The following is a 143,265-nucleotide window of genomic DNA, read 5'->3' on the forward strand; positions in this document are numbered from 1 at the left end:
CATTGTATGACATGGAAACAATGTAGAGACTATCAGACAGCTTTCTGTGTGTGTGTGTGGGGGGGGGGATTGTAGAATTCAAAGCCTTGCAAAAAATGATGAGTACATATTACTATTGTATATAATCGGAAAACAAATAAAATGTTAAAATGTTAAAAAAAAAATAGGCAGTTTCATACAAGTTAGCTAAAGATGTAGGACAGTTGAACTTGAGAAGATTGGGTGGGGCAGCTAGGTGGCACATTGGCTAATGTACTGGCCCTGGGTTTAGGAGAAACTGAGTTCAAATCCAGCATCAGACACACGCTTAATATTTACTTAGTTGGGGGCATCTAGGTGGCAGTTGATAGAGCACCCGCTCTGGAGTCAGGAGTACTTCAGTTCAAATCTCACCTCAGACACTTAATAAATTATGCAGCTATGTGGCCTTGGGCAAGCCACTTAACCCCATTTGCCTTGCAAAAACTAAAAAAAAAATATTTACTTAGTTGTATGACCTTGGGCTAGTCACTTAACCCCTTGCCTTACAAAAATAATAATTAAAAAAAGAAGGTAGTGTTTAAAATGCATGTTGAAAAAAGAAGAATTCTGTGAAGTGGAAGGGAAGAGAGAGTACATTCCAAACAAAGGGGAAGTTAATGCAAAGTCAGAGATGAGAGTTGGAGTGCTATTTATGAAGAACAGAGAGAAAACTAACAGTGTATATATTAAGAATTTTCTATTTATTGAGTCCAAGTGGCATCTCAATGTCATTAAAGAAATATTCCACTATAGAAAGGAATTATTTATTTTTCCCTGTAGAAACAGATAGCTTTATGTCATCCACATACACCAAATAGTTTAAAAAAAATACTTTGGTTCAACATCTTTATTCTGTGTTTAAGGCATATTTTAAATAGAAAACAATATTCTATGTGGATACTGAATACTCTGGCATCTTCAGAATGTGATTGGTAGAATCTTTCTAGTTTTACTTTGACCTCTTCTTCTCATAGGTTTCATTTATGGTTCCTCGAAATAGAATATACAAGATTTTTTTTTTGGATGATGAATTTCAGGGAGTCTGAGTGATTCTTAAATTGTCGCTGATCTGCTCTCCAAGTTAGTGACTTTTGGATAAATCAGGTAGCTTTTATTTTCTTCCTTTTTCAATATTTTGTTCTAAATATTTCCTGGGGTCTCATGGAATTAATGATTTCTGTTTGGTCTATCTTAGTTTTCAGTTACTACATTTCTTGGGTAAGGTTTACTATTTTCTTATGGAAGCTATTCTCCTAATTCTTTTCTCTTGTACTTTTACTTTATTTTTTTATCTCTTGCTTTATTTCTTCTATGTATTCATGTAGTCCTCATAGAAAAATACTTTTGCCCTTTGTGTCAGTGCTTGTAATTGTTATTTAGTTACTCTTGAGGGGATCTCTAAATTTGCAATGTCTTGATATTGATGTGGTTTAAAAAAATTGACTTATTTTTATGTTACTCCTTATTTTTTCATTTAGGTTCTGAATTGGTGCTTTGTTCCTATAGTCAGTTACTTTCCCACTATCATATTTTTAAATGGGGTTGTTCAGCTCTTCTAGTTCTTGCCTCAGGTTACATGGATTCCTGACTTGACCTCTTCCTGAGTTAAGCTTCACCTAGAACTTTGAGGTTCAGAAGGCTAAACCTTAGGAATCTCTCTGGTATCTTAGGATAGATTGTTAAGGACCTCAGAAAACCTGATCTTAGATTGTTCAATTTAAGTTCTCAATAATAATTGCTGATCACTGCCTAAGCCCTTCAATATTTTCCAAGGTCCCCACCCTAGAAATTTCTTAGAGGAGCCCCCTCCTTTCTTGTTGCTGCAAGACACATTGACTTGGGGGCGGCTAGGTGGTGCAGTGGATAGAACACCGGTCCTGGAGTCAGGAGTACCTGAGTTCAAATCTGACCTTAGACATTTAATAATTACCTAGCTGTGTGGCCTTAACTCCATTGCCTTGCAAAAAACAAAAATCTAAAAAGAAAAGACACATTGATTTACAAGCTACGTGTTCCTTTGCATGGTGGTTTATGCTTGGAAGCTTTAATGGGTTGATTCTGGCTTTGCTGGGAGGGTAGAGTAGAGGCTTTCTACTTTCCAGGTAGCTCTAATTAGCCTCTTATGCTGTTCTGGGGGTATTTAGTTTCTGGAATACGCAGTTTTTCATTAGATTTCTTTTTTTTAATTTTATTTATCCAAGGCAATGGAGTTAAGTGACTTCCCCAAGGTCATACAGCTAGGCAGTTATTAAGTGTGTGAAGCCAGATTTGAACTCAGGTTCTCCTGACTCCAGGAGCTGGAGCTCTATCCACTGCACCACCTAGCTGCCCCCTCATTAGATTTCTTAATCATTAATTAATTTTGTTGTAAATGTCAGAGTCTTGCTGGAGTCATGGAAGTTATCTAGTCTGTCTTATTCAGGCAGTCATCCTTGCAGGAAGTCCAATAGACTATTTTTTATAAATATTTTTAGATTATTTTGTTGATATCAACTGTGAAAGTTTGGCAGAAATTATACAGACACAAAATTGATCTATATTTGGAGAGATCACTTGTATCCTCATCCTTTGATAATATTGTAGCTATACAAAGCTTTCTGGTAAGGAAAAGGAGATCAGGCTTAAATTTACAGGGAAGCTTGTAAAAGCATTTGAAACAATAGGTCTAGATTTTCTCTGGCCCCACCTCTTTTTAGTTTTGCCGAGAAGCTAGTATTTTAATAATCTTTCTTGATGTAACTGTTCCATGGTTCATTAGTTTAGTTCCATACAAGTTCTGTTTCTCATTTGATTCAGTTTATATTTTGTTGTGTTAAACTTCTTGTGACCAGCTTTTTCTTTACATCTTCATTTAAATGAATGAAGAAATGAAAACAGAATTTATTAAATTCATTGCTTGTGCTAAATGCTAGAGATTCACATATAAAATCACAAACATTCCCTGATGTATTTTAATGGGGGGGAATACAGATAGAGGAGGGTTATCAAGGGTATCAAGGTTTTTTAGTTTGAAAAGTGACAAGGGGGCGGCTAGGTGGCTCAGTGGATAAAGCACCAGTCCTGGAGTCAGGAGTACCTGGGTTCAAATCCGGTCTCAGACACTTAATAATAACCTAGCTGTGTGGCCTTGGGCAAGCCACTTAACCCCATTCACCTTGCAAAAACCTAAAAAAAAAAGTGACAAGGATAATGAGGGAAATTATAACAAAGTAAATTAAAACTCAATAGTTAAGTCAATATTGATTTGATTATGGTTCTAGAATTGGAAATGGGTTGGGGGGCGGGGAGTAGGAGGTATTCACCAGAAGGCAAATAAGTTAAAAAGAAGATGACTGGAAAGTAAAGTGAGTCATGATTGGAGCCAACATAGATGGAGTGAACTTCATAAGTTACTCCCTACTCTGGATTCTGGGGCAAAGGCCAAAGTTTAGGAGCTGAAAGGGTTATGCTCTCTATGGTTTGAATTCTGGTCTCGAAGGCAAGGTAGTTGATGAGAAGGTGACAGTAAAGACATCTTTCTTCAAGTGCTCTGTCCTAAAGTATACTTTTTTTTTAAGGTTTTGTTTTTGTTTTGTTTTTTTGTTTTGCAAGGCAATGGGGTTAAGTGGCTTGCCCAAGGCCACACAGCTAGGTAATTACTAAGTGTCTGAGGCCGAATTTGAACCCAGGTACTCCTGACTCCAGGGCTGGTATTCTATCCACTGTGTAAAGTATACTATTCAAGATTATGGTAAAATTTTTGTTTCTTAACTATTTTATTCTTCATGCTACTTTGAATTCTTGTATTTCTCTAAGTTTTGAAAATCTAGAATATCTAATATGTTTTGTTTTCTGTATTCTTTTCCATGGATGCAGCTAGATGATGCAGTGGGTAGAAGACAAATCTGGAATTGGAAATTCTTGAGTTCAAATTCAGTCTCAGACATTTATTCACAATATGACCCTGGGCAAATCATGTACTCTGTTTCAGTTTATTCATCTGCAAAATGGGAATAATAGCACCTTCTTATTTAAAGTTGTAAGGATCAAATGAGATAGTATTTGCAAAGTTCCTTGAAAAAAACCTTTAAGTGGTAGCCATTAGCATCATTATTATGTGATTATTTTTTGTTGCCATTAATTGGGCATTATGGTTTTCAAGTTTCTATTGCAAATAGTAGCTAGATGTTGATGTCACTTCCATTGCCTTTCCACAGATCTTCAATAGTTGTCTCAACTCACTTTTCCTATGCCTTACCTATCTTCAATACTGAATTTTTTCCCCTACAGTTCTTACCATAGAAGTAACTTCTGAGTAGAATCTTGTTGAGTTTATGGGGATGTCATCCACAGAGGGTCTTTTGATTCCACAATTGAATCTTAGTTGTTTCATAAGTTTCATTTAACTATTTTATTTTGTTATGTGTATATGTATATGTATACATAGACACACATACATATATGATTTATATATGTGCATTTACACATATAGATACATATATGCATATGTAATAATGACTGCCCAAAGGTTGGGCATGTTTATTGACTGGAGTCACTTATTTAAATGAATGAAGAAATGAAAAAAATATTAAGCTCATAGTATGTGCTAAGAACTATCCTAAATGCTAGAGATTCAAATATAAAATCAGAGACATTCTCTGATACATTTCTAAGTTTTTATTTATTTATTTATTTTGCAAGGCAATGTGGTTAAGTGGTTTGCCCAAGGCCACACATCTAGGTAATTATTGTGTCTGAGGTCAGATTTGAACTCTCCTGACTCCAGGGCTGGTGCTCTATCCACTGTGCCGCCTAGCTGCCTCTCTGATACCTTTTTAATAGGGGAAAACAATTCAGACAGAGGAGTGACTTTCCAGGAGGGATATTTTAGTTTGAAAAGTGACAAGGATGGGGCAGTGAGATGGCACAGTAGATAGAGCAGTGGCCCTGGAGTCAGGAGGACTTGAGCTCAAATTTGACCTCAGACATTTAATAATTACCTAGTTGTGTGACTTTGGGCAAGTCACTTAATCCTATTGCCTTACAAAAAAAAAGGAAAAAGAAAAGTGACAAGGATAATGAGGGAAATAATAACAAAGTAATTGAAATTCCTCCCCCAAAATTATCTGGTGTGATTTAATCACTCAACAGATTTTTTGCTTTTGTTTTACAAGTTTAGCTTCACTTCAAAGATTTAGCAAGAACAAACAAACAAACATCTTGTTCAATCTAGGGAATAAGTTTTATATCTTAACTCAGTTCCTAAATACATTAATCATAAAAAATTCCAAGTCTAATTCCACTCCCACCCCCACCCCCACCCCCCACTCCTGTTTCAAGTCATGGCAACCTGGCTTTTCAAGGCTGACCTGCTGGGCTGCCAGCAACATCTGGTCTTCCTCCAAAGTTGCTATAGCTTGAGATCCTGAGTATGGGGACTCTACTGTTGCACTTAGAACTTAAAAGGCAAATGATCCTTTTTTGGGTAATTTTATTTTATTTTCATAAAATCTTTCCAGGTTTTTATGAATTCTGCCTGCTCATGATTTCTTTTATTTTTTATTTTAAAAATTTATTTATTTTGAATTTTACAATTTTTCCCCTAATCTTGCTCCCCCCCAAGGTAGTCTGTTAGTCTTTACATTGCTTCCATGGTATACATTGATCTAAGTTGAATGTGATGAGAGAGAAATCATATCCTTAAGGGGAAAAAAAAAATAAAAGTACAAGAGATCTGCTCATGATTTCTTACAGAACAATAGCACTCCATAAAACTTGTATATATCTAAGTGCAGCACTCACTCCATGTCCTCCATGACAAATGCATCATCACAGTTTCCACCAGGGTCACTTGAAGCAGTTTAATTACACTGACCAGGATGCTAAGCTGGTCAATCATACTACCAAGGTCCAGATGGTCAGTTTTAAAGTGATCTTATCAACTCTTCACAATCTGAGACCTGCAGGGCTAAGAACACATAGGTCTCCACTGAATATCTCCCTAGCTGATATTCCTTTTTATTTAGTTCTCTCCCCTGGATATGGATAATGGCTTTGAGGGAGCTATTATTATTATTAATCATAATACTCACCTCCACAATATCTGTTATGTATTTCCTGCTCTCTCCACACACAATAATCTCTCTAGCTCAATCTCTCATCTCCTTCACTTGAACTATTGAAATTGTCTCCTAAGTCTGCCTTCAGTCTCTTCCCCCTCTCTAATCTATACTCCATATAGCTTTCAAATTGATATTGAAAATAATTCCAAATTGATAGAAATAATTCTTACCAGTTCACCCTTTTGCATTCAAGAAGTTTCCATGGCTTCCTATTACCTCTAGAATAAAATTAAAATTTTAAAGGTCTTCACAATCAGACTCCAACTAATCTTTCCAGACTGATTTCATATAACTCTCGTTCATTCACTCTGTCTTCTAGACAAATGAGTCTTCTCACTGCTCCAGATACATCTCTATACTCTCGCATAAGATGTTTCATATACTCAGAATGCTTTCATGTTCTACCTTCTTATTTCCATTTCAAGGAAATACTAGTTTCTCTTAAAATTCAGATAAAGTGCCACCATACTAACTTCAGGGGAAGTTAGTGTCCCTTCAATGACTTTGCATTTATTTTATATTTACTTATTTGTGTACATGTTATTCCTTATTCCCCTTGGAAGAATATAGGCTCCTTGAGCATTGAGACTGCCATTTTAGTTTTTGTATCCCCAGTGTTGATTAGTTGGTAGGTACTTAATAAATCCTTTTTTGAATTGCATGTGTGGATATATTTATAATTTTCAAATACATATATATTACCTCCTTTTCTCTCAAATGAGGAAACCAAGATTTGATTTTCTCCATTGATTAGCTCAAGGTCACATAATGTGTTTGTAAGGGAACCCATATCTTCCCATCCTCCAGGGTCAAATATTCTTTTCATTACACCTCTTTCCATATGAAACAAGATGATTAGAGATGATTTAGGTATGGGAGTACACTAGAATGCATAGGAGATCCCTCTGAGATCCCTCTCATCTCTTTTCTATTATTCTAACTTTGATTTAGCTATCTTATTAGGTTATGTTTGATTATATTATTGAACCTTGAGTTTTATATTAGGGGTTAGAAGCCCATCTGATATGGGTAGTGAGGAAAGAATACTGCACTGGAAATGAGGATGCATGAGTCCTGACCTAGTTTCTGCCTCTGTAGGAACATCTGACTTATCTGTAAACTCTCTAATACTGTAAATTTTCCAGGCATGACCTCAGTGTCCTCAACTACAAAATGAAAATGTTAGAAGTAGTAATCCTTAAATTCTTCCCCCATTCTCTGGGCCATTTCATTTCTGTGATCCATTTCTGAAGTCTATATGACAAGGACAAAATTCAGTGGCTTATTAAACAAGTTTGTACTAAAAGGTTCCCTATGGAAGGGGAAGAGCTCCCTCTAGTGGAACCTCTGGTTGATGCCTGGACTTTAAAATCCAAATTCTTGCACCTGGGAAGACAAAAGTTCAAGAAGAGAATATAACTCCTATGAGCATTTCATCCTAAGAATTTAAACTAAAACATAAGGATTAGAAGTTATATAATTATGGTTTTGTTTTTTATTTTTTCAAATTACATGCGAAGTTAGTTTTCAACGGTCATTCTTTTGCAAGCTTTTGAGTTTCTCATTTTTCTACCTCACTCCCTTCCCTTCCCCCCTCCACATGACAGCAAGTAATCTTATAAAGGTTATACATGTACAATCATGTTTAACATATTTCCATATGAAAGTGGACTTAGAACTAAGAGAAAGTTATGAGAAAGAAAAAACATAAAAGAAAATTTAAGAAGTGAACGTAATATGCTTTGCTCTGCATTCAGACTCCAAAGTTGGGTTTTTTTTTTTTGATATGGATGGCATTTTCCATAACAGATCTCTCAGAATTGTCTTTGATCCCTGAACTTCTGAGAGAGAACTGTGTTCATCATAGTTGATCATTTCACAATCTTGCTGTTAATATATAACTCTGTTTTTTCTGCTTCTCACTTCACTCAGCATCAGTTCATGCAAATCTTTCCAGATTTTTATGAATTCTGCCTGCTCATGATTTCTTACAGAACAATAGTACTCTATAACATTGATAGGACAGCTAGGTGGTGCAGTAGATAGAGCATTGGCCTTGGATTCAGGAGGACAAGAGCTCCAATCCAGTTTCAGACACTTGAGCAAGTCACTTAACCCTGATTGCCTTGCATCCAGGGTTGTCTCCAATCACCCTGATTCTTATCTGGCCACTGGACCCAGATGGTTCTGGAGAAGAAAGTGAGGCTGGTGACTTAGCACAACCATTACTCAAATTCAATTCATGTACTTATCATGGCATCACCTTCTTGATGTCATGATCTTCTTCAAGAATGAAGGACAAGGGGCAGCTAGGTGGTGCAGTGAATAGAGCACCGGCCTTGGAGTCAGGAGTACCTGGGTTCAAATCCAACCTCAGACACTTAATAATTACCTAGCCATGTGGCCTTGGGCAAGCCACTTAACCCCATTGCCTTGAAAAAAATCTAAAAAAAAAGAATGAAGGACAAACATCTATAACATCCATATGCCATAAGATGTTCAGTCATTTCCCAATTGATGGGCATCCCCTCAATTTCCAATTCTCATATAACTTATCTTATATTGATCTCCATGTTCTGCCTGTGTAAATCAGTCCCATTATATGAGATAATGAGGTAGTAATTGCAAAATGCCTAGTTCTGGCATATAGTATGCACTACACTGCTGTAATTATTATTGTAAAAATTGTTATTATTATTATGTGGTCCTGTTCAGACTCTCTCATTCAACAAAACCTCTAGCTATCTGTAATTAAGTTGGTCTGAGTATCTTATCTGACTATGATGAAACATGTGATTGGGTGAGGATAAGGGTTGTGGGAATAGCTGGAAAGATTTTTTTGATACTGAAGGAGGAGAGAGTGCTTCTGGGGCGGGGGGGAATATTTCAGGCTGTCTCAACAAGAGTGTAGATTTAGAGATTCCTGGAAGGAACCTTGAAGACAACTGAGCCCAGCACTTTTCTTTACAGGGACTGAAGAGGCTCAAAGTCTCACTCAGTAAATAGCAGAGTTGGGACTTGTTACCAGGCTCCAAGTTTGTTGCTCTTTCCTTTACACCATGCTGAACCAAAAGTAGAAGAGTTCTTTTGCTCTCTGCCATTGACAAGGATGAAGAGGTCTTTCCTAATGGACAAGGAAAGATGTTCTTGTAGAAGAGATATTTTACTAACTCACCTGTGGAATGATCCTTTTGATTTTAATTTTAAATTTTACTTTATTTTCATAAGGCAATAAGGGGTTAAGTAACTTGCCCCCAGCTAGTAGGTGTCAAGTGTCTGAGGTCAAATTTGAACTCAGGATCTTCTAACTCCAGAGACAATGCTCTATCCACTATACCACCTAACTGCCCAGTGAAATGATTCTTGGTTATAAGTACCCTTCACTTAGAGGAAATATATGAAACAAAGAAAAAAAACTAGACCACACAGAGGCAAATTAAGTCTAAAAGAAATTATTAAGTACCTACTATCTGCCAGGAAATGTGCAAGAACTGAAAATATAAAGAAGGCAAAAGACATCTGCTCTTTGGAGTTCACAATCTAATAAGGAAGACATTATAAAAACAACTATGAAGAAACAAGATTCACATAATATATTTTATACTATATTATTTTATATGATATATATCAGATAAATTGGAGATAATTTCAGAAAGAGGCACTAAGATTGAGGAGGATTAGGAAAAGCTTCTTGTAGAAGGTGGAACTTTAATTATTTGATAGGAGCCAGGAAGTGGGAATGAATAGGGGACATCCAGTGAAAGGACAGGAGAAGGAGAAGGAGCACCTGTGCAGGGAATATCAAGGAGACCAGTGTGGCTGGATCATATTTTATGTAGAGAGGAGTAAGGCCTAAGAAGTCTGTAAAGTAGAAAGTGAGAAGCCAAACAGGAAGCTACTGTTCCATCCTTTCAGAGGTGCCAAACTTGGCACAGGCAAATACTCCCAGTTTGTTGTCCAAACCAGATTAAACTGTAAAGTGGGAAAATGTTTAACAAAATAAATAAAATAAATAATAATAAAATAATAAATAAATAAAATAAAATAAACAAAATAAATAAATAAAAATAAAAATAATTGTAATTTGTGATTATCTGGGTCAATACTCAACCCAAAGATCCATTTCCATTTGAGTTTGACACCATTTTAATGTAGGTAATAGAGAGTCATTATAGTTAATTAGATAGGGATGAGGGGCTGATGTGTTCAAACCCATGCTTTAGAAAGATATTTGACAGTTGAGTAGAGGATGGCTGGGGATGGGAAGAAAATGGAGGCAAAAAGACCAACCAGTCTATTACAATCGTCTAGTGGGGAGGTGATTAGGACCTAGGTGGCAAGATCAGAGGAGGGAAGACATGCTATATGAGAGATGATGGGAAGGGAGAAGTTAGAAACAATAAATTTGACATGGGGAGTGAGGTTGTGAGGAGTGGAGAATGACATCCAGGTTGTGAACCTGGGTTCATAGACTAATAGAGAAGCTTTGAAGGGGGAAGGACTTAGGGAGGGGAAGATGATTCAATTCTTCTTTTGGACATGTTAAGTTTAAGATGTCCTCAAGACATCCAGTTTGAAATGTCCACTGGGCAATTGAATATAAGATGGAAGTCAGGTCTCCCCTGATGTTATGTTTTTCTTCGAGAGCAAAGGTCAAACATCATCATCATCATCATCAAAAACTCTCAATATATCCTTTGTCCCATCTGTGAGTCCTTAATTCCGACCTCCAATTCTATGGAGTTCAGTGACCTTCGAAAACCCAGCATCACCCCTCCTAACTTGTTGGCATCATTTAGCCGGACACTGAATGAGGGAGAGGGAACTGGGACTGTGCGGCATCGGAGAAGGCAAGTTCTTTTTGGCTCCTTCGGTCTCAGGAGAGAGGGTAATGTTTATCTTTCATTTTCCAAGAGGACCACAACATCAGGGAGATGATGCCATGATAAGCAAATGAATTGGGTGTGAGTGAGGGGAATGCTGTGTCAAGTTACCAGCCTCACTTTTTCCTCCAGAGTCATCTGAGCCCGGTGGCGAGATGACCCTGGATGAGAGGTAATCAGGGTGACCCAAGGTCACAGTTAGTAAGTGTCAGAGGCTGGATTAGAACTCCCATACTTCTAATTCCAAAGCCAGTGCTCCTCTCTCCGCCAAGACAGAGTCAAAGCAGGTGGGTCCAAGGCTCAGGGACTGCAGGAAGCCGGATTGGCAGCAGAGCAGACTCGCCTGAAAGTGAGGTGGGTTTATGGTCCCCTCCCCTCAGGCTGGGACCCACTCTGCAAACTTCTTGCAGGCTCCTGGAGTGGGATTAAGTGAAAGAGAAGGAAAATTCATCTCTTTGTTCTCCTAAGTAATTCCCCAGTGGAGAATTCCAGAGCCTGCAGAGTAGTACTGAACCTTACTCCCTGTCCCCGCCCCTCCGGGGTCTTCAGGGAAGACCAGTGTGGACTTGCTTTCTCCCAAACCCAGGCCGCTCACCTCCCATACAACCTGGCAAGAAAGTCCGAGAGAGTGGGAGAGAGAGCCAGAACTCATCCAGCCCTTGGCTTTACTCCATCATCGGCCTCTGCAGAGCAGATCCAATCTGACCCGGCTCAGTTCACCGGTTGATCCTTTTCTTTACCCCACTCCCTCCAAGATGCATCTTAGCCCTTCACTTCAGACTGCCTCTGCTACCCTCATGGCCTCTTCAGCCCATTTAGAAAGGCAGGAACTCTAGGGATGCGCCGGAGTCTGTGGTACTCACTTTGACCATTCCTGCCCTTGGAAACCCCAATAGTTAGGTCTGAACAATTTCTGCTCCCTCAACCTCCGTCTCTTCTTACCTTCCTTCCAAAAACAGAGCAAAGGGAGGAAGTCTTGAGAATCTGGAGGTCTTCATGGAATAAAAATTTACCACGTAAAATAAAGTTAGTTTGCAAAGAGTTTTACATGAGTTGTCTATTTGATATGCATAACAACCTTGTAATGTAGATGAGGAAGTTGAGGATGAAAACTTCAATTATTTGCACAGTTCAAAATTGTCTAAGGCAGAATTTGAACTCAGGACTTCCTGTCTCCAAGGTCAGTACCTAACTACTGTGCACCATCTAGGGAGTAAACTATCTTGGCTCTCCCTCTGTGTGAGGAATGGAAGGAGGGAAGGTTAAACACAAATGACATGGCAGTACCATATATTCACAGACACTTGGTAACTAAGTGGGAGAAATGCACAAAGGGGCTGAGGTAGGAGCATATCATCCTTTTTTTTTTTTAACTCAATTCTGGCTCAATGCCTCCAGAAACATCAGTTCTTCCAGATTCTTTAGCAGCCTGAAGACTTTTCATTACCACACAGCACCAACACTCCAGTCTCATGGTTGGAAGACAGCTTTCAAACCGCCATTACTTGATTGGAACCAGTAGACAAATGTTGTACATACTCTTTATGAGCCACCAGGATGGGCAAATGTAGCCTTTCCCAAGAACTGGGCCCAAATTGGCTATTTCCCCCAGTACATATGTATTTGAAGAGTTGCCCTGTGGAAGAAGGATTAGATATAATCCAATTAACCTTGCAGGGCAGAACTCCCAGCAAAGAATGCAAGTTGAACAGAGAAAATTTGGCTTTATATTGGCGGGGGGAGGCTTTCTAAAAATCAGAACTGTACAGAGGTGGAATGGTTTGATTCAGGAAGTTATAAAGATCATCAAGAATAGGCTAGAAAATGCCTTTCGGGTATATTATAGTTAGGATTCCTTTCAAGTATAAATTGAACTACATGACCACTAAGGTATCTTTTAACTCTCAAATTCTGCTACTCTAGGACTAGCTGAGATTTTTTTCTACTCTTAACAGTATTGGTACTATTAGTCTCTGGGGATGCCTGGCTTGAAGGCAATGAACTGCAAGGGAAACCATAAAAGGGACATACTACTGCTAATAAATAATAGCTGTTCCCTGGGAATATTAGAATGAGAATATTAGGTTCTCCTGGTAACAACATAGGTAGAAAAGGTACAAGAAATATAGTCTTTAGGGGTGTGATGTATGTAATATGTTGTTGGTGTTTGTTCTTTGTTCTCAAAGAGAACCATGACATCAAGAAGATGATGCCATAATTTGCAAGTAAATTGGATTTAAGTGAGGGGAAGCTGTGCAAAAACACCAACCTCACTTTCTCCTCCAGAGCTATTTGAGTCCAGTGGCCAGATAAAGATCAGGACAACTGGAGGTGACCCTATATATAGTGAGAGACCTTGGCTTTTTAAAACTAAGTTCTTTCCTGGGTCTCAGTTTGTCTGAGCTTCTCACTTTCTAATGGGAGAGACACCCATATCAAAGGACTCAGTTGCAAGTCAGTTGGAAAAGTCCCATGATCTTTAGGGTGTAGAGAATAGGACATAAAAAGGAAGGTAGTCTAATGGAATCAAGCAATGAGAGAGAAAGAAAAACCAAGAGATGCTAAGAGAGTCTGAGACAGAGATACCATGAGGAATACCAAGAAATACCAAATCACAGAGAAATAGAAACACAAATAGAGAAGTGCCTCTCTCCTAAAAATGATTTACTCCTAAATTAGTGAAGCACCTCCTATTTGATGACAGAAACCCTAGCCTGATTGGGGGGTAGGGGTATCACCATTATCTCCATCATTCATCTGAAGAAATGATAAGTCAAAAAGACCATAACATTTGAAGTGAATGGTGGAAGCAGTTATATGATTTTTTTTAACCCATGAAATAGATTTTGAATTCTAAACAACACTATCTTCTACATAAGACTTCTAATTCTCTCACTTCCCCACCAACTGCTAGTGTCACACTCTCTGAGTTATTTTGTATTTACTTTATGTTTCATATTCATTTATAGGTGCAAATGTTTTTCCCTTGATAGAATGTAAATACTCTGAGAACTAAGATGACTTTATTTTTGCTTATCCCCAGCACCAAGCAATAATGGGTGATTAATATGTCCTTGTTAGTTGGTTGAATAATAATAATCATTAATATTTATACAGTGCCTACTATTTACTAGGCACTGTTCCAAGAAATTTACATATATTATTTCATTTGATACAACAACCCCAGGAAGTAGGCACTATCATTATCCCATTTTATAGATGAAGAAACAGGGGCAAGCAGTGATTAAGTGATTTGTCCAGGGTCATACAAGAAGTAAGTGTCTAAAAGTGAGATTTTTTAGCTCCAGTCTTTCTACCTCCAGGACCAGAGGCTCTCTGCACTGTATCACCTGTACTTCTGGCTCATTGCAACATGAAATGGTTAAACAGCCATTGGTTGGTATGGACCAGTGATTTTAACAGTACAAGGTACTGACTGGCCCATGGTGCTCTTCCTTAAGCATGCAGAAAGACAGCACAAGCACTCTTATTGTTTTTTCCAGTAAGGAATTTCAACATCAAATTTGTCTACAAAGAAGGTTTTACTGATACCACCAGACAGCACTGTCAGTTTCTTTCTCTGGTGCATCAAGAGATAGTTCTCTCCCAAAGAGGCTGCAGTAACTTTACTGACCACCACAGGGAGCTCAGCCTGCAAATGTCTAGCCTGTTGTTAATGCAAGTCCACAGGGCTGATAGGGCTATAGTTGTTTTGTTTACCTTCTAGCATTGGCAGATTTAATCTAAATGGAATATTATTCACCATATTAAAATATGAAATCTTCTGTCTATCTAGCTTAGAACTTCCACCTCATCTATAGACTTCCTCTCTTAATTTATTTCTCATTGAATTCATAGTTACAGAGATGTAGCCATGATCATGTTGTTTTATTGAACATAGAATAATGTGAAAAGAGAAACTGGATTAAACATTCCTTTATAGAGATATTCCAACTATCTCCTAACCCTCCTCCTGTTGCCCTCCCAAATTTTTATGTAAAGCTGAGGTGGTATTGGGATTACTGATCCATATCTTTGGTTCAGAGAAAAGGAATTCGGGGAGCATTTGTTTGATGTCTCAAGATAATGAGATTTCTTTTTTGGGGGGGAGGGGGGTTTGCAAGGCAATGGGGTTAAGTGACTTGCCCAAGGAGACACAGCTAAGTAACTATTAAATGTCTGAGATTGGATTTGAAATCAGTCCTCCTGACTCCCAGGACAGTGCTCTATCCACTGCACTATCTAGCTGCCCTAGAATCATGAGATTTCAAAAGGAAAAATGGGAGAAATGGTAAAGTGCACATGCATGGACTTAAAAGGGAAATTGCCTTCCTCAGCTCACCAGTCTAGCAGCATTCATAATAGTTGACACTCTCAGAAAGTCTGGATCACTCCTTTCCACTTGCAACTGAACTGGCCTTCCCTCTACTGCTGCAGGTTTAGTAATTACCTTTTTTTTAATAAGGTTTTTGCAAGGCAAATGAGGTTAAGTGGTTTGCCCAAGACCACACAGCTAGGTAATTATTATTAAGTGCCTGAGGCCGAATTTGAACCCAGGTACTCCTGACTCCAGGGCCCGTGCTCTATTCACCGAACCACCTAGCAAGCCACCCCTAGTAATTATCTTTCAAATATATCTGCTACTGAGGTGATACAAAGTTAGAGCACCAGCCCTGAAATCAGGAGGATCTGAGTTCAAATCCAATTTCTGACATTTACTAGCTGTGTGACCCTAGGTAAGCCACTTAACCCCATTGTCTCCAGAAGAAAGAAAAGAAAAGAAACAAATACTCAGAAGCTTTGACCTAACATGTACAGATAATGTCCCTTTATCTTATTATTCGACTTCTGCTCTTTTACTAAGGAGAGCTCATTATATATTACTCCAAATGAGAAGGGGAGAGTAAAAAGTCCTCTCATGTTGTGATCTTCAGATATGTATCTGATATTCTTCTTTGAATCATCTCTGAATTGAGTTGAGGGGAAGTTTGATAATTAATAATTCAAATCCAAAAGAATAAAATTCAAAGAGATTAAAAATTCAAGGCAAATTCTTAAATTGGAACTCTTGGTGTGCAAACTCCTGCTAATGTAGATCAGCAATTAGTTTAACTAAACTTGACATTTATAACTTTAGAAAGTTATTTGAGGACACTGGGAATTTAAATTACGTGCCTGGGGTTACATAGCTAGTAAGTATGATAGACAGGATTTAAACCCAATCTTCCTGATTACTGGATTAGTTGCTTGTCCACTATGGTTTGTTGCTTTTCAATCTGAGATGAGTTAGGAAAATGTATATTTCATCTTCTTCCTTCCAGTTTTAAGACCCTTCTTCCTTCCTGAAGAGAAAAGTGGTCTAAGTCCCAAAGGAAAATTCAAACCTCCCTCCCACTCTGGCATAATTCTTTGAAGAGGAAAATGTAAGGATTGTTATGGGGAGACACTGGCAGGTCTAGGACTATTCTCAAGTAATACTGTACAGCTCTTCCTGGCTCCTGGAATTGTCTCAAAAACTACAGTTTCAAGACTCTACTCTTGTTTTTTCTCCCTCTGCCACAAACTTTCAGGTCTCTAAGAAGGGACCTTTTTGGAAAATAATTGACATGAAAATTAGAAATTTGCAAAATTATAGCCAGGACATCACAAGTAATCAAAGTTCCCATTAAAAGTTCTGACCAAAGTAGGTTTTGGTCTGCTTTCCAGTTTACTGATCTAAAGTTTGCTAATCTAGGTTGAATCTCCTGAGAGGAAGAACCAGTTCAGGCTAGCCTTGGCCCAAGGCTGGAGGCCATTTCCTCAAGTTGAAGCACCATCTAGCCTCCCACCCAACATTTGTTCCCAGGATTCTACCCTACTTTGGGCTGCCTAGTTTGAGCCTAGTGGCATATTTTACAAACAGTGTCAAGGCCTCAGCCTGTCAAGAGTTGCCACCCTAATGTGGTTGAGTCTTGGTGCCCTCCTGACATCATCTCACATGAGCCCTAGCTAACTACCTCTATCTGCACTGCTGTCACCCTAGTACAGATCCTCATCTGCTCAAACTAACACAATAACCTTCTAATCTGTCCCTCTGCTTTATAATTCTCTCAACCTCCAATCTATCTTATGCATGTTGCTCAAGAGTTATTCTTTATACACAGTTATTCTTTATACACAGACTTGGCTCAAAAACCATTGCCTACCAGTGTTCAGACTCCTCTGCCCAGTATTCAAGACTCTCCACAGTCTTGTACCTCCCTACTTTTCCAGTTTTGTATTATATTACTCTTCCACACTTACCCTACAATTGAGTCAAATAGAGCTGGTTGCCATCATTTGGATACTTTGGGATTCTCTCAGATCTCACATTGTTCTCTCTGTCTGGAAAACTCTTACAAGGAATTCTGCCCAAAAGAGACTAAAGAGTTCCTCAGTTTATTTATCTATCCCAATTGACTAACATTTCTTTAAATCAATTGACTTTAGAGCCCCAGAGAATCCAGGTTCTCTTTGACATGATTTTCCTTAGAACATACCCTGCTAAAGTGGGCAGTGGATAAAGCACAGGCCCTGGAGTCAGGAGTACCTGGGTCCAAATCCCGTCTCAGACACTTAATAATTACCTAGCTGTGTGGCCTTGGGCAAGCCACTTAACCCCATTTGCCTTGCAAAAACCTTTTAAAAAAAACATACCCTGCTAATCTAGGACTGGATCATCTCAATTCATTTGTCTGGCTCACAATCCTGGCTTTATTCAGAACCAATCAGGAAACTTCAAAGTTAATTGTGCTCCAACCTCTACTTTAGTGCTCAGTGCTGGTACTACTTAACTAGTAATGTCTTGGTCCCCCCCCTCCCCCCTCCCCCATCGTTGGGGATATCATTATATAACCTATAATACAACATTACTGAGACAAACTACATATTATCTCTAAATTAAAGAAATTCTTCCACACAGGTTACAAAGAACTCCCTTTTTCATCATAGTTCCCCCATCTCACCTGTAAAAAATAATCATTCCAATTAATAGCTATTCTTGTACCTTTTATACCTTTAGATCAGTAGGGAGGAGGATTGGGAACCTTGTGCATCAGACAGTTCAAGGACAGAATTTCTGTCCTATTATTGCCCCAGTCTCTATTTTCACCCCTTTTTCAGAAGTTGATAATAATGATCTATCTTTGCAGTAATGAAGGGAGGGAACCATCATTCCCTTCTCCCTCTTATCTATTCATGTTAACCCCATCCCTTTGTTATCTTTACTTTCTTCTTCCTTGTTGTTGTTGTTGTTGTTGTTGTTCTTCTTCTTCTTCTTCTTCTTCTTCTTTTTGCAAGGCAATGGGATTAAGTGACCTGCCCAAGGTCACACAGCTAGGCAATTAGTAAGGGTCTGAGGCATGATTTGAACTCAGGTCCTCCTGACTTCAGGGTTGGTGCTCTATCCACTGCACCACCTAGCTGCCCTCCCTTCCTTCTTATATTATACCCTCTAAAAGTCTTTTTCTATCATCAATCATAAACAATTCATAAACAAATCTTACCCCTTTCTATTATTAAAATGACCTCCACCCAAATATTACTTTGAATATTTCTTTAATTTCCTTTTAAAATTTCTTCCCCTCCCTCCCAAAATTTTAGCTCCTTGAAGGCAGAAATTCTTTCATTTTTTACCTTCATTGCCAAGTACAATGAAGGGTGCATCATGAGTGCTTAGTGAATCCTGGCTGAATTGGTTTTTTAAAAAGATGTAAAGATCATCTGGTCCAGCACCTCCATTTTACTAATCAGGAAACTGAGTCCTAGAGACTGACATAGCTAATAAGTGGAATCAATTTGAAGGTATTTGGCAACAAGTAATTAACTCTCCACTAGGTCCCAGTGTGCCTTCTCCCTCTAAGTTTCAACTCTGCATAAAATGTGAATTCTCACTGAGTACTGAGTACAAGCTATGAGTGGAAGAGTTGGATGTGAATGAATTCATTTAAGAAATTCCAGAGTGGGGGGTGTGTGGCTAGGTGGTGCAGTAGATAGAGCACTGGCTCTGGAGTTAGGAATTCAAATCCCACCTCAGACACTTAATAATTACTTAGCTGTGTGGCTTTAGGCAATCCACTTAAGCCCATTGCCTTGCAAAAAAAAAAAGAAATTCCAGGGGCAACTAGGATGTGTAGTGGATAGGGCACCCTATCCGGTCTCAGACACTTAATAATTGCCTGTGTGACCTTGGGAATGTCATTTAACCCCATTGCCTTAAATAAAATTTTTTAAAAATTAAAAAAAAAAATCACTGAACCTGAAATCAGATGACCTGGATTCAAATCCTAACAAAAAAGATACTTGTGCTCTAGGGTTGCTGTAAAGATATGGAAATTAAATGTTTTCTTACTGTTTTCTCACACATTCAGCTACAGCAGGTACACAAAGGCACCCATTTATAGATCTATTTCTTGGTTTTTCCATGAGAACGTTTGTGCCCCAAGGGGCAGATTGAGGAGAGGGAGAGAAGAGAAGGCATAAACACAGCAAGCATAGATTGCTACCATAACCCTTTACTGGGAGCTTTCCCCACCCAATTGGATCCCTAATTAGAGTATTTCCTCAAGGAGGGTTTTGGGAGTACCTAAGAGCACAGAACTTTATTATCTTGGAGATTGTATAAATTGCTACAGAATGAAATAAACAAAAGAAGGATGCACTTTGCATCATAGTTACAGTAATAATAACTTTAAAAGACTTCAGGACTCAGAAAAATGCAGTTTTCATGCATGACTTCAGAAATTGATTTTTTAAAGATCATGCCATTTTAATGATAAGCATACCTCATGATGATAAAACATCATTTTCTTGACAGAAAAGTGATGTACAAGAGGTATAGAATGCAATAATCATTTTCAGATGTAATCAAAAGTTTTACCTCATTTTGCTTAATTGTGCTTATTTGTTAATAACAGCTTCTTGGTGGTGGTGGTGGTGGGAGGGAATTAGTATCTAATGATAGGGAAAGAAAGAAAGAAAGAAGAAAGAAAGAAAGAAAGAAAGAAAGAAAGAAAGAAAGAAAGAAAGAAAGAAAGGAAGGAAGGAAGGAAGGAAGGAAGGAAGGAAGGAAGGAAGGAAGGAAGGAAGGAAAGGAAGGAAGAAAGAAAGAAAGGAAGGAAGGAAGGAAGGAAGGAAGGAAGGAAGGAAGGAAGGAAGAAAGAAAGGAAGGAAGGAAGGAAGGAAGGAAGGAAGGAAGGAAGGAAGGAAGGAAGAAGGAAGGAAGGAAGGAAAGAAGGAAGGAAAAAATTAAGAAAGTACATGAACAAAACATTTAAAAAATAACAGGAGAAAACAAAATGAAATTTGGAAGGGGACACAAAAAGGACAATTCCTTCACAAGCAAAGAGAAGGGAATCTTTCCTGTCTGGTTTAAAGGAACCCCCATTCTCCATTCAGTGGCCTCCTCATGGGTCAAAGACATGATGCATGTGCATGTTTCTCCCCCAATTTCTCTATTCTATGTGTTCCATTGCTTCTGAACCTGTCATCCCCTGAGGTTTTGATGATGAGATGATAAGAGGGGCCCTTCTTCTAAGCCCCAACCCCTTGCAATCATCTATTTATTTAGTTAGTTAGTTAGTTAGTTGTTTGTTTGTTTGTTCATTCATTCATTCATTTATTTTTGTACTTAAAGATTTTATTTATTTTGAGTTTTACAATTTTTCCCCTAATCTTATTTCCCTCCCCCCACACCCCACAGAAGTCAATTTGCCAGCCTTTACATTGTTTCCATGGTATACATTGATCCAAATTGAATGTGATGAGAAAGAAATCATATCCTTAAGGAAGAAACATAAAGTATAAGAGATAGCAAGATCAGACAATAAGATAGTTTTTTTTTTCTAACTTAAAGGTAATAGTCCTTGGTCTTTGTTCAAACTCCACAGTTCTTTCTCTGGATACAGATGTTAATTCTCCATTGCAGACAGCCCCAAATCATCCCTGATTGTTGCACTGGTGGAATGAGTGAATCCATCAAGGTTGATCATTGCCCCCATGTTACTGTTAGGGTATACAGTGTTGTTCTGGTTCTGCTCATCTCACTTAGCATCAGTTCATGCAAATCCCTCCAGGCTTCCCTTCGAATTATTTATGATAGAATGAGAGTAAATAGATGTCTATGAAAATGTATGTAAAGATGACTATCCAAGAATCAGGGAGACAAATTATACAATAATAGATTTTAAAGAAAACCAGCTTTGAAAGACTTTAGACAAGTGCATTGACAAACCATGATTCTAGATCATAAGTGTCAAACAGGCAGTGTTTTCAAATACAGTGGAACAAGATTAATATGGAATTGGAAGATATTTTAACAAAATAAACAAAAATACAAGAAAACATACTATTACATTTCAAACTAAGTCAATATGTGGCCTTCAGCCATCCTTCTGTATGGATTAGTGTCCACTGATTCTCTTTGAACTTGACACAACTGGTCTAAAGAATGAGATGAAGTATGCTGCCTATTTTCTAATAGAAGAATGATGGACTTGAGAAGACATATTTCTAGTCATAGCCAGTATACAAATTAATTTTGCATGATGATGCATATTTGTTTTGAGGATTTTCTTTTTTCTTTTCAATGGCAGTAGGAAAATGGAAGGAAGAGAAAACAAATCTCTGTTTATTGAAAAGATAAGATTTTTTTTTAGGTTTTTGCAGGGCAAACAAGGTCAAGTGGCTTGCCCAAGGCCACACAGCTAGGTAATTGTTAAGTGTACTCCTGACTCCAGGGACAGTGCTTTATCCACTACAGCACCTAGCAGCCTCTTGAAAAGATAAAATTTTTTAAAAAGATATTTTTCAGAAGACTGTGTCACATATACAAACAGGACAGCTTTAAAATAATAGGTATATTTGGAAAGAGAAGTTGGATATGGTAGAGATTGGTGGCTCTATAGACAACCTTATTTCTTCTGTTTGCCTTTCTAGGTGGAAATGATATATTTTGGTGTTCTTTAAGAATAAAAAAATTAAATTATGTAAAGACAGAATATGCCACTCCAGAGTGAAAAACCTTTTATATAAGATATTTGTGTGAGTGTGGATGTAATAAGGAAAGTGAGGAAATGTTTATGAGAGAACAAGGGGTGAGAAGGCAAATTTGGAAGATGTGCCAAGTGAAGCCATGACTGGGTGAAAGAACAGTAGTAGACCAATGGGTCTGACCAGTCTTTCTGATTAGGTCTTTACCATGGATCCCTCCTTCACATCTATATCTAATTGTCCCCCTTCATACACACCTCTAACTTCATACTACATACACCTGCTCTTCCCTCAGGTTTGGGCAGGTAACTCTTTGCCCTAGGCCAAGGATTGGGTTAATCTATTTTTCTGCTCTCTGGGACTGGGATGAAGTAGGGTGGGGTGGGGTGGAATGGGATAGGGTGGAGTAGAGGAAGGGAGAGGGATGCTCAGATAAAAAGGCCTAAGTATACAATGACTATTACTGTCTTTGAAGCTCTGGGTCTACCAACCTCCCAAGAAGAAGAAGTGAGATTAGAATACATTTAGTTTTGGGGAGAAGTTGGTTGGAAGGGGAAGCCAACAGAACGAAATCTAATCTCTCCATATTCTAACCTCCCTATTTCCTAATTCCACCCTGAATCAGCATCAGCATGATCAGTCATTAGAGGGTAAGAGTAGGACCGGTAACACTGTGATCTCATTTCCCTAACATTTTGTTTCACATTTAATTAACACTACCAGAGCATTACTAGAAGGTGGAAAATCAGGTAGGAATCAGTAAAATATATAAGAGAAGGCAAGAAATTTTGCTTTGGTGAAAGAGTAGCAATTGATTATATATATATATATATATATATATATATATATATATATATATATATGATTGTAAGTGTAGGTCAATATTTTATAAATTCAAATTCTGTTACAGTGGAAAGAACCTTTAGAGACTATGCAACCTTTTTTTTTGAGAAGGAAATGACCAACCACTCCTGTATCTTAGTCAAATAAACCCCAAAATGGAGTGAAAGTCAGACACAATTGTGATTACTAAAGGGCAACAAAAACCTTTTATTAGTCCCAACTAACTGTAGTCTCCTGCAACTGCTTTGCTGATTCAAGGTCATCACCAATCATCTTGAGTCTTAACACTGGATACCGATAACTTTGGAGGAGAGAATGAGGTTGATAATTTTGCATAGTTCTGTCTCACCTAAATTCAATTTACTTGCTAGTGAAGATATTATCCTCTGGATGTCATTCTCTTTGAGAATGAAGAATGAACCACAAAATTCATTCTCCGATCTTCCACCCAAAGAAAGGGTCAGTAGTGTTTTGGAATCATCATCATCCTTTGCATCCAAGGACCCAAGGATGAGCTGGGTTATGTTGGTGGAGGTGACCTTCAGAGTATGGTGAAGTCCAGTGGGAAGGAAAGCAACCACCATCACTGATTACATCAAATACATGCCCCAGGAACTTTTTTTCCACTTTCATTGTCCTATTCTCTCATTTCCTCTTACCACCACTGGCCTCCTTGGTGTTGGAAAAGATAAGTTTTCCTCCAAGTGTCACTCCCTTTTTGTTGATTCTGTGTCTTTGTCCATATCTTTGATCTCTTCATTAATATGTTTAATCCCTTTGTTTATCCTTTTTTTAGAAATATCTTGCTCCATGTGCTTTTGTGTGTGTGTGTGTGTGTGTGTGTGTGTGTGTGTGTTGTGGGTCCCTTTGAAGGGATGATATCATCACCTAAAGGGCAGACATTCCCTAAGAAGGTCAGGTTTTCAAGGATGTGTAACAGACTGGGAATTGGGAGTATTGTTTGGTTGTTTTAGGTTTATTTGTTCTTGTGGTGTGGTTGTGAATGAGTCTCCATGATTCTATTTAGGTTTTGATTTTTTTTTGCAAAGATACTAGAGTGTTTTACCATTTCTTTCTCCAGTTCATTTTATAGATAAAGAAACTGAAGCAAAGAGGGTTAAGTGATTTACACAGCTAGTAAATATTTAAAACCAGATTTGAATTCAGGAAGATGAGTCTTCCTATCTCCAGGTCCAGTACTCTATATCCTTGTGTAACCTAGTTGCCCTGCCTGGCATATGGTAAGCACTTAATAAATGCACTATCTATTTATCTACCCATCTAACAAGAATTCTGTAATTGGAATGCCCTTTGGGAAATGTCCCTATCCTCCCTGGGGATAAATTGGGTAGGTGGATGACTAACTTCAGGCTTTAGGTAAAGCTAATCATTTCCAGGGGTTGTGCTGGTAAATATTTAGCAACATGTGGGAGGAATATGGACACAATACAATTTTAAATTTAATATGCATTATTTACATTATTATCCATCACTTCCATAATTCTAGGCAAGCAACAAAATAATAAATCAAGTCCTAATCTGTAGCATTTGCAGATTTCTCAAGTGTAAATGCACTCACTGAAAATCTGCCTAGTACAAGCTCTAGCACACCGAGGTTTCTACCCCAACTTGTCATGGCTTCATTTGATAGATTAGAGGAAATTTTGTCTTTCTGAACCTTTTTTCTTACCCTTATACATCAAAATCTGAAATCCTCAATGAGGTCCTGAGTTGATGGGATGGGATAGTTGAAAGTTTCCCCTAGAACTGAGGGTTTTAACCTAGGTTCTGTTAACTTTAAAAGTGATACCAAAAAAAATTTATATAATTGGATACTTTTGTGAATCTATATATTTTATTTTAAGTATTTAAAAACATTATTCTAAGAGTAGTTCCATAGGCTTAACGGGGCTGCCAAAGAGATCCACAAAAGAAAAAAAAAGGATTGGGGTTAAGGACCCAACCCTAAAACTATAACTCTGGAGTGCAGCATACAATGTCAGCTACAATTCTGTTTAGGTTGATTTTACATAAATGTTTTCCTTTGTAACAATAGAGGTATTGAAAAACTGAATGAAGATTCAAATTGGGATGGAGGGCAGTTAAGGGGAAATGACAATGTTGTCCAAAACAAAAAAAAAAATAAATAAACCCCAAATGGAGTGAAAAAGTCAAACACAACTGTGATTACTAAAGGGCATCAAAAACCTTTTTATTAGTCCCAACTAGCTGTAGTTTCCTTGCTCCCACCCACGATACAAGGTACACTTCAATCAGTTCTCATGTGGAGAGGAGGGAATCAAGTAGTCAGGTATTATGCTCCTGAAACCACATCCAATAAATCGTCTCTGTTTCTGTCTCTGACTCTGTTTTTGTCTCTTTCTGTTTCTCTGTCTCTCTCTGTCTCTCTCTATCTCTCTCTGTCTCTCTGTCTGTCTCTGTCTGTCTGTCTGTCTGTCTCTGTCTCTCTCTCTTACACACACACACACACACACACACACACACACACACTCTTGCTGAGGTTCAGTTCCACAGGTGCTGCAGGCCTTCCTTCCCAAACAATTAGAAAGTGGAAAAACTCCAGATAAAATCCTCCGACTCTTTTGATCAGTTATTGGCTTCCAAACATTTCAGCTTCTCTTCACGCAGTTTCTGTTCATTTTCATCATCTGAACGAATTTCTTAGTTTGAAACTCGGAGTTGAGCTGTCCAGGGCTCTAGTACTCTAAAAGAGAACTGGTAAACAGGCTTAGGTTAGAGGACTCAGAACCTGTCAGGAACAATCTTTCTAATGGTACTTGATCAGGAGAGGGAAATTCATCCCTTCCTATGTTCGAGTCCGAGGTATTTGGACTCCTTCCCCTTTACTCAAAGTTTCCTGAACTATAGGGAGGTGGTGAAGGGGGGATGTCAAGGCTGGCAAGCAGCAGCATTTCCTATCATGTTTTACCCAGCTTCCTTCCAAGGGAGAATCTAAGCCTTGTAAATTGCCAGAGACCTTGCACTGAAGAGTCAGAAGACTGGGATTTGAGTCCCGTCGCCTACGCTATCCTGAAGTCGTTTCCACTTCCCTCTGGTCACTATTATCCCATCTAAATAGGAATATTTACACCACCTGCCTCTCAGGATTTTGATAAGGACAGAGCTTTGTAAAATAGCAAGTGCTTCCTAAATTCGAGTTATTCAGGAAGATGAGTTATTATTAAGCCCTATCGCAATACAGTTCGTGATCTGCTCCAGGCCGTTTTCTAATCACCCAGCTGCGAGCTGGAGCCCATGTACTAAGTGACTTTCTCTTGCCTCCATACCTCTTTCCTCATATGCATGTTCCTATTAACATAGTTGAGACATTAACCCAAAGGAAGAATTGGGTTTGGGTGCCCAGTCTCCCTCACTCAAATCCCAATTCATGTGTTTGTCATGGCATCACCTCCTTGATAACCTGGTCTTCTTCAAAAATTAAGGACAAAAATTATTTTCTGAGCCAGTTTCAAGGTTGGAAGAAGTCCCCATCTCTACTCTGGGAATGACACTTTCTGGAGACCTAGTAAGGATGTACTGATCTCCAATTTTTTTGCCACTACAAAATAAAAAGCTGCTTCTCTTTTGCAGTGGCAAAGAGACTGAAGGGATGCCCATCAATTAGGGAATGGATGAACAAGTTTTGTTATATGAATGTAATAGAATACTATGATATATGAATGTATTTCTCACAGTTGTGCCGTGAGAAATGATGAAAGGGATGATTTCAGAAAAACTTGGGAAGACACACGAACTGAAGCAAAACGAAGTTAGTAGAACTAGGGGAATGATCTGCACTGTAACAGCAACATTGCTGTGAAAGCCTTAGTAAACCTGAACAACATAACCCATCAGAGTTCCAAAGGACACTATGAAAAATGCTATCCCTCTCTAGAAAGAGGACTAGATGAACTGAAACATATTTTTTCCTCTTTCTTTTTCTTGACCCTCTCCCTTCCCCCAGAACATGACTAATGCAGAAATTTGTTTTGCATAACTTAATATGTGTAATGAATGCTGTAATTTCTTGCTTGTTCAATGGTTGGAGAAGGAAGAGAGTCCAGAACGGGAAAAAAAATAAAATGGAATGAAAAAATAAACTTGCATTGACTTCTTTTGAGAAGTTCTTAGCTTCTTTCCCAGAGTTAGACTTCTCTAAAAATAGAAAAATCTGATGGCTCATGAGATTTACAGTCTCCAAGGTCTGTAACCCAGAAAGATCCTGGGATTTAGGGGATGACCATTCAAGCAGAGTGAATTCCAATAGATCCTGCTTAGTTACTGTCCCACCTTTGATGACTGGTTTTGCACCACCCCAATCTCCTGAGAGTCAAATTATTTGCACATCTTTCCCTGCAGGTCAGGCTTTCTCCCCAAGTGCTACTTTCTGGAGTCCTGTAGCAACCAGACTCCCCGAGACTCTCAGGGAAGGTTTATGCAAGGGATTTGGAACTGAAAGAGCTCATCCAATCCAACTTTCACAATTTACAGGTGAGAAAACTGAGTCTCGAGAGTATAGATGACTTTTTCCAAGTCACATTACTATTAAGAAGTAGAATCTGGTTTAACCCCGGATTTCTGACTCCAGAACTATCCAGGACTCCTCCCTGTAGGCTAGTCAGGCATAGGGATAAGGAGGAGAATCCCAAGTTAATGCTCCCCCCAAATAACCGGTTATATATAGCCTCATTTGACTTCTGTCCCCATTGAATTCCTGTAACTTCCCATGTTAACTGAAAGTCGAGGATGCCCTTCTTGTGGGTGAGGAGATAAGAGTCCTGTTCAGATCAAGTCGCTCTGTTTTTGCTATCGCTATTAGTTATTCCGAAACGAATATGTCGACTTTTACTCTGGCCGCTCTCTGTAATTTACCTAGTCCAGTCCCCCTCGAAGTCCCAAGGCAGCTCACGACTAATATGGGAGGCTAGTCCCTTCCCTCCAGGTCAGAAATTCTCGTCAATTCTAACAAATCTTATCAGTCAACATGAGAGCACGAGGTTCACTAGTGACTGTTTCCTGGTGCTGAAAGTCTAGCTATTTTTCTGTTTCCCCGACTGGATAGTCCTTGAATCAAAAAACCTGTCATGACAGGTGAGGTCTTGCTTTCCATAGTCTCGTGCAAGGTTTGCCGATCTACCGCAAGCCGTAAACCTCGTTTTCCAACTGCGGTGGCCCTACCACCTTGAATGAGGTGCTTGTCTTAGCTTCGCTCAGAACCCTCACCGGAAAACATTGTGGAGAGTGGAAAGTGGGAACTGGTGTTAGAAAGTTGGGTTCAAGACCCTCCAAGACCACTTATTGCCCAACTGAACCTATTTTGTTAATTGAAGCTGGCCATATATCCCAAAGGGTTTTGTGTGACGATCAAATGACGTCAGAGATTCGAACATTGCTAACCTTCAAATACTCCTTGGATAAGAAGCTATCTGCTCCCGGCTCTCGGCTGGATTCTTCCCCGCCCCGCCCCCCAACTTCCCTCAGTTCTACTGGATCCAGAACCATCTTTCCTGGCGTTATTCCTTGTTTCTAGGGACTCAAGATCAGACCTTGGACGCTTTTGATAACAAACCAAAGAGCTCGATTCCCCTTGCGTTGCAATTGATTGGTATGAAGAGCAGTCGAGAGGGCAGGTGGGAATTGGAAAAAGCCTTCCCTGCTGGACCTGAAGTCCCCATCTGGCTCCAGGCACCATTTCCCCTAGTTGCCTATTGCTGACTCCTATTTCCACTCCCCTCCTAGCCCTAGAGACTCCCAGACTCCCCTGGCCAGAGGTGAGGATTTGACCTCCCTGGCTTTCAACCAGACCTGAGCAGGGCGAGGCTAAAACTTTTTACCTGGAAATTGAAGACAGAGATAAGAAGGGGAGAACTTCGGAAAAGAAAGAAATCACTGGATTGTAATTCTCCGTCATTGTGGATCTGTTTCTGTGATTGTTATTCCTTTCCTCTCCGCCTTTCTGCCCCTTGTTCTCTTGATCACTTCCCCATCTCTCTCTCTCTCTCTCTCTCTCTCTCTCTCTCTCTCTCTCTCTCTCTCTCTCTCTCTGTCTCTCTATCTCCACACCCGCCCCCCCCCCCCCACACGCTCTGCTTCTCTTCTCTTTTCCACACGAGTTCGAATCTGGCTTCCATATGAGTTGTATGAACCTAAGTAAGTCACTTAACCTTATTTATCTCAGTTTCCTCATCTGTAAAATCAATTCCAGTATTTTTTGTCCATACACACACAAAAAATCAGGGACTCGAAGAGTAGGATAAGATTGAATAAGAACAACAAAATTAGGAATTTACTGGCTATGTGGTTTAGAGCAAGATTTTTTCATCTGTAAAATGGGGGTAATAATGATATACTTACCTCACAAAACTGTCGAGATTTCCCATGATTCATATACACTTAAAGTACTATTTAAGAATGAATTTTAAAAAGAAATTTTTAAGCCTTCTCCCTGACCTCTCATTTCTCCCCCAAAACAGAAAGAGGAGGGTCAGCTGGGGCAAAGGCAGGTTCTGTGTGTCCTTAGCTGTAGGACAAAACATCCTAGAACAAAAGATTTTTAGATTAGAATCTGTGGATTAAAAAAAATAACCATTTCAATGTGATTGGTTTTCTTTGTGACCCCATAAATTTTATTTTATGCATAAAAGGGTCCATAAATTTCACCAGCCTATTCTCCAAAGGGGTCCAACAACACACAAACTACTTTTTTAGAGGCAGTTAGGTCACAGTAGATAGATGCTGGGTCTGGAGACCAAATGACCTAAATTCAAAAACAGGTTCAGAATGTGTGACCCTATATAAATCACTTAATCTCGCCTGCCTGAGTTTCCTCGAATGTAAAATGGAAATAATTATAATACCTACTTCCCAGGATTGGTGTGAGAATCAAATGAGATAATATATACAAAGAACCTGCACAATCCTTGTTTCTTTTCTTCTTTCCTTTAAAAGAAATCTCTCTTCTGTCGAAAAAGAAAGGGTTAATATCTACTGAGGCAGATTTGTTTGTCATTTTTGGCCCGTACTCCTCTTTTAGGAGCTTTTATATAGTTAGGAGAGAGAGACAAGAACTACCCGAATGAAATTTCGAGTTCCCTAGGTAAATTCTGCTGCGGTATATAATAGGAAAAGACTTAGATTTAGAGTCAGGAGACTTGGGTTGATATTTTAGCTCCTCCATTAACCAAAGTGTGACTATGCAGATTATTTAATCTTCCTGAGCCTCAATTTCTTCTGTAAAGCGAAAGTGATAACATTTGGCTCACATGGTTATTGTAGGGTAAAGCAATTTACACCTTTAGGCGATTTGGAGATGGCAATTATAATTATTATCCGGAAGTCCCGGGCTCTGTGGGGCTACCCCATCTTTTTCTACACTTTAGGGATGATTCCGAAGACTATTGGGAAATGAGATAGGTAAAGAATAGCTTCACTTTCTCCCAAGGATCTCCTCTGCTCCTAGGCTCTTTATGCCCAACCCAGTCTCCAGCCTGCCCTGGTCCGGAGCTGGGTCAAGGCCAGGCTTTGCCTCCACTCCGAGAGACCCAAGTCCCAGCCTCCCCCTTCCCCCCCCCCCCCCCCCGAACTGCCCTAACCGGGTCTCCTTACACCAGGCCTGCCCCGCCCAGTCCCTTCTTCCCTCTTTGGGTTGCTTCCAGGTTCCCTCCCTTCCCGGAGCCTCTTGGAGAGACCACTCCCTCAGTGGGCCCTAGAGGGCGCCCGAGACTTACTTTGTTCTCTCCACTTGACAGTGAAGTTGAGGAAGCGCTGCACTGCGGCTGAGCTGCGAGCTCCGGCCTCGGGTTCCTGCGCTCTGGCTCGGGCTGAGGTTTAGCGGCCGCCGGCCTCGTTGCCACTCCTCTTCGGTCTCAGGCTCCCTGCTCTCAGCTTAGGCCAAGACTGAAAGTGAGGGGAGGAGGCACAGGGCGCAAGGGAAAGGGTCCGGGGTACAGAGTGCTGCAACTTCTCCCTCTTTTCCGCACTTCTGCCTTCCCTTTGGGTCTCTGTGAATGTGTTTCTCTTTGTCTCTGACTCTCTCTGTGTGTGTGTGTGTGTGTGTGTGTGTGTGTGTGTGTGAGAGAGAGAGAGAGAGAGAGAGAGAGAGAGAGAGAGAGAGAGAGTGTATGTGGCTTTGAATGCCCATCAAGAGAAAGAATGGAGACAACATGTAGCAAATCCGGGACGGGAGAAAGCGGAGGCTCGCCTGAGCTAACCCAACCACCAGAGTACCCTCCCTGCGTCTCTGTCAGACAGTTCAAGGGAACAGATAGTGGACTGAGTTTGAATTCATTGCCTTTGAATTCTTTCTTAATGTACCCCGCTCCGAGATCCCCCAGCTTCTTTCTCCTTCTGCTCCCCATCTCATATCTCCATCCTCTTCCTTGACCCCCCCCCCCCCCAGACTATTGTTCTCCAGCCCTGACCAGGAGGCTTTGGATGGGAAGCTAAAGCCAACCTTCTTCTCCAATAAGGACTCACGGACTCCATTTTTGTATCTCTTCCCGGGAAAGAAGGAGTCTATCTCCTTCATACACACACACACACACAATGGAAGAGCTTTGGGTAGTGAAGAAATTATTATATTGTTCGGCTGAGATTTGTCACAGCAGAAGTGACTTATTCCCAAGAACCAAGAGTGATTTCTTAGGTTTCTGTTGGACTCAAGAGACGTATTATCCCTACGGTACCCGGGTGCCAGTGTACTATTTACAGACATGAATCAGCCAAGAAGGTTGTACCTTCTGTCTTCTTAAAGGAAAAAAAAAATTTGACTTCTTGATTCGATTTGCTTCAAAGACTGGAATACATAAACGCCTGAGTGCTCCTGATCTGGGTGTGTGGATGGAAAGTGTAGCTGTGGAAGATTAGAGTAAGTAATTGCGGGAAGCTTAGATAAATGCGTGGGAGGAAAGATAATAGACTCATTAGGCTTAGGGTCGGGTGTGTGAATGTGGGAGACATAGGCAGAGGGAAGCAGAAGTGAACCGTGTAGACGAGGGTGTTGTAGGTGGAGAGAGTTAGTTGTAGATAGGGTGTGTAGGTGTTGGAAGGGTGGGTGCAGGACGCATAGACGAGGATGTGTAGAGATGCCTTCCTAGATGCAAGAAGTTTGTAAGAGTAATATAATTCACATGAACAATAAAGCATAAAATAATGAGACCAGTTGTTTGAGGAAAGACCGCAACAGACACACCCACATGAGTGGTGTCCCCTTCAAAGGACTCTCCGTGGAGGGCTGCACCGAACTTCGTCTGGCTCCCAACGTGTTCAGACTCCTCTCAGGAAGCCGCTCCCAAGCGGATTTACTAATTCTCCCCAAATTTTTCATTTAACTTGCTAGTCACTCCTCGAACCTACAGGCACAAGACCTAAAGAATAAGGAGGCTCAGGAAAAATTTGCGGCCTGGCCGATTAAAGAATGCGTGTTAAGTCCGGGCAAAAGAAACTAAACACCAGGCAAAGTATCAGCACGGACATGTTTGGTATGGGCCTAATAAATGTACCACTGTATAAATGCCCCCTGTTGTGTTGTTATGTTCACTCTCACAGAAGCATCCATAGAGAACATGCTGGTCACACTCACACCTAAATAACCCCGAAACTTAGACTTCGTACATACACACAGTACAACCAGGACACAGACGCATTAAATAGGCTTAGAGAGAACCGCACTCAGGTGCATAACAGACACAAATCGCATAGATTCACACTCAAAAGCAGTTATGGTACTATACAATGCGGATATTATATTTAGCAGGTTGAACCGGATTCCCTGGCTGTGCCAAAGAGCACAATACGTTGTGGTGGGGTCTGATGTAAACTGAAGATGCACGAAAAAGGAAGAAAGAAAGAATGAAAGAAAGAGAAAGAAAGAGAGAGAGAGAAAGAAAAGAGAAAGAGAGGGGGAGAGAGAAAAGAAGAGAAAGGAAGAAAAGTAAGAGAGAAAGAAACGAAAAAGAAAGACTAAAGAAAAGAAGAAAGAGGAATAAGGAAGGGAGGAAAGAAGAGAAAAAAGAGCACGAGATAGAAAAAGGGAACGGAGAAAGAGAAAAGGAAAGGCAGCTCTTTCTGAAAAGACCTCTTTTTTTTTCTCTCCACCTCTACTCTCTGTCCTGGCTCTGAATCTCATCTGAACCTCAGGCAGAATCTACCATCAATTTTTGTGTTTTTAATCCTCAAAAACACAAAAAATGATGCCTATCTTGGGGTCCACAGTTGCCTGGGTCAAAATCCCCAGGGTTGCATTGTGGTTCGTGATCCAGGTTTGTTTAGCGAGATTAAAAAAAAACCCTCCAGTGAGCTTCAGCCAGAGCTCACGAGCAACTCATCAATACTCGATGAATTTGATTTGCATAGGAAAACTTCATTCAGAGCAAACGCGAAAATCCTTGTCCGGACAGGGGCTCAGTTTTTGTTTCCACAGTCAATCCAGTTATCCAGATAATTAATGAAGTCATTTAGTCGGTTCAGACCGCCGATAGATCAGACTGCTGTAGATTTAGAACAAGAGAGGTGGCTCAGGGATCTGAGCTCTGGGATGAAATAGTTTCGGGTCTGTCAGTTGCTTTTCATGATCCTGATCATGATCCTGTCCTTGTCCTCTGCCATATCCATCGCTCTTTCTCTCTCCCCCTCATTTGCTGTCTCTCCATATTTCTCCCCCACCCCACCCCGGTTTCTCTCCCTTGACCTTGATTCTGTTTTCTTTTAACTCTCTCTTTATGTCTGAACTTCCCTTGCCTTTACTGATCCCTGGACTCGTCCACGTCCCTTTTGTTGGACTTGAACCTCTATTTTCAACTATTACACTTTCCTCACACACTTTGTACTCAAGGCCCTGGGTCCTCCCACACACTCCCGGATGCTGCGACTGGACTCGCCCAAACCAGGATTTGAACATATCAGGTTTCGGATATTGAATCAGTAACGAAATCTCGGAGAGGGGGTATTAATGCTAGTGGGTTCCCTTGTCCCTGGGGGCTGAGCACTCGCTTGGGTATGCATTAATCGAAATAAGCCCGCTTCAACCTCCGTACTCTAGACTTCTTGGACTGTGAGAGATGGCCGATGGTATCAGACCTAACAAAGCTTTCTCCGGAATACATGAGTTTGCCCCATGGATTCAGAGAGATCAAAACTGAAGGACTGATTCCTATAGGGAAGAAAGATTGGGAAAAGGAGACTAGTCGAGTATGATGTGCCCCATCTCAGGAGAATCACTGGGAGGATTGCATTTCCTATAATAGCTCAAATATGCCCATTACTACAGCCTGAGGACCGACCTATCACCCTCCTGGAAATTAGTGTAAGGTAATTATGTCCAGAACTGAATTCCGCAAATTTAGTGTGTGTATGGAGGGGAAAGGGAAGGGAGGTTCTATAGATCTAGACATGTATCTATTTGTGCATGTGGTCTTAGGTCTTATGTCCTTTTGAAAATGGGGGCGAGCTGTTTTTTAGTGAGCATTCGCTGTGTAAAGAGTGATTTGGAAGTAAAAATGTTTCAAGGAAAGTTTTATGTATTAACAGTTGGGTTCATGTTTAGAACCATATGTGTGTGTTCGAGGAGCATTATTTATATAGATCTGGATGAAGGTACTGTATATGTGTGGGGGGGGATGTGTGTGAATTTTTGTATATGTCTAGTTAATGGTGCTGAGAGAACAGAAACTGGTCCCGACTTCTTGAAACTTGTCCAGACAGGATAAAATTTAGTCTAGAAAAAAAGATACAAACTTTGTGGTCCTCCAGCCTCTCCAGCAGTAAAGCCTTCTTCTAGAACAATGTGGGAGCGCTTGCCCTGGAGTATACACTCTTGGAGGTGGGGAAATGAAATGCATTAATCTCCTACCTCTAGGTTAATGGAGGAAAAGTTTGAGAGTTGACAAAAGAGGTGTTAGGATCCAGGAGGCAGAAGCTAGGATAACCTGGGAGGGAGTAACAGGTACAAGGGGAGGAAGGAGTGAGACAGAAAACGCCCATGGCGAACCACAGAGAAGACTAGAAGGAGAAAAGCACATAATTCCCCCTACCAGCCCAAGGGAAACAGCAGAGAGAAGCCCCAGAAATTATGGGCCTTCAAAGAGTAAACTGTCAGGTTTGTTACCCGCAGTCTAAAATCACCGGAGACAATAGGCGGAAACTCAGGACTGCTCCCGAGAACCCTCAAAAGATGTCTAAAAAACTCAACAGCAGAAAGCTAAGAGGTAGAAAATAGAGAGCAGAGGCCAATCCCTTTCCTCTTTCCTAACCTTAGAAGACCTCGGGATTAGAAGAATAGTTGGGGGTGGGGGGGATAGGCATAGGGAGGGGATAGAACTAGAGCACCAGGAGGACAGAGAAACTTCTGAGGCCGATTGTATTGGAGACTCTTTAGAGGGTGATAAAACACTTGCTGACCACATGGGTCAGGTGCCAAAGTGGAATTCAGCTACCCCGAGATCCCCAGCCCAGAGTAATCTCTTGGGAGCCTGAACATTGCCCAACCATAGCCCGTAGGCACTCCCAGTTTCGGTTTTGGGAGAGGGAAGGGGAATTGGATTCAGGTCGATTAAATTTACCCAGTTCCTAAGTTTGTGTGTGGAAGGAGGGAGAGGGGATTTGGGGGGAAGTGACAGGGGATTGTTTGTAATAACTACTAACAGCCCATTGAAAGCTGCAATCCAATAGAGAAAAACAAAACAGCAGGAGCCTGATTTCACCAAGAGTGAGTGCCCAAGGATTTCATTTTCTGCTCTCTATGCTCCCTCAAACATAGTGGGAATTGGAGATGCTCCAGGGTCTACCCATGGATCATGTTGGACATTCCGATGACAAAACTGAGGAAGTCAGGCAGAGACCTTTCTCCTTCCCCTTGTCCTAGACCGTCTAAAAGGGGAAGAATAATCTTGCCTTCAGTCGCAGACCTAAATTTCCAGGAACACACACACACACACACACACACACACACACACACACACACACTCCTTGGATTTTGAGGGAATGAAATGGAAATTCAAAGAGGCACTGTCAGAGGATGGGGTGTTCAATAAGATACAGGCCTCTTTTCTCACTTTCATTTGAGCTCTCATTACTCCCTCACTTTCTCTACATTTTCACTTAGTTATGAGGGTAAATGATTAAAGAGTCTTTAGAGTCCTCCTTTCCAGCCCTCTCCTGAATAAATAAAAAAACGTATAAAAAAAACGGAAGCGCATAGAGAGAAGGTGGCGCAGATTGTCCAAGACCACATGGATAGTAAGTAACAGAGCAATGATTCAAACCCAAGTCCCCTGACTCTAAATTCAGATATTTTTGGTGTATCTTTCTACCACTACGTTTCCATGACATGGTTAATGACATACAAACCGTTTGGTTTGGGTGGTTTTAAAATATCTCCTTGGTTTCTGTAGTTATGGACTAATTAAAGTACCGTGTGTGAGTATGAGTATGAGCACAACACAAAATAAGCATGTAATCAATAATCACTGACTTGACTGGTTGAGGGTGAGGGTGTTTGCACACAACCATGGAAGCTAATTTATGAATAAATATATTTATGAGTGTTGGGTATTTAAGTTTAAGCTTGAATATGTGTAAAAGCGTGAGTGGGGTGTGTGTGGATATTCCTGTTCGTAGGTCGAATGTGTGAGTTATCCCAAGAGTTTGTCGGGGCTGAGTTCCTGCTTGAGTCTCTAATTCCTTCTATACACTTACCCTTATCTCCCTATCCTAGAAGCTCAAATTCTCTTTCCCCCCATTCCCAAATCTCACTTCATCACCCTCTCTTTAGATCCTCGGATGTAAAAATAAATTAAACTTAGATTAAGCAGAATACCCCTTTATTTTGGGACCTCTTTCTGAGTTTAGCCTCGAGACCAGGAGTGGTAAACACAATGGACTCATGAAAATGCTAGACTTTGGGGAGAGAGATAAAGGGTCAAGTGGTAGGAAACCAATTCCCCAATTAATTTGTTTGTAACCATAGATTTCTCAACCCGAACGATATTTCCTGTCGGCTTACACAATTACAAGCACATACTTTTAACATAGGAGAGCCGCTGAAAGGCTAGTCCTGGCTCATTCAACCTGAGTTCGGCGGTCCCATCCTTTCTTGATGGGAGAAATTCTCACTCAGCTCTCTGGAGGCTGGTCTTCCAGACCAGGTCACCCCCGTAGGGAAAAGGAATTGGGTCACCTACCTCAGGGTTCCGAATCCGGACAATTTTATTCATATTTTCCACATAAATTACACAAGCACTTTATAAAATGGTTACAAGGAAAACACCTTATAAGTGCATAACTTAAACCCCCCCTCCCCGAGACAGATGCAAAGCTAGCCTCCCCAAACAGCCTCCATGTATGACTGTCCTTTGCAATTTGTATGCAAGGCTGATTGTTCGAGATTGTGCAAAGGACACCATGTTCCAGGGAACTGTTAGAGGGACCACTCTATGTCGGACTCTGTCTGTGTGTGTGTGTGTGTGTGTGTGTGTGTGTGTTTGTGTGTGTGTTGTGGGGGGAGTGTAGAATTGTGCTTGCCTGCTACTGTATGTAGGGAATTGTATGAGTGACTGTGAGTGATGGGGGAAACAGGAATTGTGGGCACAGTGTCACTTTGATCTGTGTAAAGTTGCGTGACCGCTGCCATTGCAGCCATTGATACTATGGGCACCCGACTGTATTATCAAACTTCGTGACTGTGTGTGATTATCGGCTGCTGTGTGTAGTGTGGTTGTCCACGAATGACTGTAAGAGTGTCTCTGGGTTTCTTAGGGCTGTATCGCAGGGGACCAACCGGTTCTTTGGGGGACCTTCCGAATGCTCTCGATCCTAGAAATTCTAAATTTCCTTTCTTCTCCTCCACTTCTTCAGCCTCCTCTAAAACCCCAAATTTTAAAATAAAATAAACGGAAATGGAGCAGAACTGAAAAGTATCAGCTGGACCGAGAGAGGGAGGGTAAACTGTTCGGGACGAAATGCTCCAGTTGGGTCCCCAGGTCCCTTTTGACCCCAGTCCCTACTCTAGTTCCAACTTATTTTTTCCACTGAAAGTAAATCCGGGGGTGGGGGTGGGGGTGGGGTTGCTCACCCGTACTGGACAACACTGGTACCAGACCTCGGAGAGCAGAAGCAGGTAGTGGGGCTGATTTTCTACGAGTTTCACTTTATGTCCAGTTACTGAGAGGGTAGGGTCAGGGAGAACTGGCTCGTGGTCCGTGAAAGGGATTGGGGCAGGGGGCAGAGTCCTCACTCTTTCCTCTGTGCACAGCCCTCGGGAACCTCCCCCACCCCTTTCCAGGCACAACCTCCCGATCTCGAGTCGTCTCCCGAGGCTGGGTATGGGGGTGCAGGGCGAGGACTCAGGGTGGGGAGGTCGCTCCTCTTGCTCGCAACTCCAAAGTCTGGGCTCCCACTTCTCTGGTGGGGGTCCTGGAAGGGCTGAGAATCTGAGAGGCGGGGGAGGGGACAGCGAAACCGAGCGGGGTGGACCCGACAGTAGAGGGGTCACTCGCAGGCCGAAGCCACTGAGGTGACGCTGGTGATCTTAGCAGTGTCGTCGGACCAGGGCTGCAGGTTCTGCAGAGCGAAGAGTGAAGAATTGTGCACGCAGAGCGGGTCAGCCTGCAGCGGCTGAGCCAAGCTCTTCTGGAAGGCCTCCTGCTGCAGCTGCATGAGGATGCGGTTAGCCTGCTGCCTCTCCGCCTCCCGCTCCTCCGCGGTCTGCCTCCTGTACGGGGACAAGCCGCTTCAGAGCCAGCCACTGCCCACGACCCATGCTGGCCTCGTCCCCCTCGGCCCTCGGCTCCCCAGGACCTGGAGTCAGGGAAACTGCTGCTTCCGAGAACACCAGTTTTCTGGCTCTAGAAAAGGGATACCTGGGGAACCCCCCAACTCCCCCCACAGTCCCAAGGGGTTCTCAGCTGCCCACCCCACCCCGTCACTGAAGTCTACTAAGAAGAAAGGCTAGGGAACATGGCGGTGGAGGGAGAACAGCCCTCTTGCTTTTCTTAGCTCCTATCTAGCCCCCAGCACTAGGCCAAACGCCAACCTAAAGTACAGGCTCTCTACTTTTCTGGAAAATTCTTCCGAAATGGATTGTGGATTTTGTTTGTTTGTGTGTTTGTGTGTGTGTATGTGTGCGTGCGCGCGCGGGGGGGGGGGGGGAAGGTACGGAGAGTTGATGCACAGAAAACAAGTTCAGTCCCTCAGTAAAAGCCCCCTGGCCACCATCCTCCCAGACTAGGCAGTCCAGGAAGGAAACTAGCAATCACCTTTGTGGCCCCTCCACTCTAATTCCCTGGTGCCCTAGCTACATAGAAAAAGGTCTGGAGAGAGCCTGGCCCTCTTAGCAAGCCGGGACTCGGACTTGCAAAGATCCTCTGAGTCCTTCTCCTCATTGCTCTGAAGCTCCTGGGGACAATGACAGAGCGGACAGGTGGCCCAGCAAAGACACTGAAACAGACGTTGGGGGTTGGGGGGGCGCGAGGGTCGATCGGGAGGAATAGGTTTCTCAGACTCAGAAACAACAGGCTTCCAATGAGCCAACCTGGGGTTGCAAACTAGCTTTCTTCCTTTTATCCCATCCCCCAACTTCCCGCTTCCTGAGCAAGTCTCGCGTCCTGAAGAAAAGGGATTGGGTTCTAACCATGGACCCAGAGTTCCCTGACTCTTTGAGCCGAGCCGGTTCCTCCCTCTCCTTAGCCCTGTGCGGAGCTCCAGTAAGGCCCGTCCGGTTTCCACGAAGCCAGTAAGAGCAGGGGATGACTCACATATTCCATCTAATGCAACCTCCCTCCACCCCCACTGTAAACTGAGATCAAACGTCTGTCTCTAAGGTGAAAGGATCTAATGTGAGTCCCCGGAGCCTCCAGGAGCAATTTGTAGCAGATCGATTTAAAAGCAGAAAGCAAACGAGGATCCCTCTTGGCTTGCTTTCCTCTTCCTTTTCTTTTGTAATTTCTCTCTCCTCTCTTCCCTTCTCTTTCTTTTTTCTTCCTATCTTCCTTACTCTCCCCCCCCCCATGCATTTCAGTCTGCAGATTTCTCTCATTCTCTTTTGGTTTTTATATCTCTGGGGTTTTTTTCTCCCTAAGAATTACGAGTTTTCGTTCCACACGGAAAAAAAAAAGTTTGGGATCTTTGTTTTTCTTTATTAGGGAAATAAGATTAGCTTAATTCTGTTTTTTACCCCTTCCCTAGGTCTCTTGGATCTCCCTGTCTCTCTCCTTTCTGTGTCCCTTCCCTTACCTCCTTTCTCCACATCTCCGTTTGGGTTTTTGTGAATCCCAGCCTTTCTCTTCCCAGAAAATGTCTTCCTTGTTTCCTCCCTAATGACTCCTGGAAGCCTCTCCCCCCACCCCCATGTCCTATTGCCTGGAACGCACTACTGTGGAAAACTCGACCCCACGGGGGGGGGGGAAGCTGCGTGTCTTCTTTGTGGATATAACAGCAGAATCCCAGGCAGATTTAGATTCTTCATTCAGAAAAAAAAAAAAGAGGAAACTGCAATTCCTTCCTCTGCCCAGCCGGCCTGACCCGGCTCGGCGCCTCCCTCTGACTCCATTCACATTAGCTGCTGATCCCCAGAGGCTCTGAAAAAACGGGCGTGAGAATGTGTGTGTTAGTGAGTGTAGTGTGGTGTGGTGTAATGCAGTATAGTCCAATGTCTGCAGGTTTTTGCGAGTAGAGGTGGGGGTGGCGGTGGGATGGGGGTGGGGGTAGAGAGGACAGACAGTGAGACAGAGACAAAGACAGAGAGACAGATAAGAGGACAGACAGATTTTGTCATTCTATGAGGGATCTAGTTCATGAGAGAAACTGCAAGTCTGTACCTGTGTGTGAGAAAGAGTGAGTGAGGGTTTAAAGATGGACAGACTTTGTGAGTACTAGAGAGTTGAAAGTGTTTTTGAGTGTGTGTGACAGAAGGAGACAGAGCAAATGTCTCCCCAGCTCCCTGGATAGCTCTCTCCTGTTCTCTCTTAGACACATCCATCTGTTCTTAATTGATCATTCCCAACTCCGATTCTGAGTGATTGATTTTCCATCTCTAGAGTAGGGCAGCAGAGTTGGTCACAGCCTGCCGCCGGCTGGGGCTTGTTGAGGAAAATGGTCTCGGGTAGCCAAGTCATATAGTGAAGCTTTCTCCTATTTACTCCCCACCAAAGGCAGATATTGTTATTGAAACTGGGCTGTTTGGCGGGAGTTTTAGATGATGAGCCTTGGTTACTCTGGTAGCTCAGGAAAAGGGAGTTCTTTTAGCCACCATTAACTCAAAAGGGCCTCGAATACCTTCACCAAAGCTTAACTCCACTGTGGAATTAATACAGATTTCCCTCTCCCCCAAACTCTTTTCTTCTTTCTGACCTATATCCCCAGATCAAACTAACATACCACCTAGTCTATTCTGTTCAGTCTCTCGGTAGTTACCAAAATCTCCACCCAAAGCCTGGCTAACCTTGCAGCTCCCGGAAGACTCCAGGGTGACCGAGGTTGCCTGGGCTCCCTCCAGAGGGACCTGACTATCGAGGCAGTAGAACAAAGTCGCAGTCTTACTTTCCCATCCCAATCCCGGAATCCCCAGGTCATCTATTTCACTCACACTTCCACCCAAGGCAGAGCCCTGGGGAGAGGTGGTTAACTGAGCAGTCAAGATTGCCACGTGTTAGGGGGATTGATTCTAAGATATTTGCTTTCTACTGCCAGATTGAACTTTCCAAAGAATCGTTCACAAACACTTTCAAACTCCACGTCACCACCCTTCCAAAAGACACGCACGCACGCGCGCGCGCGCGCACACACACACACACACACAAACTTCAATATACTGAACAGGCCCATACACTGTCTTGTTTGCTTCAAAAATGGACATCATAGTGGGCGTATGCTTCACCCAAATGACTTAACACGGTTCTCCGAACTCAGGGATATGAAAGAGATTTGGGGTGGGGGCAATAAATGATAGGGAAGAGACCAATCATTTGTCTACCCAGCATCTTGTCCAGATCAACACAGTCCTGGCTGTTGGAGATGAGTCAAAATAGCTAGGCCTTTGAGCCCCCAGTTTGATCTGAAATGAATACCCTGAGCCCTACCACGGCGCACCTACGGCCTTCGCATCTCAGAGTTGGGAGTTGGAGGGAGAAAGGGTACACTGAAACAGTTTCTCAGAGACAGCTTAAGAAAACCAGCTTTAGTCAAGCAGGCCGCTCACCCGCCCTTATGGAGTTCCCGATTTCCTGCAGACTCACCTCCATTTCGTTCTCCGATTCTGGAACCAGGTTTTGACCTGTGCGTCGGTCATTTTGAGCGCCTTGGCCAGGGCCGCGCGCTCGGCCGACGCCAGATACTTTTGGCGATGAAAGCGCTTCTCCAGCTCGCAGATCTGAAGGCGTGTGAAGGATGTACGCGGTTTCTTCTTCTTCGGGGGCGTCCGGTTCTGGTAGGGGTGACCTATACGGCGTGTTACAGTGAAGGGTGAGAGGGCCACTGGAGCGGGAGACAGACAGACGGCAGAAGCAAGCAGCACAGCGTCAGGAGGCGTCCACGGCAAAGGCACACACCGCAGCCGAGCCCTAGTGACCCGGAGCTGGGGAGCGAGCAGGCCCGGAGAGCAAGGAGCAGCGGGAAGCTAAACTCAGGCCTGGCAACAAAGCATTCTATCTGGAATTGTCTCATCTTTTAGGAAATGCTCTCACCTTAGCCCCCTCCTCCCGTCCTTTTCTGCAGGTATCCAAGTCCCTCATCTGTGTCATTTTTCTCTCTCAATGGAAATAAACCAAGATTGGGGTGGCATGGGGGATTTAAGCAGTCCCATCGCCAGTGTCCTTCTTAAGTTGAACACTCAAATATAGGATGACCCCCCCCCCCCAGTATTTGGTGCTGAGAAGGGCAAAGATTCTAGAGGTACAGTGGGCACACTTCAGCATATTCTCACACAGCCTACTTAAATACAAAATCACACCCTCACACATAGATCCATATGTACTACACACAAGCCTGTCACCCATAATTGTCATACAAATACAAATTCATTCTCACCACATACTCATACATGAGCCCATACTTATTCTTACTCTGCATGCACATCCATTTAAACATTCTTATGCTTTGAGATCAAAATCCTTTAAAAGTGTATTCCTAGGGAGATTGGCACATAGTGGGTAATGCCTACCTGGGCCTAGCCGGGCATGCTCAGGCCTTAGGGTTTTACTAAAGAGGGAAGTCTTGTAGAGTAAGGATCAACATCACAAAGTTGTGGAGAAGGGAAAGGACTGCTCTTCTCCTGGAAGTCCTCAAATCACCTGGGCCCTTATCTTGGAGACTAGAGTCTTCCTCTGAAGGCCTTGTTCATATAAATTACAGGTTGCCTGAGCTCTTAGCCTCTAGGCCCTCTCCAGAATCAGGGGCAAAGTGTCACTTTGCCTTCTCAGAACTCTGGAATCTCAGGCAAAGAGGTTGCTTTCAGGTTCCCACAGAAAGAAAATTGGGCCAAACTCTAAAGTCCTCTGTCTCCCAATTTGGGCCAATGCTATCCTCTCTCTGTCCATCTAAGACCTAAGATGTCAATTTCTGGAGACCTTGTCCTTTGGACTATTGGTGGATCTGCAGGAAGAGTAATTCGGGACTCAGAGCCAGCCCCAAGATGAACGTCCACCTCTCAAAGAAGAGAAATTGAATTTGCCTGATGGAGGTGGGGGTAAGGGGCTTTAGGGATGAGGGGTATCAGTCATTCACCCTTCCTGTATGTCATTTTTGAATGAATCCATTTCCTAGAATTATAGGGGGCACTTCTGCCTGAGAGGTAATCTTTGAATCCCTAGCTCTAGTCCCCTCCTGGCCTCAACCCTGTTTTGGAAGCTTCATTGCAAGCGGGGACTGGTTTCCTCCCCCTCCAGGGCCCCGCAGCATCCGGGCTCTGGCTCAGAATTCAGGTTGGAAAATGAACAGGGGTGTGTGTGTGTGTGTGTGTGTGTGTGTGTGTGTGTGTGTGGAGAGAGAGAGAGAGAGAGAGAGATGGGGGGAGGTTAGCCCAAGGGCCCTGGGGAGGGGAGCAGTCCTGAAAAATGGGGGTGGGGGAAGATATAAGAGGAGAGAAGAGAGGAAAGGAGGAGAAAGAAATGAGCCTGTGTTGTCCCCGGAGTCGCACTCAGGGCTGCTGGATCGATGGCCCGGTCAGGGTCGGTGCATTATTCATTGAGCAGGGGTCTGGGAGGAGTGGAGGCAAGCCCAGGCTGAGACCAAAAATAAAACAAGGCCGAGGGCTGGGGGTGGGGGGTAGCTTATACCCAAGTAAGCAGAATTCGAGTCTCCTCTGCTCCTCCCCCCATTTTTTTCGGCCAGGGGACTTCCCAGCGATGGTTACCCCCCACCCCACATGTCTCAAGTCCTTCAAATCGGGTGGGCTCTTGCTCTGAGGCAGCCTGAGAGTAAGCTCGGAGCTCCGCTCACTTGGGGTTCGTTTTGATTCGTTGTTTTGTTCTAAGGTTAGTGCAAAGGTCTACATTTGCCCACCTTCTGCCCTGAGAGAGAGGGAAGGGACTGGAGAACAAATCCACGGAGTACAAAGTGCCCCCTTTCCAGCATCCCCCCTGCCCCTGCCCCAGGTCCCTAGATCCTACTCTTTCCTTCTCCTCCCGATTCTGCAGACCCTCATGCTCTCTCAGCTTCTCGATCCGTTCTAGGGCCAAGCAAGCCCAGAACCAGAGGAGAGATGGAGCAGGACCAGGGTAGGGGATATAGAGATCGAAGAGAGGAAGTGGGGCAGCGACTGGCTGGGCCGAGGCTGGGAGCAAAGAAAGCAGAAAGGGAATCACGGGCCGGAATGGGGAGAGAGAGGCTGACCCGGGATGGATTAGGAGGCTCAGAGAGGAGCGGGAACCCGAACGGGGGGGAGGGGCTGAGGCGGACACGAGTCAGGGCTCACCTGTGAACCTGTCCTTTGTGTATCGCCGGTTACTCTCCATCCAAGGGAAAGTGAGTCCGGTGAGGTTGTTGACGCTGGGTACGGCGGGTACGGTGGGCATGCCGGTGGCTAGGGGCTGGTGGTGAGGAACGGCTCCGGCCAGAGGCCTATGGGCAGGCACTCGAATCACCCCTGCGGAACTGAGAGCGCCCCCGGTCCCGCCGCCCCCGGTGCCCATGGCCATGTTCATGTTGTAGGAGCCGGCCAGCGAGGCCATACTACAGGCGCTGCCGCCGCCTCCGTAGCCCCCCGCGCCGCTGCCTCCGCCTGCTCCGGCTCCCGCCCCAGGTCCGGGTCCCGGGCCAGCTCCGCCGCCACCATTGCCGCCTCCGGTTCCCCCGTAACTCCCGGTCATGGTGTTGTAGGCGCTGCTAACTATGCAGCCGAGCCCGTAGTCTGCGTCCTGCAGGCGCGAGGCGGACACCATGCAGCTGCCCTGGTCCGGGCTGTTGAGGATCTGATCGATGCCGAAACTGATGGGCTCGGCGTGGCCCGGGTGGAGGTGGTGCGGGGCCAGGTGCTCCATGTCCCCCGGCGAGCCCGGCCCCGGCCCCGCTGGGGGCCCGGCGACACAGGCACCGAAGAGCCGCCGGGGGGGCCGAGCGAGAGCCTCTGGGTTGGCGGCGCAGGGCTGGGCTGGGCGGGCCCGGGGGCAGGAGCGGCGCAGCGGGGCGCGGGGCGCAGCGTGCCTGCGGAGGCGGGAGCAGCCGGCACCAGCTTCGGGTTCGCTCCGGGTGCTGGGGGAGACTTGGAGGCGAAGTGCGGAAGGGTTCGTTGAAGTAGCCGGGGGGAGGGGGGACGCCGCCTGTTCCTCTCCTCCTCCGGATTCTCGCTCGCTGTTGACTCTGGGACATCAATCACTGGGCGAAAAGGCCTGGGTGAGATGTAGCTTCGCAGTTTTAGGCCCTGTCTCTCCATTGGCTGAGAGAGGAGAGGAGCGGGATGAATGACAGCGAGGAGGAGAGGGGGAGAGAATGAGGGAGAGGAGGGAGACAGAAAGAGAGAGACTGGGGGAGGGCGGAGGGAGAAGATTGAGAGAGCTAGAAATAGAAGAAAAACGAGGAAGGGGAGAGGAGGCGGGGGAAAGAACCAAAAGACAGGATAGTAAAAAAGAAAGAGGAAAGTCGTAGGCAGCGATCTAGAAAGATAAACTAATGGGACAAAGACACTGAGGAGGAAGAGGTGGTAAAGAGAACAGCCAGCCCCAGCCTCCACCTTTGCAAACAGGGCCTCTCCAGCTTCACCTCTCCACAGGGTCTCCCAGATGTCAGGAGTCCCAAGGAAAGACCGGAGCAGTTTTCATCCAGGATTGACAACACCTTTCAATTAACCTGGAGATGTGCTTCCAAGCTTCAATTGTTGATGGTTAAAAGGAAATCTTTGATTTTAGGCTCCTAGTATATGGAGATCTGGCTACTCTAGGTAATTCCAGGAAAATACAAGCAGTGCCCACTTCAAAATTTGTTTCTTTTAAATAACTTTTGTCACATCTCTAGCTCCAGGAAAGTCGACAGGGTAACGGCTGACAATAATATTAAGAATTTTGATAGAATCTCTAGATTCAGAAATGAGATTACGTAGAAATTAGGAAAGGAAGGATACTTAATGAGAGGAACAACGGACTCTCAAATTGAATGTGATGGCCCCCATCTCAAAATGTTTTTCCTTCATCTTATAACCTTGCTAAAGTTGCACTAGTCATCATTTCCTTTGGGTTTACAAGCTCCTCTCAAAATGCAGATGCCTTTGGGTAATAACAGTCACCCACATCTTATTGTGGATTAATTTAATTTTGGATTCATATAACTGAAGGGGGCCTTAGAGATCATCTAGTCGCACCCCTTCGTTTTATTTAATTTTATTTCAAAATGCATCTTATTTGTGTCTCACCTTTATATGACATTCACTTCTCATCCACCTCCAGCTTTAACCCTCTCTTGTGTCGAAGAAATACAACTAAGCAAATGTGAGTGTGTGTGGTATTAACCATATCTGAAAATGTAGTCAATACCCCTATTGACTCATTTTACATATAAACGAGGTTCATCAAGATCAAGTGGTTCGACCACAATTACATGGTTTTCTGCTAAATTAGAACTCAAACCCAGGTCTATCTTACCCTCTTGGTACAGGGTACTTTCTACTAGCCCATTCTTCCAGAATCTTTCCAGCAGTGGCTTAGATTGACTTTCCCTGAGAAAGGATTGGTTGATTATTTGACAATTTTTTGTGTGTCTATAGATGTTTGATGGGGAGAGAGAAAGGTCTAGGTTACACTGGTGGGAAAATAGGCAGTAGGGATATAGGCATGGGGAGGGGGTCAGTCATGGGAGATGGAAGGAGACCAAAGACAATCTTTATATATTTAGAAATATTGTCTCTAATGCTAGAAACCAAAGAAGAGGAAACTACCCCTCTCATCTTCTGGTTATCTTTTTCTTCTCCCTCCTCCCATCTCCATCTTTCCTCTTACACTGCCCACTACTCTCCAGACAAATTTCTGATCAGTACTGTTCATTAATACTTAGTACTTTATCTTTATGAAAAACTTTTTCACAAATAAATACTTTCCTGATTTTCAGGCAATAGAAGATATATATATATATATATATATATATATATATATATATATATATATATATATATATATATTAGAAATCATTATAGTTTAGAAGTTGCCTGTGACAGAAAAGGTGTAAATGTATGTCATGGAAACTAGTCAGTGGAAGAATGGTCTAAGGTCTCCCTTGCCCCACAATTATGCTATTCCTGCCTCTTCTGGGAATTGCAGGAGTCTTTTCTAACATGAATTTAATGCCTTTTGATCCCCTTTCAGTTCTTTTCCAACTTATTCATGTTTCTGACAATAGTTAATCACTTCATATTTTGGGGTGCCAGTAGGGAAGGGACCAGAGAGATAGAAATTATCCATAATCCCTCATCATCATACTGACCATGTAATTCCCCTTTCTATAGATAAGCTTTCCTATTCTGAGCACAGGCTCCATTAGTCCTTCTTTTGCAAATCTCCAATTCCCAATCCAAAGAGTAGTGGAATCATCACCCTCAACTATCTCATGCCTTCTGATGCCATATAATAGAGAAGTGACCTTAAATTCCTAATCGAGGTTTTATATACACCTGTCTTTCTTGGAGATGAAGATTATATTTCACATTATTTCATCCTTTTAGCTCTTCACACCACTTCTTTGTCCTACACTTCACTTCCCACACATCTTCTCTCAGGAAAATCTCATACTACTTTGGGTGTTGTCTTCTCCCACTCCACCTCAAGCCCTGTACCTACCCAGTACTGACATTGCAAGCTCTTTTGAGGGCAGGAACTGTCTTTCTACCAATTGAATCTCTCCAGCACTTAGGGAAGTCCCTGGCATATAATAGGCACTTAATAAATGTTTATTAGTCCACTGGATATCTCCAATGATCCTAGGTATGATTCCCCCTCCCCATTATTTACCCAGAAAAGAGGCATGATCACTCCCTAGTCCCTTTGCCAGTTAAAGGCTTCAATACACCCAAAGATAAGCTTATAAAAGTTGTTAAAGTCTGAGAAGATGATATTTGGAAACAGAGGGTCTCCTTTCCTTATCTAACAACCTTCCAGTTGTGTTTTTGTGAGCCTTTCTGTAAATATCAACTGCAGTCATTTAGCTTATAGTACACTAGGACCTTGAGATCTGTATTATTCTCAGCCATTTTAATTCTTCTTCCAAGATACAGGGTTTCAGTACAAAGTTTAGAAAACCTTCTCCTGTATACCCTCAAAGATTTCTCCATCTTGGAGAAGTTAATCCTAATTCTGTCAAAGAAAAGAAACCGAGTCATTTAATATTCTAATATTAGCAAAAATAATTTATTAAAGATATAAAGTTTTGTGGATAGTTGACCAATAGAGATTCCTCTCTATCAGTCAAGTGCCATAGTTTGATACAAGATATCTGGGGCTAATTCTAATCCCCAGGACTTCATTCTCCAGTTATGTCTCCTTCTTTCTAAACAAGGTACATACAAACCTTCACTCCTTTAAACTTTTAGATTGAGAAATAGCCTCTGATAGGAAAAGTCATCTATGGACACTTTTTCATCTCCCTCCTCTCCCCAACTACTGGATATAAATTTTCTTAGAATAAAGAAGGCTTAGATTAACCTAATGAGACTTGATCTCCACAAAGTCCTGTTGTTTCTCAGAAACCATTATTAAACTAGTACTGGTGGATTTCAGGATGAAGCAGAGACAAAACTCAGAGGCTTTCAATTCAATAGACCTAGGTTCAGATACTGACACGACTATTTATTGAGTAGTAATTTAGGAAAATTATTTGATTTCTCTGGGACTGTTTTCCTTATCATTAACAATGAAGGAGTTGGACTAGATAACTTCAAGATCCATTCTAGATGTGACGATCTTACAAAAGATTTCTGAAAGGTTCAGTTTTGCACTCCAGTTCCCATGGCATCCTTTTCATTCCAATCTTTTCCTCTCCCAATACTGTATAGTATAACTGCCCTTGTCTTCAGACATAAAGCAGAAAGTCCTCATTCTTTCACCCTAAGGCGGGTCCCTCTTGCCCCATCTGCGCTCTATCCCAAGCTGCCCCCCATCCGCCTCATCAGCTACATACATAAACACACTTACAAACACACTCCACCCCCACTGTTCTCTTCGGACACCAAATAAAGAAGTCTCTAATAAAAGCAGAGCAGCTGGGACCAGAGGGAGAGGGAAGGGGGGGGAGTCTTGTAGCAAAGATAGATACCCTCTCCCCAACTTCTCCACATCGAGACATTGGGTTAGTTGAGTTTGACCACTGACATGAATGTTTTGACTGTGTCTGTAACTTTATAAAGTGTTTATAAGGGTATGTATTTTCAAGTGTATAGTGAGTGTGTTATTTTACAAAATGAAGTGGTGTGTAGTGGACTCATGTGATAAGTATATTTGGAAACTCTGAGGGTAAGGGGAGAAATATATCTATAAGGACATCTGTGCAATATATGATCTTGTATAAAGGGGGAGGGCATTATATCAGATGTATAACAAGGTGTTGCTACGTGAGTGTGCAGTGATTTTTGTATGAGGGAGTTGAGTCTGAATTTTTGTGTTCATCTTTGACTAGAGAAGCCCCCATGGCCTCCACTTCCACTAGACACAAGGCTATTGAGCAGACTTGTTGGGGGCATTGGTAGGTGAAGTTTGGAAGCCCCTCTGTCGCTGCTGCTGGTTTCTCAGCATTATAATGTGAGTGAGCAGAGCAGCTTCTCTGGCTGGATCACCAGCAGGTGAGCAATTTGGCATATTGCCTCATTCTGACCTAGGCCATCCTCTTTGACCCTAAAAGGGAGCACAGAACACTCAGCTGAGACTGGCCACTTCTGATTCATGTTGGATGATTAACCAGTCCCCTAAAATTTACAAGGTCAAACTAGGGGTTGACTCCTTGGATTTTAGCCTGGGTAAGATCAGAATGGCTTTTTCTCTTGGGGTTGCATTGAAGAGTATATCCATCCAAGACCATTCTGAGAGATCCTAGTGACCCAAACACAGCAGACATATATTCAAACGTATCTTCACTATTACCCCTAGTATGCTGGGTGAAGTAGTCCCAAAGGAGACAGATTGATGGGTAGACAAATTTTCCTTATAGCTACTGGGGCCTCAGCTGTTGCCTACTTTAACCCTCTTCTTCCCATCACCCTTCTCTTTGGACTTGTTTTGTTTCCCACCTCCCCATCCTCTTCCTCCTGGAGACACTTAATCAGGAGAAGGCATCAAAGAGAAAACAAGAGAACTAACATAAAAGTTTTAATGGCTCAATCCAAGTGGAAGACCATCTTTAGCTAACTGTCCACTTCTTGCCTTCTGAACTTGGATGAGAAAATACTGGTACCAGCTACCAGGAACTGAGACCCAGGGCCTGGCCAAAGGTGGACCAAGGACCAATTTCCTGTCAACTGTTGAGGGAGAACCTATTGGAGCAGCCGACAATCCCCCTGAGATGTCCTATTTAGTTCTCGTCCTAGCCCGCCAAAATGCATAAACCTGGAGGGCAGTTGCTATGATCAGCAGAGATCCCAGCCAAGGGAAGGCAGGAGACCTCGGTGACCTGAGGAGGAGTCTTGCGGAGGTAAGAGAACATAATTGATTGACCCATAGTTTGTCGTGCTTCGAAACAAGAACTCACAAATTCTGACTTTCTTCACTTGTCCTTGGGAATGATTGGGGGTGAAGAATGAAAGGAAGGACTCTTTGAAAACAGATTTAGAGACTCTGACCTGGTGGCGTTTTGAGGGTTGATGAAGCAGGAAGCTGCCTGCGCTGGCCGGCAGGGAACTATAGATTCTCTGCCCCTCTGCATCCCTTCCCTCCACGCCTTCTGATTGCGGTTCAAGAGAGCGAGGCCAGGAATCTTGCAGGGGACTGAGAGCCAGACTGAAATGACAGACTTTACTGGCAGAAGGGTCTAAGCAGAGGGAGTAAATCGAAAGTCCAGGCTGAGCTCCGCCAGAGCCGCTTTCCTCCTTCCTTAATTCCAGTGCCAGTTTCCAAAGCCGAACGTAGTGGCGCTAGCTCAGGCTACATTAATAACATTGCAGAAGGGAGACCTGTCAGCAAGATGGAGACTATCCGGAAGGGCCCCTAACTGTTGTCCCACTTACAGGGGAGGCTTTGGCAACCCGAATTCGTTTTCCAAAATTGTTAAAGGAGTTGGCCCACGGCTGAGAGGATCCTGTCCTCCCCTACTCCCTTATCTTGTGCCGCAGACTTTTGGGCGTGGGGAGGACAACGAGGCCAAGCACAGAGTACATATCCAGCCGCCTGCGAAATTCAAGTTGCTTGGTGCTTGCTCTGAATAGGGGTGTAATGTGATCAGCCGGGCCTGGGACCAAAGACCTGGGACTGTGGACCCAGCTGAACCAATTGGCAGTGTGGGACTGTGGGGCAGCTGGACCCAGGACGGAAAACTATGTCTTGGAAGCTCCTGGAGGAGGGTACCACAGCTGTTGAATGTGCGGGGGGGAATTAAGAAGAAAGCAATTTTCTCAAATGAGAAGTCATTTTCCACCGAGTTACGAAGGAAAACCTTCTTTTAAAAAAAAAGTTTGTTGCTCACGCTGCTTTCCTTTCCCCGCTGTTCTCCTCATTCTTCCTCCATTTCCCTCTTTCTTCTTTCACCCCTTCCTTTCCCCAATATTTCTTTTTTCTTTCCTTTCTCTATCTTCTTTCCTCACCAATCATACACCTATGTCCCCCAAGCATGTTGCACATAAGTGGACTGAAGAGCCCACACTACAACAGAGCTGGAAGGAACTTTATTGACCAGAAAATTAGATCTATGACGATTGTGGCCCATGTGACACCAGGGCCAAAGCTAGTTAGGTTCAAAGTTGAGGGACACACGGTCCTAACAGACTCAAAGCACAAAATTTAGCCGTCTCTCCTGGGGAAAGTCAGGGGAAAAAAAAGATCAAGAGAGAGAGAGAGAGAGGAGATAGAGATTGGGGGGGAGAGAAGAAAGGATAAAAGGGGAAACGAAGTGAGGGAACAGGAGAGAAGGGAGAGGGAAGACGTAGAACGGGAAAACTGTGGAGAGGAAGAGAAAGAGAAAAGAAAGAGGGGAAAGAGAGGGGAGAGGAAGAAAGAGAGCTCCTGGCCAGCCCCTAGGACGGCTTCCGTTAAGGTGCCGCATTGGGGTTCAGGCCGGAGCCACCGCGACAGCCTCCGCCTCCACCTCCCACTCGCAGCCGCCGCTCTGGGCCGGTTTGACTGCCTGCAAAGTCGGGTAAGTAATGAGTCGGCCCTGCAGAGCAGAGACAGCTGCAATTGATGAGCGCCCAGTGCGCTCTCTTCGCCAGCCTTTTTTTCCGCCCTGCGCCTTATTAGAGTAATTACGGAGCGCGCGGGTGCGCTTAATGAGCCCGGCTCACCCGGGTGAGGTGGAAAGGGGGGGGGGGGGGGAAGAGAGGAAGCAGAGGTGGATTGGAGTGGGGGGGGGGCAGGAGGAAGGAGAGGGAAGTACCGCACTCGTACCCTTCTCTGTCCTGGGGTGGGCCTGAGGGTGGGCGGGAGTTGTGAGGGAGCAGGCCTCGATGCAGGCCAGGGCCGGAACCCTGATGCCTGACTTGACGGACTTAACCGTCATTAGTGGCCTCCCCCACCCCCACCGCCAACCTCCAAAGCCTGTAGCACAAGAAAAGGGAGCAGAGAGGAACAGTTCTGGTCCTCCCAGCAGTGAGCCAGCTGCTTCAACCACAGAACCTTACTGGCATCCTAGAATGTCCTTCTGTGATTACTAAACTCATCGTTGTGTTCATTCCTGTCTTCAGTGCAGATTGCCACCAATCTACGATTTCTCATCCTTCGTGAGTCTTCTCTGTTCTTTTGTAAATCCTCCGCCAAGATATCTATCCAAGACATTGGAGGCCAGCTGGCCCCCGCTTTTTTGCTGCTTTTCATACTTCGCGAATGTCAGTGTAACATTTGGATGCTCACGCTCTGATTTATATACATTCTGGTCAAATAACAGACTCTTCTATAGTTCTCTTGGGAGTGCGAAGTCTTGAGCACGTTGCGTTCACCTGGCCGAGGAAACGGCCCTCCCCACTCCCTTCCACTTCTGACCTTAGGGCCTTCCCTGGTTCGAAGTCCTTTCGGCTTCCCAGTACACAGCATCCTCATGCTAAATGGAGAAATTAGATGAGTATTAGGGCACAAACCTTGAGCTTTCTGAAGGCAAAAAATCCAGGTCTTTGCTTGTTGTCTTCCTTGAGGGTCTTAGACCAGGACCCCAGGAAACAGGCTTCGAAGATCTTATCCAATCCCATAAAAACTGAGGACACAGACTCATCCTATCTAGGGGTTGCAGGGTGTGAAAAACCCCTGGTTCAGACTCATTACAACAGACCCAAATCTCTGTGTCTGTACTATCATCCCTGGGACTGGGAAGGAAAGCAGGAAGGGGAATGAGATTTGGGTCCGGTCCCACTTTGTAAGTTCTAGTCCAGCCTTCATCAAACCTTGATTATTCGCTGATCCCTCAATTTTTTCTCTTCTGCCAGAACTTGGGACCAGCAGGCCAGGAAAACTGAGCCATTTAGATTTGGGCTTTTGCCACTCCGTGCCTTTTGCTTGGGTCGGAAGATAAGAACTCCAATAGACCCGGACCTATTAATGATTTGAATGGATTTCGGAAAACACTGGATGGTGGGGTGAAGAGTGAGGGGGCCAGGAGACAGTCCAATTTCCTTAGTCGCAGCATAGAGGCAGTTATGAGGCTGTTGGTTGGATCGTTGAGAGGGAGCTGGAATATTTTTAGTTTGTTTTGGCTGAGTTAACAGTTACTCCTTTCTCTCTGATAAAGGAGATCTATTCTCTGTACTCTGCTGGGGTGGAGTTTAGACCTCATTTATGTTGTGCCTTGAGTAAGTGTCTGGGGTCTTTTGCATGGAGCATTTCCGTCGCTCGTGTCCATTCCTGCTTACTTATAAACACGCAACTACACATGTATACATTTGTATATACATAATCTTTCATTTATAAGGATCCGCAACAAACTCCTCCTGCCTAATAATCTTCCTCTCACTTTCTGTCTCTCTATGTGTCCTCTCTCTTCCCCATTCCCAGTTCCCCATCCCCCAGATTTTCCGGACTGGTTCCAGATTCTACTCTAAAGATCCTGGGGTCCCAGAAGGAGTTGCAGAGTGGAACCTCAGGTGCTTGGAGTAGAGAGCATGACCTAGGAGGGCCGGTGCCAGCCTCCCTGGAGCAGCGTGGAGAGAAGCGCGGGTGGCGCTTAGGGGCGCGGGGTGGGGGGGGGAGGGAGGTTCCGAGAGGGAATCCATATGTATGGGCTCCCGGGATACAAAGAGCAGCTGCCTGCTAGCTCCTGGTGTGCGGGCTCCGGGCTAATTGAATTAGGGCAAGCAGAGCAGGCTCCCACCCTGTGCGCCACCAGACCCCCGCCCTCCCTCTCGGTCTCCCTCCCCTCCAGAGTCCAAGAGCTGAATAAGGAAGGCAGCAGCCGCCTGCGTCCCCTGCCCGCGGCAGCGCCCCGAGCCCTGCGGGGCGCCCTCCCCCTCCTAGCGCTCCCTCCGGATTGGGCCCTTTGTCCCGCTGGCGGCTGGCCGAGTTAGGAGCCCAGCTATCCCCAACTGGACAGCGACTCCGTGATTAATGGGGGAGCCTAGAAGCTGGCACGAGGAGGGACCTGCGCAACTCCCTCCTCCCACCTCCTCCCTCAGCTGCTGGGGCTGTCAAGGGCCCTGAACCCTCTTCCGCCCAGTACTGGGCCTGAAAGGACTAGGCAGCCTGGTATCGAGTTATGGCTTAAATTATTATGTGTTGGGGTGCTGTGCTGTGTGTATCTGTCGGGATCTGTGTATGTGTTTATGTACCTGTGCGTGTAAATATGTATGAATGTATGTATGATGTATAAGTGTGACTGTGGATCCCTAGGGCATGATGTGTGCCTATTTAGTTGTTTGAATACTGTGCCTCCACTACAAGAACCAGTGACACTCAGAATGTTTAACTTTCCACTTCATATGCAAACCCGGGCAGCCGTACAGGGGCGTTCTGGGACCTCGACGACTGGGGCATGGACAGCTCCTGAAGCGCACAACAGGATGCCCATCAACTCGAAAAGTTAGGCGACTGGAGCCTCAGAGAGTCAGCAGGGGTCAGGCGGGAATTTCTATGGAGGGATCTCGGCCTCAACTCTAAGAATAACACTCGATCCCACATTCCTGGAGAGATAGCCAGAGGAAGTGGTTATACCAGCCGAACTGAAAGAGGTCAAGACAGCAGCTCTCTTGACTCAGATTTGTATCTCCAACTCCTCCTTCTCCTCCTCCTCCTCCTGTTCCTCTTCTTCTTCTTCCTCCTCCTCTTCTTCCTCCTTCTGATCCTTCTCTTCCTTCTCCTCCTCTCTCCCTCTCCCCCCGCCCCAAGATACACTTTGCACCCTTGCCCATGCCCCAAACACACAACTCAGTCAGAGGAGCAAGAAAATCGTAGCAAATTTGCTGAGGTTTGAGAATGAATTTAGCGGGCAGGAATCAGAGACAGAGAGGTGAATGGCAAACAATCCCAATCCATTTAGACATCCAGTGCAAATTAAGCACTATCGACTTGGGACAATGATTTTTGCTAGTAGAGTAGATGAACCGAGCCAGGGAAACACTGGTTCCCTACAATCTACACGGGAGGGGGAAGAAAGAAGGAGCCTTCATCAAAGCCTGGCAGGCCGGCACTCCCTATTCCATCCCACACAAATCTGTTGGCAAAGAACTCGGAAGAGATGAATGTCCTTCCCTTGGTACAATTAGAGAAAATGAGATCTCCCTGGTTAATTAGGCCAAGGGGCAGATCAACAGTTCACCAAAAGAAACCAGGCTTCTGGCCAGGGAAGGCTGGTTTTCTGTCCCCTATCCTTGGTACTTATCTTATTCTGCTCCCAGAAAATGACAAGGGGACCAGAGTAGAGAGATGACCATGCCTGGGACTGCAGGAGATATTTAAGCGTGAGACTTTGGAGGCTTTGAAAACGAGTCTATCACAGCATCTAACCATTCTGATCCCTTTCTCTCGAAGGGGCTTAAACAACCTGAGCTTGCTAAATTTATTAGCTAGGGGTGTGGGCCAGGTGAGCACCCACTCACATGTCCGGAGATCAGGGCCGGGGTCTACAAAGAGGGCAAATGGAAGCGGTTGCTATGGACTGGTAAAGGGAGAGGGAGGATGCCTAGGAATCAGGCACGCAGTCAGATCCTCTCCGCGATGGGCAAAACTCACATAGAGCAAAGGAGACCCAAGAAAGCACCTACGAGAGGGACCCGAGAAACCTTTGGCAAACCAGCGCCCTGCTGTCCTCTACTAGCTCAGCAGCCAAACTCAAATAAGGCCACCCAGGGGCTGATGAAACTGTGGTTCGGCTGCCGCCCCCTTCCATTCTTCGTCTTTGCTCCTCCTTTTTCAGTTGTACCCGCAGTGGTTCCGGCAGGGGCAGCACGGCCGGTGTGCCTTCTCCAGCTCATAAAAATCTCTAACACAATTTTTTCCAGGACTTTTACTGCTCAGCGGAGATGAGCAGTGACATCCCTGTCTCCCCTTTCATAAATATTACATCTTCCCAATGCAATTACAGGAAACGGAGCAGCGGAGTGTTTACTAAATAAGATTATGGGATAATGCTAATGTATTTCATGTCGGTGTCTGACACCAGACAAACTCCCTATTAATAACCACTCAATGAGGCGCGCAGCCTCTCACCGGGGGCCGTTGCAAGGGACCTCCAGCTTTCTGCATGGGAAGTGGCCACTTCTTGGCGGTACCCTATAACGGAGCTGGCGGGACCCGGGAGTAGCCTCCACCTTGGTCTTGTGAGCTCCAGGGATGCCCCTACCAGAAGCCAGAGCTAATGACCTCCTCGCCAATCCTGCGGGCCTCGCCCATTCCTCCCTGGAGTCACTCAGGGCACATTATTTAGACTGAAAAAGTCCCAGTCTTTGTCCCCTCCCCCATAGGATCCAGGCCCAGGTTTTCGCCACTTTTACTTGTCTGCAACCGGATTTCTTTTAGCCGCAGACCGATTTCTCTCCTACTTGTGGGGGAGGGGAAGGAGGGTAGGACAACACCACCAAAAAAGAACTGGTAGCGAGCATTCAAGGTCTTCTGTGCCAGCTCCCTGCCCAAAGGTGAAATATTATAGATTGAGGGTTCTTTTCTGCCTTCAAAAAAAAAATGTTTCATGCGGATCTAAGTAATGAGGGACCAGGGAGGGGTGGGAGAGCCTGCAGTCTCAGCAAATCCTGCACTACCTCTGAGGCCTCTCCTATCCCCCTCCTCCGATGTCAGCAAACCTTGGGCAGAGAAACCTCTCAGCCTCTCAGCCGCTTTAGGGAAGGAAGAGGTTTCTACCGTCCTCAGGTCTTAGAGGGGAGGGGAGCACTTTCCACTTTCTATCGTCTCACCACCTGCCCCTTACCCTGAAGATGAAGATTAGTCTATGCTATAAGTCAGAGTGGAGAAAAAGGAGAAGAGGTGGAGAGCAAGGAACACCCCAAAATGTCAATCCTCGTGCCCTTTTTCACCACTTACCCTTAGTCTGGATGTCCTTCCAAGCTTCTTCCCCTACCCTCCACCCTCTTTCTGCACACTCAGCTACCTTCTTCCCCAGGAACCTTGGGCTGCGAAGGAGGGAACAGATCTATTTGAATTATGAGTCAATCTGCTCTTTTATGCACGGAGACTTCCAACAAGTTTCTTCCTTTAAAATGTTTTTTGTTTTTCCATTTCCTCCTATATCTTTCTACCTTTACCCCCTTGTCTTCCTTCCTGCCTTTTCTCATGGTTATAACTTAACAGAATGACACTTCCTCCAATCCACAGGTCCCTCCATATACACACCTGTCCACACAAATATACAAAGGTGTGTGCAAAAAAGCACCTGTATACACATAGAAACAGCCAGAAGCATGTATCTAAGTCTCTTCCAGCTTTAAATTTCTGTGGTTATGAAACAAACATGAACAGAGATACACTCAGTCACAAATACACTCCAATTCATAACACAGGGATACGGGTAAATATGAATCCTAGCAAAGCACCTCTTCCTGAAACAGCTATTGAGCCCAGATCAAGACTCTCCAGTTCTGGCTGGAAATTAAGCACTCCTAAGGGAACTCCTATTCCCCTTTTTGGGAATTATGTGTATCCCATTTAACCTATACATAGAGTGTGTTTCAATCCTTATAAAGGTGAAGCTAAGTGATTCTGGAAGTCACTCCCTTGGATACAGCTCAAGAATGAGTCATCTGAGAGAATAAGTAAAGAGAAGTAGGTGGGAGTTGGTTAAGTGATCTGGGAGGAGCATGATTTGATGCAGGAATTGTCAGTCATCTCTACTCAGCAAAGGAACCGAAAGCCAGAAGTGCTCTCAGGACAAAAACAAAAAAAAGTAACTATTTGAATTAGAAAAATATTAAATTTCATTTTATCTTCTCATCTTCTCTCCCTTCCACTTTCCTCCCTTCCCCCTTAGCAAGGAAAAACAAAACCTCTGCTACAGATATATATATATATATATATATATATATACACATATACATACATACATATATGAATGAATTCCATCATTGGTATCCACTCTACCTTCCCTCAATCTCTACTCTGAATCTATCACTGCTGTCTTTGGAAGATTGGTAGCAAGTTTCATGATGACTCCTCTGGAGTTGCAATTGGTTCTTGCATTTACTGTGGTTCCTAAATGTTTCAAAGTTGTCTTTAAAATATTATTGCTATTATATTGTTATTGAATTGTGCCAAAAATTGAAGAAATAGTAACTTAATGGAGGCAGGAGAAACTGGGCTAATTTTCACTGGAGATTTATGTTGTTGATGATGATGATGTTGATACTGTTATATATTTTAGTTATTTAGTATTTTAACTCCTCAGCTAGACTGCAAGCTCTGGAAGGGCAAGGATTAGCCTGTATTACCTTAACTTCGTATGTCCTCCAGAATCTTGAAGACCCTAAATAAATTTCATTGTAATTTTCATATCTTATAAACATCAGTTTTCCATTTATTTGTATCCCCAGAAATTATCATAATGTCTAGCACATAACAGATGTTTAATGGGTGCTTGTTGACTTGATGGTGATATTCCTTTACATAGATGTTCCACAACTTGTTTAACTATTTCCCCAATGAAAGAGCATGGGCTTTGTTTTCATTTCTTTGTGACTACAAAAAGCATAGCATTTGGTTCTGTGGTTGTTGCTGTTCTTTCCACAAACTGTAGTTATAGTAATTATACATATTGCTTCACTGGTTCTTCTTATTTCAATTTGTATAGGCATTTATTTCTTGCTTCTATGTATTTTTCATATTAATAATTTTAGAGCAAAAGAGTATTCCTTTATACTCAGATATCTCAATATTTACTTTATAAAGGAGAATAGGTCTAAATTCCTCTGTAAATAGTCCCCAACTGTTCAAGCACTCCTTTAGTTGTATTCTGAACTTGATGGGAGTCAGTATCCCATAACACTCCATAATGAACTGCCAGCATGGCTGCCATAAGTTCTCATAGTTAACTCCCTCATTCTCCTCAGACCATTCAAATTGTTTCAGCTATAAATTAGGACTTATAAGAGAGGTTGGGGTTTTGATTTAGTTTGGTTCGGTTTTCAGTTCACACTTGTGATTTCCAGTGAGGATACCATTCCATCAAAGCAAATTTGTTGCTATTCTACAACTTTTAAACTGAGGGAGTTTCCTGAGAAACTGTGAAGTTAAATGATTTACTCACAGGTAGCATGTGTCAGAGGAGAGACTTGAACCTTACACAAAAATGATTCTTTTTTTTAAGGTTTATTTGAGTTTTTGAGTTTTACAATTTTTCCCCCAATCTTACTCCACCCCCTCCACAGAAAGCAATCTGTCAGTCTTTACATTGTTTCCATGTACATTGATCTGAATTGAGTGTGATGATGAGAGGGAAATCATATCCTTAAGGAAGAAACAAAAAGTCTTAGAGATAACAAGATCAGACAGTAAGATATCTGTTTTCTCCCTAAATTAAAGGGAATAATCCTTGAACTTTGTTCAAACTCCACGGCTACTTATCTGCATACAGATGGTATTCTCCATTGCAGACAGCCCAAAATTGTCCCTGATTGTTGCACTGATGGAATGAGCGAGTCTATCAAGGTTGAACATCACCCCCATGTTGAGGGAGATTCTTTATCCACTATTACAAGCTATCTTTCAAAGTTTTTTTTCTTTTTTTAAAGTAGCCGTTCCTTTTTGGCATTCCTCAGCAAGGAATCAGCTCTTCTTTTTCTGAGGAGAAACTGAGGTTCCTCTCCATTAACTTAGTTCATTCACATATATTAGTTCTAGCACTAAATGAATAAAGACACAAGATTATATTCATATTGTTTATTATGTGGTTTCTACATCCATATAATTTCCCCCAAACTCTTCAAAGGTCTTGGACTTTGAAATAGGAAGACAGGAAATTGGCTTTTGACTGTCAAAAATGCTCAAGATGATTGAGACTGCCAGGAAGGTTCTAGAGAAGGGTGAGGTGAGAGTGTGGAATCATGGATGAGGGAACTGAATTCCTCTCAAGAATGAAATTGCCCAGAATAGAATAATTTATTTACTTTGGCAGACTGCTCTGGACACAGAGAAATGGATCAATAGGATTGATAGGGTTACTTTAGCTACACTGACACCTTTAGGAGGACAAAGGTCACAATTGCCAATTCTATATAGGACAATTTGAAACCTGAATTATATGGATTTTTAAAAAAATTTTATTGATACTGTTTGTTTTTTACAAGGCAATCATTTCCTGAGATTTCCACCTCCCAACTCCACTTAACAACAAAGAAAAACAGTTATGCAAAATTCAAATGGAATAGTAATGGTAGTTCATAACACATCATATTCTGAACCCACCTCTCTTGGTAGAGGAGGAAAATATGTTTCATTATCTTTTTTCTTGGTCTAAGATGGGTAATTAGAATTAAATGGAGTTCAAATGCCTACTGGTATTATTGTAGTTACTCTATATCTTTTTCTCTTGATCCTTCTTATTTCATTCTACATCAGATTATCAAATTTATCATAGTCAACATTTTTTACATATAAAATTTTGTTATATTTTTGCTTTTACATCACTTTCCTTTGCCAATACAACCTTCTAAAAAAGGAGGGAGGTATCCTGATGATGATGATGATGATGATGATGATGATGATGATGATGATGATGTTTGCCCTTCATTCTCAAAAAAGACCATGATATCAGGGAAGTGATGTCCTGACAAGCACATAAATTGGATTTGAGTGAAGAGATGCTTTGTCACTTTTTCTCCAAAGCCAGATATGAGTCAGGGCAACTGGAAATGGCCCTGGATGGGAGGCAGTCAGGGTTAAGTAACTTGCCCAAGGTTACATAGCTAGCAAGTGTCAAATATCTGAGGCTGGATTAGAACTCTTGTCCTCCTGATTCCAAGGCCTGTGTTCTAGCTACTATGCCACCTAGCTACCCTAGGAGGTATCATACCTCTTCTTTGTATACCAGATTGGTCATTATAAATTCACAGCATTCAAGTTTTTTAAAATAAAATTTTATTGATACCTTTTGTTTTTTTTAAATCATTCATATTCCCTAAGGTGTACCTCTACTTTTCCCTCATAGAAAACTATTCCTTTTGACAAAGGATAAAAATGAGTTGGGGGAACACAATTCAACAAACCTATCCAAGAAATAAAACCATTATGACATTGAATGCAGTATTTGCCCTCCTCCTCTCATTTCTTTCTCTTTTAATTTAATTTAATTTTCCATTTCAACTTCTTTACCTTCAAACTTCCTTCCCTCAGTCATTGAGAAATCAAGAAAAATGGAACCTATCACACACACACACACAGTCAAGTGTATATATATATATATATATATATATATATATGTGTGTGTGTGTGTGTGTGTGTGTGTGTGTGTGTATGTATGTGTGTATATAAATGTATATGTGTGGATACATACATACATACATACCTGCACTGAATATGACACCTCTCCAGTGGTGGATAGCATGGTTCATCCTAAGTCCTCTGGAATTTCAAAGTTATTTTCTTTTACAACATTGTTGTTATTGTATAAATTGTACTCCTAACTCTGTTCAGTTTACTCTGCATCAGATCATCCAGGAGGAACCTGTTATAATGTACATGTGTATTCTAGAATCCGCAATTTCTCTGAAACTATTCCCTTCATTTTTTATAGCATGATTCTATCACATTTATATACCATAAATCTTCAGTCATTCCCCAGAAGATGGGCACCTCCTCAATTTCCAAAATTTTTCCCACTATGAAGTATTTTTAGCATATCACTGGGTCAAAGGGTACAACATTCAGTTTTTATTCTATGGTATCTTCTCATAATTGTTGCAATTGGGCATATTGTCTTGCTTGTTCTATTTATTTCATTTTGCACCAATTTATTCCATGTTACTTTTTTATTTTTCATATAAATAACTTCTTAGAATACTATAGTATTTCTTAATATTTATATGACTCAATTTGTTCAACCATTCTCCAATCAGTAAATGCCCACTTGTTTCCTAGGATCTTGAAGATTAGATAGAAAAGTGCCTTTGTGTAAAGGTAGTGAGGGAAAGAGATCTGACTATACAAGACCCACTAAAGAGAGCTGAACAATTTGCTTAGGGAGAAGAAATTTGGGTTGGCTTAAGGATTCCACAAGATCTTGCTGAGGGGTAGGTAGTCTGAGGTTATTTTAGGTTAGAAGTTTCCTTTACCAAGCTATCCTTTCCAGCTCTCACTTTGGACCATGATTTCTTTACTTTAGTTTCTAAGTAAATTTCCCTTTTACACCTTCAAGGGCCAGTGGGCTTGTAAAAGGGAAACCCAGTGTTTTCTTACCCAGGGCCTGGGGTCAAGCAACCAACAACTCCTGAGCCTCTGGCAACTAAGTACATACATATCTACTGCTCTTTTAGCCAAAATAACAGAATGAGTTTATATCTGTGTTGACTCTTCTTATTTAGTCAGATCTTAAAACTAACAACAATGAATTTCTAACCTTGAAGGTGATTAGAGTTTAAACAAGCACTCACCCACTTCTCCACCCCAGAGCTCTAAGGGGAGAGAGTCCATTGCCAGCAGTGGTCAATTTGTTTTCTTTTCCAGGGCTTGAGGCTGCCATGTTTCCTTCAAATTCTGCCCAATAAGCCTCATCCCCTCAGGGCTAGGCTCTCTCTGTTTTCCAGAGTCACAATTAACTTATCTGATAGAATCAATGTGCTAATGTGCTAATGAGAGAAAGCTCTAGGAACTCCTTAGGGTCCTCTCTGCAATTTCTAGAATACACATGTACATTATAACAGGTTCCTCCTGGAGATAATAAATAATTATTTGGTCTTTTTATTATTAACATATTAGCTGATATTTATAATACAGTGTCTTAATGTTTGCAAACCACATTGCATAAATTATCTCATTTGATTATTACAATTCTCTGAGATAGGTACTATAAATGTTAATATTCCCGTTTTTCAGATGAAGAAACTAAGGCTTAGAGAGGTTAATGATCATTGAGGTAATTGATAATTGCCATGATCAGGTCATGAAACTAATATTAAAGATTGAATTTGAATCCAAGTCTCAATTTATGATGAAACTTTATACCACAAAGCCTCTGGAAGAGGCTGGATAGAATTTCATTGTTTTGGAAACTTCTTTTGTCAATGTAGACTGCAGCAATTCTGTGACAAAGAATTGATCACACATACACACACACACATACACACACACAGACAAACACAAACACATACAAATCAGCACCTTGTGGTCAACCTGGTGACAAGTTTCTTTGAATTTAACTGAACTGATCATTGGTTGACAGTCAGACACATGCCCATACTTGAAACCTTCCCACCTGGGTAACATCTGACAGAGCTGGTGCCCTGAAGGCTACTCTTTAAAAGATCAGGGTCACTTTCATGCCACAATGTACCTTTAGAGAAGAACTCTAGTGAAATTGTTGCATTATATAGGCAAATTTAAAATTTTATGTCCTAATTCATACAGATGTCCCTGATGCGAACTCTTTTTTGAAACAATATAAGTAGGGGCAGCTAGGTGGTGCAGTGGATAAAGCACTGGCCCTGGAGTCAGGAGTACCTGGGTTCAAATCCGGTCTCAGACACTTAATAATTACCTAGCTGTGTGGCCTTGGGCAAGCCACTTAATCTCATTTGCCTTGCAAAAACCTAAAAAAAAAGAAAGAAAAGAAACAATATAAGTGACTTACAATGTGATTTTACAAAAGATTAATCTAAAAATATCGTGACTCCATTCCTTAAAGGGCTGTCAACCTGTGACTTGGTCAGAACAGAGAAGTGTCAAGAACTTAGAGAAAGCTGATGGAGCTGAGAGTGAGAGGAATAGTCAACTGGAATTGTATCTTCAGAGTTTTTTAAAATGATTTTTCTAGGAAACCCACTTTAAAATTCAACTCCAGTTTTACCAACAATGTCCTGAGCCACAGTTTTCCTACCTGCAAGCTGGGTTCAAGCAGTGTCCCCTTGGCACAAAAAAAGAATGGAATGGAAGATAGGGGGATCTATGAGGACATTGTTTTTATGAGGCTAACTTCCTTGATCCTCTGACTGATTTTGTAATTGAAGCTGGACAACTGTTGCCTTACACTGTTCTCCACCTTAAAAAGACCAAGGAAAGTGTTCACATCTTATGTCATTAAGTAAAATCCTCTTTTGATAAAAATACTTTCTAAATAGTCTTCCAGTACTTTCTCTTCTATATCTCTCTTACTATAAGGGAGGAAAGAGTTCTCCTCTTAAAGTGGCTGAGAAGTTATGAAAAAAGGGAACCTGAATCTCTTTCCTCCCCAGAAATGTAGGAGGCAGCAAGAGTTTGAGCCTCTGGACATTCATCCTTGTGACCTGACCCAGTTGAGACTTTTCAACGGATTTTAAATAATTTTTTTTTTGTGATTTGGGACTTGACAAATGCAAATTCATATGAACATTTGCACTTAAAGAGAAGAGAAAAGGAGAATTACTTATGAAACCACTGATATTATTAACTTTTTTTAAAGCATATGATAAATTTGAAATGTTACTTTCAAAGTTTTTCTTCTTGCCTCCTTTTGAATTTCCTTCTGTTCTCTTCTATGCAATAAAAAAGTAATTAAGTGACCCTTTTTTCTTCATTTTTGTTGATCATTATCATTTACACCCTTCCCTTCCCCACTCCCTTCCAAGTTAAAAAAAAAACAAGCAAGCAAGCAAAAAGAAAACCTCCCTTAGGACAAATAATCACGGTCAAGGCAAATGAATTCATTTAAGCTGATCATTTGCTGAAGGTCATTCCTCAGCTACTCTTTTAGTTGCCCCAATCCAAGGTTTTCTTTATTTGGAATTGTGGTGCTGGGAGTACCACTAGGCCCCCACATCACTGGCCAGAAATGTTTTCTCCTCCAACTAAAGACCAAGTCTGGGACAGCTAGGTAGCACAGTGGGTAGAGCATGGGCCCTGGAGTCAGGAGGACCTGAATTCAAATCAGGCCTCAGACACTTAATAATTAGCTAACTGTGTGACCTTCAGCAAGTCATTTAACTCCATCAACTTGGAAAACTAAAAAAAACAAAAAAAGACCAAGTTCAAGAGAAGAGCTTGCCAAGTAGAGTTCATTGCCAACCAATGAAAGCGCAGAAACACCAGAAAGTTTCATGACTTCTTTTTACTTTGAATTTTTCTCTGTTCACCTGAAAAATTCAAAAATAAATGAGGGGAGGGAAGAATTCCAGGCATGTACATACTTCCATTTAATAAGCCCCCACCCAATCACATCCCAATTCCCTCACACATACACTCCTTCCCCTCCCCCCACCACTCACTTCTAAGGTCTAGTCTGTATGACTCTCACTTATTGAAGAACTTAGTACTGGGTCCCAGTCACACTCTCCTTAATTAGCCTTAGTTTAGGGTTGAGCCCTGACCCCACAGGTCAGAGATCATGACTTTATTTACTCACCTCCGGCTCTTTCCAGTGTTCCAGTCCTTTCATCATTTTTTTAATAATGGAAACATCTCCCTTACCCAGTGGCTATACAGAGTCTAGAGAGACAGGACCTCTCCCCCTCTCAAACTCCACATACTCCCTCGAAAATGGAGCTCAGGTTTCTCACCAAAGTAATGTTATATGCTTGGGACAGCTTTCATCCATCAATTTATTACATTCCTCTGCTGCTTATAGCCTAAGAAGTTCTTGTGTGTGTGTGTGTGTGTATGTGTGTGTGTGTGTGTACTTTTCAGTATATGTGTATGTCTATATGTCTAAGTAAGTAGTATGTGCATGTCTCATACATGTATTATGCAAATCTGAATGTATGTATGTACTTAGGTAAGTTGGAGTATAGAATAGTAATACTGGAAGGGACTTTATAGATGATTTAATACAAGTCTAATATTTTACAGAGGAAGAAATTGACTCCCAGAGCATTTAAATAGATTTGTCCAAGGTCACAGAACTATTATGTGGCATGTCTATGCTTATCAGTAAGTGTGTATATGTGATCATGCCTGTTTCTTTCCTTTGTGATAGAGAAAATCATATGTGTCACAAGTCATGATTAGAATAGACAGTCAAATGTACAGAGCTTTGGCTGGGGAGACATGGTTCCCAATCTGAGAAGGGAATTGTAGGTCTTCCAGTGTCACTTGGAAGATACTATGTTGACATCAGACATGAAGCAACAAATACACCAATAGATAAACAAACAAAAGAAACTATGTCAGGGTTGAGCAGGAGCTGAAATAAATCCCTCTATGGCATTATCCAAAGAGGCCTTCCCGAAGAAGATCAATCTTTAGAAATGTTCTTCCTTGGACTATGGATTTGTTTTATAATCCTTGAAAATTCATATAAACTCTGGAATTTTCAACCTGTTCACATATAAAATGAAGAAAATCACTCCAGGTCCTCTACTATTTCCTGAAGAATGAGTATGCTGTGCGGATGAGTGAATGTTACTAAGTATATATATAGGTCTGAGTGCCCCAGACCACCTGGATAGAAAGCAGAAATAGATGGGAAGTTGGAGAACATATTAAAAGTATGGTATGCTGTCAGATCTATGGAAAGGGAAGCAGTTTATGATTAAGGAAGAGATGGAGAACATCACTAAAAACAAACTAGATGATTTTGTTTACATTAAATTAAAAAGCTTTTACACAAACAAAACCATTGTAACCAATCAAAAGAAATGTAGTAAACTGGGAAACAATCTTTACAACTAGTATTCCTGACAAAGGATTCATTTCTAAAACATACAATCGAGTCAAATTAAAAAAAAAACCAAGCCATCCCCCAATTGACAAATGGTCAAAGGATATGCAAAGACAATTTACAGATGAGGAGATCAAAGCATAGTCATATGAAAAAATGCCCTAAATCATTACTTATTAAAGAAATGCAAATTAAAGCTTCTCTGAGGTACCACTTCACACCTCTCAGACTGGCCAAAAGAAAGAACACTGATCATTGTGGGAAGGGTTGTGGGAAATCTGGGACACTAATACATTGTTGGTGGAGCTGTGAACTCATCCAAACTTTCTGGAGAGCAGCCTGGAACTATGCCTAAGGGGCAACAAAAATGTGCATACCCTTTGATCCAGCAATACCACTACTGGGCCTATACCCTGAAGAGATGATTAAAAAGGGTAAAAACATCACTTGTACAAAAAATATTCACAGAATCCTTCCCTCCCCTCTTTTGTGATGGCAAAGAATTGGAAATCAAGTAAATGTTCTTCAATTGGGGAAAGGCTTAGCAAACTGTGGCATACGTATGTCATGGAACACTATTGTTCTATTAAAAACGGGGGGGGGGGGGGCGCAGCTAGGTCACTCCTGGAGTCAGGAGTACCTGGGTTCAAATCCGGTCTCAGACACTTAATAATTACCTAGCTGTGTGGCCTTGGGCAAGCCACTTAACCCCATTGCCTTCCAAAAAAAAATTTTTAAAAACCTAAAAACCAGGAGGGATGGGAATTCAGGGAAGTCTGGAGGGATTTGCATGAACTGATGCTGATCGAGATGAGCACAACCAGAACAACACTGTATATCCTAACAGTAACAGGAGGGTGATGATCAACCTTGTTGGACTCGCTCATTCCATCAGTGCAACAATCAGGGACAATTTTGGACTGTCTGCAATGGAGAATACCATCTGTATCCAGAGAAAGAACTGTGGAGTTTGAACAAAGACCAAGAACTATTACCTTTAGTTTAGAAAAAAAAAAAAACCTGATATCTTGTCTGATCTTGCTATCTCTTACTTTGTTTCTTCTTTAAGGATGTGATTTCTCTCTCATCACATTCAATTTGGATCAATGTATACCATGGTAACAATGTAAAGACTGGCAAATCGACTTCTGTGGGGAGTGGGGGGAGGGAAGTAAGATCGGGGAAAAATTTTAAAACTCGAAATAAATAAAATCTTAAAAAAGTATGGTATGGACTTTTAATATCTATTTATTATACTTTTACTATCTACTTACAGCTACTGAAGCTCTCCTTGCCAAAAAACAGAGCAACCAGTAATTTCTGGGCTTGCTTTAATTATAATTTTGTGCCTCATAAAGTAAAGGAAGTGATGAAGGAAACCACTTTTTCTGGACTTGATTTTGAAAAATCAGGAGGAATTGACTGCTGAAGTGGAAATGAAGGCAACCATAGGATTAAGCAATTATTTACAATATGTGGTGGGGAAGAAGGAATAATCTGGGCAGTCTCCCCTTAGATTCTGGGAGGGAAGATTTCAAAGTTTTCAGAGGAAATATAGACAGTATTCTTTATTTTCTGCAATTCTACAGAAGTCAACTCAGAAAGTATTAGAAGAATGATAATGGAAGAAGACAGAAAGAAAGAAATTCTCATAAAGAGAAAATGGTGGGATTGTTTAAAGAGATCATTTCGAAACCACAGGGAACTAATCACTCAACTTAGAGTTTAAAGAGACATATAAATAAGGTGGCAGCAAAGTCAGTTAATGGAAGATGAAAACAGAAACATTTCATATCCCTGTGAAAACAGTCTAAAGTTCAGAATGAGCTAAGATTAGCAAGGAATGCTAAGGAGAAGACGTAAAGGTATGAGTGGTTTTTTTAAAGCTACATTAGGAAAAGGAAGAGGATCAGAAAAAGATTCCAAGAGGATCTGCTCCATCGGGTGTATGGGATAATGTTTTTGTCCTTCATTTTCGAAGAAGACCACATCAGGGAGGTGATGTCATGACAGGCGAGTGAATTGGATTTGAGTGAGTGAGACTGTACTAAGTCACTAGCTTCACTTTCTTCACCAGAGCATCTGGGTCCCGTGGACAGATAAGAATCAAGATGACTGGAGATGGCCCTGGATGCACAATCAGAGTTAAGTGACTTGCCCAAGGTCACACAAGCTAGTAGGAGTCAAATATCTGAGACTGGATTGGAACATTAACAGAGAGGGATTTACAGGAGTGAAGAAAGGCAAATGTTTGGATTTTTCCCAAAAAGTCAAGTGAATCAGATCTTCAAACTGTATTTCAGGAAAATTGACTGATTCCTGGAAAAATTCTAGGTCATATTATTAAAGGGATGATTAGTGAATATCTAGAAAAAGAAGCAGTGATCACAGAGTCACATGGTTTGAAGAAGAGTAGATCATGCCAGACTAACCTAAGTTTCCTTTTTGAGAGGGTTATTAGACTGAATGACATTGTTGTTATCATTTACCTAGATTCAAGCAAAGCATTTGATAAAGGTTATTATATTCTTATTATAGATAAGATGGAGCTATGTGAGTTAGATAGTATAATAAGTTGGATTCAGAATTGGTTGAATCAATCAATAAGTATTTATGAAGTATATATACTATGTGCCAGGTACTATTGTATTAAGCATTGAAGATGCAAAAAGAGACAAAACATGATCTTTGCATCAAGAAGTTTACAGTCCAGTGGGGAAAACAACATGCAATGGATAAGTAAAATGTAAACAAGTTAGATGACTAAATGAATGGAGTAGTCATAAAGGGTTCAATGTCAACTTGAAAGATCTGTGGTGAAACTTGATCAACTCTACACTTGACCCTATACTACTTATTTTTTTTATTATTTATTTGGGTAAAAGCACAATGGCATGCTTATCAGATTTGCAGAGGGGTTCAGTGCTAACAAAATGGATGATAGATTCAGGATCTCAAAAGATATCAAAAGTTTTGAATAATGAACCACATTTTGTAAGATTGTTTATTCACATACTGTTTGATTCAGCAATACCACTAGTATTCATAGCAGCTCTTTTTGTAGTGACAAAGAATTGGAAATTGAGAGGATGCCCATCAATTGGGCAATGGTTAAATAAATTATGATACATGAATGTAATGGAATACTAGCAGGTGGACTTCAGAAAAGTCTGGAAAAACTTTCATGTGAGTGAAGTGAGCAGAACTAGAAGAACATTGTATACATTAACAGCAACATTGTGTAATGATCAGCTATGATAGATTTAGCTCTTCTCAGCAGTAAAATGGAAAGACAATTCTAAAAGTCTTGTGATGGAAAATAGCATCCACATTCAGGGAAAGAACTAAGGAAACTAAATGCAGACCAAAGTATATTATTTTCAATTTTTAAAATTTGTTTTATGATTTATGTTTTTTCCCTCCCATTTTCCCCTCTTCTACTGATTTTTTTTAACAACATGACTAAATGGAAATAGGCTTAACATAGTTGTGCATGTTTATCCTATATCAAATTACTTGCTGGGGGGGGTAGAAAAATGTGGAACTCAAAATCTTACAAAAAAGAACATTGAAAACCATCCTTACATGTAATTGAAAAAATAAAGTCACATAAAAAAAATAAGATTTAGTTTAAAACAAATATAATGAGTTATATTTAAGAGAGGAAAAATCAAATTTACAAGAAATGAAGGAAGTATAGCACAATTTCTGAAAAAGCTAGGGCTTTAAAAAATGTACCACAAGTCTAACATGAGTCATCAATGTGATATGGTCATCAAGAAAGGAAATTTTGTACTGCATCAAAAAGAGACAAAGTTCTAGAACTGGGTGTGGGTTCCACTTCATTCTGCCTTGGTCAGCCCACATTCAAAGTATTGTGTTCCATACTGGTCACATATTTTAGCAAGGAAATTCATAATTTAGAGAACATTCAGAGTAGGATTATCATGAAGTTGAAAGGACTTGCAGTGTGAATAGGAAGTGAAAGAGCTTAAAATGTTTGGACTGTAGAACAGAAAATTTTTAAAAGACATGATATCAGTCTTCAAATATTGAAGGAATATGATGCAAAAGAAGAATGTAACTTATTCTACTTGGCAGCTAAGAAAAGAATGAGGCACAATGTCTGGAAGTTGCAGAGAGGCAATCTTGATTTGGGAAAACACAACACACTTGTCTTTAGTTCCAGTTTACAGGGCTAAAGTTTACAGCTCTCCTTTGCATTATTCTTTCTGCCAATCAGACCTGCAATCTCCAGAAAGTAGAAATAGAGGGCTGAGATAAAATACACAGAACCAAAATTGATGGGAATGTCATGTTTTTGAGCTGAGTAGGTTTAAAAAGACAGATTGAACTACATGGAGGGACAAGGTAACCAAGAAACAGTCATGCCAGGATATCATATGGTATACCATAAGAAAGAAAGATCAATGGAGACAGGTTATTAGGTCAGGTAGAGTTTTCTTTGTCAGGTAGAGCTTTCTTTGTTTTCCTTTTGGATAGCTAGAGTTTAGAAAACTCCATTTTCTAGGACAATGGAGACAGTGGAGGGAAATTAATGAGGGCATGAAGATACCTGACCTTTTAGGTGAGTGCTTGAAACAGTTTGTCTCAATACTGTGGCTTATTATCTTTCCATTTTTTTCATCAATGTTGAAAAACAATGTTGTCAAACTGAAATAGAAGCAGATCCCTATAGCAGCATATTGACTTAGAAAACCACCAATTAATGTTATCCATAAAATTTAGAGGGGCAGAACCTACAGAAAGACTGAGTGATACAATTTCCCAATCCAAGACATGTTAGAGGTTCTTCAGGAAAGGTCTGTGTCACCAGGACAGGGGATTGGAAAAAGCCACTGTGAGCACAGCCACAACCAGGTCAAATACCTAGAACCCTGGGGACACCTGGGTCTGTGGCAGAGGGGGTGGTTTCAAGACCTCATCGTCCAGGGATCACTGGGAAAAGCTTTGAAGGGGTGGTGAGAGAACTCTGCTGGACCAGAGTGAGTATGGAGTGAGTGCCAGCATTAGAGTAACCCTGCAGCAGGAATCAGGGAAGTCAGCCTACACCTCCAGAGTGCAACCCACAGCTGGTGAGGGGGTTGGGGAAGACTTCAGAGGTCTCTCTGCTCTCCCTGGGGCAGGACTCAGCTGTTTGCCCACACCCAAATCCAAGTTGTAGTTTGGGCTCCCATACCACCATAGCTGAGCAGGGACTCTCCTCACAGCTCCAGGGCAGAGGGAAGGACATCCACATACCAAAGCACAGGTAAGAGAGCAGTCAAAGCCTCTCACAAGACCTTGGAGGAATTAAGATCCCTGTGAGTTGTTTGCAAAAAAACCCCAAAAGCCTTGGAAGTGAGGTAAACCAGTCATAAACCAAAGAAAAAAGAAGAATCTGACCATAGAAAATTACTTCAGTCCCATGGAAGATTCAGAAGATGATAAAATCGAAGTTTCTGTACCCAAAAACTCCAAGAGAAATAAACTATGGATGAACTCAAAAAAGACTTTGAAAAGCAATTAAGGGAGGTAGAGGAAAAATTGGGAGGAGAAATGAGAGTGATGCAGAAAAATCATGAAAACCAAATCAGTAGCTTGGTTAAAGAAATAAAAAAAAACCTGAACAAAATAATATATTAAAAACCAGTTTAGGCCAAATGGAAAAAGCAACACAAAAGGCAAATGAAGAGAATGCCTTAAAAAGCAGAATTGGCCAGCTGGAAAAGGAGATATAAAAGCTCTCTGAAGAAGACAACTCCTTCAAATGCAGAATGGAACCAAAGGAAGCCAATGGCTTTGCAAGAAATCAGGAAGAAATAAAACTATTACAAAAAAATAGAAGAAAATGTGAAATATCTCATTGGAAATACAACCAACCTCAAAAACAGATCCAGGAGAGATAATTTAAAAATTATTGGGCTACCTAAAAGTCACAACCAGGAAAAGAGGCTTGACTTCATTTTTTCAAGAAATAATACAGCAAAATTGCCCTGAGATCCTAGAAGCAGAAGGTAAAATAGAAATTGAGAAAATTCACTGATTACCTCCTGAAAGAATACCAAAAGAAAAACTTCTAGGAATATTGTAGCCAAATTCCAAAACTTCCAAGTCAAAGAGAAAATACTAAAAACTACCAGAAACAAACAATTCAACTACCATGGTTCTATATTACACAGGATCTGGCAACATCTACATTAAGGGCTTGTAAGGGTTTGGAATCTGATATTCTGGAAGGCAAAAGATCTTGGTTTACAACCAAGAATCAACCACCCAGAAAAACTAAACATCCTCTTTCAGGGGAAAAGATGGACTTTCAATGAAACAAGGGACTTTCAGACTTTTCTATTGAAACAACCAGAGCTGAACAGAAAGTTTGATCTCCAAGTACAAGACTCAAGTGAACCATACAGAGGGTGGACAAGAAGGACTAACTATGAGGAACTTCATGTTATTGAAATGTTTGTATTCCTACATGGGAAGAAGATATTGATAACTCATATGAACTTTGTCATTTATAAGAGAAGTTAGAAGGAGCATATATAGACAAAGCACAGGAGGGAACTGAATATAATGGTATAATGCAATAAAAAGATGAAGTCAATGGGTTATAAAGGAAAGTACTGGGAGGAAGGGAAAGGAAAGGAAGGAGGGGCTAAGATATTTCACATAAGAGTCAAGAAAAAGCTTTTTCAATGGAGTGGAATGGGGGAAGGCAAGGGGGAATGGGTGAGCCTTCATTCTTATCAGAAAAGGTTCAGAGAGGAAATGACATACACACAATAGGGTATAGAAATCTATCTTACCATAGAGAAAAATGAGAGGAAAGGGATGGGATAAGGGGGAATGGGGGGAGGGAAGGAGGGAATGAATAGGTGATAGAAGAGAGGGAAGATCATGGGAGAGGGTACTCAGATACAACACACTTGTGAACAGGGGCAGGGTGAAAGGAGAGATAGAATAGAATAAATGAGAGTAGGAAGGAATAGAGTGGAGGGAAATACAGCTAGTAATAGCAACTGTGGGGAAAATATTAAAGCAACTTCTTTGGTGGATTCATGATAAAGAAGGCAATTCATCCCAGAGACAGAGTCATTGAAATCTGAACACAGATTGAAGTACATTTTTTTCCTCTCTCGCTATTCTTGAGGTTTCTCATCTGTTTTGAGGGGGAAGAGGAGAGTTTATGTTTACTCTCACAACAGATTATTGTAATAATATAAAATAAATAAACCCTAAAAAGTGAAAAAATTGTTATCCATGCTGTATTTTTATACAATGTATCAAACATTTTCCACTCAGATTTTAATATGATTCTATCTGCACTTGGGAGTTTGTGGGACAACTTTGGGCCCCTGAGTGTGATAATTCTGATACAGCCAACACAGCTTAAGTTGTGAGATGGGACTAGGAAAGGACATGTCTCCAGAGAAGTATATCATGAAGATTGCATTCATGCAGTGTATTTATATAAATGTGGCAACACTACTTAGGCCTCACTATTCTGTAGGCTCAGAACATTCTAGAATGAGTAAGGTGGGGGCAGGGAGGAGGAGGAGAAAAACTGGGATACTCTCTTTATCAAGATGATGTTTGAAAAACTGTTTTCTGCATGTTGCAGGGAACATTAACCCTCATGCAAAGACAGCCAGGAGAATAGGTGTCTTGTGTCAAAGGGTTTGCTGTAGTATAGGTCCTTATTTAGGCTTGTGGGAGTAGTCATTTCAGGAGTATACATTAATGATCCTATGCCTTTAGATTCAGTTCATGTGTCAGATCTATTGATTCATTCTGGAGACTCTATCAGAGAATGTTGATAGAAACCAATGGCATAACACCATTCTTTAATGGTTCTTAGAGAATCCCAGAGGATACTCTTTCCTATCACCTATTTTCTCTCCAATATTGCATTCTTTATATATTCACTTCCTTCAGACCCAAAAGCAGGAACCAAGATGGGGACTAACAAACTAGAAGATGGGGGTTATGAATGTCTTCCTTGCCTTAATGAATGGCTGTTCATTTCTCTCTAACCTGTGTTCTTGGGCTATCCCCACAAAAGGTAGCCAAGTTCCTCTGCAACAAAGACAGATAGGAGATAATTATATTCACATTTACATCCTTTGTCAAAGACACATGAGTGCATGAAGGTATAAACTCAGGCGCACAGCAGACAGGTAGAATCATAGGGGGAGGGAGGAGTACTATAAGAAGATTGTATAACAACCACTGCTCTCTACCTGTATCTATCAGCTTTATGTTGTTACTTCATCAGATGCTATTGGTGACATTTCTTTCTTCTACCTTACTATAAACCCTTCCATCCTTCACCCCTTCATGAAACAGGTTGAACATTACAAAGAGTACTAGGCTTGGAGTCAGGAAGACCTGTTCAAATTCTGACTTGGACACTGTCTAGCTATGTGGCCCTGGGCAAAACACTTGACCTCTCTTAGTCTCAGTTTCTCCATCTATAAGGATAGCACCTACCTTCTAGGTAAATCTTAAAGTGTGATGTGAATACTAGTTCTTAATTACTTAATCAATGCACCAGGCCAACCTGGTCAATATGTTGGAATTATCACTGAGGATCAGAATTACTTGATAGATTGCCCCCCCACCATCATGTGCAAATCCATATACTTACATACCCAACTCCATATGGAGATACATATTGATAGATATACATAAGACTTCGGGATCTGAAGATCATAGAATGTCAGAACCAGAAGATCATCTAATTCAACCAATTAATTTTTCAGGTCATAAAACTGAGATCCCTTGAGGAAAAGATCATTCATGTAGAAATGAAAGAGATAAGAGTTAAATATAGATTTCTTGAGGCAATTAAGTGATGCTGTGGATAGAGCACCAGTTATGGAGTCAAAAAGACCTGAATTAAAATCTGACCTCAGACACTTACTAGTTGAGACCTACCACCTACTCCACAGGTGCTTAGTACAATACCTGACCCAAGGTAGATATCATATAAATGTTTAGTCTCTTCCTCTTCTCCTTGACTTCTAGGTCAGGATTCTTTCCCCTACATTGGTTCAACTTCCTTTTTCATAAGGGGAATACACCCAGAGAGGGAATAAAACTTAAGTTGTTTTTTACTGTTTGTTTGTTTTTACCTTAAAAAGAATTAAAACTAGGGTGGCTAGGTGGCACAGTGGATAGAGCACTGGCCTTGGAGTCAGGAGTACCTGGCTTCAAATCCAACCTCAGACACTTAATAATTACCTAGCTGTGTGGCCTTGGGCAAGCCACTTAACCCCATTGCCTTGAAAAAAATCTAAAAAAAAAGAATTGAAACTATCAAGATTTAATTGACTAAAGGGACTAAGGGTCAGACATGATATGATTTCCTGGGCATGTGAATTCAAAAAACCTTGAGAAACCTCAAGTGGCACCTGATTCTTGACATTCTGAACTTCTTTGGACAAGAGTCAAGGGAACTATATTGAGCTGAATCAATGTGGTGTCTTTGCTGAAGGTCCTTCTCAACTCTGACTAAGTAAATCATCCTTTTGCTAATTCTCAGATAGTCAAAAAGGGTTTCATTCTTCCCCCCTCCCATTATCAAACCTCATTTACCAGGGAACTGGTCTAGTAAAGGCTGGACCTGAAACATTGGCAATAATCATTCAGAATTGGGAGGGGATGATCTCCTTGATCAAAAGGTAAGCCCTGATTGGTCTCCATCTTTTGGCAGTGTTTGTGGCATTGGCAGTACACAGTACAAACATGGCATTGGGGAGTAGATTCAGGCTATGATGGTAGCAGTGCCAGGGGAAGTATTCCTCCTCCTGAACAAGAAAGTATTTTAAGATTCTGACATGAGGACATATATTTGGTGTGAGTCCAAAGTAGCAGCAGGTATCAGAGTGGAGAGCTCTATAACCCTAGTAGCAGCAATCAACAGTGTGGGTTGAGCAGTGTGGGCACTTTCATGAGAGGATCCTTTGCTTACTATAATATAGAACCTCTTGATCCATCTGTATTGTTCCTAGTGCTGTTCCTGCTTATGGACACATCTTTACATCATGAGACCACTTTGGTGTGTTATCTGTGCCTTGGCATCACCCACAAAATGATCATTAAGATCAAGTACTTTCTTCCATAGTCTTGATAGAAGACATCTCACCAGAGAAATTTGATGTAAACATAGAAATAGTCTTGGGTTTTGTTTTATTTTTTAGGTTTTTGCAAGGCAAATGGGGTTAAGTGGCTTGCCCAAGGCCACACAGCTAGGTAATTATTAAGTGTCTGGGACCGGATTTGAACCCAGGTACTCCTGACTCCAGGGCCGGTGCTTTATCCACTACGCCACCTAGCCACCCCAGGTTTTTGGTTTTGTTGTCTTTGAGTAAATCATCCTTTCAGGGAATTATTGTTGTCTTCATTGCCTTTTGGTTTTGTTATTTTTCTAGGTTAGCTTTTTCCTCCTTTATGCCAGTGCTCCTAGTTCAGACTTCTAAGAACTGGACTGGCCTGTATCAACTGTAAAGCCATTTAAGGGGTGGAAGATCTATTAAAAATATCTTTGAGACCTTACATCAAGGGAATATGGTTGGAGTATTTCTTTAAGGTCCCCAACTATGAAAGTTCCATGTCATTTTTCATAAAACATTAGTGAAACCACCCTTGAGATTTAATTCATTCAGGAGACTAAGGCTTCAAAATGGACAAATGGCTTAGATAAACAAATTAGAGGTACAAGGAAAGAAATACCTTTTGTTATTATGACTAGAGGAAGAATTAATGACCAAACAAGAAATTAAGAAGATCACAGAAGATAAAATGTACACTCTCGATTACAAAAAATTTAAAAGATTTTTGCACAAACAAAACTAGTGTATTTGAAGTTAGAAGGAAAATGATTAATTGGGGGAAATGTTTACATCAAATTTCTCTGGTGAGATGTCTTCTATCAAAAATCTGTAAGAAATGAACTGATTCAAATATGCTAGAATAGTCATAATCAAGAAATAGTCAAAGACTATGAAGACAATTTTCAACAGAAGAAATTCATATTATCATCAACCACATTAAAAAATGCCCAAATTTCTAATAATTAAAATTAGAATTAGAACAATTCCAATATTCTACCCCAGACCCACCAAGTTGTTCAAGGTTATAAAAAAAGAAAAATGACAATAGCTAGAGGGACTGAGGGAAGCAGACCCACTAATGAATTATTGGTGGAGCTATTAATTGGTCTAACCATTCTAGAACTACGTGTAAATGTTATTATGCTGATACAACTACCACATCTATATCAGAAAGATAGAAAAGAAAGAAAAAAAGGATCTATGTATATAGAATACTAGTAGTTTTTTGGCAGTATTTTGGTTATAGAAAAGAATTGGAAACTCTTGGCACCTATACACTGGGGAAACCTAAATAAGTTATGATAGATGAACATACCATTATTACTATTACTTTGTATGAAATGATAAAGGAAATGATTTTAGAGAAACATAAGAATTGTACATATTAATATAGAGTGAAGTAAGCAAGAGAAAACTGATACAATAAAAACAACATTGTAAAGGTAAATTTTGAAAGATTTAAGAACTCTGATCAATGCAATGATCAACCAGGATTCCATGGTTTGATGGAACATGCTACCCATGATCCTAACAGACAGGATATGAACTCAAAGTTCTGAGTAAAACATGGCCTGCTTGGGAATTTGTTTTGCTTTATTATGAATAATTGTTACAAGAATTTTGTTATTTTTTTTCTTTTGACAATGTTGGGATTTGGGAGGGAGAAGGGTTTGAAAGGGTTACCAAAAGAAAAAGAGAATATGGTCATTAGACTATTTCTTAATTTAAAAATTTTTTTTCATTAGACTATTTCTTGCACAGAGACAACAGAAGGAAGACCAGAGGAAAACAGGGATAGGCAAAATAACTTTGAAAGTTACATATCGAATTTATTATAGATTTAAAAAGAAAAGCAAGAGGTACATAATAGAGATTCCCTGTCTTATGTGCAATTTTTTTTTCTGTTTTACTTTGTATCTGGAAATGTTAGTTGTATTCAGTATTTAAGTACAAAAGAAAAATGATTTTTAAGAACTCAATTTTTTAAAAGCTCTAAAGAATTCAAAGTGGCCCCTGAGACCTGACTTTTGGACCAACATGGGCAATGCAAAGGCAGGGGTGTTGTGCTCTGCTGAATCAATTTGATGTCCTTGATGAATATCCTTGTGAAATATCCTTCCCCAGCTAAGGCTAAGTAAATATTCTTTCCTTAACTGTCAGATCTTCTAAGAGTATTTAATTTCATTTTGGTATTGAACCTAAATTACCAGGGGACTGACTTGGTCAGAACTGGCCTTCAACACGTCTATCCCATTGTACATATAGATATACAATCTTATTATTCAGACAACCCTTAGGGAAACCAAGGGAAAGTGTTTCCATTTCCTTAAGATTGTTGATTACTGGGGCCACAACTGTAGTGTCCTCATCCTCTGGACAGTGAGACTGTGATAGGTTTGTTCCTCTTTTCCCTGATTACCTGATAGGGGAGGGGCAGGAGGGAAAGTGGAGAGAAAGAAAGATTTTGCTCTTCCTCCTCCCTCTATATTGGACCTGGCATCTGATTCTTCCTCGGCTTTATAATGGTGGGTTCTGACCATAGGGTTTAATTGAGATCCCATCTAAGTCAGCCTTAATCCCCAAACTGGGATCCCCATGACACTTCTCTCAAGATTACATCAGAATTTACTAGGGTCTTGGAAGTTGAAGGAGAACTATGGGTCAGAGGAATCTCTGGGAACTAACACTACCAATAGGGTAAAAAAAGCAATCAATAAACATATGTTAAGCTCCTATTATGTGCCAGTTACTGTGCTAAGCAAGGAGATTATATATATATATATATATATATATATATATATATATATATATATATGGAGAGAAAGAGTTGTACCATCAATTTTATTTTTTATTTTTTATTTTTAATATTTATTTATTCTCTTTTTGTACAAATAATTTTTATACATCAATAAAATATTTTTGTTTAAGAGTAAACAGAATACCCCTCCCCCCAAAATATAGACTCGCTTGAGCAATAAAGTACAGGGGAGAGAAAAAAAAATAAAAAAAATAATAGTAATAATTGTAGGTATGGCCAGGTGGCGCAATGGACGGAGCCCCAGCCCTGGAGCCAGGAGCACCCGAGCCCATATCTGGCCCCATACAACCAACAATCACCCAGCCATGTGTCATGAAAGCCACCCCAATCCCACTGCCCTGCAAAAACCAAAAAAAGAAAAAAAAGACCCAAAATAAAATAAAATAGTAATAATAATAGTAGAGGTGGCTGGGTGGTGGACAGAGCATTGGCCCTTGAGCCAGGAGCACCCGGGTCCAAATCCAGCCTCAGACACCCACAGATCACCCTGCTATTCGGCTCCAGGCAGGCCACCCAGCCCCATTTGCCCTGCACCCCCCCCCCAAATAATAATAATGAAAAATGTGCTTGAGTCTTTGTTCCAACACCAACAACTCTGTCGTGGGTGGATCACATTCTTTATGATAAGTCCATGGCAAAAGTTACTTCCATATTTTTCCACGGTTGCCATTGCTGATTGCAACTCCCTCCTTTCGTATTTCTCCATCAATTTTAGCTCTTCCAGAGGGGCATGCTACAATAATCCCCCCCCCTCCTTAAGCTCTGGATCAGGACCCCAACTAAGCTTAGGATGGCTTTCCTGGGGCAACTTCACCCTTCATCTCCCATCTTCTGAGAGAAAGCAATTGCCTTTCTAGCCTTACTCAGGGGGTTAAGACCAGTAATAGCTGATGGGTAAACTCTCTTCTAACTAAGAATTCAATGCCAAATAGCCATGGAAGACATTAGCTTGATAAGCTTCTGCCAGGTTTCCTGAGTAGAATGACTTCATTGTCATATGGGGGGAGACCCTCAGCTGAGCAAGTGGTACCAGTTTATGAGTCATTTTGTCTAAGCTGACCTTCAGTGACTGATCAAAAAAGGAGTGATAAAAGAAGATGGTATTTCCAGCAAAGCCTGTCTTCTGGTTCATCATACTTTTGTCCCTGGTCCTACATGAGAGTGGAACAGGAATGGGGTAGAGTTATACTCCTGAAAAAGCAGCCTTTCATCAGAAATAATAGGTATCTTGATTTCAGATTCCTTCTGCTACATCTATGCACACAAAGCAGAAGGGGTAAATAAGAACCTGTGGGGACTCTATTCTCTGAAGGTCTATGAGGATATTGAGGGGTTTACATTGGGCATTTGAAAGTCAACACTCATTGGAGAATTGAATTCAAGAAATGTCCTAAAACAGTTCTTGGATGAAGGTTAGACATCCCTCTCCTCCCCCACCCCAATGATGTGCCAGGCCCAGATTATCACTGCACTTCTCAAAGGGAAACTTTGACCTTTAGGTTGATGTGGATCCTTTTGGCAATCTGATGAAATCTAAGGATCCCTTCTTAGGATAATATTTCCAATGTTTTAAAATAAATACAAAAGAAACTAATTATTCTGAAACATAGTTATCAAGTTCATGGACTTTGGGTAAAAAACACCTGATTTAAATGCTGATGTCCAAATTCCTCAGTCTGGGGATGGCTAAGTGGTGCAGTGGATAGAGCACCGGCCCTGGAATCTGGAGTACCTGGGTTCAAATTCGACCTCAGACATTTAGTAATTACCTAGCTGTGTGGCCTTGGGCAAGCTACTTAACTCCATTTGCCTTGCAAAAACCAAATTGCTCAATCTGACCTAGTCTGATTCAAATCAGTCCACAATCTGGCTCCAGCCTACATTTCCAGGTTTATCTCCCACTGCTCTCCTCCTCCCATGCTGTTCTTTTCACTATTCTCCACATAGGCCCTGAGGCCCCATGACTTTTCTAAGACTGGGAGTCTAAAGACATGGATTCAAATTCAGGCTTTGTCACTTACTAAGTGTAGAACCTTCAATAAGTGACTTTGCTGCTTCATTTTCCTGATTTCTGAAATGAGGATGATGATACTTGCCTTGCCTACTCTATGGGGTCGTTGTGAGCCTCAATAGTAGATAAAATGCAAATGCACAAATCAGTATTTTTGTGTCATTATTCTCACTCCACAAACTTGTTATCAGAATCTTTTACAAATTGATGGGCAACCTAAATCTATTTTGTCCATGATCTTTCTCTCTTTTCTACTGCTAAAGGAATTTAGAGTCTGTGTTGTATATTTAGTTCTGAGCACATGCTATCTGGAATATGAATTATTTCTTTTGTTCATCTTTGTGTGTATGTGTGTGTGTGTGTGTGTGTGTGTGTGTGTGTGTGTTTGCATGGTTTTTGCAAGGCAATGGGGTTAAATGACTTGCCAAGTTCACACCACTAAGCATTAAGTATCTGAAGGCATATTTGAACTCAGGTCCTCTTGACTCCAGGGCCAGTGCTCTAACCACTGCACCACCTAGCTGCCCCCTATTAATGTTCTTTTAAAAACATCCTGGTCATTTCCTAAATGAAACAAAGTACCACAGAGCAAAACAAATTAACATATTAACCATGTCTGACAATATATGCAGCATTCAAAAATTTATAATCAAGCATCTTACTACTGAAAGGTTTGTTTTTGTTTTTTGTTTTTGAAGGCAATGGCATTAAGTGACTTCTGAGGCTAGATTTGAACTCCAGGTCCTCCTGACTCTAGGGCTGATGCTCTATCCACTGAGTCACCTAACTGATTCCTTTTAAAGTTGTACTTTTCAATATTGTAGTCAATTGTGGAAATGGTTCTGATGCTCCAATTCAAGAACATTCTACTACTATCCTTGATCTAACTTTCCAAATCTGGATTGTTCAATATTTGATGAAAACCCTTGTGAGTTCCTAGTGGAAATTGGGAGGGTAGCAAGGTTATGTCTCTTCCTTCAAAGTTTTTCCCACAGTGGAGTCAAGCATGGGGCTGAGCTGGGGAGTTTTCAGTGTGATTGGTATTCTAGAAATTGTTATAGAACCTGAAGCCAAGGGTTTTAGTGGTTTTCAGAGATATGAAAATCAGAGAGAAAAAGACTGAACAAGTGATTGGGCACTGAACTGAACTGAACTGAACTGAAAGGGCAGTGGGGGCTGGACATGATGAGCTCTACAACCATTTTTAGATGCTAGTGTTCCCATGAGAGAGAGAACAAGGGAGCCCCACCTTGTTTGGTGAAATAGCCTCATCCCTTCAAGTGTGTGTGTGTGTGTGTGTGTGTGTGTGTGTGTGTGTGTGTGTGTGTGTGTGTGTGTGTAGCATCTAATTATTCCCAGTTGGAGTTGGGACCATTAGATTTCTTTGAGTGGGTTCAAAAAGTCAAGTCAGCAGAAGCTAAACTGGAGTTACAGCCATCCAGTGAGTGCAGTAGGCAGCCTGCAGAAGTAGGAGGGGGAAAGAGAGAAGAGGGACAAGGAAAAGAAGAAGGGCTAGGAGAGAGGGAAAGGTAGGAAAGAGTGAGGAGAGAAATAGGACAGGCATGGGTGAAGCTGTCACCTGAAAAAAGTCAACTTTCCTGCTCTTGAGTTTGTCACTGTTAATGATCTCTCCACCTCCAAAGAAAGGTAAGAGAGCTTCTTATGGAGCAGAATCAGGGGCTGGAAAAACTGGTTAGGGAAGACAGAATGAACACACTTACACATACATAATTCAAAATAGCTGATAATCCAAAAGTCATTTCTCTCTGGCTCTGGAATGCACGACCTCTCTACCTTAGTATAAGTAAACTCAGTATGTGAAAATCCAGACCTGTAGACAGATAAGTCTAGGGAAAGAGATCTTTGTTTTATAAAAGAATTTCCGGCAAGGATCCGTTATTTTTTTTTATAAAGGTCTATTGATGTCTTTTGTTTTTACATTCTAGTCCCTTCCCAAGAACCTTACGTTGAACTCTCCTGGGTAACATAGAAGAAATAACAGTTCAACAACATCAACCTACACAGCAAAGACATCTGACAGCTCATGAAAGCATGCCATAGCTGTAGTCCCTACCCCCACCCCACTTTTCCACTAAGATGAGGGAAGTGTGTTTCATTATTAGTTCTCTGTGAATTTACAATTCATCTCTGTTTAGATGCTTTAAAATGTTGCTTTCATTGACAATTACAAGTTCTGGTGGCTTCACTCTGCATCAGTTCATATAGGTCTTTCTATGCTCCTATGACTTCACAAAAAAAATCTTACAGTGCAATAGTATTAAATAATTCAATTCATATTTTACAATTCACCCTTCCTCAATATATAGACACTATTTTTCTTTCCTTCTATTTTTTTGGTTAACACAAAAATGTAATACTATGAATATTTTGGGACATAATAGTTTTTTTTTTTAATTCTTGTGGCTGAGCTCAATAAAGAATTGATGGGCCAAAAAATGAACAATTTCATAATTTTTCTTGTGTAATTTCAAAGTGTTAACCAGAAAATTGGCAATAATTAACAGCTCCACTAACAATGTATTGATGTGACTTCCTCTCCACAGTCCCTTCAACAGTATTTCAATTTTTGATGAGTGTGACTTAAACTTCAGAATTATTTTAATTTGCATTTTTTCTTATTATTTTAAGACTCCTTTAAATATCCATTCAGTTGTCAGGAAAGGAGAGAGGAGCTTAGGGGACCTGCCCACAGGGAAGAAGACATTGCAAGGTGATTTTAGATGGACCCTTGTGCTTCTTCCTTCTCCTGATTGCTTTTATTTTTCTTCCTATCATCTCCTCTCTACCTGGTTGATCCAGCCAGTAGCATACATTGATCTCAAAGATTAAGCCAAGCATAGGTGCAGCTACCATTTGTTGGAACTTTCACTGAATGTCCCTAAGTCAAAATACCCTAAATCTAATGATAGTGTAGAATGAAGATGCCTTGGTGATCTGGAAAAGACCTAACTTTAAAAGACTAAAGTCTTCCATTATATCCAGGCCATCTGGGTTCAGATGGTTCCAGAAAAGATGGCGAGAATGTTTTCTTTGCACAACACTCTGAATGACCCCTCACTTTAATCCAAATTATGTGTCTAAGGAATCTTCACTTCTTTGATGTTATGGTCTTTTTTGAGATCAAAGGACAATATTATTTATTATTATCACTATAAAATGAAATTCAAAATTTACAGAATTGGAAGGGACCTTTAGTAAAAATTTGTTACACCATTTGTCTCCCAGAGTTGTTGGGATAAAATGAGATAAGTGCTTTATTTATGTATATATACATACATATATGCATACATACATATATATGTGTGTGTGTGTGTATAATACATTTATATGAATATTTTTATTAGCCATTCTTGAGTCTACATGTAGATAACTGGAATCTTACTTTATTATTTTTTAAGTAGATTCTTGTTCTGTCATAGCTTTTACAAATAACCGAACCAAATGCTTGTTTCTTGAGACTTGTAAAAACCAAAAAAGAAAGAAAGAAAAAGGAAGGAAAGAAGGAAGGAAGGAAGGAAGGAAGGAAGGAAGGAAAAAAGGAAGGAAGAAAGGAAGAAAGAAAAGACAGAAAAAAAGACAGAAGGAAGGGGAAAAAAAGATAATATTAAAGATAGATGAACAAGAGACCACTGAACCTGGAGTTAGGAAGGCATAAATTCGAATGCCATCTCAGGCACTTATTAGCTGTGTGAGCCCTGACAAATCATTTTATCTTTCTCTGCCTAAATTTCCCAGTCCATAAAGGGGGGGCAGCATTTGTATCTCTTTTGTTTTTAGATTTTTTTTTCAAGGCAATGGGGTTAAGTGGCTTGCCCAAGGCCACATAGCTAGGTAATTATCAAGTTTCTGAGGCCAGATTTGAACTCAGGTACTCCTGACTCCAGGGACAGTGCTCTATTCACTGGACCACCTAACCACCCCCCCATTCGTATCTCTTAAGGGAGAATAAAATGAGATAGTGTTTATAAATCCTTTGTAAACCTTAAAATGCTATATAAATACTAGCTATGATGGTGATTATTTGCTTCACCCTCCCACCCAGAATCCTGATATTACAATCTTGGACAAGTTTCATGGAGACCTACTCCAAAATTTGTTTGTTTGTTTGTTTTTTTCTCTTGTTGTCTTTGACAACTCCTGGCTTGGCTCTTGGAAGGGATTTTTGAAGTCAAATTCACCTCCCTAATTTCATAGATGAGGAAACAGAGATCCAAGGGGATTAGGTGACTTGCCCAGCATTGCCTAGAAAGTAAAGGATATAATAGTACCTCCAATTCAGGTCTGATGACTCCACACTAGCTCTCTCTTTTACTATACCACAAGACCTCCTAATCAGATCTTGATCACTAGCATCCCTACCCTCACTTCAGGTATATTGTCTCCTTTCAAGCTTGTTGATTACCATTAGTCTCCAAGATTCCTACTTCTTCACACCCCTGTAGAAGCAGGACCTAGAGAGATACTATTCAAACAACCCTAATTAAGCACCTACTGTGTACAAAGTAGGGTACTAGGGCAATGAAGCAATGCTAATGGAGACAAAGGAAATAATTATAGCAAATAGGGTGCTAGAGCTAAGAAAGACCCTTGGAGATCATCTGTCCATTTTCAAGATGAGGAAACTGAGGCGCAGAATTTAAAATGACTTATCTTAAGCTCTTCCCTTCCCAGGCCTCAGGATGAAGGATCCAACTGAATCAATGATATATCTCTTTAAGAAATCTGAGAATTATCTCTGAAGTACTTAAAGTTCAGTTCTTTAAGAGTTGCCTCAAGTAACACTTCACACCTCTCACCTGACCAATATGACCAGAAAGGACAATGATGAATGTTGGAAGGGTTGTGGGAAATCTGGGACACTAATACATTGTTGGTGGAGCTGTGAACTCCTCCAACCTTTCTGGAGAGCAATTTGGAATTACATCCAAAGGGTAATAAAAATATGCATACCCTTTGATCCAGCAATACCACTACTGGGTCTATACCCTGAAGAGATCATGAAAAAGGGTAAAAACATCACTTGTACAAAAATATTCTTAGCAGCTCTGTTTGTGCTAACAAAGAATTGGAAATTGAGTAGATGTCCATCAATTGGGGAATGGCTGAACAAATTGTGGTATATGTACAATATGGAACACTATTGTTCTATTAGAAACGTGGAGGGATGGGAATTCAGGGAAGCCTGGAAGGATTTGCATGAACTGATGCTGAGTGAGATAAGCAGAACCAGAAGAACATTGGCACACCCTAACAGCAACTTGGGGGTGATGATTAACCTTAATGGACTTGCTCATTCCATCAGTGCAACAATCAGGAACAATTTGGCGGTATCTGTGATGGAGAAAACATCTCTGGAGGCATCCAGAGAAAGAATTGTGGAGTTTGAAGAAAGACCAAAGACTATTACCTTTAATTTTAAAAAAGTATCTTATTACATTATTTTTCTATCTCTTATACTTTTTTCCCTCTTAAGGATATGATTTCTCTTTCATGACATTCAACTTAGATCAATGCATACCATGGAAACAATGTAAAGACTAACATAGGGGCGGCTAGGTGGCGCAGGATGAAGCACAGGCCCTGGGTTCAAATCCGGTCTCAGACACTTAATAATTACCTAGCTGTGTGGCCTTGGGCAAGCCACTTAACCCCAATTGCCTTGCAAAAACCTAAAAAAAAAGACTAACAGACTGCTTTGGGGGGGGGGTAGGGGAAGGGAAATGAGATTAGGGGGAGAATTGTAAAATTCAAAATAAATAAATCTCCTTAAAAAAAATAAAAAAAGAATTACCTCAAGATCCTCTCCTTTTCTCCATTCTTCAAGCCCAACCAAGGTCATGCCTTCTTAGCCTGCTTGGACTTCAGTCTCACTGACAAAGTAGTCAGCTTCCTAGACCTTTTAGGCTGATCTAGTCAAGAAATGATCTAGGCTGATTAAGGTTGAACTTACCTTTCTTTTAAAAATATTTTTATTTTTATTGCTACTTTTTTTTACATCCCATTTGTTAGTGATTATGTTTCTTACTTACCCACTGAACCATCTCTCTTGTAGGAATAGGAACTGAGACTAGACCTATGATTTTATTGGTCTAGAGAACCAACCTTCTCTACAATTTAGTCTTAGTTGTCTAGAAGAGATTAAATGATTTGCCCAAAGACCCATAATCAGTACGTATCAACTTAAACCAGGTCTTCCTAACTTCTGTACACTATATCTCCTTGCCTCTTTCATCTTTGGTAATAAAGAATAGAATAAAAAAGAAAGAGGAAAAAAGCATTTCGATAAAACCAATAGGCACATCCATCTTGAGGAATCTTATTTTTCACTCAATCAATTAATCAGTCAGCAAGGATTTATTAAGCAGTTGTTCTGTGCCAGGCACTATCCTGTGCAGTCTTTGTCTTCAAAGTAGCATTCATTCAAAGCAGGTGAGGAAAGGGAGGAGAGAGCCAGCTAAATAAATAAATACAAAATAGGGGTGCGGCATGAATAACTAAAGAGAATGGGGAAAAAGGCCTCTTGAAGAAGTCAGCCCTTAAACTCAATTTTGAAGGGAGATAGGGACTCTAAGAGGTAGAAGGCACTTGGAAGACAGATTCATGCAGAAGCACAAAGGGAGAGACGAAATATTGTTGGGCAAATAGGCTAGTTGGGCAAAGTAGAATGATGAAGGATATTGTATCTTTGGCTCCAGGGCTTTCACTGCTGAACCAGGATTTGAGGCATCCTGATCTTAACTAACTATTCTGGTCCCCCAAACCAACTTCTAGGATTTTGAAATCTGCTGTGTATCCAAGCCCTAATTACCTCTTCTCCTCCTCTTACCACTGATACCGAGTCTCTCTCTTTCTCAACAATCAATGCCTTATTTTATTCTGCATAGTATTTATCTTTCAATTTCTTCTTTTCTTCTTTCCTTCCTTTCAATTAAATTTCGCTTTCTATCCATATTCTCTCCCTTCCAACTCCCCTACCTCTATTGAAAAAGTAAAAAAAAAAATACAACTCCCATACTTACAAATGTGTATAGCCAAGTAAAACAAATTCCCACATTAAGCCATGCCTAAAATATATGTGTTTAGGTGTTCATGTGTATAAATGTGTATATATATATATATATATATATATATATATATATATATATATATATACACACACACACACACACACACACACACACACACACACACACACACATATATATATATATATATATATATGTATGTATTATCTGCCCTCTGAGCTTATCACCTTTCTATCAGGAAGTAGTGCTACCATCCTTTTGTGACTTGATCATAGTATACAATCTTTTTATTTTGTCCTCTTTTCAGTTCATATAAGGGTGGGGTTTCTAAAAGAAGGAAAAGAAAATATATTTATTCAGCAATAATATACCATGAAAAGTAGGTATAAATGAAATCCAGGTAAACACAGATTGAATTGCATTGAAGTTTCTAACTTCTTCCCTAATTAAAGTTCCCCAAAATGAGAGCCATATATCATCGTATTTGACTCCTCAGAGCAACCATTTTTTTCCTCCCAGACTTCCTTTCTCTAGCTCTGGATTCAGAGATTCATTCACTCAGGCATTCTAGAGAAAACTCATTCATTTATTCTACAGTCACCCAACTTTTCTGATGTTTCATCCCTATAGTATGATTACACCCATCACCCAGTTCGAACCAAGAAAATTAAAATGTATAAATAAGACAATGTGTTTCCATTACTACAAGTCACCTGAAAGTTTCAACACACAGCCCTTTGGAAGGACAAAGATCTATATTCTGGGAGAAAGGAGCCAAGTCCTGGGAAACTAGATTGGATACTTAGACTTGGTCTAGTTTAGAGAGGATGAGCTGATGTTTTCAATGGGGAGAGAAAGAAGACTCACACATAACCAAGGGGTAGGGAAGTTACAAATAGGTTTGTAGGAAAACTGATTTTTTTACTAAGACTAGAATTGGAGTGAGAATCCTGGAAGCCTGGGGAAGAATGAATAATGGAATGAACAAATTCAAATTTCTGGCATCTCCTGGGGATAGGAACTTACCTTGGCAAGTATGGTTGTTGGTGAATTTAACTTTAGTCTCTGATACTTTCACTGAGTTAAGGATCAAATTCTGACTGGGTCTAAGAGCCATATAACTTCTTGTCTGCAAGAGGATGTCCAAATAAATTTCAGAAAAAGTCACAATCTGAAAAAAAAAGAAACCAACTTTTTTGAAGAATGAGAGGTAGATATGACCTCTGCATCTACTATTCTTACTTTCTCTTAAAATCATGAAAAGAGAGCAAAATCACTCTAACCCATGTGTTTTCTTTACTTCCCATGTGATCCTTAAAGACAATAAAATCCAAGGGACACCTGTCACCTATTAGAATGTTAGAATTACATCTTTGGTAAGACCCTTCTGAATGCTTTAAATAGATTTACTTTCCCAAGTTTCATTTTTATCCATTGTTTGCATTTGAAAGATTCTATCAGCTCTGGTCTTTTCATCAAGAATGAGTGAAAGTTTAGTATTCTATTTTCTCTCCTGCAGAATTATTCTCAATTTTGCAGGATAAGTTATTCTTATTGTGATCTTTTTCTTTCTGGAATATCATAATCCAAATTTCTCTCTCTTTCTAAGTGCAGCATAATCTTATGTGATAGTGACTATAGTTGTTCAGTACCTAAATTCTTCTTTCTGGCTGCTGAGATTATCTGAATGTTTTTGATTTAGAGTTTTTTTCAGGACATAACAAGTAGAATTTTTATTTTCATCTTTTGATTCTAATAGTTCAGGGTGATTGCATTTTATGATTTCTTGGAATTTTTGTCATCGTTTTCAGAGAGCCCAAAGATTTAAATTATCTCTCCTTGATCTATTTTGTAGGTCATGTTTTTGATGGATTCCTACATGTTCTAATTTTAAAGTCTTTTGACTTTGTTCTATTATATCTTTTTATTTCATGGAATCATTGAGTTCTACTTTTTCAATTCTATTTTCCAGGGAGTCCACCATGTGGGTAAGAATTTCCTCTTACTATTCCAAACCTTTCTTTTTCTTACATTTTGCCCCCACAACACCCCTAATTTCTTTTTTTAAATACCCTTGCTTAATTTCTTCCAGTTAGTCTTTTTTGGTCATGCTTCCCAACCCCATGTTTCTTTTTATACTTATTGTGGAATAAAAAAACTTCTTCTGGAGAAGAAATTTTTCACAGTGAATCAAGGGATATCTTGAAGTCAGGAAGACCTGGATTCAAGCTTTGCCTCTAGACTTGCCTCTTGAGTTTCTCTTAACTAATATCGTTTCTTCATTGTATTTAGAATTTTCTTCTGTTTATTCATATCCCAGTTCTTGCATCTGGATCTCATGACAGGGCCACCCAATTCCCTTATGAAACTCTTGAATAGAATAGGTAGACCCTGTCTGGTCCTGTCCACTCTGAAGTTCTTGATGAGGTGATTGAACCAAGCCCCAAACTCTTTTGCAATCCCTGGTATCTGCCTCTGTCTCCTGGTGTTGGTCTCTGCCCTATCTCTGTCTCATTCTCTTTGTGCAACCTCCAACTAGGGGTAGATTCCTTTCTTTGTCATACCAGTAACAGGTCCCAACTCCATGCTGGGGATCAAACCAGTCTCAGATCTCATAAAGGGCCCCTAGCTTAAGGACGGCTCAATCACTGTGATGACTATAACTCCCACAGGAGCTCCTCTTTTGGTCCACTTAGTGGATCTCTAGACATATATGCTTTCCTAGGTCCTGTCTCTCTACCCAGAGACTTACAAAGAGCTGACTGTTCCCTGCTGTGGTTTCCAACTAGTGAAGGACAAGATCCTACTGGCTTTAAGTCTCCTTTCTGCAACCTCACCTTAATTAAGCACATCTCAGAGAATCCACATACTTCTGACCATCTTCTCATTTAGTTGGATGTAGAAGCTTAATGTTTTGACCTTTTGTTTTTTTTTTTATCATAATTTTCTTCTAATACCCTTCCCCTTCTGTGCTGGGGTACATTGGGGACTGGTAAGGAATTTCATGACACCATCTTAAATACCTTGTTGAGACCGTGCTTTCCCTGACAAGAGAGGTATCTACCTTGGGTAGAGAAACTGGTAGAGTAGGATTTTGGTAGGCTGAAAATTCTAGTCTCTGGGAGGAGATTTGAACCTAACAATATACTTAGACTATATCCTACCCTGGGTTAAGGGTGCTTTGAGTCATAGGGTAGCAGGATGCTTAGTCTTATGATTTTTCTCTTCCCTGGGATATACAAATATATGTTCATGGATAGTTCTTCTTGGAGAGAATTACTGCATCCCAAGCAAGAACTATGAACCATACCCAGGACACGGACACAAACACAACTAGGGAGAGGGGTAGGAGAAAAAGAGAACCAGGTGGACCTCACCACAGCATGCTATCTACTAGGTTTCCATTTAATTAATTATTCATTCTAATAAGATGTTAAGCTTTGTTGTTTCCATGCACATCCCCAAAATGCATCCTTTAAAATTGGATCCCTAGTGAAAAATGCTGGTCCTTCCCTCCCTGCCCCCATCCTAGTTATAGCTCTATATATGCACATACTTGTTAGTACAGTTATCATTTAGTCCCAATCTTTTGCTCACAATCTGATTCATTTACACACACACACACACACACACACACACACACACACACACACACACTAGCATATACATAGACTTGAATATCCCCCACAATTTCCTTCCCCCCCATCTCTCCACTGTACCCTCCTCCCCTTTTTCCAGAGGGTCAGATTTCTGCTGAAAAGCTAAGAAATTATGTGCTTGTTTCCCTTTCTTTCTACTTCTCACACATTCTACTTATAAGAGCAGGACCATGTCTCATCCACTTACAGAATGTGTGAGAAGTAGAAACTGAGTTGATGACTCTTCTTCACAAACTGTGTGCCAAAAGATTTCCCCTTAATACTGCTGTACCCTTATTCCATATTTCATCTTCCAACTTCATGTTTTTGCACAAATTCTGCATTTTAAAGATTCTCCCATCTCTCCTTCCAACTTGTGGAATTCTTAGTCCAAGTTCATGGGTCAGTTCAGATGCCACCTTCCATTCTCTACAATTAATGTTCTTCCCTGACCATCTCTGAAATTATTTTGCAATGCATATATATATATATATATATGTAATGTCTATATAAACGCATAGATATATGTGCACTTTCTTTTATATGTATATATATAATGCAAAGTACACACATATTTATACATATATTTCTATACATATGCACTTTGCATTGTATATATATTTATATGTGCTTCCCTCTTTGAGATGTGTCATTCCAGTAGAATGTAAAGTCCTTGAGGACAGGAAAAATTTCCTTTTTGTCTTCCTATCCCCACAGCTTAGCACATATTAGGTTCTTAATAAATTCTTCTTTAATTAAATTGAATTGGCAAATTTCAGTCAATGGCAGAAGGGGTGGTTGGAATAGAAGGGAGGAGGGAAAGGGTCAGGATTCCCAAAGGGGAACATCCTTCCTGGATCCCAGGGCTCTTTCTTTCTTACTTTACCCCCTGCATTAAAGGGAGAAAGGCTGCTACAGTGGATCAGTTCACTTCAATCACAGGGTTCATCCATTCCCTCTCAGCCCTAACAACCTCTTTCTTATACCTCACCATCAGCAGCAGCTCTACACTGTGTGGGGATGCCATCCCCTCCCAGTCAGAAGGATATCCTTAGAGTACTCTGGGCAGTTTTGTTCATTGAATATAGGGAGAACATTGATTCACTGAAGGTTCTCCAGATGCAGAACAGGATGACATAGAGTCTTGAAATCATGCCATCCAAGTATCAGTCGGAGATGCCACCAGTGCTTAGAATGGAGAAGACTTAGGGGAATATAATAACTACCTTCAAGTGTTAGAGTAACTTGTCAGAAGAGAGATGGGATTTGTTAGGTTTGACCCTAGAGGACAGATCTAAAATAGATGGCAGTGGCAGAGAGGCAGTTTATAGGCATGATGGGGGGGGGGACAAAAAAAACCCCAACTTCCTGACTATTAGAGCTTTCCAAAAGAGGAATGGGTTTAATTATGAGTAAGTACAAAAAACAATGGTGGGTTCTCCTTCCCTACTCTGTGCCCCAGTCCCTGGACTGAAAATTCATTCACTGGTACTATGTTTGGGGCCTGGGGAGGTGCTCTCATCACTTAGGTCAGCCCTCCCCCTTTTCCCCTTCTTTCCTAGCAGAGGCCAGAGCCATCCCTGCACACACTAACATCCACCCCCCACAGCCCCCTTCATCAGCCCCCTGTGGCACCAGCCTGTCTGAGCCAGGTCCCACCCTGGGGGCTTGGATACTGTTTGTTTTGGTGAAGGAAGGAACGTAATTGGGGTTTTAAACACCCTCTCGGACATAGGGAGTGTAAACAAGCCTGGCCTTGAGGGACATAGTCAAGGAGTTGATGTGAAGACAGACAGCAAGAGCCAGGTCTGAGCTGCTGACTGGGAAAAAGAGCAGGGCAGGGCCACTGGGAGGGGTTTTTTCCTAGGGATTTGTGAAGGAGAGAAGGGGGGAAGGGGGCAGAGATCTGGAGAGAGCTGAGGAACAGACCAGGGAGAAATGCGATTTGTTACCTGCAGGTTGGGATGCTTCAGGAAAAGGACTAGGGCAGGATCCCTAGGGGTATTCTAGTCCCTATGCAAAAAAAAAAAAAAGGTGATGGAGTGAGGGAGGGCTATAGCAGCTATCCCCTTTCCCTTCAAGATAGTGAGTTAGGAGTGAAAAGAAATAGTGAAATACTGGGGGGGAGCCAGAAGCCGGATGCAGAAGAATAAAAGGATAAAAGGATATAGGAATCCTCATTAATACTATTGTGTAATGCAAAAAATATTGAACTGGGTTGGAGTCCGTTCTGATGCCTGCAAGTTGTGTGGCCTGAGATAAAACAAAAAAAATTTCTCATTTAAAATAAGGATAGACTTTGGTACTTAGTATGTTAGATCTACTAAGGAAAACCTTAAATTAAATTAATTTAATTAAATAATTAAGCCTTAATGCTATCTAAACATGAATTACTGTTATGATTATCAGGCTGACTGCTAGAATGGATCAAGAGATGGCCCTGGAGTCAGGAAGGCCTGGGTTCAAGCTAGCTGGCTCTGACACACAGCTATTTGGCAAAAACTTCATTTCTCAGCACCCCCAAGCAATTCTCTAGAAACTCTAATCTACAGATGAACTAATGAATTGCCTGCAAATGAACTCTCTACATCCATGAAATCACTGGTGAAGACAAAAAAAATCTTCAAATTATTATTTTGGAATGAGATCAGTTGAGCAATAACTTGAACAAGCCCCTACAGCACCTCCTAGGGCCTCTTGGGAAACCATCTAGAAAACATCGTCCCCTGCCCCAACCCAGGCTACTATGAGGCTCTGTGGCTCATTTTTCCTAACCATAAAACAAGAGGAATTTCACAAACCATCTCAGTAGCAGAGGGAGAACAGAGCTCAGATGGGCCATTAGATGCCACCAGATGGATGGATGGTTGAATGACCCTGCTCTGGGATGCAGTAATGTGATTTTTCAGTGCAGGCATTTTTGTCCACCTGAGGCAAACTTCTCTCCACTATCCCCACTCACATGCACACATTTTATCCCTTACCCAGAGGGATAGATACCTATATTGGTATCCTGGTAGGCCCTTTACACATCTACTTGTTCAGAATGATTTTGGGCAGATCCTTGAACTTGAAAGGATTGGACTAGTCTATCTCAAAATCAGGGACCTAGGTAAGAGAATTTTTCCTCCTGCAAGCTCCCTATTAATCCCCTCTTTTACCTAATACCAAACTTGTGCACATCCAACTTTTCTCCTTGGAGGAACTCAGTTCAATGTGTTTGTAAGACTGTTTGTATATCACATTGAGGAGACTGGGAAAGCTAGAAATCCCATCTCACCAGCCCTCTCCCAATTCAAAGGAAATAGTATTAGCCTGAGTCCCTGGCCATTCATCTTGGCTGAACTGGGTGGGGAAAGGAAAGGAAGACATAACTTTGCATCAGATCTGGGGAACAGATGGCTTTTCCAATGGGAAGGTCGGTCATCCAGCCTCCACCCCTATCAATGACTTCACTAAGGACCCCACCCCCAACCCCACCTGGGAATAGAAACCCTGGCAGGTGGTGAAGAATACCATATTTCTTCATGTAAAAGCTATGTTCTGTCCTTCCCTTGCACTCACCTAGGCTTCCTAGCTGCCATCTGGTGGACACTTCTATAACTATCGACATGCCCATCTCCTTGTGATTTGCCACTGGATCTATCCAGAAGGGGCCCATCAGGGTGCAGTGCATACAAACATCAGTTAGTAAGGTAGTATAGGGCCCTGGGGGGAGGCAGGTCCCCAGCTGCCCCAGTGGACACACCCACATCCTGCTTCCTGGACTGGAATTGCTCTGAAGAGTCAGACCTGAAGATGGGTTGGGGGGGGTGGGCATGTGGAGGGGATGCTGGGGAGTTCTGGATAAAGGGATCAGTCACCTGAATCCATACAGTTTCTTTCACCTAATAGTCTGAGATGTCTCAACAATTACCCTTGACCCTCCCCGTCCCAAACTATGACCCTTTCCAATTGAGTCAATGTAAATTCTGGGGTTGGCATTGACCTGGAATGATATTTGGATTTATCCTTCTGGCTTGATGAGAAGTGCACTGAAACAAGGAGCCATCCCCAGAGTCTCCAGAGTCCCCAATCTCCCCAGGAGTCCCTCTTCTAAGCTCTTTGCAGATGTCTCAGCACTTCTTAACCAGAGGAATATTTACCTTCTGAAAAAACAAACAACAACAAAAAAACCCATCACACAGCAACAAGCCAGAATATCACTGGCCAAGCTAAGTTGCTCTGGGCTTCTCCTTCTGGGCCTCCCCTCCCTTCCCCTCCTGCCTGCACACACACACACACACACACACACACACACACACACACACACACACACACACACTACACCATGCTGAACTATGCTGGAGACAGACGCGGGTTCTCATCATAGCTCCTCAGAGCTTCCCCAGCAACGGTGAATAATTCATGTACGAGGCTGAGGAGACAATAAATCAGCTGCAATGATTAACATGAGCTATTTTGCGTGTGAGAAAGATCTATCGCTGGCGCTTGCCAGGTTGCTGGTGATTAATGTAGCCGCCTGCACTAGAATCTAGGCCTTTATATTCAATTATGGGACTGATGTGTCCATGATCCGAACTGGCATGAGCAGATAGAGTGAGGGAGACTGGCATAGGAACTGAGTTGGAAATCAGGGTGGCAGATGTGGGGGGGGGAAATTACTGCCTAAGATCCATGGCTGGAGGTGGCAACAAGTGGCACTGGGAAAAGCGGCATCACTTCTGCCACCTTCTCTGAAACTGGGAATGTTTGAGTTGATCTCTCATTGGAATAGAATAGTGCTATCTCTGCAAAAAAACTATGTTGGCATGATGATGCTGAAAGGGTTACTAGTGTCACCCCCAAGCCTCATATATATATATATATATATATATCTCCTTGGTATGTGTAAGGAAGACATTTGAAGGGAAGGGGAATCCTTAGGGGAAAGTAGGATGCTCAGAAATCTAATAAGGTCAACTTCTTAAGCTTACTGCCTCCAATACCAACCACCCCCTTCCAAGCTGGAGGTAAGGACAAGCTAGCCTGCTTGGAGGCAGAGATTTGACCCACCCAAGCCTGGGAGGAAGTCCATTGTCAGCAGAAGGAGGGTTAGAACTATGAACCCTGGCTCTATACTCAAGGCAGGGAGAGGGAGGGCTGGAGAGGAAGGGGCTCCAGGGTTCCCTCCTCCCACCTGACCCCAGGAAGTCCTGACAGCTGGGCCCCTGGGAGGGGGCCATCTCCCTGAATTCCCACACTCAGGGTCCCCCCCTCCCCCTGCCCATTCCAGCTGGCCCCTGTCAGGGCTGTGGGCGCCAAAGATCTGTGATGGGTTTGGGGTTAAGTGATTTCCCCCTACAACCTTGTCTGCTCTCTGTTCCTTCCTTTCTCCTCCTCTTCTTCCTCCAAAGGATTTTATTGAGTAACTCACCCCCCCCTTACTGTCTTCCTTGTCCTTTGACTTGGAGAATTTGTGCATCAAATCTGCATGGTGGGAAGGGAGGGCATTGAGGGAAATGAGTGGAACTTGAACTGGCTTGAAAACAGAAATGAAATTTATTCTCCAGATGAGATCCCACCTTTATACACAACTGTCCCCAACCTCCTCTAAGACTTAATAGAGGTGCCCAGTACCTGGAACTCCTAATCTTTTCTGGTCTAAGGCTGGAGTGGGAAGATTATTCCTTCTCCAGACAAGTAACTGGGAGAACTGTTCATTGAAGACGTTCTTAGCAACCTGAGGATGATAGAATGAATGCTCAGTGGTTAAGCCTTGAGGAATTTCTCAGAATTGGAATCAGGGGTACACACCAAAGAGAGGGATCAGGTCAATGGGCATTCTGAACTTAGATATTGAGATATAAGGGTCCCCCGGAAAGAAAATATCAGAAGATTCAGGACCTCAGGAGGAATCAGAACAGAAGGGTCTTCTGGGGCTAGAGGGCACTGGAGATTACCCAAGATATCCAGATGATGGTTACTGAGAAGTTATCAACTGGTGTCAGTCCCAGAAATGGGTTCCAGAAAGAAAGTAACCTTAACTTCCATCTTAGTGAAAAAGATTCTCTAAATATTTCCACTTGGAGGTCAAAGAACTCCTAACCTGGGAGAGGGATAGAGACTGAGGAAAAAAGGTTGTGGGATCGGGGGAAGTCACCACCTTCTTAGGGTGGGGAGAAGTAGCAGAGATGAGGACAATGATTTTTTTTCCCCAAAGAGACATTCACAAACTTTGAATGGGCAGGGGGTGGGGCAGGGAGTGGTTCTGGAGCCTGGAGTCTGGTGGGCAGGACCTGCAGGATCTCTCTAACTCTTCCACACGTAGCCTCCCTTAGCAACCCTAATCCCCTATTTGCCATGTTCATCCTCTGGGACTCCCCAGGACCCCATTAATGAGCCCTGCCCGCCCCAAGACAAGCCCCAAATTAACCCTGTCTCTGACCCCAACAGTGACACCTGTAATTACTCCAACAGGAGGCTGTGAGGTAGATGAAACCCGCCAGCCTAGTGGGGGCTCTTCAAGGCCTCAAGGGCCTAGAGCCTAATGCCTAGGAATGCTATCAATGCAAGGGCTCACCTCTAATGCCTTCACAAAACTTGCCAGGAGAGACTCCAAGAGGATTACCCAGAGCCTTGGGGGGGGGGGCCTTAGTAGAAGAGAGGGAGCTGGGGGAGCCTTCATCCCCCAGGCCCACCCTTACTCTGCAGCATCTCAGTCTGCCTTGAGGCACCCTCAGAGGGTTTTAAGACTACTAGGGAATGTGAGTTAGGTTGAATTAAGGGTGGCCTAAACTGCAGAAAAAAGGAGGTTTCTGAGAAGAACCAATGGGACTGCCTATCCTAGACTGGGTAGGATGGCCAAGGGAAAACACTTCCTGAGGGAGGGGCTGGATCACTCCCCTATAGACCTCAGCCCTGGTCCCATGTTCCTCGGACCCAGAATCCCCCACCTGAGGTTGGGGCCCTGGGTCCCATTTCTCTTCATTTCCTTCCTCCCCAGAAGGAAGGTGGATGGGTGGGGGAAAGAGGGAGGATGATTGGGTCTGAATAGCAACAAGGCAGCTGAATCAGTAAAATGAATTCCTCCAGAGTACTACACTCTGGAGAGAGTGTTGGGAGAGACCCTTCCCCTTAGCTTGTTTTGTTTGTTCTGAGCATCGTGTCTCAGTAGCTCTTTCCGAATTAACCTCTGACCCCAGACTGTAACTCTTCCTCTCCTTTGACAACTGTGTTTGCCCAGCGGTTTTCCCCTCATCCTGTCCCTAGGGAGGCAGCAGTTTTGATTTGGTTTGATTTTCTTGCTTCTGTCCCACCACTGTTCCTGTAACCACTGAAAAGAAGTCTTACCTCTGGGATTTAGTCCCTGAAAAAACTCATCCTAAAGCTAGGCTTTTAGATTTCACTTGCTAAACTAGAACTATTTTTTTAATGGTCCAATAGTTTATGTGCATAAATACTACTATTACTACTACTAGTCCTTCAAACAAAGATGACCATACCAACCAACCAAATGATTGGAGCTGTGATTTGCACAATTATGTTTATGATTAAATTGTGTGTATATATTGAGGGGGGTAGAAGGAGAGTATAGGGGGTGGAACATGTCTCCTGCAGCAGAGTGGAAGTGACGATTGTGTGGATACTTCTCCCTTCTATTGTAGGGCCCCAGTACAAAGAGCCCCATTCTCCATGTCCCTCATTCCCAGTCCACAGGCTTACAGCCAAAGGTTCAGAGCCCCCTGCCAGAGATAAGTTCCTTCTGATGGCAAAGGTGTAGTGGCTCAAACCCAATCCTCCAGGATGGGGACAGCACTGCCAGCTTCCCCATCACCTGCTCCCACTCTTTCCTGCCAGCATTCACCCAGGCAGCCAGCCTACCACCAATCCACCGCCCCCCCTGTGAGGTCTCCCCTAATTACACTTAATAGCAAAGATCATAAGCGCTCTATTAACTTTATTAAGGACCCAATTAGCTGTTATTGCCCCCCCAATAATCCCATTAAACCTAATGAATCAGTCACTATCCTTTGTTTCCCCTCTTGGATAGGGGAGAAAAATTCATCTTTGAAGTTCTGACAGGACTGTTCAATGAAGACAAGAGTGTGAGGTGTGAGTAGCTTCCCTGAGGTAGGTATGGGTTTCAGGAGGCAGGAGATTAATTGATATGTTAGTGTCTGTCCTTGTGCCCAAACTTATACACATACATATATTTATAGCCTTTGCTTGGAAATGTAATACATAAATTCACAGCACAGAAAATAACACAATAATCTCTTTTCATTAAGGGTAGAGAAAGTTTATATGTATGGACTTACATGTACTTGAGTCTGTAAACACTGGGAGAGTAGGGGGCAGGAGTTGGTATGTAGGGAAGTACTTGACTGGGCTATTAGACCTCCTGAGGCTCAACTCAGAGTTCCTGAATTGGGCAAAACCTGTGTCTTTCAAAACTCCCTCCCCTCTCTGGTCTCAGCTAATACACGAAGCTTTCCTTGATCCCTTAGGCTGCCTCGTTGTCTTGTATTTTCTTACACAGAGTAACTCCTTCATAAGACTTAAGCTCTTTGAGGGCAGAGCGTGTTTCATTTTCACCTTTGCAATAAGATAGGGAGAGGGGCTGGTCTGATAATTGCATGGATCTAGGATATATCCCAGAAGAGGGAACTCTCTCCACCAATGCAGGACAGTCCCTTTTCTGTAATGAAAGGGATTGTTGTCTAGCACCTAGTTTAGGGTCACTCAGCCAGTGTGTTGACCTCGAACCCAGGACTTCCTTGTTCTAAGACCCTCTCTCTGCCCACTAGACCACTTCTGTTTTACTGTTTTGAATACAGTAGGCTCTTAAATGTTTGGTGATTTGGATTTTCTCCCTTTCTCCTTTCAGTCTAGAGGGATGAAGAATGAAAAATAATAGCTTCCATTTATATAACAGATAGAAGGTTTGTAAAACAATGTACTCACTTTAATTTGATACTCAAAGCAGTTCTCTGAGATGGTACTATACATGCACATGAAATGTATAGATGTGTATGTTTTATAGAAAAAGAAAGAGGATCTGTGGTTAAGTGACTTACCCACAGTCACACTTAACTACTATTGGAGGCAGAATTAGAATCTAGGTCTCTCCCAAATCCTTGAGATTCTTCTCTAAAGGAAAGCAAGAATAAAGTCCTATTTTTCCAAATAGGGAACCTAAGACATTTATTTCAGAGGGGCTCTCAGAGATCATTTAATCCCTCCCCCTAAATTTTACAAATGAGAAAACTGAGACTCATGAAGATAAAAAGACTTGATGATCCAGGAGGTTGAGTGAGATTTCACTCCTACTTTCCATTGCATCAGAATGTCTTCTTCAATTTGAGGTTCGTTTATTAAATGTCTGCTCATTGCCAGGCACTTTTGCTAGGTGTGAGGGATACAAAAACAAAACAGAACCTACCCTTAGTGGACTTACATTCTATATGGAAAAGGAATGGGAAGTTTGATGGCGAAGCAAGCCTATCCTTTCCTTCCAATCTCACAGTACTTTACAGGGCTCAAGGCCCCACTCTCAGTTCCTGAGTTGTGAGATGAAAAGAGGGAGAGGGGAAATGGTGGATGTTGTCTTCTGTACCTTCAATATATGGGAAAGAAGAGTGACCTTGACCAATGAATGGTTTCCCCCTCCTATGGTCCTGTTTTATTAATGTATTCAGAACTTTGGGACCCAGGAATCCAGGTTTTTAACCCTAAGTCATAGTTTGAAAGGGAAGCAGAGCCAATCCTTCTACCCCCACCTCTTTCCAAAGCACAAGGGTGAACATGTGCTTCTCTGTCCATGAAGGGAGGGATGCTGTTTCTGGGCATTTGGAACAATCCTTTCCTCCTCAGGCCATGGCCCCCGGATAAGGAGGAAACACTCTGACTGACAGCTCCAAAAATGCATCTGCCCTGAGCAGGAGGGCAGGGGGCCCAAGCCTGGGTGGGGGTGGGGGGGTGGGAGGAGTGAGGGGGACCCTTTGAACCTTTGCCTGGAAATGGCTTTCTTATTCTCATTGCCCTTCCCCACCCCCACCCCCCAGGCCGGGTTAGCCTGGAAGAAGTCACTTGAACATTTCCCAGGAATCTGGAGTCAGGGGGAGCCCCCATATCCCAGTTCCTGTGCCCCAGAGGTTCCCTTCATTCCTAACTCCCTGACCAGAATTTTAAAATCTTCTCATTACCTGGAATCCCTAGTTCCTGGTCCCTGTACACTCAGCTTTCCTACTCCCTAGGTCCCAGCTCAGTCCCAACCCTAGCACAAACTAGAGAAGTTGTGTGTATGTGTTGGTGGGGGAAAGAATCTCCTCCCAGATTTCAACTGGATTTAGTAGGACCCTACTCCCTATCACTTTATGCCTGCTGGTGGGAGAGATGTAGATAATATGTTGGGACCTCTCCCTTTCTTTGGGGACCATGGAGGGGGGAGGGGACAGATTATCCCAAGCCCTAGGAGTTTCTCTTAGCAAGAGAAGAGGGGGACACTAGGGAGCTATCCCAGAGTAGATCTTCCCCCCTCGCTGTCTTTTGTCCTTTACCTATGAATTATAGTATCTATATCACAGAGAGTCTCTAGTCTCTACCACCACAACTTCCAAATAAATAGCACAAATGGAACCCTAGTGCCAGCATTACCATCCCCCCAAGAACAAGCCTTACTCTGGATGACTCTGCTGATTTGACATTGAGTGGGTATCAGGAGGTTGGGTCTAGGGTCAGAGAGAGGGAGAATAGATATCCAGAGTCCAAGCCTAGAACTGTTCCCTGATCTTAGAGCATCACTGTAGGAAAGCATCTTAGAATCAGTCCCACCCCACCTGCCCCTAGGGACCCATGAAGGCATTCTTGCAATGACAGCTCTAGAAGTCATCTTAGGGATGTAATATAAGAAACTGGGAAATGAGAGGTTAGGAATATGTGGGGGAAACTTTCTAACTGGGGCTTCCCAGACTGCCCTGGCATGACAGTTTCCAAAGATCTGCTGTCTCCCTGCTGCCATTGGTGACAGCCTGTATATCCTAGAGGTCTTTTCTCTCCTCTTCCCTTTCCGGTTGCCCAGAGGGAGGAAACTGAGTTAGGGTGTGAAATATGTGGAAATGATCTGGAGCTGAGAGAGGTGTCAGCCTCAAGGCAGCAAGCCCCACTTCTCACCACCACCCCACTTTTTTTTCTTCCTCTAATATCCACTCCCTGCCTACAGGGATTGGGCTTTGGCCTGCCTTTCCACATGTCTATGCAGGGAGTAGCTTCTCCACTCCCCCCCCCATTATCCCCCAAGGTGTGGAGTGAGGCTGTCAAGCTGGGAGAGAGGAAGGGGGGGAGGCACTTCTCTTGAAGAGTGGTGCATCTGGAAGGGAGGGGGGGAAAGTGCTCTTTGTAATTAGAAGATCTAAGTCCAAATCCTGGATCTGCCATTACCTTTGAGACCTTGGACAAGTCATACAAAATGAATCTCTCTGAGTCTAACTATAAATAAGGGAGTTGTAATGGATAGTTTCCCATTCAGAACCTGGGGTCTGATGATTGACCAGTCGCCCATGGGGCCAGTGGTTGGGCACAGTCATGACCCTAGCTTAGTTAGATAGGAGGAGAGAAAAGCATGGGGTGATTCAGAGGTAATTCCCTACCTACCTCCTTCCACCAAGTCCTAAACTTTTTACCTTACTCTTCTAAATAATCTTGGGCTTTAGGGATCAAGGCCCATGTATGACCAATCATAATAATCTTGGGCAGTGCATATCCCAGAGAATAGAAGGGTGGTTATTAGAGGCAGCTAGGCAGGTCAATGAATAACATTGTTGGTCCTGGAGTCAGCAAGATCTGAGTTCAATTACTGCTTCAAACACTTACTAGCTATGTGACCTTGGGTAAGTCATTTAATTTTTCAACCTTAGTTTCCTCATTTGTAAAAATGTGATAATAATAACAAAGGGTTATTGTAAGGACCAAATGAGATAATGTTTGTAAACTACCTTCCAAACCCAGAAATTGCATAAATGCTAGCTATCATTATTATTATTTCTTTTTTTTTCTTTTTTTGTTTTATTTATTTTTTTTAAGTTTTTCCTAGGTAATGGGGTTGGTTAAGTGGCTTGCCCAAGGCCACACAGCTAGGTAATTATTAAGTGTCTGAGACTGGCTTTGAACCCAGGTACTCCTGACTCCAGGGCCGGTGCTTTATCCACTGCGCCACCTAGCCACCCCTCATTATTATTATTTCAAACAAACTCCTGAATCTTGGTCTCCTTCCTGTCTCCCTGAGGGACCAGAGAGGTGTCTTTGCCTCAGTTTCTCATGAGTAAAATGAGGACAGAGGTTTCTCATTTGCTTCCCCTTTTCATGATTGTGGAGAGAAGGGGCTGGTGTAACCAACTCCTAGAGCTCCCTCTGGCAGGGAAGCCCCTGGGCAAGAAAAACATCCCCTCATCCCATCCCTGTCATCGTTAACAGCAACAATTATTATTATTTGGAGAGACAGGCTTGGAGCAGGCAGGGATGTGGTTGGTGTGAAAGAAATAAAAAAGTCCTCAGTACGTGCCGTCTCGCCAGGTTAATACTCCTGCCTGTCTGCCTGACAGCTGTAAGATTGATTACCCAGCCCTCCTGCTCTTTATAACTTGATCAGTCGAATTAATCTCTGGCTGTAGGCCCATCTGATGCCTGCATCACAAATTTAATTTGGAGATGAATCAGCTCCACTAGCACAGCCCCCCCTCCATCTCTGTCCCTTACCCCTCCCTCTTTTCCCCCTAGCCTTTCCCTCCTTCTCCTCTTCCTCCACCTCTTCCTGCTTTTTTCTTCATCCTTCCTCTCCTCTTTCTTCTTCTCTTCCAACTCAGTTTCCTTTTATTTCTTCCAGTCTCTATGTCCTCTTGGAAATTTTTCTCCACTTCCTTTCTTCTATCCTTGGCCTCAATATATCCTGATCCATCTACCTCTCAGAGTAGTTCTTAAATACACTTTAATTAATGTCTCAGTGGGAATCAGAAACCCAAAACTCTGCTTCTTTCCCCCAAGTTGAGGGAACATTACCTAAACATCTACCCCCAAACTAGAAACAGAGACAGGGACCAGGAGGTGGAGGAAGATCAACTAAATGTTCAATTATAATGCCAAAGGACTGATACCTCATAGCAGAGAGATGATGATCTAATATGCAGGAAAAGAATTTATTTCTGGACATGACCAATGAGGGAGCATGTTGTGTTTGGCTGTGCTTTTATGATACAGAGGTTCTTTCTTTTTTGGGGGGGAGGGGAAAGTATAAAAAAAAGATACTAAATAATTTTAAAAATTAATCAAAAAGGAGATAGCAAGAGATAGAGACAAAAAGACATGACTTGAGAAAACCAGAATGAGAAAAAAAGATGATGTGAAGAGGAAAATGAGAGGAAGAAAGAAAAGAGGGACGGAGAGAGGGAGAAAAAATAAGGAGAGAATGAAGAGAGGGGAAAAGAGAGACAGAGACAGAGATATCGAGAGACTTAGCCGACAGTAAGTAAGACATATTAATGTACTAAAGACTTAATGAAGTTGGGGAGGGGGGGTGTGGGGTGGAAAGTGCTGGCTTTATTAGTTTATGGCCGATTAATGGGGAGGCCATTATGGTGATGGAGATGGATTGCTGCTGTCAGCACTGGCCGGGCAGCCGCTCCCATCCTTAAAGTAGTGGGTGCTGGTGCAGGCCAGGCTGGGGCTTCATTAGAAACCTACCTCCACTTGTCTAGGCTGGGGAGGGGGTTGTTGATTTGGGGGGGCGGTAAAATCACAGCCAAGGTGAGAATAGGGGATTTGGAACCCTGAAGAAGTGAAAAGAAGTCCTACTGGATCTGTCTTGAGAAGCAAAGGGATGTTGGGGACATATCTCCCTCCGTGTCTCTCTCTATCTCCACACAGACACACACAGACACACACAGACACACAGACACACACACACACACACACACACACACACACACACACACTCCAGGCTGGGAATCCTCAAGAGATAGAGGAAAAGGGAGCAAAGCAGATCCCTTGCTTAAGAAGGAAGTAGTCTGGGCATGAGGAAGAATCCCTCCCTATCCCTGGTCCCAGAGCTGCCTCTGTTGTTACTAGCCCCTGAAGAGGTAAACCCTTACCTCTACATACACACACACACGTGCACACACACACACACGAGATGGTAACTGAAATAATTAATCTTTCCTCCAGTCCAAAGAATTCTCACAGTTCTCCACTGTTGGTGGCTCTACTTTCATGGATCCCTGCCCTCCCACTTCATCTGAATCTGGAATCACAATTACAACCATTGGGTCACCAGGAGAGATGGGATAAGGAGGACCAGGTACTTGGGGAAAGGGAATCAACTAAGATAGATAGAATCATCCTTTTATCCCTATGTACCTTAGGATCTGAGACTTCTGGACATCTTCTTCCTAGCAGCTATATTAAAGACCCTCCAGATAATTATTATCCAACCCCAAGCTTCAAAAACTTCCCAGGGACTAACTATACTGAGAAACTTTCAGACCCACCCAGGCTTAGAGAGGCATGTTACCTTTTCTGAGTCTCCTGCCTGATTTGATTTCCTGGGCCCTTTTCCTCATGCCTAAATTAAGTGTGATTGTGTATTATGTATAAACATGTGTACATATGGCTTGCCCATCTTCTCTCTCTCCCCTTCTCCTCTTCTTCCTCCTTTTCTCTCTCCTTTCTCTTTGCTCTCCTCTCTCTCTTCTCTTCTCTTCTCTCTTCTCTCTCTTCCCTCCTCTTTTTCTATCTCATTCTCCCCTCTCCTTTCTTTTCTCTCTACTCCTTTCTTCCCTCCTTTATCTCCTCTCTCTCCTCCTCCTTTTCTCTCTCCTCTTCTCTTTTCTCCTCTCTCCTCTGTCTCTCTTTTCTCTCTCCTCCCTTCTCTTTTGCCCCTCTCCTTTTTTCTGTCTCATTCTCCTCTCTCACTTTCTCTCTTCTTTTCTCCTCTCTTCTATTTTTCTTCCCTTCTTTCTCTGTCTCTCTTTGTCTCTGTCTCTCTCTCTCTCTCTCTCTCTCTGTTTCCCCTCTTTCTCCTTTCTCTTTCTGTTTCTCTGTCCCTGTCGTTCTCTGATTCTGTCTTTCTGCCCAACTCTCTATCTGAATGAATGTCTATGTTCACATCTATGTCACTGAATGTCTCAATCACTGTGGACATATCTATGTCTCTCTGTCACTTTATGTCATATGACTATCTCTATCACTATGTGTATGGACAGACTGGCAGTTCTAGGGTCACTGCCTGGACACACTCCCTAAGCTAGGGAGGTACCTGCTCAGCTTAACTGGGAAATAAATACTCTGTTTCAAGAGTAATTTAATTATTGGCTCTTGCGGATTAGTGGGTAATTAAATTCTGTAGCTCCCAAAGTAATTAATTGCTATGCAAATGGTAATGCCCTCTGCTTTGGAGAGGAGGATCCCGGCCTGGGTTTGCCCTGCAATTAGAGGCTAATAATTACCCTGTCAGCTCTCAGCTTCTGCCGGGTAATTACCTAGTGAAGCCCTGGCTGGTCACTATGGGTGGATTCCCATCACCTGAGGCTGTTACCAGAGCCCTAGAGTTCCAGGACCTTGATGCCTGGCCAATCACAGAAGTGGTCCATGTGGATGACCAATGGTTAATGAATCCTCACATCCTTTTGCACCCTAACCACTCCCTTCAGATACTAGAAGGATCTTACCCAAGGGATATTCCAGTTGCAGAATCCTTGTTAGATAGATAGATGATAGATAAGATTAAACATTTATTAATGCTTTCTACATTCTTACTACATTCTAGGCAGAACAACTGGACCTGGAGGTCGAAAGACTCATGTTTCTGAGTTCAAATCTGGCTTCAGACACCAGCTGTGTGACCCTGGACAAGTCACTTAACTCCTCAGCTTCCTCATCTGTTAAATGAACTGCCTGCACATGACAAACCACTCCAGTATCTCTTTCAAGAAAATTTCAGCAGGCAGCTAAGTGGCACAATGGTTGGAGCATTGGCCCTGGAGTCAGGAGGACCTGAGTTCAACTCCAGATTCAGACACTTAATAATTGCCTAGCTGTGTGATCTTGGGCAAGTCCTTCAACCCCATTGCCTTAAATAAATAAATAAAATTTTAAAAATTAAAAAAAAGAAAACCCCAAATGGGATCACAAAGAATTGGACACAACTGAAAACATGCCAGGCACTGTGCCAAGTTGAGGTATAAATACAATCATTGCTCCCAAGGAGCTTATAACAATTCTTTTATTTTAAAGTAATATTTTATTTTTCCACAATGGCATGTAAAGACTTTATAACAACTCTAAAAGGGAAGCTGGAAGATTGGGCAACCTGGTTTGGAGATGATGTCAGAGAAGGGAAATGAAAGCCTGGTTCTGGGCAAAATAAGGTGGAAAAGCTTAAACTGGTATCAGAGTCAGGATAGTATCTGTCCCAGATCCCATTTCCCTTTCTCTTATTTTTTTTATTTTTTAAAAAATATTTTATTTATTTTTCCAACTACAATAGTAGTTTTCAACAATCATTTTTTTTTGCAAGATTTTGAGTCCTTCCTTTCCCTTTTTCCAGGGATTATGGGACCATAGAAACATAGGCTGTCATGAAGTTTAATCACTGGTAGAGCCTGTGTCAGAAACAGAATCTCCTGACTCAATGTTCTTTATATCTCCCTAAATCTAAAGCTACATCAGTTTCAAAGACAAAAGGGATCAACAGCTCACTTTGTTATATGACCCCTATATTCCAAAATAGTTCTGTAGAAAAGAAAACACTAATCTTAGAAGCTGAAAACAAGGTGCCAAACTTGAGGTCTGTCACTAATGTCATGAGTTACTTCATCTCTCTGTGTCTCAGTTTTCTCATTTGTTCTTTTTCTTTCTACTTCACAAAAAACATTATTTCAAAAATTTTGTGAACTACAAATTGCGGAGAAAGTATATTATTTATCACAATATTTGCTCAGGTGTGCTTGCAAGAGAGACTTTGGGGATTCATAACCTCAGTTCTTGAAGTCACCTATACCTTGACTTGAGATTCAAGGTTGTCCATGGATTGAGGGAAGCCTTGGATAAGAGGAGGCAAATGAGACTGTATCCAGAGGAGTGGTTAAGAAGGTGCTATATATACATATGAGACTCTTCCCACACTTTTGGTGAGAATTGAAAGCAGTTAGGTTAATAAAGAAGCAAACCATTATAGTGGTTAAAGGGCTTACCTCAGAGACCAAAAAAAACCTGGATTTTTGAGTCCTTCTTCTTATGACCACTGACTATCTGACCCTGGAAAAATTGCTTAACTTTTTTTTTTTAGGTTTTTGCAAGGCAGCTAGGGTTAAGTGGCTTGCCCAAGGCCACACAGCTAGGTAATTATTAAATGTCTGAATCTGGAGTTGAACCCAGGTACTCCTGACTCCAGGGCCAGTGCTTTATCCACTACGCCACCTAGCCACCCCAAAATTGCTTAACTTCTGTCTCAAATAACTTGGAGACAATACATGGCTGAACACTTGCTGATCAGCATTGGTGGAGGGACTTTCCTAATGAAACCAAAGGTCTAAACATTCTCTTTCCAAGCAGAAAACATATCATCAATGTTATGAAAGAATAGAAAAGGAAATGGATTCATGTTGGAATAGCAAACAGGATGCAAAAGAGTTATACTAGTTTCCCTGAAATAATCATGGAAGGGATCAAAAGCATCTCATATTAGAGTTATTTGTTTATATTTTAGCTATCCTATATTAGACTAGAAATTTCTTGAGAACTGGGATCGTGGGCCTTTTTGTCCATCTTTCTATCTTCAGTAACTAACATCATCCCTTACCTATGAGGTAGCTAGTTTCACAATGGAGAAAGTGCTGAATTTGAATTAGAAAGACTGGAATTTGTATTCCTGCCTCAGATACTTACTAGCTGTATGACCCTGGGCAAGTCATTTAACCTCTCTCAACCTCAGTTTCCTCATCTGTAAAATAGGGAAATAGGAATAATAATTAGCAACTACTTTATGGGAATGTTGTAGCTATCAAATGAATATATCCATATCCATATGCATACATCCATCCATACATCCATACATACATATATAGGTCTTTGCAAACCTTAAAGCAGTATATATATAGTTCTTTGTAAACCTTAAAGCACTATGTAAATACTAGCTACTATTATTACTTTATATTATATCTATCAATGACAAAAAAGTTTTGCTTAAAGTGTAAAGATAGAATAAATAAAAATAGAAAAAAGTATAAAATTGTAAAGAAATAATAAAAATTAGATAAAGTCCTCCAGGACATTGGGTGGTTCAAGCTTTATGGAAGAACAAAAATAAAGATATATCAGGATGAGGAAACATGGATAGATTGCTTTATAGACCAGTAGAGGAAGGATACACTATTGAGTTCACCAATTAGTAGAAGTGTTGAATCACTGACTAATATATCTGGGGACATTATCATTATGTGTATGTCATCTTCCCATTAGGTTGTGAGTTCCTCAAGGGCAGGAGACTGTCTTTTATCTTCCTTTGAATTTCCAGTATTTAGCACTTAGACTGTCACATAATAGAAGTTTAATAAATGCTTATAAATTGACTGATTGAGAAAAGTCATTAAGTGAATATCATCTTGGTGGGAGATTTTTTTTTTAGTTTTTTGCAAGGCAATGGGTTAAGTGACTTGCCCAAGGCCACACAGCTAGGTAATAAATGTCTGAGGCCAGATTTGAATTCAGGTACTCTTGCCTTCAGGACTGGTGTTCTATCCACTGTGCCACATAGCCACCCTTTGGTGGGAGATATTATTCATGATCTTAGTCTGAATATGGAGAGTGGTAGAAGCATTGCTATTACAGTCAATTAATGCTATCTGGAATCATATGGAAAAGTGGGAACTTTGGGAGATATGCTTGATAATGGGTATCATTCGAATTAATTAACCTTAATAAAGAATGCCTTTGACTTCTCTTGAGCTTCCTGGATCAAGGAGGAACAAAATGATTTAGTGATAATACGTGGCAAGGTGGCACCAGGGCCCATATAGAGTGTCCTGGGAAGAATACAAGAAAGCGATGGGAAGAGGTTATGCTATTGGGTCTCTACTGACCAAAGGGGACTACTGTTTGTCATGATGCTGAGCCTGGTTTTCAAAGAACAGATAATTTTCTACTCCCCAGTCATAACAAAGGTTCTTGTGTATGAAGACTCTAGCACTGATTTTCATCATGTTGTAGCATTAGCTTTCCCATATCACACCTAGGTGCTGCGGTGGATAGAGAACTAAAACTAAAGTATTAAAGACCAGAATTCACATCTGATCCCAGTTACATACTAGCTGGATAACCCTGGGTGAGTCACTAGACCTCTGTATTAGTTTCCTCAATTGTAAAATGGAAATAATAATAGAACCTATCTCCCTAGTTTTTGTGAGGATAACATTAGATAATTTTTGTAAAGTGCTTTGCAAATCTTAAAATGTTATATAAATGATATCTGCTACTATGTATATCCATCTTTTACCCTTTCCACAACATCACTGAGAGGCATTATGATGTAATGGGTAGAAAGGTTCAAAATCATGAAGACTTGGCTTTAGTCCTGCTTCTGACTGGTACAGCCCATCTGACAAGTGATTTTTTTTTTAGCTCAGTGAGAAGTAGATATTAATATGATCCTCATTTTACAGAAGAGGAAACTAAGTTGCATAAAGTTTAAGTACTTGCCCAGGGTTATGCAGTTAATAAGAACATGAGGCCTCTGATTTGAACTCAAGAGCTTCCCAAGTTTCTATTTACTATATATCACTTGTCTTCTCAATGCTTTAGGCAACTCTCTAAGTTTTGAAATTATTAACCTGCATTGATAGAGGGAATTCCCTTGCCTTAGATTGTTCTTTGAAATAATTACATTTTTTAAAAAAAAATTCTCATTAGGGCTGCAGTCTGAAAGAAGATTTAGGACATGGAATAGGGAAAGTGGAAATACCCTAATTACATTAGGATTCATGGTCTGTCTCAGCATCTAAGTAGTAAGACATGAAAAGAGAAAGAGGCAAGTTGGATATGATCAAGATAAGATAAAGCTTTGTCCCCTAGAGGAAGGGGTGGAGGAAGGAACTATAGAATTGAATGACTCTGGTGTTTAAGGTCATAAGAACTAGAAGATAAACCTTGAATTGGGTCAGAGCAAGTTTGAGAAATAAACTTGTGCATCTTGCTCCAGAAGAAGCAACATGGCTGACCACACCATAGACCAGAGCCAAGAATTAGGATGATAAAGGAGGAGGGTGGAGTTACTACCTAGCCTAAACAACTCCCATGGTGAGATGCAATTATTTTCTAATTAAATTCCTGTATTCCATAACTCAACAATAAAAGTTGTTATATTTTCCTTCCCCTCCTTCAATTACAGTAAATTTATTCATCTCCAGGCAAGCTAAAAAGAAAGGGAAAAAAGACAAAAGACATACAAGAAAAAGGATAGGTGAGAACAGGTAGCATAAAGTGAAGGACATAGAAGGAATGGTTCCCCTAAATGTTTCAGACCAGGTAGTGGAAGACTGGGCAAAAGAGGAGGAAAAGACCCCCCACCCCAGGAATTGAGGCAGAATGGTCTTTCTGCTATTCAAGTGAAGATGGAATAAGAGGCAGGGTTAGAAATAAGTTTTTTTTTTCAGAGATAATGAGCATTTTTATTTCTTTGTTCCACAAATAAACTGGCAAAATAGTTGTATCCCATGGGCTAATCAAACAGACCAAATCCCATATCTTCATCGGACTCTTCCGACTCTTCCTTGGCTTCTACTTTGGCTGGAGCAGCAGCAGCTAGTGCAGCAGCAGCTGGAGCTGCAGCCGCAGAGGCAGCCACTGCAAAGGCTAAAGGGTCAGCCAGAAAGGCCTTCACCTTTTCAGCAAGCGGGAAACTGTACTCAGTCTCCACAGCTACAGCCAAGACCCGCTTGTACCCATTGATGATAGAGTGGGGCACTGATACAACAGTTGGGTAGCCAATCTGCAGACAGACACTGGCAACATTACGGACACCCTCTAAGAAGCGAAGGTGCAAGGTCTCCTCTGTGATGTCCAGCACTTCAGGGTTATAGATGCTGCCATTGTCAAACACCTGCTGAATGATCAGCCCAAAGGAAAATGGGGAGATATTCAGCATGTTCAACAAGGTGGCCTCGCTGGTGCCCACTTTGTCTCCAGTCTTAATCAGCTGCACATCACTCAAAATTTCAATGGTGCCCCTGGAAATCTTGGTGGTGATACCCAGAGCTTGGAAGAAGGAAGTCTTCTCAGGACCCAGACCAGTGTTCTGGGCTGGCACCGTGACATCACATAGGGCAATGGCACCAGCACGGGCAGCAGCTGGTACCTTATTGGCCAGAAGCATATCCCTAATCTCAGTCAGATCTTCCTTGGTGAACACAAAACTCACATTCTCGTGGATATGAGGCAGCAGTTTCTCCAGGGCAGGGTTATTCTCCAGATGCCCACGAATGGCTTTGCGCATCATAGTGTTTTTTCCCATCAGCACTACTGCCTTCCCACGGAGAGACATCCGGATCTGCTGCATCTGCTTGGAGCCCACGTTGTCTGCTCCCACAATGAAGCATTTTGGATAATCATCCAAAAGTTGGATGATCTTGAGGAAATAATTGGATTTCCAGGTAGCCCTGTCTTCCCTGGGCATCTCAAAGGTGCTTCAGGGATTGCCGCTTGGGGTTTAAAGACGATGTCACTCACACGAGGACACCTGGAGAGTAGAAATAAGTTTTTAAAAAATTATAAACTCTCACTCTCTGTGGGCAGTGATTGGACTTTGATCAAACAAAGGAGTTTATTCTGGAGAGCAATATAGAACTATGCCAAATGAAATCATAAAAAATGGGAAAAGTCCCACATGTTCCAAAATATCCATAGCAGCTCTTTTTGCAGTGGCAAAGAATTGGAAATTGAAGGGATACCTATAAATTGGGAAATGGCTAAACAAGTTATGATATATGAATGTTGTGGAGTACTATTATTTTATAAGAAATCATGAATGATCGGACTCTAGAAAAGCATGAAACGAAATACAGGAACTGATGATAATCAAAGGGAGCAGAACCAGGAGAACATTGTACACATTTAAAAAATATTGTGAGTTGAACAGTTTTGATGTATGCAGCTCCTCTCAGAGAACTAAGACAACCCTAGGAGACCTGCTATGGACAATGCTATCCATATCCAGAGGAAGAAAAACAAAACAACCAAAACAAAACCCTATTCACTTTTTAAAAATGTCTCTTACGTTTTTCTTTCCTATCTCATGGTTTCCTTTTTCCTTAATCCTAATTCTTCAGAAAATGACTGCTCTGTAAACATGTTAAACACAAATATGTATGCATAATATTCACCAGATTGTTCATCACTGAAGATAGTGGGGTAGGAAGGGAGGGTGGAAGGAAATTATGTAACTTAAAAATCTGCATATACATGTGAATGAATGTTGAAAAACTTTTATAACATGTAATTGGAAAAATAAAATAAATTATCAATTGGGGGAAAAAACAGAAACAAAGGGATCTGAGAATTTCAGTCCCTGGGGGATGTCAGGAGTAATCTTTAAGGACAAGAGAGACACTCTAGGTGGTGCCCTGGAGTCAGGAGGACCTGAGTTCAAATCTGTTCTCAGACACTTAATAATTACCTAGTTGTGTGACGTTGGGCAAGTCACTTAATCCCATTACCTTGCCAAAAACAAAAACAAAAACAAGAGAAACACTCTCCTCCCTAAGTCTGCTTAGAAAAGATGAACCCTGGAGAACTCTCTTGGGGGAAAGGCATTACCCATAAGTGTCACCTCTCTATTTTTTCTTATCATAGAACAGAACAGCTGAGAATGGATATGGTCTCTGGGAGTCCCTTTTGTAAAGGAAGGTACAAGCATCCAACCCATCCCTAAATTTAAGGCTTAGCTTTGAATTCAAATTTATTATTCTTAACAAAGGAAATTTTTTATGTCCTCTTCCATCTTTGGCCTTGTAATCTAATGCCAACTGAGGGTCCAGAGAGCTGGAAATTCTTTCCTAATTTGTTTTGGTTTCTTCTATGGGCTGGAATAACCTCACATCTTCCCTATTCCTCAAATTTCTCTCTTTGGATGTGGATAGTAGAGGAAATGCCAAATGATCCTTTCTGGAGAGTCCGTATTAAGCATCCAACCTTAGAATTTAGGCTTCACTGACCCCTAGTTAGCTTCCCAAGACATCATTTACAGCTCTTGAGATCTATCTAGGGAACTTTATCCTTAGCCTTAGGGCTTTCACCTTTCACTACTTTCTAAACTTCCTAGATTACCTATCTGATGGGTTCACAGATCTTCAGTACCCAAACCCTAACTAAATGTTCCCTTTCCTTCTCTTATTAACATCATAATCAGATGACCTGGTCTAATATCTGCTATCTTTCTGCACACATTCCAGAACCTATCAGAACTATATGAGGGTAAGAGAATTTTTAGACATTTTTCAGTTGTTTTAGCCATGTCTGCTTTGCCATTTCCTTCTCCAACTTGTTTTATGGATAAGGAAACTGAGTCAAACAGGCAAACAGACTTGCCCAGGGTCACACAGCTAGCAACTGAGGCCACATTCAAATTTAGGTCTTTCTGACTCCAGGTCTAAGGGCTCTATTCACTAAGATACCTAGCTGCCCCAAGGTAAAGTAATTAAGTAATTAGAAGTGCCTATAAAAAAAAAAAACTACCTAATCCCAACCTAAGAAACGCCCTAAAGTAGTTTATATACTCATAGTAGTCCATGCTAAATGTCATGACTCTCTTAAGGCCATGGTAATCTGGCACCCTCTAGAAGAAAATGATAATTTTTCTCAGAACACTCTGAATCAATTTTCTGATTCACAACCCTAGAGCTCATTTTCCTATTTTATTATCCCCAGTTCACTGTTGACCAATCAGGAAGCTCCAGAGAGCATGATAGGATCATGGTGCTTTATCACTGCATTGTTATTGTTCAGTTATTCAATCAAGTCTGACTTTTCATGACCTTATGTACCATAGCACTCCAGACCTTTGTGTCCTTCATTATTTTTCAAAGTCTATCCAGTTCATGTTCATTTTTTCCATTATATCATCTATCCATCTCATTCTCTGCCATCCCCTTTTCCTTTTGTCATCAATCTCTCCCAGCATTAGGATCTTTTTCAATGAGTCCCATCTTCTCATTATGTGGCCAAAGTCTTTAAGCTTCTGTATTTGATCTTACAGTGAGTAAACTGAATTAATTTAAGTATTGACTGACTTGACCTCCTTATTGTCAAAAGTCTTTACCATCAATATTCTAAGGTGTTGATTCTGCAATGCTCACTTTTCATTATAGTCCAACTCTCACAGTCATACATTGCTGATATGTCTGTTTTTTTAAGTATGCCATGCAGATTTGCCATAGCTTTCCTTCCAAAAAGCAAATATCTTTTAATTTCATGCCTGCAATAATCTTTGAGCTCAAAAATATAAAATCTGATTTCCATTTGCTCTCCTATTTGCCAGGAAGTGATGGGACTAATTTCCAAGATGTTAGATTGTTTGGGAGTTTTTTTATGATAAGCTTCAAGCCAGCTTTTATACTCTCCTCTTGGGGTGGCTAGGTGGTGCAGTGGATAGAGCACTGGCCCTGGAGTCAGGAGTACCTGAGTTCAAACCCAGACTCAGACATTTACTAATTACCTAGCTGTGTGGCCTTGGACAAGTCACTTAACCCCATTTGCCTTGCAAAAACCTAAAAAAAAAAAATAGTGTATACTCTCCTCTTTCATCCTCACCAAGAATCTTCTTAATTCCTCTTCACTTTCTACTATCAGAGTGGTAAAATCTACATATCTGGGGTTGTTGTTATTTCTCCAGGTGACCTTAATTCTGGCTTTTGATTCAGTCTGGCACTTTTCATGATGTTATCTGCATATAAGTTAAATAAAGTGCCAATATGTATTCTTGTTCCCCACTTCTTCCAATCTTAAACCAATCAGTTTTTTCATGGTTGGTTCTAATTATTGCTTCTTGACTTGTTCCTAGGTTCCTCAGGAGACAAGTAAGAGGTGCTTCTGGTACTCCCTTTCCTTTGAGGACTTGCCACATTTTGTTGTGATCCACACACAAAGGTTTTAACGTACTTGATTAAGCAGAAATAGATGGCTTTCTTGAATTCCTTTGCTTTCTCCATAATCCTGCTAATGTTGGCAATTTGGTCTTTAGTTCCTCTGCCTCTTACAGAACCAGCCTGCTCTTCTGGTAATTTTCAATTCACATATTGTTAAAGCCTAATTTAAAAATATTAAGCATGGTCTTGCTGGTATGTGAAATGAGAATAACTGTTCAGTAATTTAAACATTCCTTAGCATTGTCCTTCTTTAGAATTGGAATGTAAACTGATCTTTTCCAAACCAGTGAGCACTGTTTTCCAAATTAGCTGGTTTAGTGAATGCAGCACTTTAACAGAATCAACTTTTTAGAATTTTAAATAGCTCAGCTGGAATTCCACACCATCACTAGCCTTATTGTTAACAATGCTTCCTAAGACCCAATTGACTTCATTCTCCAGTGTATCTGGCTCTGGATAAGTAACCACACCATAATGGTTATCTCGTATAGGTCTTGCCACCTCTTCTTAATCTCTTCTGCTACTGTTAAATCCTTATCATGTTTTTCTTTTATCATGCCCACTTTTGCATGAAACTTCCCTTGATCTCTAATTTTTTTGAAAAAATCTATTGTCTTTCCCATTCTATTGTTTTCTTCTGTTTCTTCATTTCACTCATTTAAGAAAACCTTATCTCTCCTAGATATTCTCAGAAATTCTAAATTCAATGGGCTATTTTCCCCTTTCCTTTTCTTTCTTTTCTTAACTATATATAAAACCTCATCAGTCAGCCACTTTTCCTTCTTGCTTTTCAATTTCTTTTGAATGTTTTTTTGTTGCTGCCTCTTTTATAATATTGGGAAACTGTCCATAGTTCTTCAGGAACTCTATCTACCAGAACTAATCCCTCAGATCTTTTCATAATTCCCACTGCATATTCATAAGGGATGTTATTTGATGGTTTTCCCTACTTTTTTCAATTTAAGTCTAAATTTTTCAATAAGAAGCTCAGCTCCAGGTCTTGTTTTAAGTGACTATATAAAGCTTCTCCACCTTTAGCTCTGATTTCTATATTAATCATCTGACGACATACATGTGTAGCGTCATCTTTTGGGTTGTTGAAGAAGAATGTTCGTTACAACCAGTAAGTTATCTTGACAAAACTCTATATTTCAAGGCCAAACTTGTCTATTATTCCAATTATCTTTTGATTTCCTAATAAATGTGACATACATAGCTAGTAAATGTCTGAGGGTAAATTGATCCTTCTGAACCTCCAGGCCATTGCTTTATTCATATACCATCTAGCTTGCCCCAGCTTCATCACTGGTGTTCTTTAATAATTGACTGTCTGTCTCAATATCTTTCCATCCTCTTCCCAACATGCTTAAGAAAGAACTATCAAATAAGGACTTTTCCCTTCACATCAAAAGTCAGAAAGGTTATGCCCTAAAAAAAGTCACAGACAAAAATCTTTTCCTTACATGGTAGAATCTGGCCAATTCATAACCAAGGATGGACAAGGGTCTACTGATACACAGAGGAAAATTAGAGTAGCAAAAAAATAATTCAGTTAGTTCAATCCTAATGCATACTTATTAAGTTCTTACAAAAAAAGCACTATATAAATGTTCTGAGATGTAAAGACAAATAATCATAGGGCACAATATTGAAACTATGTGTAACAAAAAAAAAGGATCAGGGTTCAAATCTTAGCTTTGCTAATCTCTAAGATGTTTTCAGCTTTAAGTCTATGATCCTGAGGGAGCTAGGAGTTTGAGAAATATTTCTTCACCCATCCAGAATGGGATCAATGTGAGCCCTCTCCTAAGCATAATTCTCAAGGTTTAGGTTTTGAATTTCCCCATAATGCCTGGTCCAGAGGTTTGCCCATATTGAATATAAGCCTGGTAGGACTAAGTTTCTGGGAATTCTTGATGTCTGCAATACAGATCATAGACTGGATTCTCCTTGTAATATAGTACCAATCTCTACAGATTTGGACCCTGTTGGAGTGGCAGCTCTTTAGAATCCACTCTGAGTTTCAACCTATCTGCAATCTTCTGGTGATGAATATTCCCCCTAATGAACTGACAGAAATTGGATTAGGTTGGAACGCCCATGTGCTTAGATTTTGGCTGATTAAACCCCCATCTGTGCAGATCCTGCTTTTGAAAGATAGTTATAAATAATTTTTTAAAGGTGGCCGGAAAAGGAGGGGAGATGACACTTTCTATCTGAGAAGGAGTCTTCGTGAGACAGGTAGGAAATGGATTAATTAGCCTCAAATAGCCAACATAATCTAGCATTCTAATGCAGCTCTGTCTGACTAGGGTTTAAGTCCAGAGTACAATAAATTGACTGACCTGTAACAGAAGGCTGGTATTCAAGACTGATACATTAAACCTTTTCTTACAAAGTAAGATTATTCTTCCCTAAAATTAATCCTTAGCTTCAACCCCACCCACCCACCCATGAAAAGGTCTTGCCTATAAGTGAAGCCTAAAACTCATAAAGTAGTCAAAATGTAAAGGAGACACAAAGGTAGGCAGTGAGAGAGTCAGTCCTGTGGTTTTTGTCTTAACAGCATGATGTAGAGGTCCAGCTTGGATGAGTTTTGGCCCCAATCCAGGGGCTCTGATCTCTTCAATAGAACACTAAGTCCACCTCAGAGACCCTTACCCTTTATTATGGCAAACCTTCAGGACCATGGATAGCATCACTTTTCTTTTGGGGTCCCAAACACAACTGACCACTCCCTAATTCTTCCTGAATTAACCTGGGACAGTATGGACTTTTGTGAAAACAAACACAGCCCCCATTCCCCACCCCACATCCGTCAGGAAAAATGTTATTATTTGAGTACTGAAACCTCCAAAGCCTGTCCTCTCTAGGCCCACATGGCTACCACTCTAAATTGACTCCAAAGATTTTCCTCTTCTCCCTTCCCTCCTCTTATCTCTTTTCCTCTCTTCTTACATTTCCCCTCCCTTTACTTCCTTTCCCCTTCCTTTTTTCCTCCCCTTCCTTTTCATTTCCATAAACTTCACTCCTCTTATTTCTCCTTAAGTCTCTCATATTCCTCTTTGTTTTTTTCTTTCCTCCTATTTTCTCCTCTTTCCTGCCCTCCTCTAATCTCCTGCCCTCCTCTTCTTTCATTGGCACTTTTTACCCTTTGTTTCACTTTCTATCTTCTTCCTTTTTTCTCATCCTTTTTCTTTATTTTTTCCTTCTTTCCCACTTTCTCCTCCTCTGTTCCCTTTCAATTATTTCCTCTCTTCTTCCCATCTCTTATTTCTTCTCCCTTCCCTTGCCTCTCTACTTCATTGACTTTACTCTCTTCTCTCCCATCTCCTACATAGATGTCTCTTTAGGTATTTTTTCTGTTAATTTTTCAAATTTTGTAGACATTTTTATATCATATTCACTACTTGAATACCATTGCCCTCCCTTTTATCAAAGAAAAATGAGTAACCAAAACAAAATGAAAAGGATTGAGTGTAACATTAATTGTGACATTTTATATTCAAAGTCTACTACTCACTCCTGAGAAGAAAGGATTGTGTTTCCTCATTTGACCTCTAGAACCAAGACTAGTCATTGCAGTTAATCTGAGTTCATCTGAATTCAGATGCTTTTAATGTTAGTTTAGTTTGCTTTACTATAGTAATTGTATACATCATTTTCCCAGTTCTCTTTCCTTGGTTCTGCATCAGTTTATACAGGGTTTCCCGTATTTTTATGAATTACTTATATTCATAATTTCTTATCTTCACCCTCTTCCACACCTTTTTATTAAATGTTTGATTAAAGCTTTTTATCTTTTTCTTTTTAATTTGATGAAGTAATCAGGGTTAAGTCTCAAGTGTTTGATACTGTATTTGAGCTCAGCTTCTGACTCCAGGGTTGGTGCTCTATCCACTGTATCACCTAACTACCTAAATGCCTTTTATACTAAAATCAATCACTCATATTCCACCCTCAAATTGAACCTCCATAAAAAAAACCCAACAACATACATACTTTTACACATGCACACACACAACCTGATTATGAAATTTTGTTTTTCAGTATTTACACTATTTTATCCTAGTGATCACTCACCTTTCTGATTTAGGTAGTAGTCATCACGTATGTTGTTAATGCCACTCTGCTTATATCATTCTGTATCAGTTCATACAAATTTTCCTAAGTTTTTATGAATTCCTCATATTTGTCATTTCCTATTGCCTAGTAATAGCTCCTATCTGTGCCCATCTATAGTATTCCTGAAAATCAGGTACTAAGGAAAGTCTGGGAAGTATGTGGAAAAGGCCACAAAAGTTGGGAAATCTTCACACCCTTTTTGAAACTTCCACCACCTGAGAAGTCATCTCTCTCTCTCTCTCTCTCTCTCTCTCTCTCTCTCTCTCTCTCTCTCCCCCTCACACACACACACACACACACACACACACACACACACACACACACCTCCCCCAGTGCATGCATTCTCCTACCTCCTCACAATTTGTCCCCTATACATCCTGACACTTGTCCAGTTTTCATCCTTGAACACTGGAAGGCTTACCCTCTTTGTGCCTTCCTTCCATCAGAGGTCCAATCTACTAGGTCATCTGCTATATGAAAACTTGGGATACATCATGGTTTATTTGAGAGGTGATGCTATCTTGACTACCTCCATCAGTTCTTTTCTTTCTTTATGAACTAGACTTGTAGTTTCATGGGTAATTGCAAAGATTACTAGTGTGAAAACTCTTTCCCCAGATGTATATAGTCACTTATATATGCATGTAAGTCAATCTATAACTTAGTCTTTTTAAATTTATTTTTATTAAAGATATTATTTGAGTTTTACAATTTTCCCCCCAATCTTGCTTCCCCCCCCCCCCCACGGAAAGCACTCTGTCAGTCTTTACTTTGTTTCCATGTTGTACCTTGATCTAAATTGGGTGTGATGAGAGAGAAATCATATCCTTAAAGAAGAGAAGAGAAGTCTAAGAGGTAACAAGATCAGACAATAAGATATGTTTTTTTCCTAAATTAAAGGGAATAGTCCTTGCACTTTGTTCAAACTCCACAGCTCCTTATCTGGCTACAGATGGCACTCTCCTTTGCAGACAGCCCAAAATTGTTCTGATTGTTGCACTGATGGAATGAGCAAGTCCTTCAAGGTTGAACATCGTTCCCATGTTGCTGTTAGGGTGTAAAGTGTTTTTCTGGTTCTGCTCATCTCACTTAGCATCAGTTCATGCAAATCCCTCCAGGCTTCCCTGAAATCCCGTCCCTCCTGGTTTCTAATAGAACAATAGTGTTCCATGACATACATATACCACAGTTTGCTAAGTCATTCCCCAATTGAAGGACATTTACTTGATTTCCAATTCTTTGCCACCACAAACAGGGCTGCTATAAATATTTTTGTGCAAGTAATGTTTTTACCCTTTTTCATCATCTCTTCAGGGTATAGACCCAGTAGTGGTATTGCTGGGTCAAAGGGTATGCACATTTTTGTTGCCCTTTGGGCATAGTTCCTATAACTTAATCTTTTTTTTTAGGTTTTTGCAAGGCAAATGGGGTTAAGTGGCTTGCCCAAGGCCACACAACTAGGTAATTATTAAGTGTCTGAGACCGGATTTGAACCCAGGTACTCCTGACTCCAAGGCCGGTGCTTTATCCACTATGCCACCTAGCCACCCCGAGACAACTTTAGTATTTTTTATTCCTCTAAAAGCTACCTATGGTTTTTTTTTAGTTTTTGCAAGGCAATGGGGTTAAGTGGCTTGCCCAAGGCCACACAGCTAGGTAATTATTATGTGTCTGAGTCCGGATTTGAACTTAGGTACTCCTGACTCCAGGGTGGGTGCTCTATCCACTGCACCACCTAGCTGCCCTATAACTTAGTCTTAAAGCATCATTTGGGACACTGAGAGGTTAAATAAGATGCTAGCATATATGAGAGAAAGGACTTGCACCCCAGCCATCTTAAAACCAAGACCTAGTCAATGTCATCTATTTCCTCACTCATCATTTCTTATTGTGCAATAATATTCTATTATATGTATTCATATGTCCCATTTTGTCCAGTCATTAATCAATAAGAAGCCATTTTGCTTCCAAGTTTTCATTACCACAAAAAGTTCAACTATGAATATGTTGGGAGCTTTCTTCCAATCTTTGACTTTCTTGGGATCTATGCCCAGTAATGGAAATGCTGGGTCAAAGAGCACAAACTTTGGAGTAACTTATCTTGAATAACTCCAAATTGTTATTCAGAATAGTTGGACCATTTCACAGTTCAACCACAACATATTAGTGTTCCTACCTTTACACAGCTCCTCCAGCATTGTCTGTTTCCATCTTTTATCTTCCTTGACAATTTGACAGGTGTGAGGTGAAAACTCACAGTTATTTTAATTTGCATTTCATTTATTATCCTTTCTCTTTTTCTCATCTCCTTTTTCCTCTTAGCTTTTATTTCCCTTCTCTCCTCCTCTTTCCCCTTCTTTTCTCTCTCCTTTCCCTCACTCACCTTCCTATTCTCTCCACTGTTCCCCACCACCTCCTTCCTTCTTCCTTTCATTTGCTATCATCTCTCTTTACTCAATATCTCCTTGGGAAGATAACAGCTGTTGGAGGAAGAACACCCTTCAGTGAACATCAGTGATTGTAGTGACTGAATGTCCCAGCTTTCCTTACCAGTTAATCTAACTCTGGGAGAGTTGAGAAGCTTGGGAAAGGGAAAAATAAATAACCAGCCAGAGGCATAAACAGATGTGCAGCTGTAAGCAGCTGGCACCTCCTTGCCAAATTACTATGGACGGAGGGACAGAGCACTGGCAGAGGTCCAGGCTGCCTCTTCCTCTGCTTGGAGTTTGGCCACCTCTACCCATCCAAGCTCACTATTCACTTGGCAAAGATGGAGCAATAGGAGATGGAGAACTATTTATGTATAGGAAAAGAAAGGGAGAAAACTCCAAACCTCAAAGAACTCAGTAAATGTTTACTCAAGGACTCCCTTAAAGGTGAGGAACATTGTAGAAACAATAGAGAATCTTCCTTCCTGAAAGTCTCCCCAGATTCTGAGGGGCTAGGCCTGGAAATTTTCTGTAATTCACATCTAATATTTGCTCTTGCCCCTCCCTTCTCAAGTCTTTCCCCAAATTAGAGTGTGTCCTTTTAAGCTCTGATCTGTACTTAATAAAGTGACTGTGCTGGTCTTTAGGAAACATTGACACACATTACTTTGTGATAATTAAGAAATTCCTAGAAGATAGATAGATAGATAAATATATGATAGATACATATATACATGCACACATGCATTAGTGGAATAGAGTCCATCAAAAATGAATTCCCTGACAACTTGATTTAACCAGTCTTGTGATCAGAGGGACAGAGACAGATGCAGCTTGGAGCACTGAAAATGGTTCAGGGAGAGTTTGCATGTAAATTTGAGGTAGAGTGCTTCTTGCATTGGCGGGAGTTGCACAGGAATCTCTTAGTTGTGCTAATCTTTGGAGTGACCACATTCTCTTCTTTTGAAGGGGAACTTTTTTTTCCCCACATGTATGTCACTCATTATAAGCCCTATGTAGGTCTTTTGACACCTGTCACTTCTACATGTGTTCGGACAGACTGAGCCAGTTTTCCCAGACTTTAATCCATTTCTCCCCCACAACCCGATAAACTAGCTGTTGGTTCACCACCTGAGGGGCTGGAATACTGGATGGTGGGAAGTAAAAGCATGAGATCATGGAAGAGTTTGATTTCCAGGGCAGACTTTGCACTTTAGCCTGTAGGCAAGGGGAAGCCATTAGAGAGTCTTCAATAGATCTTGACATGGCCAAATCTATGCTTTAGGAAGATTAATCTGGCAGGTCTGATAGATTTGATGGAGGAGAGAATAGAGATGGAGAAATTGGCTGGGAGGCTATTACAATTCTCTAATAAAAAGGCAATGAAGGCTTGAAATATATGGTGACAATATAAGAGAATGGACAGAGGGATTTGAGTGGGATTGATAGTTGCTTTTAAAATTCTACAAGATGTTTCCAAAGTCTTAAGTGTAGTTAAAACTGCACTAAGACTTTAAGAACACCCTATGTTTTCCCTTTTATTTTTATAGCACAGTTTCTTGAACATAGTAAGCACATAATAAATATACTTTATCTATTTGCCTATCTCTATCTCTATCTTTCTGTATCCTCTCTCATCTATCTGTGACTAATTGTGTCTATATCTGTTTGTCTCTATATTTCTATCCATCTATCTACAATTGGGTAGGGCAATGTATAGTATACCTCCCCATACCCAACTGAACCTTTTTTAAAGTAAAAAACAAAAACAAAAAACCTTTAAATAAAGTCAATTGGTAGAGGGACTACAGATGTGAAGTGTCCCATACACTGTCAGTTGTGGTGACCGTGTCGACTGACAGCCTATATAACATTCTACATCTGAAGTCCCCCTGAGAGGAGGCAGGTGCATTTCATCATTAGTTTTCTGGGACTGAGATTGGTCATTACAATTAATCTGAGTTGACTTGCCTTTTAGAGTTGTTTTCATTTACATAGGACTGACATTACAAAGGAAGAATCAACAAAACATAGCAGCTGATAGGAGTCTCAGGATAAGGGATGAGTTAAAGTTGATCCTGAGGTTTCAATTTTGAATGACTAAGAGGATGGTGCTACCATTAACAGAACTGGGGAAATCAAAATAAAGAGCACGTTTTAGGGGAAGATGAATTCAGTTTTGGGACACAATAAATTTGAGTCTGTGGAATATCTAGCTGAAGGATAGTTTAGAAATAATTCTATGGAGACTTCTGGCCAAGATGGTGGAGAGAAGACAGGTACAGTTCTAAAATCTCCTGATCTTTCCCCATTTATGATATGAAATAATTCTATGCTAAGAGAAAGAAATGAATTTGGAGGTATCTGCATAAAGGAGTTGTGGAATTAAATAATATCATCAAGGGAGAAAGTATAGAAAAAAGACAGAGTCAAAGGCAAAGCTTTTGAGGATACCCATATCTAGGGAACAGGAAGAAAAAGAGCCAGCAAAGAAGGCAGAGAAGGAATTTTCAGAGAGAATCGGTCCATGATTTATGTCACCTTTATAAATACTCTGGGTGTCCTTATCCCATCTCCCACACTCATTGGCAAGTCAGATCCCAGAGCAACACTAGCAGAAATTCTGAGGTCCTTACCTCATAACAAGGGCAAAAACAATATTAAGTCATCTGCTCATGGCTCTATGGCTCTATTGCCTTCTCACTTGCAAATAGCCAGTTATATAGAAAAGAATACAAGAGCAAATCATCATAGTCTTTTGGATGCATGTTCAGTTCTGACTAAAAAGCTGTCTGAAATTCTTTTCCTTACTACATGTATACTAAGTAAATGGGAAACAATAATGGAACATCTCCACATGAACTAAAGATACAGGCAGGAGAATTGCCCCAAGCAATTATGCTGACTATACTCTAGAAAGAATTTTAATCTAACTTTTAACTCAAGATATTGAGTCTGATACTGTGTCTTTCCCATAGATGAGAAGACTAAAATTCAAAGCATGAAGATGATGTCTCCATGTGTCTCCCTTATTTGTTACCCAGTGCTAGGAACCAGCTCCAGTTTAAGTATCCTATTCTGTTCTATCCACCTTCTGCTTCTCCCAGATTTCTGACTCACCCTTTAGCAAAGTTAGGTCTCCCAGTGTTGCTTCAATGTAAAGAGACAATCAGTTATACCCAACTTCTCTTAAAAAGATTTGGGGTCAAGAAGGAACACAGAATGAAAGGATGAAATTGATAGTTTCCTGATTTGGTTATAATAATCAGCCTTTATACTCCTCATCCTCTAGAAAACCCTGATTCTGAGCTAGGGGATTAGTTTTAGTTTCTATATATCTGTCCCTTGATTTCTTTTTCTCTTTCTCTGTGCCCTCATGTCTGTCTCCCTTTTTTCTCTGCATTTTTTTCTGTCTCTGCCTCTGTCCTTTTCTGAATTCCTCCACCTTCTCCCCGTATATGCCAATACACTTTTTTTTTAGGTTTTTGCAAGGCAAACAGGGTTAAGTGGCTTGCCCAAGGCCACACAACTAGATCATTATTAAGTGTCTGAGGTCGGATTTGAACCCAGGTCCTCCTGACTCCAGGGCCAGTGCTTTATCCGCTATGCCACCTAGCCGCCCCTGCCAATACACTTTTGATGTGATCTGTCATCTTATGCCCCAGTCTACTTCCATTGTATCTGAAGAGCCTCATGCTTGACCAGAAATGCACAAACACACAGGCACATAGACAGAAGGACATGCATTCTCTCTCTTATACACACCACACACAGGTACTCCACTAGCATTTTCTCCTGTTTCTTCAAACACAGGTTCCATCCACTTCAATCTTTAGTTCCAAAAATAGGTGAGGTTGGTCAGGAATGTTCAGTTAGTGGACATCATTTTGTAGGAAAGATGTTAAGAAATTATCTGTGTCCAGAGGAAGATCATTTAGATTGGTGAGAGATCTTGAGATAATTTCTTATGAGGATCAGTTGAAAGTATGGTCTTTTTAAGCCTGGGGAAGAAAAAGGCTAGGGTGTCATGGTACCAATCTTCAAGTATTTGAAGGGTTGACATGGAAGAGATTAATCTTGTTTTGTTTGGCCCTCAGATTGCTTAGGAGAAGCAATAGAAGTTTTGAAGACTCAACTTTCAGTTCCCTGTAAGAAAAAAGTTTACTAACAATTATAATTATCCAAAAGGTGGTGATGGATTCTCCATCAGAGTTGTTGTTAAAGGTATGAAAGAATTCTCTCTGAAAGTTCCTTCTCTGCCTTCTTTGTTGGCTCTTTTTCCTCCTGTTTCCTAGATATGGATATCCTCAAAAGCTTTGCCTTTGGCTGTCTTCTTTCTATACTTTCTCTCTTGATGATATTATTCAATTCTACAACTCCTTTATGCAGTCTTTTAGCTAGTCTCTGATTCTGTGTCTGCAAATTTAGGAGCAAAAAGGTAGGTTTGTATGTGTGTGTGTGATGAGGGGAGAGAAGCTCACTCAAGCTTGCAGGTGCAGAATATGCATTGTGACTAGAATTGGGATTAGAGCTAGAGCTTCAGTCCTTTACTAAGTATTTCTTAAGGCCATGACTTCTGATATTCTTGGTTCTTCTAGAATCTTTAGTGACTCCCAGATCAGTCACTCCTTTTCCTAAGGGAGAGAGTCAAACCCACTATGGCTAATTTCCTGGAAACCACAGAAGCTCCTTCTCTGCCATGATGGTAGTAGTTGTCTCAAAGAGTTAAAGGGAGACACAGTGGCTAGACATGGGGCATCTCCCCCAGGCAATTCCCAGGACCTCAGTCCAACTTTCAAGTCCATCTTCTTCCTGTCCTGGAATGTGGTTCCCCTCACCCCATCCCCATCTGTCTTCTCTTCTTTTACTTGTAGCATTTTTTTCTCCTTCTCAGGATAAGCTCCAGGCTAATCTTCCTTTGGGAATATGACTCCTGAATATCATTTGAATCTATTGTTCTCTAGAAACTGGAGTCATTTAGTCTTTTCTGGAAAGGCCACAGAAAAACTCCTGTTGATTCATTAACATTTTTATCAATTCAGGTTTAAGGAGTTTGCAATAGATCAGCTGAGTGGAATAATTTGCACTCCATCCTCCCCCTACCTCAAGCACACACACCAAAAGCCTCTGTGTGTGTGTTTGTGTGTTTGTGTGTGTGTGTGTGTGTGTGTGTGTGTGTGTGTCCAAAGGGACTTGTAATGGGAAAATGTGACTAGACTCCTGAAGATCAATGTTGCTGCAAGAGGTTAATTCATCATTCTGACCTGGATTCCTCACACCTTTCCACTTTCCAGTCTCATCCCAGAGAAGGGCAGAGGGTACAGAACAGGAACAAACAATCTAGGCTATCCTTTCTCCATCCCCTTTCCCTTGCTTTCTTCTTCCTTCTTTCACTTTCCTTTCCCCTTTCTCTCTTCTTCCCTTTCCTCCTACTCTTTTCTTACCCTTACATATCTCTTCTCTCCCCCTTTCTCCTCTGTCTCCTTCAATTCTTCCCCCCTTCCCCCTTATTAATTTATCCTGTTTTTCTCTATCTCCACCTCCCCTTTTTTCTCTCTCTGGATGCTTATCTCTCACTCTCTCTTTTTTCTTCTTTAGCTTTCCCTTCTTAGTCTTTTTCCCTTTGACTCTACCTCTGTCTCTGTGTGATGTGAACATCCCCTTTTCCCACTTCTTCTCCCCGTTTTTCTCCCTTTCCACTACTTCTCCTTCTCTCTCCTTTTCAGGCTGGCTGCAGCTTCGGCTTTGGTGGCGCTTAGGGATCGGACTGCAGAGGTTAATGATGGTTTCCCCCCCGCCCCCATCCAAGATATATCTGACTGTCAGGAGGGGTGACAGATGAAGACAAAGTACAGGTACTGCTCGGAGCCCGGCCCTGAACGTACCAGCCGTGCTGGGGAGTTGGGGGTGGGGGGAAAGAGTCTCGAGTCCACAGCATTAACCCCTCTGGCTCCAGGAACAGGATTCACGGGACTTTGAGTTCTCGGTTCTGGTGACAGCAGGAAATCGGTGTCACTGCGGTGTTTCCTCCATTTCTTTGTCACTGTTTATGGACTCCGCAACACCTGGTTGGGGGTGGGGTCACAGAATCCACCCCCCACACACACTTCACCCCACCCTTCAGAAAGAGGCCAGGATATGCAAGCAGAGAGAAATTGAGTCCGGGGTAATAGGGATTATTCTGCCATTACCTAGGGTACCTGTCCAAGGCAGAAGGAAGGGCTCACATCAGTGTAGAAGGCGTGGTAGATCAGGAATGATTTGGGGCAGAGAGATTAAAGACCCATTGAGAGATCAGCAGCTAATAGAAATAGAAAAACAATGAATTAGGAGTTAGAGGAATATGAGTTATTTGCCTCCACTGTGTGATTTTAGGATAACTTCTCTTGGCTCAGTTTGCTTATTCAGGAAATGACTAGAAAATTTGCAAGGGTCCCTCCAGGTCTAAATCCTATAATCGAAAATGCTATTCCCTTCTTCCTTGACCAACGAATCTCTTCATTCCCCTCTTACCCTCCCCCAAATTTTCCATTGCTCTCTCAACTTGTGAGAGTGTTTCATGTCTAGGTGCATGTTTGTGAGAATGACTAAATATTCCCATCACAATGTATATTTGTGAGTGTGTGCATGTGTATGATGAAGTTATGTATAGGTGAGTGTATATTTATGAATTTTGAGGAAATATTTGGAAGCTTACAAGGGTATATTTATAGCTATATAATTTTGTGTATGTATTTGTGAAGATGAGTGTGTTTATGGGAATGTGTCTTCCATGGGTATATGATCATCGAGATATGAGTTTGTATGGGGAAGGAGGGGAGGAGAATCATTGTGTGGGAGAGGTATGGACAGGTCCTTCTTCCCTTTCCAGTCTCTCTCAGACTCCTTCCACAGTTTAAAAAAAAAGGGAAATAATTACTTTTCTCTTTTAAATGCTCAGAATGAAAATAGAGTGATTTAATAAAATTGTCTTTAAGAGGGAAAAGAGGAAAACAAATAGTGGCAGCACCACTACCCTCCAAAGTATCCAGGGAGGCACAGAGGCCTTCAAACTTAATTAAAACACCACCTAAAACTGCGGAATCTCCAAACATAATTTCTCATTCTTCCAGGGAAACTATCCTTCAGCTCACCCCCCCCCCCCCAACAACCACAGTCCTGTTCTCCTCTAGGATACCTTGCCCTCTCTAGGCTTCTGATCTCTAACCATAGATCTCACCTTTTCCAGGTCTGGTTCCTAATCCTGGTTTATGATAGAGGATTCATTCCTATCTAGGCCCTCTGACCACAGGACTCCTCCTATATCAAACCCTGAAATCTAGCAGTGCTGAGGAATCATGGAGCCACAGGCCCTAGACTTTCCTCCATTCCCACTTCCCTACACACAAAGGGGTGTCCTCTCTCAGTTCTCAGATCCTAGGATTGTAAGGCATCCAGGAGGAGGGGTAACGAAGGAGGAAATTTTAGTCCTAGGCTGGGTATCTCTGCTTTCTATTCCCAGGTCTACCAAGAAAGAACTCTCAGTGATTTCTTCTGTACAGTGGGCTCATGGGGGACCTTCACCTTTCTAGGACCTCTTTCAGAGGGGGCTCAAATGTCATGGAGAGGAAGCCTGACTTCCCTCCCTCTCCCCCACCCTTGCCCTTTCCTGGTCCCTAGCCAGCTTGTTTCTGTAGTTTGAAGGATGTTCTCTCCCTTTCCCACCTACCCCCCACCCCCAGCTACTCTGAGCTTTATCTGTCTTCACTGACCCCCAGGCCCCAGTGGCGGCTCAGGCTTTGCAAGGTCCTGATGGCTTCCGCTTGGACCTGTCTCTGTTCCCCATCATCAGCCCCAGTGGAGCTCAAGGCCCTTCAGCACCACAGATAAAGGAGATAAATGGAAAGTGGAGGAGGGAGAGCTTTCCTCCACCCCCCCCCAAGTTCCTGATTTGGACATAGGAGTCCCCACAAAGGGTCTGATCTGTACCCCGGGGAGGGGGCTAGAGGAAAAGTTACTTGAAAACTCAGTCACCAACCATGCTTTCTTCTTCCTCCAAAGATCTTCCCCATTATTATTCTGTCCCTAAAGCTTTCTTCACAAAGGATTGCCCATAGAGACTGAAACAAACCCAAAAACTTGTTCAGGAAGTTTCTAACTGTGAGTTCAAGGCCCCAGCTCTATTAATGAATCTAAACCTCAACCCCATCCCAATACTGCTACTGCTCCCCCCACAATCAGTCTCCCCACCACCTCCACTCTATTCCCATACAGATTCAAAAATAAATTCATCTGCTCAGGAAAGAATTCAAGGTCAAATATTATAAGATCTTTCCCCAGAGAGGGAAAGAAAAAGGGAATTAGAATGAAGGAGGGAGAAGAGGTCTGTGGGTCATATGACACACGTACAGTACACAGGAAATGTGGGAAATACAGGGTTAGAGGACATAAAGCATTGAAATATAGAGAATCCGTTAAACACATTGTACAGAGATGTGAAATGAAAGGGAGATATGAGCCATGATTGATTGATGTGATTTGAATCCTTGTGACCTTGGTAGGGCCAAAAAGTCAATGAGAGAGAGAGAATGAGAGATAGAGGGAGAGAGGGAGAGAGAGAGAGAGAGAATGAGTGAGAGAGGGGAAAAAAGAAAAAAGATAACAGGCAGAAAGAACATGGAGAGAAAAGGACACATATAGAGAAATTCAGAGGGGGCAGGAAGGTTGGAGAAAAAACAAGGGAGATTAGCTATTTAGGAAGTACCTATACTTGTCCTCAATTAGGGGAAAGGAGAAGGGAGGTGGGAAATTCAATGATCTTTTGCAGGATTCCCCCAGTCCCTCCTACATGAATGCTTCCTGACCTGGCTGGGCCTGTTGTGGGAATCCAGGCCAGTCACAGAGACCAGTATCAACTGCTTCATGGGACAGTGCTGCTGTGAGAGACAACTCCACCCTGCCCACTCAGGGCAGTGATTCACCTAAGCCTTTCTAAGTCCTGAAACATGGAGCTCCTCTTCTTAACATATCTGACTCGGCTGGGCCAAGGAACAAGGTCATGTAGTTTCACTGGGGGTTCTAGCATGGTGGGGTGGAGAGGCCTGGAGAGTTAACTCCTCTATCCCATTACCACCCTTCCACTATTTCCCATCTCTGCTTTTCCTCAAGTTGCATCATTGTCCACTGGTACCAGGCCCTGGGAGCCCTCATCATCGCCTTCTCCCCACACCTGCCCTCCCAACAGGATTATCTCACTTCTGCTAGCTCAGGGTTCTATCACGAACCTCTTAGTGTCATGATCACAGATCTTCAGGGACTCATCACTGCCTCCCCACTTCTATCATTGGCCTTCCCCCCAAGGTATTTATAGACCTTTTGCTTATTGCATCAAATTATTCTTCCTTCTCTAACCTCAACTGACCACACCTAAAAAAGTTCGGCATTTGGTCAAACTCCAGGAAACATAATCTTCAAAAATCTGAGTCTTAGTTGTTAGTTATCTCTCCCTATTGAAAACCCTAGTCTTAATCTTTACCCCCATCCCCTGATTGGAGGGAGAGCTGGACCACAGGTAGGAAGGAGAAAATATGGAGAGAGGAAGAGATTCAACAGAGTCCAAAAGTCAGAGGAAGAGATTCAACACAGAGTCCAAAAGTCTGAAGACTAGTGGTCCCTGTATTATCCCATACCTTCAACAACAAACATGCATTCATAAATTAATATATACTTAGGAAGAATGAAGATACATGTAATATTTGCACATAAAATATGGGCCACCTGTACTGAAAACATCTGACCTATTCTCTCTGCAGCACATATCTAAATAACTACAATGTATCATGTGTACACACAGACAATACAATAAACCACACAAGAGGAGCAGGAACATAGAATAATGCTCCAAATAGGCCAATATTAACAACACTATAAATGTACATGTGCCTCATAAGATGCCCATATCATATCATCTTGCAATTACAGATGTTTGTATGAATACGTACATATGCAGCATAAATTCATAATCTAGAACACTTACAGATGCAAAAAAAAGGTCCATTTATGAAGATCCTCCTTGTGCAGACTGTGTGGGGTAGTGAATGACCAAGTGATCTCCATTTAGTCCTGTCTGACTTTTTGTGACTCTATTTAGAGTTTTCTAGCAAAGATACTGAAGTGGTCTGCCATTTCCTTCTCTAATTCGTTTTACAGATGAGGAAATTAAGGTAAATGAGGTTGAATGGTCTGCCCAGAGTCACAATAGTGTCTGAGGCTGGATTGGAGCTAAAGTAGTGCCCTAACCACTAAGCAACTCAGCCAGATAACCAACTCCATATGAAATTTGGAATTGGACCTGACATTTGGAATCCTGAATGTAGATTTGACATCCGAGGTTCTGTGCTGTAATGGTGGCTCTGGACAGGACCAGTTTCCTCATCTGTTCAATGAGCTAGTCTAGATGATCTTTGAGATCTCCTTCCAATTCTAAATACCTAATTCTGCATGGGAAGAGAAATGTTCATACATGCACAAGAACATTTCCTCACACATTTCCATGCACATAGCTGTTTAAACAGTTGAACAAATGGTGACTCAGCCTAGAGTCCCAAAGAACCTGATATCTTATTTTCCTTTGCCCTACCAAACACATTGCATAGATTGTCTGGGTCCCAGTTATCTAACCACCAGATGGAGCTCTCGTTCCCTTAAATGTCTCAGTGTTCCCATCCGGAGGTTCCTACAGAGGCCTCACTGCAGTCGTCCTAAGACCAGCTCAAATGGTCTTCACTTCCATTTACTCCTCTAGTCCGAGGACCCCAAAGTGGGTCCTGGGGCCTCTTTCTGGCTTCTAAGCCGCATGCAGATGGGCCCCCATCCTGGGGATTCCCCCAGGACCCCCTTTTTGCTCCATCTTGGTGTCCCTGAAGCATGCATGCATTCATTCATTCATTCCCAAGCCCCCAGTCCCGGGCTGTCGGTTTCAGCAGTTCCCCGACATCTCCCGCATAGGATGCCCCGAGCCGGCGAACCTGGGGTGGGGGTGGGGGTCCAGCCGTGGTCCTGGTAGAAGAAGGGGAAGGATCCGAATCTGGACTCTTAAATGCCCCCTCCTATTAACCCTTTCCTCCCCAGAGCAGCACCTGTCTCCAGATCCCTGCTTCGGTGCTGGAAGGAAAGTCTTTACCAAAGCAAAACGTGTCTGAGCTTGGGGCAGGCTGGTTGGGGGGGAGCAGGCCCGGGGAGAGGGCGCTGGGGGGGGACAAGGCAGAGACCAGCCAGATCTCGGGCGGGGAGAGGAAAGCCCCCCGAGAGCCCCTGCCGATCTCGGGGAGCTCCAATCCCACGCGCAGAGCGCGGGGCCAAGCCTGGGGCCCCTCGGGGAGGCGAAGCCTGCGGCTCGGCTCCCCGCCTCCCCTGCTCTTCCCCCGGGAGCGGCGGGAGATTATTTATTAAAACACCGCTCGTGCTCTCGTTTATTTGCCGTGAATAATCCTCGGCAACAGTGCGCGTTTATTAAACTCTTCCCGTCCCCGCGCCCCGCTTTGCTTTAATAATAAATCGCGTGTCACTTCCCAGCGACGTTATTACAGCCCGCCCGCCGCCGGAGCCCAGGCCTGCTTGTGGGGGGCATGGGGAGGGGAGGAAAGGGGGGAGCCGGAGAAGGGCCAGGAGGAGGAGGGGGCGCGCCGCCGGCTGGGCTGCCATGCGGGAGGTGTAGGGGGGAAACTGAGGCCAAGCGGGCTCCCGGCAGAGCTCAGAGCCGCCTGCCCGGGCCACAGGGAACACCAACCCCCCCAGCAGTGGGATTCGGGGCCCCTGGACCGCCCCAGAGGCGCTCACCTCCGAGAGATGCGCTGGAGGCCAGCAGCCCTTTTGTGGTGGCAAGTCTCCGCTCTTTGAATACCGAAAAGAGGTCGTTTTTGGCCACCAGGTGGTAGCCTCGCCTTCTGGCACGATTGAGTCGAGACTACTCCAGATGGGGCAGGAAGGTAGAATTTAGGTGATGCTGGAGATTGACTCCAATTCCACCTTTGACAGATAAGGAAAATGAGACCTTGAAGGAAGAGATTTCTCCAAGATAAATTAATTCCAGAGCCAGGTCTTCTGCCCTAAATCTGAACAATCAATCGAGAAAACATTTATTAATCGTCTAACATGCTGCTAGGAATTCTGCTTAGTGTTCACGCTTTTTGAAAACAAACGAAAAAAAATGGTAAAGTCCCTGCCTTCAAGGATCTTAGATTCTATAAGCGAATCAATACGTACCAATGGGAGAAAGTTCAAAATACACAAACGTGAATACAAGATTATTGATCCAGCACTAGCATCTGGAGGGGTTATAGAAGAGGGCCTTTTTGGGGGATTCTTGAGGTTCACTTTGAAGGGAGCTAGGGATTCTCGGAGTTAAGGTGAGGACAGGCTGTTCAAATCTCAGAGCTGGAAGTCAGGATGTTGTCTCGGGCATAGTAGGAAGGCCAGTCTGGTATATGTGAAGAGGTCTAATGTGTATCAAGTCTAGAAAGACAGTCTAGAGACATAATGGAGACCTTTAAATGCTTTTAATTTTGTACTTTATATTAAAGGTAATAGGAAGCAACTTGAATTTTTGAGGAGGGGAGTAACAGAGGTTCCAACCTGTATGGATGTGGGGAAAGGATAGATTGAAGAAAAGAAAAACTTCAGAAAGGGAGATCAGTTTTAGGGGTATTATAATAATCCAGGAGAGAAGTGATGGGGGTGGGGTGGCTATATGGGTAGAGAGAAGATGAATTTGAACCCTGGTATTGGGTGTATAGTACAGACAAGACTCAGCAACTGATTGAATGTGTAAATAAGGAAGGGAAATAAAGTCAATATAACTCTGGGGTTGAGAACTTGGGAGATGGGGGAAAGGTTGTATCTTCTCCAAAAAGGGGAAAGTTAAGAAGAGAAATTTTAAATGGGGGGGGGGGAATGGGGGAGTGAGGGGGAGTAGAAAATGAGTTCTGCTGGACACATTTGAGTTTGAGAACCCAGGGAGAAATGTCTAATGGGCAATTAGGGTTGCAAGACTGGTGCTCAGAACAGAGAGTAGGGCTGGATATCTAGATTTTCAGGTCATCTGCCTAAGGATATTATTAACTCATAGGAGGTAATAAAATCAGAGACAGAGCATAAGAAGAGTGTTCAAGACAGGTCTTGGGATACACTCAGCAGTTTCAAGGCTGGGAGGAACAGGACATGATGATCCAGCAAAGGAGACTAAGAAGGAACAGTTGCATGGATAACAGAAGTGAGAAGTCATAAAACTTCTTAAGGTTAAGAGTACACAGGACAGAATGGTAAATATATATATATATATGAAACATTACTGCAGAGCAGCCAAGAAAGGGAGATGGTGCAATGGATAGAGCCCTAAATTTCAAATCTTACCTCAGACCCTTGATGTTTACTGTTTGACCTTAGGCAAGTCACTTAATCCCAATTGCCTCACCAAAAAAAAAAAGTGATGACCTAAAAGAGGCTATTACATTTAACAACTAAGAGGTCACTGGAACTTTGGAACATTTCCCACTCCAAATAGTGTTCCAGGTGACCTCTTCAGGCCCCAGGTGGCACAACCTTTTTCTTTCTTTCTTTCTTTCTTTCTTTCTTTCTTTCTTTCTTTCTTTCTTTCTTTCTTTCTTTCTTTCTTTCTTTTGTTTTTTGTTTGTTTTTTGCAAAGCAATAGGATTAAGTGACCAGTCCAAAGTCACATAGATAAGTAATTATTAAATCTCTGAGGCTCAATTTGAATTTAGAACCTCCTGAGTTCAGGGCTTATGCTCTCCATTCACTGGGCCACCTAGCTGCCTTAGCACAGTCTTTTTCTTTAGGAATACAGCACCTAATCCAAGTGTGCAGTGAATGAAACACCTTCTTACAGGCATTACACTGGATTTTATAGGAAGGAGGAAGAGACTGGGGATGTGATGTGACTGACTTGTATGACTCTTGAATTCTAGGAGAGTTTTCTGACACAGTGATAATTTTGCCTGTTTTTATTAGGTTCATCTAACCAGCCCATCTCATGCCAGGACCTAGGTACCTCTAGAACTCTAGAACTCAATAACCAAATTTCATATCAGCCCCAATTCTCGACTAGGGCCTGCAGTCTAAGTCCAGTTCTGGGCATTCCCATCCCTGGCTACCAAAAGGGCAGTCTCTGTCCTAGGAAGAGGTTTGATCATCCTAGTCTACTTCCTTCCCCCTTCCCTGTGCAGGGGCCCAGAAGGGATTCAGAGTGGTGTCAGAACAACATCAGTCCTCTCTCCTTGACCCTATTCTATTGAACTCTAATGAGCCATCTCAGGTTCTTAGCCACCCCCCTGCTGGATGCCACCCAGCTGGATGCCTCAGGTCTTTCCCATTTCTGTTCCCACCATCAGCTCTAGGGCTAGATTCCATTCCAGCTTCAGCTAGTAAAGAGATTCAGGGATGAGGAGGATTCCTATACTTTCCAGGTCACATTTCCTTCCAGAAAAAAATCTGTGGGCAAAGAAAGAATGTTAACCCACTCTTATTTTTGTTTTTGCCTGGTCTATCATTAAAGAAAGCTCAACTAGGGTGGAGCTGAGTGGGGAAGGAGTGGACAGAATCAAACACTAGGAAGAGCTGGCCTGGCATGGTCTCAGTACAGGAATCAGGAAGCACCCACCTTTTAGGAGGGGTTGGAAAACTATTAGACTACCTAGGAAGAAAACATCTGGAGAGAATCTCATCCAACTAACCTGGACCAACCTGAAATACACACACACACACACACACACACACACACACACACACACACACACACACACACTCCTACACCTCTCTCTTTCTTGGTTTAAATGCTTTGGAAAACATCTTCTTGCAGGACCTGGAACCTAAATCTACTCTCCTGAGGAGGTAAGCACAAAACAGTCTCAAGGAATTCCCCTTAATGATACAGGCTCAGTATAACTTAGTAGGAACCCAAATCTCCTCTGTTACCCCAGGGAGGCCCTCTTAGAGAGGGAAAGTCATCTGGTCAGCATGTGTTTGAAGCTCCAAGCTAATTGCATTTCATGTTGAGAAGATCTGTACAAATGCATATTTGCATGTATGTATGTGGTCTTAGGTATTCAAAGATGAGAACTTGTTCAACATTCAAAAGCTATTTATTAAGAACTTCTTATGTACAGAGCATTGTCTCCCCCCCCCCCCCCCCCGCCCCAGATCAGGTCATAAGATTTTGAGTCCAAAGAAGCCTAAGGGATCATCTATAAATAACACATGTGTGTTTATGTATGCATACTCACAAATATGCATAACTCTCCCTCTGTGCTTGTGCACATTTACTATATTCTTTCAACAAATATTTGTCAAGCATCTTTTTTTTTGTTTATGTAAGGCTAGGAACTTAATAGGAATACAAAGGTTTCCTTGCTTGACTTTTAAGAGCTCACAATCTAGCAAGAAAGGTTAAGACATTTATGCAAGTAATAAAAGAAGTGGAATTCATACAGACCAATAGCAGAAATGAAACAGACATGAAAAATAAATTATAAAACAGAATTTGTGGGCATGAGACAGAAGCCAATGAGTGCTGGTGTGATCAGAGGCTTCATGAGGGAGGGATCAGCTAAGAAGGGGAAAGGATAAGGACAGGAAAATATGTGTGGGTGAGGAGGGGAGTGTGAAAATAGTTTGTGCGCTTTGGGGGTGGGGCTAGTAAAGTGGAGTAAAGTGGAGGAAGAGCATCCCTAGCCTTCCCCCATATCCCAAGTTGAGCACTAACGGGCTTCCTCAGACTGTTGGCCAAACCCTATCAGACTGGATAACTGATGGAGCCAGGAGTCCCTGGCTTTGCCCATTTCTGTCCTCATCACCAGCTCCAGGACTTGGTTATCTTCCCCACCTTTATCTTCAAGTCTTGGGATCTAGGCCACTCCATCAAAAGGACCTTTTGAAGACCATTGTTTCTTCAGGATCCTTATTTATGGGCTGGTGGATAGGGATTAGTCACTACAAGTTTTTCTCCCTTAACCCTACACACCAAGGGGTTGGTTACTAATGTCACCAACTTCAAAAAATCAGGGGGAAGATATCCTACACCTCCCCTCCCCAGCTTTAACTGACCATATCATTTGGAAAGGAAAAAGGAGAGGAAATGATCAAAGTAGCTAAGGTAAATGATCAAGGAACCATTGGTGGAGGACTATTTTAGGAAGCCATGGTGAGGTCATTTAAAGTAGGCAAAGGGTTTAGTAATAGTCATCGCCTTCTTCACTGTCAGCCTCATATTCAGGGGTTGGGCTCAAAGAATTAAGCAGAGGGATGGTTGTGTTATTCAGCTGGTCTGCAAAAACAAAGGATGAAAGGAAAATTCATAGTACAACAGAAAAGAAAGAGGGAATATTTTTTTGACAAATGCCCCAGACTGGTACCTAAATATATTTACAGAAATAGGTACACTTTCACAGTCAGGCATATTTAGTGTCCTTTCTTCCTCCTCCCCCTCCCACCCAGGGCCATTCCATTGCCAGCTCCAAAAAAACTCCAAAACTTGTCCTCTATGACATCTGACATAGCACATATATAGCACCAATAATAGAAGGAGGGGCAAAAAGAGGCATGTTCCCCTTACCCAAGGTGAGCACGGTGAGGCTAGCTGGGGCTGTGGTCTGACCCAAGGCATTTCGGGCAAGACATCTGTAAGTACCCTCATCACTCACTCGAATAGCCTGAATCTGCAACCAGCCAGTCACTTCGAACCTTTGTGGGCCCCCTCTAAACTGGAGTAAGGCAAGAAGTTGGTGGTGTATGTCTGTTCTCCCACTCACACCCTCTCCTTCCCTCCCCCCCCATCCCTTTTTATCTTTAAAGATGATCTGGTATGGAGACAAGTTCTGTTCCTTTTTCTCAACCCCTCTGCCCCACTTCCTTCCTAGAGATAGTGGTAGAGGACAATTAATAGGGGGGAAATTCATTAATCTGTCATTATGGTGTCAAGGAGGGAGAAGGAAGAGGGAGTCCAAGTAGAGAAATAGATCCTGAACTCTTCCTTCCCTTCTTTCCCTTCTCTCAGAGATGGAATCTCTTCCTCATCCCTCTGCATAAAGTTATAGGCTTTCTCTTCCCATACACATTTCCATGAAAGTCCCCCTTGAGGTCTATCTTTGTCTCCCCTTTTTAAAGAAATGAAGTCTACTTTTGCCTCACATACCCTATCAAGGCCCCCACCTGCACTGAGATATGGGGATCATCTCCAGGGAGCAGAGTCTCTGTCCCATCCTTTCTCCACTCAATGGAGGCCATTGGATAGGCAAAGACCTCACAGCCGAATATCACGTCCTGCCCAGTCACATTCCACACATCCCGAGGTGGAGACAGGATCTGGGGTTCTACAAGTGAGAACAAGGTCATGGGGATGTTTTAGGATCCTATCTTCCAGACCCCTTTCCCCTTTCCCAACATACAATTTACATACACACACACACACACACACACACACACACACACACACACACACACCCCTCTGATGGTTTTGGGATTTATTCTCCTGTTCCAGAGTCTATCCTGGTTGCCCACCTCTTCTTCTAGCCCCATTCACACCTGGCTGGGTTCCGACAGAATTGCTCAGAGCCCCTCCCCCTCCCCCTCCAGGTTTCCATGTGGCAAAGGGAAAACTTGACACCACTGAGGCCCTGGGACAGGAAGCCAGGAGGGGGAAAAGGAGGAGGCCCCCAGACCCCTGGGGTTTGTTTGCCAGTAGACTCACAGCCAAGTCTAACACTGAGCCCAGCCCCCCTCGGGAAGAGAAAGTCACTAAATCATCCAAAGCAAACCTCAAGCTGGAAATGGCTGTGTGTGGGGGGGGGGTAGGAAAGGAAGCCTGAGGAGCACCCACACACACCTTTTGCCAAACCCTAGATGTGGGGGCAGCAACAGAGCTCAGAACACAATCTAGGAGCTAACTCTTTGCTGTCTGAGTCTTCCTTTCTACTCCTGTTTTTCAGGCTTTAAGTCTCAGGGCTTGGGACTGCCTTCCTGGCCGAACCCCCACCCCCATCCCTTACCCACTGGCTCCCAGGATAAAAGGAACAATGGAGCTAAGCTGACTCTGGTTACACTGGGCCCTCACTTTCCCCTCCTCCCCCCATCCTCTGTCTTTTAGATCATTTGAGGACACAGCCTGTTTGTCTGTATGTCTGTCACGCCCAGAATAGTCTTGCATAATTGGGCTTGGATCTTTTACTACCCCTAATATGTAGTTC

General features: G+C 41.8%; 2 protein-coding genes, 1 long non-coding RNA gene and 1 pseudogene across 7 annotated transcripts in view; 1 reads left to right on the forward strand and 3 right to left on the reverse strand.

Annotated features, from left to right (window-relative positions):
* Positions 1-33,563: 33,563 nt before the first annotated feature.
* On the reverse strand, positions 33,564-45,354 carry TLX1 (T cell leukemia homeobox 1). The gene is made up of 3 exons (XM_074233889.1): positions 44,778-45,354; positions 42,103-42,304; positions 33,564-38,582 (listed from the first exon to the last, which is right to left on the reverse strand). Exons 1-3 carry the CDS (start codon positions 45,340-45,342, stop codon positions 38,360-38,362), a joined length of 990 nt encoding a protein of 329 aa, XP_074089990.1. The 5' UTR covers positions 45,343-45,354; the 3' UTR covers positions 33,564-38,359.
* A 4,933-nt stretch (positions 45,355-50,287) lies between these two features.
* LOC141520001 (uncharacterized) lies at positions 50,288-109,495 on the forward strand. The gene is made up of 3 exons (XR_012477501.1): positions 50,288-52,618; positions 107,512-107,644; positions 109,112-109,495. It is a non-coding gene; the product is annotated as an uncharacterized LOC141520001 (long non-coding RNA).
* A 4,484-nt stretch (positions 109,496-113,979) lies between these two features.
* LOC141520002 (large ribosomal subunit protein uL10 pseudogene) lies at positions 113,980-115,070 on the reverse strand (annotated as a pseudogene).
* Positions 115,071-140,219: 25,149 nt separating this feature from the next.
* Positions 140,220-143,265, reverse strand: part of KAZALD1 (Kazal type serine peptidase inhibitor domain 1) — a 7,170-nt gene continuing 4,124 nt past the window's right edge. For 4 of the 5 annotated variants that reach the window (XM_074233891.1, XM_074233892.1, XM_074233893.1 and 1 more), the window contains 3 exons: positions 142,232-142,392; positions 141,636-141,783; positions 140,220-141,347 (listed from right to left, as the gene is read on the reverse strand). In XM_074233891.1, coding sequence (XP_074089992.1) covers positions 141,253-141,347; positions 141,636-141,783; positions 142,232-142,392 — 404 coding nt within the window. In that variant the 3' untranslated portion in view covers positions 140,220-141,252. Of the gene's footprint in view, positions 141,348-141,635; positions 141,784-142,231; positions 142,393-143,265 lie in introns of those variants that run through there. The other variant, XM_074233894.1, reaches the window with a different exon arrangement.

Source organism: Macrotis lagotis, chromosome 4, assembly GCF_037893015.1.
Source record: "Macrotis lagotis isolate mMagLag1 chromosome 4, bilby.v1.9.chrom.fasta, whole genome shotgun sequence".
Taxonomy (NCBI): Eukaryota; Metazoa; Chordata; class Mammalia; order Peramelemorphia; family Peramelidae; genus Macrotis; species Macrotis lagotis.

Bases quoted from the DNA above. Each gene is read 5' to 3' on its own strand.
- TLX1 (XM_074233889.1), bottom strand. From the start codon at position 45,342: ATGGAGCACCTGGCCCCGCACCACCTCCACCCGGGCCACGCCGAGCCC. The intron at 42,305-44,777 runs GTGAGCCCTGAC...CACGCCGTATAG, and splicing joins CACAAAGGACAGGTTCACAG to GTCACCCCTACCAGAACCGG. The intron at 38,583-42,102 runs GTGAGTCTGCAG...GTCCCCGTACAG, and splicing joins AATCGGAGAACGAAATGGAG to GAGGCAGACCGCGGAGGAGC.